A 142,966-nucleotide genomic window follows, 5' to 3' on the forward strand; every position below is an offset into this window, starting at 1 on the left:
TCCCATTAAGAAGCAGGCTCCTCCTCATAACCAGCCCGTCAGGTAGGAAAGGAAACTCACATTAAGATGTGCCAGCTGTGTGTCCGCATGAACGTCCCCCTCCCAACACGCACATCCTTCCAATGGCCCTGTGAGATATGGAGCATGTGTTGGGAGGAATAACATCCCACGCTCCAAAGATGTCCACATCCTAATCCCCAGAACCTATGAATACGTGACCTTATATGGCAGAAGGGACTCTACAGGTGTGATTAAGAATCATGAGATGGGAAGATAAGCCTGGATTGTCCAGGTAGGTCCGATGTAATCCCAAGGATCCTTATTGGGGGAAAAGGGAGGCAAGAGGGTCAGGAGGTCACAGTTGCAGAGAGAGGAAGATACTATCTTGCTGGCTCTGAAGCTGGAGGAAGGAGCCATGAGCCAAAGAATGCAGGAGCCTCTTGCAGCTGGAAGGGGTTCTCCCCTAGAACCTCCAGAAGGAACACAGCCCTGCTGACACCTTGATTTTAGCCCAGGGAGACCCACTGCAGACTTCTGACCTCCAGAACTGTAAAGAGAATAAATTTGCGTTGTTTACAGCTGCTGAGTTTGTGTTAATTTATACAACATTGGATATGTACAGATTTTTGAAAAAAGGGATTTGCCTGTGGGCTGAGAGGAATGGGATGACCGGAGGAGCATTTCTGAGCTATGAGTTGATGTGTTATTTCCCCACCACCCGCCTCACGTTCACTCTATTGCTTTCTTCTCTTCCCTCCCCCCACCCCAAGTCTCTGAGTTCATTGCCTGAGAGAACAGACAGGACATGACCTGAGTAGGGGGAGCAGAAACAAGACATCTGCCTGGTTTGGGTGTCCGTAAGCCTGTGTTCTTGCGGGACACAAACAAGTGTGTGAGAGGAACACGACCGCCTGGGGAGAGACCAGGCGGGAGGGGCTGGGAGTGGTTGAGAGTCCACAGGGCTTGCACCTCGTGTGTGATGTAATATTTAAGATGGAACAAACCAGACTTGGGGGAACATGCTGAGTACTTTGGGGGCTGTCATCAGAGCTGGGGAGCAGAGGAAGAACCCCTGTGGGTGGAGAAAGGGTTTCTGCTAAAGGGCATACATGTCTCTGCCATGATCCCAGGGCATCTCGGGCTGGGCAACCAAAGAATGTCCTCTTCCTTGCAGGCCTAGGAGGAAACTTGGCTGGGATTCCAAACCTTATGGATGCCTGGAGGCACCAGCTGCTGGGGCTGAGCTGATCCTGCCCTGTGGAGGCCAGCCAGAAGCTCCTGGGGTCTCCGAGACAGTGCCTGGGTCTGTGGGTTAAAGGAGACACTCCCCAGCCCCACACCCTCGGCCGAGGGAGTGAGGGGGTGTGGACGCCAGGAGGCCTGTGGGGAGGATCCGTGGTCATCCCTGTCTCCAGTCCAGGCTTCTCACTAATGTCGTTGGCAGCGCAGCTACCATCACAGAGGGTCCTGCCAGACCCCTCCCACACGGCACGAGACAGCAGCAGAGAAGCCCTCTGAAATAACTGAGGGGACACTTTAGAGGGGCTTTATCACCAGCAAGAGGCTCCAGAAGGGGCTGATGCCAAAACAATTCAATTGTAGGCGGGATGGGTGATCTCATTTCACAGCCTGGGGAGGCTTCCAGCTCACATTTGCAATAAAACATTTTATGGGGAAGAAGCAAAATGGAAGCAAATTTGAGTGTAAGAATAAGCAGTGTTCTGGACTTCTATATCATTAGCAGAATTAGATCAATTCAAAACATAAACCAGGAATAATAGGCCCCCTCTCTCAGGTCACCCTGTGTATTAAATGAGATCTATTGTGTATCAAGGACCCACCAGAGCCAGTTATACAGTCAGTCTAGCACATAACCAGAGGATCATTTTTAACCCCACCCCCCATGGCAGAATTATTCCCAGTAATAATCATGGAACAATCAGTAATAATTACTTTCTCAATCCATTACTTGGTTTTAAAATCACTAACAGTTATCAGTAATAAAGGAGAAATTCAACATTATATATATCATTCTGATTCAACAAAATATTTACTGTAGGAACTGAAATTGGTACTTACCAAACACAAATATTTCCAGCTCACAGTATATACCCCATTTCATTGTTCTAAATTTTAAGCACAAATAAAAACTCCAAGTGGTCATGTAGCATGATAGAATTATAGTAATATATTAGTGTTTTTCACCATTTAATTCCTGGGCTGTCGTTGTTATTATTGAGTTGACTATTTAAATGCAGGAATATGTACGCCAATGGCATTAGAGACCTGCCTTAGGCCCCAAGCGAACTTGAATGATTCTGAATCATCAGAAGCTTACTTTCCCAATGAACACATGTAGCTGAGCCCATAGCTCTAGAGGGATGACTGTATAACATGGGAATTTATTTGATTAAATGCCATGTAAAAATACAATGTTTATAAAAGGAAAAGTGATTAAAATATGTGAGTCTGAAGCTTGCATGTATATTAAAATTCAACAGTAACCAGAGCAACTTAGATCGTAGTTCAGCCGAATATTTCAGGGTGAAGGAGTGTTTGATACAGTTTAGAATTGCCAGTGTGTCATGATGATAAAAAACAGACTGGATAAACAGGGTCCTACTGTATAGCACAGAGAACTATATTCAATATCTTATAACAGACCATAATGGAAATGATTGTTTGAAAAAAGAAGGTATATATATGAATGGCACCCCACTCCAGTAACTCCAGTACTCTTGCCGGAAAATCCCATGGACGGAGGAGCCTGGTAGACTGCAGTTCGTGGGGTCGACTGAGCGACTTCACTTTCACTTTTCACTTTCATGTATTGGAGAAGGCAATGGCAACCCACTCCAGTGTTCTTACCTGGAGAATCCCAGGGACGGCGGAGCCTGGTGGGCTGCTGTCTTTGGGGTCGCACAGAGTTGGACACGACTAAAGCGACTTAGCAGCAGCAGCAGAATCGCTTTGCTGTATAGCAGTAATTAACATAACACTGTAAATCAACTATACTTCAATAACAACAAAACATTTTAACACAGACTGGCTTCGTTGGTTATTGTTTCTACATTGTCTATAGATAACACACCCCATTGTTCCCAGCAACCAGGCAAGTATCCCATCCTCACACACTACTAGTGACTGGAACCCCTTCTGTTCTTTGGGAAAAATCATTATTGCTTCAAAAAGTGAAAATAGTTCACACAGATTGTCTGCCGTTACTCTAAGAGCTTCAGATGTATTAGCTCATTTAATTCTCAGCACACATCTACACCGGTGGTTAACTGTCCTTACTTCCATTTTACAGATGAGAAACTGATGCGTTCAAAGGCTTAGATGTTGTGTGTGGAAGTGCTTTGTACACTGTAAGTGTGGGACAAATACTTCTAAGTTGGCAGTCAGAACAGTGAAGCTTTCGTATATCTGGTGATGACAATGGACCAGAAATACCAGGGAGAAAAAGAAGGGTAGGTGTTTATGAGGCTGTTAAACAACCTGTACAGAATACCACAGCCAGAGCCAACGGTGCCAGCATTCTGTTCCCAAAACGGAGCCCGTGAAGACGGCCAGACGGTGTGACCAGAGTCCCCGGTGCCAAGCAGCCAGCTGCCAGAGACGCGGTCCAGCTCACAATTGCAGCAAGCGTGTGGGTGTAGAGAAATGGCCTCGGTGCTCGTAATCCCCTGGAAACCAGCAGCCGCCAGCCCCTGCCCAGAGCCAGGTCACACAAGACTGTGGACTCCAGCGTACTCACAGGGGAGAACAGAGAGAGGCAAGGAACCACACAGCTGCCCGCAGGAATGCCCACCTTGACCTCTGGGTGAGATGAGGAGATCTGGGCAATCCATGAACCCCTCAGTAGAGGCAGATAACACAGAAGCAAGCTGCTCTTAACAAAAGCGCTTTTAGTGAACACCCAGAGCTCAGTCTGGAAGCTTCCATCTTTTCCTTTGCTGGTTTGCATTTATTTAATGCATGCCTCATAAAGCCACTCTTTTCTGCCCACTAATCAGTCATGTGTAGTTGAACAGTTAGTTAGCTGGAACGGAGTACAGAGAGAATTGGAATGCTCACAAAGGGACCAGAGCTAGAAACCCCAGATTACCCACCATTGACCCTGGGAACAGCCTGACAACCCAGAAGCGTCCCTCCCTGGAAGGCCAGCAGGCCACCCTTCCCTTCAGCTCGAGAACGATCTTGGTGCTGTGCTTGGTCACTCAGTTGTGTCCAACTCTTCTCCACCACACGGGCTGTAGCCCACCAGGCTACAGTCCAAGGGATTCTCCAGGCAAGAATACTGGAGTGGGTTGCCATTTCCTTCTCCAGGGGATCTTCCCAACCCAAGGATTGAACCCAGGTCTCCTGCACTGCAGGTAGACTCTTTACCGTCTGAGCCACCAGGGAAGTCACCTCCAAGGATAGGGCGCGCCCTGCTGCCTGAAACAACTGTGGCCATCTCAGACAGTGAGATGAAGCAGCCTATTGCCCAAGCACTCCACACTGCCCCGCCGCTACATGCAAGCCACACCTATGGCTGGGACAGTCTTTCGAAGACCTGCCACGAAACACCATGCTACCCACCATGATCCATCTTCCGCAATCAGAATTAATCCACCCTCCATGTCACCCAGCCCTTGTTCATACAGCACACACAGCTGCCTGTGTTTCAGCCTGTTCTATTAATAGAATGATCTGTCTCCCCTATTTGACTGTAAGCTCCGTGAAGGCCATAACTGAGTTTCCTTCTTGATACCTGATCCTCGAAATGCTTTAAAATCCTTTTGTTAAAAAAATGCAGTTTGGGAATTCCCTGGCAGCCCAGCGGCTAGGGTTCAACCCCTGGCAGGGACCTAAGATTCCACAAGCTTCAAGGCCATAAAAAAATAAATAGGCGTTGGGTTTTTTTTAATGCAATTCTTTAAATAAATGGGTATTGTTTTTTCACACACACAAAATGTAATTCTCTAACAACAATCACCAAGATCCCTCTGCTCTCCCCCTTCCCCCACCACTTTCTCTCTTTCTCTCTTTCTCCCTCCCTCCCTCCCCCTCCCATGTGAGGAAATCACAAAGAGGACCCTCCCTTCTGTGCTATACACAGGGCCAGATCATCAGCCACCCCTCTCCTCCAACACCCTCTAAATGTGACTCCCAGCTTCACTCCAAGCCCTAAAAAAGGAAAATTCAAAGCAATGGTTTAGGGATCTCAGATCAACTTTCCAATCCAATCTTCTGTCCCCATGGTTCTCAAGCTTGATCAGGTGTGAGCATCCTCTGGAGGGCTTGTTAAGATGCAGGGTTTCAGGCCATCCCTGGTGGCCCAGTGGTAAAGAATCCATCTGCCAATGCAGGAGACATGGGTTTGATCTCTGATCCAGGAAGATCCTATATGTCATGGAGCAACTAAGCCTGTTTACCACAACTCTTGAGCCTGTGCTCTGCAACCCAGGAACTGCAAGTACTGAGCCCACATGCTGCGACTACTGAGGTCCCCGCACCCTAAAGCCCATGCCCCACAACGAGAGAAGCCACCAGAAGGAGCAACTCTTGCAACCAGAGAGCAGCCCCTGACTGCCACAACTAGAGAAAAATCAGTGCAGCAACGAAGACCCAGCACATCTGCCGGATCATAGAAAAAGCAAGAGCGTTCCAGAAAAACATCTACTTCTTCTTCATTGACTATGCCAAAGCCTTTGTGTGGATCACAACAAACTCTGGAAAATTCTTCAAGAGAAGGGAATACCAGACCACCTGACCTGCCTCCTAAGAAATCTGTATGCAGGTCAAGAAGCAACAGTTAGAACTGGACATGGAACAACAGACTGGTTCCAAATCAGGAAAGGAGTACATCAAGGCTGTATATTGTCACCCTGCTTATTTAACTTATATGCAGAGTATATCATGTGAAATGCTGGGCTGGATGAAGCACAAGCTGGAATCAAGATTGCCGGGAGAAATATCAATAACCTCCGATATGCAGATAACACCAGCCCTATAGCAAAAAGCAAAGAACTAAAAAGCCTCTTGATGAAAGTGAAAGAGGAGAGTGAAAATGTTGGCTTAAAACTCAACATTCAGAAAACTAAGATCATGGCATCAGGTCCTATCACTTCATGGCAATTAGATGGGGGAACAATGGAAACAGTGTCAGACTTTATTTTGAGGGGCTCTAAAATCACTGCAGATGGTGACTGCTGCCATGAAATTAAAAGACGCTTGTTCCTTGGAAGAAAAGCTATGACCAACCTAGACAGCACATTAAAAAGCAGAGACATTACTTTACCAACAAAGGTCTGTCTAGTCAAAGCTATGGTTTTTCCAGTAGTCATGTATGGATGTGAGAGTTCTATAAAGAAAGCTGAGCGCCAAAGAATTGATGCTTTTGAACTGTGGTGTTGGAGAAGACTCTTGAGAGTCCCTTGGACTGATAGGAGATCCAACCAGTCCATCCTAAAGGCAATCAGTCCTGAATATTCTTTGGAAGGACTGATGCTGAAGTGAAACTCTAATACTTTGGCCACCTGATGGGAAGAACCAACTCATTGGAAAAGACCCTGATGCTGGGGAAGATTGAAGGCAGGAGGAGAAGGGGATGACAGAGGATGAGATGGTTGGATGGCATCACCGACTTAATGGACATGAGTTTGAGTAGGCTCCAGGAGTTGGTGATGGACAGGGAGGCCTGGCCTACTGCAGCCCATGGGGTTGCAAAGAGTCAGTCACAACTGAGTGACTGAACTGAACTGAATATTTAAAAACTTCAAAAAAATAGACACAGTTTCTAATTCAGGGGGTCTGAGGTGGGACTCAAGAGCTTGTACCTCTAATAAGTTCCGAGGTGATATGGATGGTCTAGGGACCGCACTTTGAGAACCATGATGGCACAGTGCTTGAAGGATGTTCCCAGCCACCAGCATGGCTTGCATATGGGGACAGGAGAGGCAAGGAAGACTTGGGCAATACCCTGCCTTTTCTCACCACCTAAGATGTCCACAAGCTGTTTCAAGCAGCACGGAGCACCTTGGAGGCACGGAGGCTGAGGGTACCAGACTGAATCACACAAAGCAGCTCCACTGGTGCCTTAACCCCTGATTCCATATTTCCAGCAACAATATGGCCGAAACTTGTCAAGTTAGACTACCCCGCCTGCAGTTATTTCTTATATTGATTGACTTGTCACCTCCTACTTATGGTTGCCAAACAAAACACAGGATATCTAGTTAAATCTCAATTTCTGATAAACAACAGATAACTTTTTAGTCAGTACGTCCCGTTCAAGCATAGTTAGTTTTATTTGACAAATCTGGCAGCTCTACACTCCTACCCATTAGGTCTCCAGGTGCTTGAGCAAATTCCTACTAATCCTGAAGCAGCCAGGTGAAGTTAATTCCATAAGATGCTATGGGGAAACCCCAAGCGAACTTTTTAGCCAACCCAATACTTCCTCATTCGAGTCAAAGCCAAGAACAAACAGAGTCGGCCTTAGGAAATACACTTGCCAGATTTGTACTTGGAGTCTGGGTCTTAAAGTTAGCCCGGGGCTTGGCTGTTGTTAGGAAGATGACCTACCACCCGGGCCCCTCAGGCGTGCGCCTCCTTTCCTTGAAGCAGATAGACCTTTATGTCCGAGCCCTACTAGACTGTCAATACCTGGTCATCCATCCACACCTATTCCACAGCTAAATGTTAGAGCCAGACCTAAAGCTGCTTCCTCTGATTTCCGTGCTATATGCAGGCTTTTTACTAATGCAAGAGTCATTTACTGAGAGGTGACTTCCAGGATCTAGAACAATTGCTAAGTGACAGAAGAACCTTCCTGTGCAAGTCTTCTCGTTTTACCGTGCATCAGAAGAGTCCTACCCACTTTCCGATGTCCCTCTTAGAGACCACCCAGCCCAACCAGAGAGGGGAAAGGACTTGCCCAAGCTTTAATTCAAGTTGACGGTAGAGCTGGATAAGAATCTAAGTTTACTGACCTCATCCCCCTCCCTCTGCCAAAACCTCTTCCAACCAAAGGGGAACTTACACTGGCAAATGAAAATCACAGAGGCATACCCATTTTCTCCCATGGAACTAACAACAGTAGAAAATCCTGACAATACCAACCACTGGAGAGGATGTGGAGAAAATCACACTCTTCTATGCTGCTCTTGGGAATGTAAATCACCTGAGTGGCTGTGGAGAAAACTGGCAATATCTAATAAAATTGAGAGAGCGGGTACTATACAACAAAATGACCCCCACTCCTCGGGGCCTGCCCCCAAGGAAACACTCTCACCATGCCCAGTGAGATCTGGGGTGAGGATGCTTACAGCAGCTTTGTTTGTAACGGTGAAAAACTGGAAACAATCTGAATATGCAACAAGAAGCAAATGAGAAGCAAAACATGCCTTATCCACATGAGAAGCAAAACATGCCTTACCCACATGACAGACTACCTTGCAGCAGTGAGAACAAATGGATCAGAGCTAAATTTGCCAACAAGAACAGAGGTCAAAAGTGGCCTTGTGTGAAAAGCAAGGTGTAAAGGGACCCAGGGCAACTTTATGTAAATAACAAAAGGCATTCCCACAAAACAATATCATGTCTCTATTATTTATAATCCATCACACATGTATATAAAAATACAAAGGTTCCAATACAATTTATTTTGAAAGGCTTGCCCAGAAGGAAACACAGCTATTCACAAAAGTCACAATCGCGGTTGATTCTGGGAAAGGGGTAAAGTTTAAAATGTTAAAATAAAATGTCTTTTGTTCACAATACACTTGAAGTAAATATAACAAGATGTTCAATGCTATCGTCCCAGTGGCAATCATTCCAATTCATTACTTCTGTATTTTTCTTTTGTTCTAACTTCTCAAAGAAAGACAAAGCTGCTATTCTGAGGCGCTGCTCTCTAGGGTCCCCCCAGGCCTACGTGACTGACCAAATACACATTTCTCAGGCTTCAATAATTCATCACCTGAGCGGGGGTGTGAGCACGGGAAAGGCTCCAGCTTTAAGGGAGGATGGAGGAACGCATCCAGTCCAGGCTAAAATCTCCCTCCCTCCTTCCTGACTAGAGATGACCTCGGCTTTGAATGAAGAGGGAGAGGGTTTAATGCACTGGCTGCTTCTCCCAATCTACATTAGAGAGGTGGAAGGGAACTCCTCCCCGGATCAATAATTTATCAGAAGCGTAGCAGGACGAGATGAAGAACCTTCCATAGGCATGGGATCTGAGTTAAGCAGCAACTGTCTATGACCACTCGCTGGTCAATTTGAGCTGATGGGTTCTTCCAAGCTCAAGGACATTAAGGGGACGTGGTCCCCATAAATGGGAGAGAGGAAACCCTAATGTGTCCACCAGTCACATAGCGATCCTGTTAGAGTGCAGATCCTGATTCCGTAGGTCTGGGGACAGTGTTGGGATTTCTATCAAGATCCCAGATGTTGGTGGGGGTTGGCCCATGGACCACACTTTGAGTATCAAGTCTCTACATCCTCCATTGTCAGCTGCCACCTTCAATTTCTGCTTCAGCATCTGTCTTACAAATAAAAGCTGAGCGCTGTTGGTGTCTAATGGTATTGGGGTCAGGAGAACCAGGAACACCAGTCCCAAGGGAGAGCGGCCACTGGGGGACCAGAGTACCGTTTCTTAGAGGCCCTGGGTCGTGGAAAGCAGAGAAAGGGGCCGAGACAGAGCACATGCTTAGCAGGGGTGACCAACTGTCCCAGTTTATGTGGGACAGAGGGGCTTCCTAGGATGTTCAGAGCTAAACCTGGAAAAGCCCCAGACACACCAGAACATGTCAGTCAGTCACCTTAATAAAATCAGAAGCTGTCAAACCTTAGCCCGCAACACAATCACCTGGAGAACTTGCTACAGTGGAAGTCTGGGCACCATTCCCAGGCTGCTGATGCTACAGGTGGGGCCTGAGAATCAGCATTTCTAACAAGTTCCCCAGGGAAGTTGACACTGCTGACCCAGGGTCTGTACTTTAAGAACCATCGCATCAGACTTTCAACACATATCCGCTACATGGATACGTGACCAGCACTAGAAGCAGCTCTAGAACTAGGCTCCTACCCCGGCTCTGCATCAGAGTGGGAGAAACTGTTTAGACAAATCTTTCTTCCGTTCTGAGACACAACTTACCCATTTGTAAAATGGATATAAGAGTCTTGATCGGGACTTCTCTGGTGGTCCAATGGTTAAGAAACTGCCTGCCAGTGCTGGAGACACAGGTTTGATCCCTGGTCTGGGAAGATCCCACATGCCTAGGAGCGACTGAGCCCGTGTGCCACAACTGCTGAGCTAGAGCTCTTGAGCCGCAACCACCGAGCCTGCGTGTCCTAGAGCTGGTACTCCACAGCAAGGAAAGCGAGCCACTGAGACCCCGCGTACCACAACTGGGGTTGCACAGCAACAAAGACCCAATGCAGTCAAAAATAAATAAATAAAAGTATAAAAATAAATAAAGTGTTGACCTCACAGGATTGTGCTGTGGATCCAATGAGATAATGCAGGTTTTCCTAAAAGCCCCATTTGGAACATTTCTCTGCCTGGAAGCTCTCCTTAATCCCTTCTCCCAAATCCTTGAGGCTTTCATTTGCTCTGGACTCCTCCAGCCATAACCAATCATGGGACACTTAAAGCAAACTGCCTTATATGGGAGGGTATATGCAGTCCCTTAAACATGTCTGTGTTCGGATTTTGTGCAACAGCCTAGGGCTATAGAGATAGGGGAGATGGTTGTTCCCAGGCTGGTGGGTAGACAGACACGGAAAGATGCAATTGGCCTGTACATGGTCAACGCAGGGACAGAGCACAGTGCAAAACCCAGCAAAAGCATGGAGCGTGGTCACCAACTCTGCAGTCCATCCCCTACTTCCCTGAGTGGCCTGCAAGCAGCTCCAATTGGCGACATGCACCAACCCTCAGAGCACAGATCTGTGCACACAGCAAGCATGCTGTCCTTGAATTAGGAGGCCCAGCTTCTGCAGTGTCTTCTGGAAACAATGACTTGTCTGACAAATGGATTTTTGTTTAGATGGAAAAGCAGACAATCTTTTCCCATGTGCAAATTACAAATTCTCCAGTTGAAACAGAACAAAAGGGAGGAGGCTCCTCTGTTCACATCAGTGCTTTGATTCTAGCTCAGCAGCCATCTGGCTACCGGCCCCACAGGCCACCTCTGGGCCACTGTTTCACAATCATTGGCTCTTGAGGCTAGGGTCCTGGACTTCCCTGGGGGCCCAGTGGTTGAGAATCCACCTGCCAATGCAGGGGACACGGGTTCAATTCCTGGTCTGGGAAGATTCCACATGATGCAGAACAACTAAGTCCCTGTGCCACAATTACTGAAGCCTGTGCACCCTAGAGCCCATGATCTGCAATAAGAGGCCAGGGTCCTAAACAGCTCTTACGTTACTCCTATCTAGAAATCCTAACCCCTCCTCCAGCAGCCAATTTCTGAGGAAGCCTGGGAGATATAAGAGAAAGAGAATCTTTCTTGGGATAGAGTTAAATGGTCTGAATTTAAATCTGAGTAGAACCACTGATGAGCCATGTGACCTGAGGCCAGTAATTCTCCCAGTGGGTCTCAGCATTGTCATCTGTGAAATGGGGATAAACATGCCCACCCTCAAGACTGTGGAGAATACTAAAGGAGATCATATGAGTAAAGAGCCTGGCTCCCAGGTGGACAGCTCATGGTCACTGGCTCACTCCCAACCCTCCAGCCCTTGGGATCTGAGTGGTACAGAGGGAACCACCTGTGAGAGATAAAACTGCTCTGCAGGACTCTTCCTTCAAATTCCACCCCCCAATTTTTGCTGCCCTTCTACAGAGCGCTGGGAGTAGAAGTGTGAAGGCCCTGAGTCCTGCCAGCTGTTCTCTCTGTGACTTGTCCTTGGGCAGTCAGTGTAGAAATATCACAGGCAGAGCCTGTTCTGGTGACATTTCAAATCCAGAGCATCTTTCACACCCCCTCCCAGGCTGTGTCTGGTCAGCATCCATGGCTCCAAAACTTCCTGGGGAATTTCTGTCTCCTTTTCAAGGGTCCTTATTGATTCCACTTCACATGGGGATAGTATTTTACAGTTTATAAAGCATGGTCACACAATTTTTCATACTGTTCATAGGGTTTTCAAGGCAAGAATACTGAACTGGTTTGCCATTCCCTTCTCCAGTGGACCTCATTTTCTCACTTTATTTGAATTGAATTGAAGAAAGTAGGGAAAACCATTAGACCATTCAGGCATGACCTAAATCAAATCCCTTATGATTATACAGCGGAAGTGACAAATAGATTCAAGATATTAGATCTGATAGACAGAGTGCATGAAGAAATATGGACGGAGGTTCGTGACATTGTATAGGAGGCAGTGATCAAGACCATCCCCAAGAAAAAGAAATGCAAAAAGGCAAAATGACTGTCTGAGGAGGGCTTACAAATAGCTGAGAAAAGAGAAGCTAAAGGCAAAGGAGAAAAGGAACGATATACCCATCTGAATGCAGAGTTCTAAAGAATAGCAAGGAGAGATAAGAAAGCCTTTCTAAGTGATCAATGCAAAGAAACAGAGGAAAACAATAGAATGGGAAAGACTAGAGATCTCTTCAAGAAAATTAGAGATACCAAGGGAACATTTCATGCAAAGATGGGCTCAATAAAAGACAGAAACAGTATGGACCTAACAGGAGCAGAAGCTATTAAAAAGAGGTGGCAAGAATACACAGAAGAATTGTACAAAAAATATCTTCATGACCCAGATAACCATGATGGTGTGATCACTTACCTAAAGCCAGACACCCTGGAATGAAAAGTTAAGTCGGCCTTAGGAAGCATCACTATGAACAAAGCTAGTGGAGGTGATAGAATCCCAGTTGAGCTATTTCAAATCCTGAAAGATGACGCTGTGAAAGTACTGCACTCAATATGCCAGCAAATTTGGAAAACTCAGCAGTGGCCACAGGACTGGAAAAGGTCAGTTTTCATTCCAATCCCAGAGAAAGGCAATGCCAAAGAATGCTCAAACTACCGCACAATTGCACTCATCTCACATGCTAGCAAAGTAATGCTCAAAATTCTCCAAGCCAGGCTTCAACAGTACATGAACCATGAATTCCAGATGTTCAAGCTGGATTTAGAAAAGGCACAGGAACCAGAGATCAAATTGCCAACATCTGTTGGGTCATTGAAAAAGCAAGAGAGTTCCAGAAAAACATCTACTTCTTCTTCATTGACTACGTCAAAGCCTTTGACTGTGTGGATCACAAGCTATGGAAAATTCTGAAAGAGATGGGAATACCAGACCACTTGACCTGCCTCCTGAGAAATCTGTATGCAGGTCAAGAAGCAACAGTTATAACTGGAAATGGAACAACAGACTTGTTCCAAATCAGTAAAGGAGTACATCAAGACTGTATTTTGTCACTCTGCTTATTTGACTTATATGTAGAGCATGATGTGAAAGTGAAAGAGGAGAGTGAAAATGTTGGCTTAAAACAACATTCAGAAAAAGAAGATAATGGCATCTGGTCCCATCACTTCATGGGAAATAGATGGGGAAACAGTGGCAGACTTTATTTTGGGGGCTCCAAAATCACTGCAGATGGTGACTGCTGCCATGAAATTAAAAGATGCTTGCTCCTTGGAAGAAAAGCTATGACCAACCTAGACATCATATTAAAAAGCAGAGACATTACTTTGCCAAAAATGGTCCTTCTAGTCAAAGCTATGGTTTTTCCAGTGGTCATGTATGGATGTGAAAGTTGGACTATAAAGAAAGCTGAGCGCCGAAGAATTGATGCTTTTGAACTGTGGTGTTGGAGAAGACTCTTGAGAGTTCCTTGTACTACAAGGAGATCCAACCAGTCAATGAAGGAAATCAGTCCTGAATATTCACTGGAAGGACTGATTCTGAAGCTGAAGCTCCAATACTTTGGCCACCTGATGCGAAGAACTGACTCAGTGGAAAAGACCCTGATGCTGGGAAAGATTGAAGGCAGGAGGAGAAGGGGATGACAGAGGATGAGATGGTTGGATGGCATCAGCAATGCGATGGACATGAGTTTGAGCAAGCTCCAAGAGTTGGTGAAGGAAAGGGAAGCCTGATGTGCTGCAGTCTATGGGGTCGCAAAGAGTCAGACATGACTGACTGAGTGACTGAACTGAACTGAATTGTCACATGCCTAGTCTTATGCAAGCCTCCCAACCATCCCGACAAGGAAGAAATAAATCCTCAGAAAGCCAAACCAACTGCCCAAGGTTACCCACTGGGCTTATGGCAGAGTCAGGATTTGAACTCACAGCTGCCTGGCTCAGAAGCCTCACCTTTTATACAAACATTAGTGATACAAACAGAAACGAAGCAAGACAACCATTCCTCTCAGCCCTCTGCACCAGATAAGAGCTGGACTAGGCACTGGACAAGGGCTTGAAATCTCGGGCACCCACTTGCCTCCCACAGACATGCAGTCCAGCCAGAGGGGTCAGGATCCCAGAGCAGCTCCTCTAGGTCCCCTCCCTGAGCAAGGCCTCCCCAGACAGGCTTTGCTACAAAACTGGGCATCAGCACCAAGGCACCCACGGTGCAGCATCTCTGACACAAGCATCCGTGTCTGCCAGGCTCAGCCCTGGATGTAAGTCCCTGCCAACCTGCAGCAGAAGTGATACTGTGAACGAGACCAAAAACTGAACTGCAGTCAGGGCAATTATGAACAGTCAGATACAAAAAGGCCACAAACCAACTGCCACTTCTGAGGAGCTGGGAGCAAAAAGCAGGGTATTGCATATAAGCCCTGCCCACAGCAACACTAAGGGGTCGAGCAGACCACCTAAGCCACCCCTCCAGCCCAACCCACAAATCTGCTCCTACCCTCATCCCATTGACCAACCAGCCCATCCACCTCAGAGAACGAGCAAGGGCCCCTGTTTCTTGTTTTCACTCCCTCGTGCTGCAGCGTGAGTCCTAATTAAACCTTGCCTGACTTTCTTGTCTGGCCTATAGGTTTCTATTGATTAAAGAGTCGGTAACACCGGCACCTTCTAGAACAGGGTTTCTCAACCTCAGCACCCCTGACTTTTTAAGCCAGGTAGTTCTCACGGTGAAGACTGCCTTTACATTGTAGCGTGTTCGGTGGCATCTCTGGCCGCCGGCCACTAAATGCCAATAGCACACTCCCCCTGAGTAGTGACAACCAAAAATGTCTCCACGCTGTCCATTGTCTTCCAGGGGACCAAGATCATCCCTGAGCGGGAACCACTAGAGCAATGTCAGCCTCTGAGCAAGGTTCAGGGGTCTGGACCGCCCCAGTGAGCATCACTTCACTCTGCTCCCTGCCTCTCCTGGGGCAGCCACTTACCTTCTCCACTTCCCAGGGCCTCCCAGGAACCAGGTAGAACCAAGAGAATTGAATCCATCCAGACTGACTCGGGCCCAAGCTTCCATCAGCCAGGTTGCTTTCCTCAGAGCACTTTCCTTAACCTGTAACTGAACTGTTATTTATTCATGTTTCTTTCCTGTGTCCACTGTCTTTTCTGCCTCGTTCACTAGGACACAAGCTCCATGAAAACAGGAACTTTATTTTCTTCACTGTTCTATCCCTTACACTAGCAGAGGGCCTGGAACAGAAAACAAAGATGGAAGGAGAGAGGAGCGGAAAGGAAGGAAAGAATAAAAAAGAAGGAAAATTTTTTTTTCAGAAGAAAGAGGAGAAAGCTGCAGAAAGGGGGAGCCATTTATCAGATAAAGCAACAAGGGTCAAACATAACATCTGTGCCTTGATATAATCTGTAGCCAATAAAAGGGATAATGTACCTCTGTTTTCACTGACATGGAAATATCCCTAATAAAGCTGACTGCTTATATACCCATCTGTGTATGTATGTGCAAAGAAATATCTAAAAGAAATGTTCACCAAAAAGTTGAAGATTTTTGTCTCAGAGTGGGGAGATTTCAGGAGAAATTTTGCTTTCTCTTTTACTTCTATTTCCTACAGTAAGAATTATCTTTCCAAGCTGAAAGTTTTAGAAGTCATGTTTTTTCAAAAAATGTTTTTAACAGGGACTTCTGTGGTGGTCCAGTGGTTGAGAATCCTTCTTGGAATGCAGGGGACTCAGGTTCAATCCCTAGTTGGGGAACTAAGATCCCACATGCCGAGGAGCAATTAAGCCAAAACTGCTGAAGCTGGTGCCGCCACTAGAGAAAGTCCATGCCAGCCAGGAGAGATTCCACATGATGCAAGGAAGATGCCCCAAGAACCAATGCAGCCAAAGCAATAAATTAATTAATTTTTAAAAAGAATGTATTTTTCGATGGGCAACATGATAAAACATTACAGTGAGTGAGCTATACAAAGAATTTGCTACTATCCATATATATGTGTGTGTATATATATATAATAGCCCAATCAAAACAACTTTTTAAATTTCATATGGAAATATTAGAAAAAAGATCAAGAGGCAATCCACCACATTTCAGGATAAGTTCCCTCTATCCTTTCTCTTTTACGCATGTCTTTATTTTAAAATTCTCTAGCACGGCACTGTCCAGTATGGTAGTGAACAGCTACTGACACTTGAAATGTGTCATGCGTGATATGACTTAGGACCTGAATTTTTTATTTGATTTTATTAATTGAAATTGAAATTTAAATAGTCGCATATGCCCAGTGGCTACTGTTATTTCTGAGCAGAGCTCTAGTGGGAACAAATATTTTTTGTACTTAGAAAAAGAGCACAAGATGTGATTTTTTAAATTCATACATGAAAACTCAGAACAGAAAACCCAAATGCTGCCCCAGCATCTGGCCCAGTTCCAGCCCAGGACTGCGTTCTTCATCTGTTTATTATAAGATCTGAATGCCCCATCCAAACTGTCTTGGCAGATGTATCATTTTTCCCACCTTTTTAAAAAATAAAAAATGATTTCTTCATCTCTTATTCAGTTTTTGAAAGTGAGGCAAGTCAATGAACTCACACATATTCCAGGAACTGACTTCCTTAGCCCCTAACAGAAGGTACTTAAGTGCACAGATGTTTGCTGGCTTTAAAAGGAGGCCTTGCTGTGTATGTAAAAAACATTCCCCCTAATTTTTTGCTCAATTTGTTTTAAGTTGGTAATGAAATCTGTGAATCTGTGCTCCCTTTCTTCAGGAAAAATGGAATTTTGATCTCTTTTAAAAATCAGAACGCAACAGGATAATGGAGAAATCAGTCTCAATAGCACATTTCATGTTCATTTCAGGGCTGTGATGCAAACATGATGATGCTACGCTTTTGGGGTCTTTGAGATTTTTGCCACAAACATAGTAGCTCAGGTGGGTTACTGCCTAAAGCTTGCTTCTTTGGTTGATTTTTGTCAACAAATGACATGTCTGCTTGTTTGAAATAAAATCATGAAGTTGTTAAGGCCTCTGCACAAAGACTGTTCCATTCTGTTGGCCCTTAAGAAGGATACTTTGCTCTAATCATCTCTTCTCTCTGAAAGCAAAGAGCTGAAGGAGAGACAGATAACCAACCCACACTGATTGCACTCTTACTACACGCCAACTAGTCACATCCATAAGAGGTCTGACTATCTCCTGGTAGTCCAGGAATGGTGGGAGAGAACAGAGGTGGGTGCTGCTTGGCCTCTGGTTTCACAAAGTAAAAGCAATAAAACATTGAACATACATTTTATTCACTACCTTACTGGATGCACGCCGTAGATTCTGCATTCAATAAAACAGCAAAAGCCAATGAAAACAGTTCCCCCAAATCTCACCACCCAAGGACAAAAATCACCCACTTTTGGAGGGCACTCCACATCTCTCTCTTTTCCAGTGATTCTGAACTGGGATGACTTTGTCCTTCTGGGGACATTTGCCAACATCTGGAGAGACATAGTTGGTTGTCACAAATGGGAGGGGTTGCTACTGGCATTTAGTGGATAAAAGCCAGAAATGCTATTAAATATCCTACAGTTGGCATAGGACAGCCCCCACCCACAACAAATGATCCAGCCCGAGTGTTAGTAACGTTGAGGCTGAGAAATCCCACCATATACACACGGATGTGACAATTACATAATCAAGTTCATTCTACACTATCTGTTGATCAGCCTGCAAGACCACATGTATTGCTTATCTGATATGGTCAAGCACTGTTTGCTCCGTAGAGGGGGCTTCATTTAATTTTTATTGATACCAGAATTATGTAAGAGGGGGAAATATTACAGATTTTTTTTTAGCTAAAGAGACTTAGGCTTAGAGCAGGGAAGGGTCTGGTCTAAGGTTGCACAGTCAGTAGTCATGGTGCTAAGTCTGAAGTCCAGGTCTGAGGGATTCCAAACCCTGCTTCTCTCACCACCTGTTGATCTTCCCCCTTCACCCCAAGACTTAAGTTTACAAAAGGCAACTCAGAACCTGGGGGGAAGACCCTTGAATCACCCTTCCAGAACCTGAGGGAGATAGGGCTTTGGTCTTCATGTACATCATTGAAGTGATTCTGCTATTTAAATTATCTCTTAAGTCTAATTTATATTTGTGTCAATATGATGTCAAGAATTAAAAGAATATTTTCAAGTTTCTCACTTAATTGCTTTTCTGTGGATTTCTCATTGCATGTGCAATTTCTTCTACATATATTTGTGAGTTACATTATATTCACAATTATTATATCAAGGTAGTGGATTAAATGACCTCAGTTTGTTAAGTGACCTTAGTCTTAATAACATCCACTTTGAATTCTCCTTCCCCTTCTGACAGCAGCTTTGTGATCCCCACCTTCTTTCTGTTTACATTTGGCTGTGTATCTGCCTTAATAATTTTATTTTAGGGGTGTTCTAATTGAAAAGTCAGTTTGTTTTAGTAGGTTTTTTTTTTTAACGTATATATACTTTCATAACAGGTATCTTTGGTCTCAATTCCATTTTCTTGTATTATATTTTGTATGCTCCTTTCTCTTATTTTCTCATTTTTCCTACCTTGCTAATTTGGTAAACAGAATATTTTTAGTTTGAATAGTATGAATGTTTTATTATATATTAGTATGTATATACTAATATACATAACTATATAACTATATATAGTTATATTAGTATAACTAATATAATTAGTATGTATATACTAATATACATAACTATATAACTATATATAATTAGTTGTATTAGTATATTAGTATGAATGTTTGTGTTTGTCCAAGATGCACAGGTTGAAATTCCTAAATAGTGTTGGTAAGTGGGGCCTTTGGGAGGTGCTTAGGTCCTGAGGGTGGAGCTTTCATGGTGGGATCAGTGCTCTTATAAAAGAGACCCCAGAGACCTCACTCACCCCTTCCATCTCATTGAGGACACAGTGAGACGTGAGCAGCCTGTGACCCAGAAAAGGGCCTCACCAGAACCCCTGCTATCACCGTTGTCTTGAACTTCCAGCCTCCAGAACTGTGAGAACTGGTTTCACAGTCATGCAGTCTGTGGTATTACATTTTGTTATAGCAGTCAAAGCAGACATTTAAAAATAAATAAGACATTTATTTTTCTAATTTTTCCTACCTTCTGCAAATTTCATTAACAAAATATTTTCAGTTCTGGTGATTATTTTCATGTCATTAAATAACATGCTTTCATTTATATCTCTGAAGTTATCAAATTCAGAAATTAAAAAGTAGCAGTTGACGCCTCTTGTGAAAATCAGTTCCCTTATACTTCCTCACTCTCTCCTCACCCCTATCCTCTGGTTTCCAATGGTATACTGTGATAAAATTATAAGATCATTCTGTTATGTATATTTTTAAGAATTAAAATAGCTCCGTTCCATTTTATAATTTTCATGGTTATTTAATTTTAATTTTATGTATAAAGTGTTACGGAGCACACCACCATACAACTTATATGCACGGGTCCTCAGTCATGTCTAACTCCAAAGAGAAGGGAGACAGTCAAACGGGGTTATCAAGTGAATTTAATGGGAATACAAAAAACTAATAGTGAGACAGATGCTCTGATGAAGCCATTATATTTCAAGATAAGGAATAACTCTGATGAACCCCATGGACTATAGCCCACCAGGGTCCTCTGTCCATGGGACTTTCCAGGCAAGAATACCAGAGTGGGTTGCCATTTCCAACTCCAACAGATCTTCCTAATCTAGGAATCAAACCTGCATCTCTGGCATCTCCTGCATTGACAGGTGGATTCTTTACCACTAGCACCACGTGGGAAACCCACCATACAACTTTCCTTTCCATAAATACTTTTCTCATGAATTCTTTGTTTTGACTTATCTCTTGGTTGACTGAAGCACATCTTCAGGTATCTCCTTACCACTCCCTTTCCCACAAGAAGAACATATGAATCCTTGCATGTGGGAGTCACATATCAACTTTGGGCATGAAATTTTGGATCTCATCCTTTTTCCTTTGATTGTCTTCATCGCTTCATCGCTTCATCGCTTCTAGAATCTAATGCCAGATTTGAAAAGCTGAAGCCATCTGATTTTTATTTCCTTTGAGGACAACCTGATTCTTCTGCCTGAAGTTTCATCAGAGTTATTCCTTATCTTGAAATATAATGGCTTCATCAGAGCATCTGTCTCACTATTAGTTTTTTGTATTCCCATTAAATTCACTTGATAACCCCGTTTGACTGTCTCCCTTCTCTTTGGGAATGTCTTCTTCTAGTTCTTCTTTGAATATTATTTCTGTTACATTTGTTCTCTTTCTTACTATCCTAGAACACAAATTATCCCTACATGACTTCCAGATTTCCTTCTGCTCCAGATCTCAGTCAGGCTCTGGTCAGGAGACAAAAAAAAAACAGTTATTTTAATAGAAATAACTTAATGTGAATAACTGTCATCTGGGCATAAATGTGCTAACTAGGTACTGAAAAGGCAAAAAGAGAACACTAGGATATTCTAGAAGTAGCAACACCAGGGAGCAGCTACCATCATGAGGACTGGAGAAACAAGGGACAAAGTTGGTACCAATAAAACTTAGAAGCTAGGAGAAAGGGCTCCAGAAAGCTGAAAAGCAGACTTCTAAGGAGCAGGCACTACTTGTCTGTGCTTGATGCTGGGCCAAGATCTAATAGTTCCTGTGCTTTAAGCCAAGTGTAACATCCCCTGCAAAAGCCTGGAACAGTGACAGGTCCTATGCATAGATACTTCTAGGCCAGTGGTTCCCAGCCTTGGCTTCACATTGTAATCACCTGGGAAATATTAAAAAGTACTGGTGAATGGATACCCTCCCTTGAGAGCCTGAGTTAAGTGGTCTGGAGTGAGGCCTGAATTGTGAGTTTTAAAAGCTCCCCAGGTAATTCTAAGTGTAGGCAAGGTTGAGGGCTACTGGCCTAGAAGCATCTCTGCATGGCACTGGTTACCACCCCAAGAAGGCACTCACTGCCTGAGGCTGCATTCACAGCTCTGGTTTTTTAGTATCATGATAGTCACCTAAGAAAGCTGTTTTTAAACTGGTGATACCCTTCCCTTCCCTCTGAGAGGCCCTGATTTAATTCATTTGAGTCAGGGGTGAACTTTGGAATTTTTAAATCCTAAGGAGTCGTAGTGTGCAGCCAGGGTTTAGGGAGAGGAAAAACCCATAATGCATATTTCTCCTATTATGGAGTTCTGATGAAGAGGTGCCAGACGTCATAGGGAAGCAAAAATGTCTTACATTATGTCAACACATTATGTCAACATTGGGCTTCCCAGGTGGCTGAGCGGCAAAGAAAGCTCTGCAATGCAGGAGATGCGGGTTCGACCCCTAGGTAAGGAAGAGCCCCCAGAGAAGGAAATGGCAACCCACTCTAGTATTCTTGCCTGGAAATCCCACAGAGGAGCCTGGCAGGCTACAGATCATGGGGTCACAAAGAGTTGGACATGACTTGGTGACTAAACCACCATCACCATGTCAGCATTAGAATACAAGGCTGGTGAGAGAAGCCTGACTTCAGTTCAGTTCAGTCACTCAGTCATGTCTGACTCTTTGTGACCCCATGAATTGCAGCACGCCAGGCCTCCCTGTCCATCACCATCTCCCGGAGTTCACTCAAACTCTTGTCCATCAAGTCGGTGATGCCTTCCAGCTATCTCATCCTCTGTCGTCCCCTTCTCTTCCTGCCTCCAAACTCTCCCAGCATCAGAGTCTTTTCCAATGAGTCAGCTCTCCACATCAGGTGGCCAAAGTACTGGAGTTTCAGCTTTAGCATCAGTCCTTCCAAAGAACACCCAGGACTGATCTCCTTTAGAATGGACTGGTTGGATCTCCTTGTAGTACAAGGGACTCTCAAGAGTCTTCTCCAAAACCACAGTTCAAAAGCATCAATTCTTCGGCACTCAGCTTTCTTCACAGTCCAACTCTCACATCCATACATGACCACTGGAAAAACCATAGCCTTGACTAGATGGACCTTTGTTGGCAAAGTAATGTCTCTGCTTTTGAATATGCTGTCTAGGTTGGTCATAACTTTCCTTCCAAGGAGTAAGCGTCTTTTAGTTTCATGGCTGCAATCACCATCTGCAGTGATTTTGAAGCCAAAAAATTAAAGTCTGCCACTGTTTCCACTGTTTCCCCATCTATTTCCCATGAAGTGATGGGACCAGATGCCATGATCTTAGTTTTCTGAATGTTGAACTTTAAGCCAACTTTTTCACTCTCCTCTTTCACTTTCATCAAGAGGCTTTTTAGTTCCTTTTCACTTTCTGCCATAAGGGTGGTGTCATCTGCATATCTGAGGTTATTGAGATTTCTCCGGGCAATCTTGATTCCAGCTTGTGTTTCTTCCAGTCCAGCGTTTCTCATGATGTACTCTGCATAGAAGTTAAATAAGCAGGGTGACAATATACAGCCTTGACGTACTCCTTTTCCTATTTGGAGCCAGTCTGTTGTTCCATGTCCAGTTCTAACTGTTGCTTCCTGACCTGCATACAAGTTTCTCAAGAGGCAGGTCAGGTGGTCTGGTATTCCCATCTCTTTCAGAATTTCCCACAGTTTCTTGTGATCCACACAGTCAAAGGCTTTGGCATAGTCAATAAAGCAGAAATAGATGCTTTTTCTGGAACTCTCTTGCTTTTTCCATGATCCAGCAGATGTTGGCAATTTGATCTCCGGTTCCTCTGCCTTTTCTAAAACCAGCTTGAACATCTGGAAGTTCACAGTCCACGTATTGCTGAAGCCTGGCTTGGAGAATTTTGAGCATTACTTTACTAGTGTGTGAGATGAGTGCAACTGTGCAGTAGTTTGAGCATTCTTTGGCATTACCTTTCTTTGGGATTGGAATGAAAACTGACCTTTTCCAGTCCTGTGGCCACCGCTGAGTTTTCCAAATTTGCTGGCATATTGAATGCAGCACTTTCACAGCATCATCTTTCAGGATTTGGAGTAGATCAATTGGAATTCCATCACCTCCACTAGCTTTGTTCATAGTGATGCTTGACAAGTTAGATGACTTTAGTAGGGGGCCTCTTCCCAATGTCGGGATAGAAATAAACTCAGAGGGCCACACACATACATATCCATTGGTTGTTCAGTGGAGAAGACAGGATTAGGAGAAAGTTATGAATGTGAGTTGACAAGGTAAGTTTCAGTTTCCTTTAAAGAATTGCAAGTTCGCTTTGGGTGTCATCACCCTAGGGCAGTGGTTCCTGGACCAGCAGCGTCAGCATTGCCTAGTATCATTAGAAGTGCACATTCTTTGGCCCCACTCTAGACCTGCTGAATCAGAAACTCTGGGCGTGGAGCCCAGCTATCTGTTCTGACAAGTCTTCCAGCAGATTCTTGTGCACACTCAGATCTGAGATGCACTTCCCTATGGCTCAGATGGTAAAGAATCCACCTGCAATGCGGGAGACCTGAGTTTGATCCCTGGGTGGGTAAGATCCCCTGGAGAAGGGCATGGCAACCCACTCCAGTAGAATTCCATGGACAGAGGAACCTGGCGGGCTCCAGTCCATGGGGTCGCACAGAGTCAGACATGAATGAGTGATTTTCACTTTCACTCCCAAAGCACTAACATGTGGAAAAAGTCACACCAGAAAAAAACAAAACACTAAAAGGTCTGTGTCCCCCTCTGTCCCAGGAACCCCTTCAGGGGATGACTGCAGAGAGTAACCTTTATCCTCCCTCTGGTAGACCAACTGCATCACCATAACAACATGGATGCTCCTGGTGGGTCCCATACATTCACCCCCAAGAACATCTTTTCCTAATAAACTAAAGAATTTGTATATAAAATTAGACTCCTGTGTCCTTTGTCCCTTCCGCCTGCCTGTGACAACTTGTATCATCTCTTTGCTGTTTCCTTCACATACTGAGAATTTATTTTTGTCTAATCCTGCTTTATCCTTTCAAATCAGTGCAAAGTCCTTCCAGATTTTGACAACTGATCATCTGATGGCCCTAGCTTTTATCTACTTCTGTAATTTTGTTCCCTTAGCAATACTTTCATTAATGCCTCTGTTGCATTCTCTTTTTATAAAGGGCCACATCAAACCATTGACACTAATTGCGCTCAGGATAAACTAAAGCCCCTGATTTATTTCCCACAAGTGATGCTGAGTCACCTCATACCCATCTTGCATCTCAGCTGTCAGTATTTTGGACCCAGGTGGCTCAGCAGTAAAGAATTCACTTGCAATGCAGGAGACTGCCTGCAATGTAGGAGATGTAGGTTTGATCCCTGGGTCAGGAAGATTCCCTGGAGAAGGAAATGGCATCCCACTCCAGTATTCTTGCCTGGGAAATCCCAAAGACAGAAGCCTGGTGGAATACAGTCCATGGGGTTGCAAGAGTCAGACACAACTTAACGAGTAAACCACAATACAATCTCATAACATCTCATGAGGTCTTAGCACATCACTGTTTCTTGAATCAACTGTGCCAAGGTAGCAGACTTTGCTCATGCTGGGGTGACCAACTGTCCTGGTTTTCCTGGGACTCAGGGCTTCCCCAGGAGGTAGAACTTTCAGGACTAAAACCAGGACAGCCCCCAGAGGCAGCTTTTAATCAGTAGAAATGGGATCTTGTGGGGAAAGCTAGCAACTTTGCGCTGTGGTGGGTGCGATTGGCAGCAGAGATGGCCCCAGATGGCCCCACTTCCTGGTATTCATGTCCTTGTGTGATGCCCTCCCCTGGAGAGTGGGTTGAATTTAGGGACTTGATCCTAATGTAGTACACGAGCTGGGATATCACTTCTGAGTTAGATAACAAAATGACTGAGACTTTCAACTTGCTGGCTTTCTCTCTCACTTTCTCCCTTGCTGGCTTTGAGAGAGGCCAGCTGCCTTGTTGAGAGGTGCCCTACAAACAGGTCTTCATGGCAAGGAATTTGAGTCTTTAGACAATTGTTATGGATTTCCCAGGGACAAGAGGCTTCCAGGGACACAGAACTTCCAGCACTAAAACCAGGAAAATCCCAAGCAAACTGGGATGAGTTGGTCATCGAAGTTTAGGTGACAGTTTTTGCAAAACAACTGCTTGGAAGTGGCTGTATAGTACAGGGAGTTCAGGTCAGTGCTCTGAGATGACGTTGAGGGGTAGGATGGCATTGGGTGGGAGGGAGGTTCAAGAGAGAGCGGATATATGTATACATATAACTGGTTCACATTGTACAGAAGAAACTAACACAATATTGTTAAGCAGTTAAACACCATAAAAAATAATAAGCCAATATACTACAATGAAAAAATTTTAAAACCTGCTTAGAAACCAAGGAAAACAGCTAAACTTTTGCCCCAAAACACTCTTGCCTGTTTTACTTCCGCGGGTTCCGCTAGCACTTTCTTCCTCAATCAGCTAGTCACCAAGAGCCACTGTTAATAATGCTATATTGTAGCCCAGAACTAATTGCAATAAATATTTTATTAATTTTCAAACAAAAGGTTGCCTTCAATTAACCAAGTGTGAAAAATTTGATTACGGTGGTTTGCACATAAGCCCACAGTAACCATCGCCAATTAGCAAGCTTGTGCCCCAACACCCTCATTAGTGCGTGTATTTATGACATATAAACAAAAATGAAAAGTTATGGTGCTGTGGCATCGTTTTTCTAAATTCTGCCAAGGGCAGGGAAGGAAACACAGTACTATTTATGTCAGGATGTAAAAGCAATCGTTACACATTACGTTGTAAAACCCAACCATATTTTCGAAGTGTTTGCCAAGTGTGGCATCTCCCACAGGAGGGATACTTTGCATGGAAATGCTACATGTCTTGCAAGTAGTTGGTCCATAACAAATGTGTGTTGACCAAAGTGGTTGAGTGTTAGAGCTATAAAGCTTCTGGGAACTAATTCTGCATGACCCTGAGGCTCAGAAAAGTGAAGCGACTTTGCCAGGGTAGGATGGCTGCAAAGGACAGCCAGGACCAGAGCCTTATACTAAAACAGGGTTTCCCAACCTTTGAACTCCTGCCATTTGGGACTGGATAATCCTTTGTTGTGGGGGACTTTTTTGTTCATTGTAAGGTGTTTAGCATCTTTGGCTCTCTACCAACTACATGTCAAGAGCAGCCTCTTACCCAATCAAGACAATCAAAAATATCTCCAGAGGGACTTCCCTGGTGGTCCAGTGGTTGGGACTTCATGCTTCCAATACAAGGGGCTCGATCCCTGGTCAGGGAACTAAGATCCCACATAGTGCACAGCACAGCCAAAAAAGAAAAGTAAGCAAAATGACACTAAGAAAAATAAAATAATTTTAAAAATATCTCCAGACATTGCCAAATGTCCCCTGGTGGGAGTGAGGATGGGAGAAAAGGAAGGCAGAACTGTCTTCAACTGAGGACCACTGTAAATACGACCTGGGATTCCCAAAGTGTGATTCCCCAGACCAGCAGCATCAGCTTCACTGGAAGTTTGCTAACAGGCCAGATCTGGGGGGCCCCCCACTCCAGACCCATTGAATCAGAAACTCTCAGGGGTGAATTCCAACAATAAAACCTCCAGGTGAGGTTTGAAACCTCCAAGTTTGAAAACAGCGGTGTCGACCATCTCAAAGCCTCGCGGGTGAATACTTTTTATCCCCATTTCATGGTTAAGGAAACTGAGGCTCAAGAGGTCACATGCTTTGCCCAAACTCTAATTTAGCAACAGCAGAGCTAGGACTTGAACCTGACTCAGTACAACAGCAGAGGCTTTCTGCTCTACCATGTCTCCTTGAAGACAGGCAGTGGGGATGAGGGAAGTCTGGGCTGTGACACAGCATGTCCCTTCCAGACTGTCAGCATTGCAAAGCCCAGGCCTCTGTGTGGTCACTGTGGCCCTTTGGGGGCTGAGGTCATGATGAGAATTGTAAGAGCCTGGAGAGGCTTAATAAATGCCGGGTACACTGAGGTCACGCTGAGCACCTTGCTCCCAAATGAGTACTCTGAACAACTCTTTACTGAAAAAATATTTTACCAACCCAGATGCCCTCTTTATAGGAATCACCATTCCGTGGGTAACTACAGAAGCAGCCATGTCATATACCATGACCTCGCTCCCCCAGCCACAGCCAGTTGGCTTGGAATGGGTGCTTGATCAAAGTTGAACCCTTCCCTGGGATTTTAGACTTGGGACAAACTGAGGATTGAATTTGTCCTTTTCTAGTAGCTGAAACTATGATACTTCAGGACTTCCTGGTGGTTCATTGGTTAGGAATCTGCCTCCCAATGCAGGGTACATGGGTTCGATCCCTGGTGGGAGAACTAAGATCCCACACTTGTTGCTGTTGTTCAGTCGCTCAGTCATGTCCAACTCTTTGCGACCCCATGGACTGCAGCACGCCAGGCCTCCCTGTTCTTCACCATCTCCTGGAGCTTGCTCAAACTCATGTCCATTGAGTCAGTGACACCATCCACCCATCTGGTCTTCTTTTGTCCCCTTCTCCTCCTGCCTTCAATCCTTCCCAGCATCAGGGTCTTTTCTAATGAGTCAGCTCTTCATATCAGGTGGCCAAAGTATTGGAGCTTTGGCTTCAGCATCAGTCCTTCCCATGAATATTCAGGATTGATTACCTTTAGGATTGACTGGTTGGATCTTCTTGCAGTCCAAGGAACTCTCTTCTCCAACACCACAGGTCAAAAACATCAGTTCTTTGGCATTCAGCCTTCTTTATGGCCCAGCTCTCACATCCATACATGACTACTGGGAAAACCATAGCTTTGACTAGACGGACATTTGTTGGCAAAGTAATGTCTCTGCTTTTTAAAACACTGTCTAGGTTTTCTGGATCCCACATGCCACAGGGCAAATAAGCCCTTGCCCCACAACAAGAGAAGCTCATGTGCCACAATAAAGACCCAGTGTAGTCAAAATAGAAAAAAAAAAATAGTTATTCAACAAATAAATAAAACTGTGATATTTCAAACTCTGATGCTATCAGGCTCCACGTTGTTCCACTAGTACAATTACCAGCACAGGAATTTCTTTTACTTACAACCAAAGACACCTAACTCAAAAAAGCAAGACTTACATGAGAAAGAAAAAGTTCCTTTCACCACCATAAGCAACCAACGGGTAAGGGCAAGGTTTGTCATAACATTCAGGAGACAGGCAGGAAATGTACCACTGTAACCCTCACCCATAATTCAGAAAAGTTCATTCTGGGAAGTTCCTTCCCATCTTTGCTATGGCCTGTGGCCTCTGAAGATGACTCTGATCTTCCCTGGAAAACCAGACCTGTGCAAGACCTCTTATCCTTGATCTCCTCATCATGCCCAGCAACAATCCCTCAGACTGAGAGCAAAATCTCACATGGGAAGGATAAAGAGAAAAGATTATGAGTCAGGACTTCCCTAGTGGTCCGGTGATTAAGAATCTGCCTGCCAATACAGGGGTGATGAGTTCAGTCCCTGGTCCAGGAAGATCCCACATGCTGTGGGGCAACTAAGCCTGTGTGCCACAGCTACTGAAGCCCATGCGCCCTAGGGGCTGTGCTCCGCAACGAGAGAAACCAGGCAGGGAGAAGCCCATGCACTGTAACTAAAGAGCAGCCCCCACCCGCCACAACTAGAGAAAGCCTGAACCCAGCAATGAAGACCCAATGCAACCAAAGATACACAAATAAATAAAATTTTTAAAAGGTTATGAGTCAAAGTGACTGCAAGTTACTAAAGGGTGGTGGTTGATTCAACAACTGAGGAAATGCAGGAATTATGGAGAGATCAGAAGAGAAATATTTACTGAAACAGTTGTGACTCCAGACCCTCCCTGCTTTAATTGTTGTTGTTGTTCAGTCACTCAGTAAGACCCCATGGACTGCAGCACACCAAGTTCCCTGTCCTTCACCATCTCCCAGAGTTTGCTCATATTCATGTTGATTGAGTCAGTGATGCTATTGAATCATCTCATCCTTTGCTGCCCCCTTCTCCTTTTGCCTTCAACCTTTTCCAATGAGTTGACTCTTCACATCAGGTGGCCAGAGTATTGGAGCTTCAGCTTCAGCATAGTCCTTCCAATGAATATTCAGGGTTGATTTCCTTTAGGATTGACTGCTTTGATCTCCTTGCTGGCCAAGGGACTCTCAAGAGTCTTCTCCAACACCACAGTTCAAAGGCATCAAGCCACACTCAGCCTTCTTTATGGTCCAACTCTCACATCTGAACATGACCACTGGAAAAACCACAGCTTTGACTATATGGACCTTTGTCAGCAAAGTGATATTTCTGCTTTTTAATCCACTGTCTAGGTTTGTCATAGCTTTTCTTCCAAGGAGCAAGCGTCTTTAATAGGGAGCCCAAAATCACTGCCCACCTCAATATTCACCTTTGTATAGCCAACAACAAATAGGTCTAAGGCAGAGACAGCATCATTGCCCCTTTTCACTAGATGGAGGCATGAATGAATGGATGGATGGATGGACAAACAAATGCTGAATGAGGCAGCTGTTCTCTGGAGGCAGAACTAGGAGCACGCAGCTGAGGTGAGTAACAGGGCTTCTGGTTGATCCTGGCATTATTGCTGGCAGATCTTTTAGGTGAGGAGGACAAGCGGCCATGACGGGCATAGAGACAAAAGCCTGACCCTCCACTGACCTGCTGTGAGACTCTGAGCTTCTCCCTTTGCCTCTCTGAGCCTCAGTTTACCTATCTACACAAGTTATAGCTGTCCCAGCTCTCCCCCTCCCCAGTCCCTTCCATCTCCCAGATCCAAGAAACCTTCATGGGCTTGGGGTGTCCCCAGGCTGCTAAAGCAGAGCTATGTTCCAGGCCCTCTGCAGAGCGGGTCTCCCCGACCATCTGCCAGTCTTGTTTGCAGAGCGACACCAGGACTGGTGGGCAGCTGGGAGGTCTCCAACTTCTCCAAGAACATCTCTGCAGATGCTTCTGAAAATGGTGAGACGTGGGCCTTGCAGCGAGTGAGAAGCTTGGAGCGCTGCCACTTGGTCCTGCCTGTCCCCACGCCCACCAGACAGACACCGTCCCCCGAATGCAAAGTGCTAATGACTCCCCAGTGGAGGGGCAGCCCTCCACTGTGATATGACAGGGATTCTACCAGATGTGTCAAAGGATAAAATTCTTGGAACCATTGGGATGATGCTGATGTCAGAAAAGAGGCAACTCTCCTATGGGGACATAGAAGGCCACATTTAGGGGTACCTCTTTGTCTCAGGGGTGCCCCTTTTACTCTACTTCCTGCTCCTCGCTGCCCAGGACACTGTCAAGTCTCTTTTACAAAGATGTTACTCAGTCCCATGTTATCAGTTGACGAAAATGAGGGGCTCTCAATTCTATAGACAAACTCCTCTTGGGACTTTCCTGGCAGTGCAGTGGTTAGCACTCCACACTTCCACTGCAGGGAGCAAGGTTCTATCCCTTGGTTGGGGAACTAAAAATCAGCCAAAAAATTAAAACAAACAAACAAAAATAAAACCCTCTTAAACCCAGCCAGGACATCTTGGTGCAAAACATTAACAAAAAATGTCCGTTTATTAGCACTTGCTATTTCCTTGGTGCTGCGCCAAGTGCGTTTTATTTAATCCTCACACCGACTCTATGCAGCAGGTCGTCTATTCTCAGTGTAATATTGAGGAGTAAACTGAGGCTCTGAGAAGCCAATTCACGTGCCCAAGGCCACTGGGTAAGCAAGTGGCTCAGCTGAGATGGGAATGTTTTGGCCTAGCCACAGGCAAAGCTTGTGCCCTAACCTCTGGGCGGCACTGCTTCCCAGCACAACCCAGATCTTAAACCCAAAGACTCTTCCACCCTCAACAAACTGGCCCCGAACCCTCTCCACTCAGGCTACAGCCTCACTACACCATTAGCAGCTCACAGCCAGTGCCACCACACATCTGTACCCTTTGCTCTCCCCAAAATGCTCCAGGCTCTGCTCAAGGGTCTCCTCCTCCAGGAAGACTTCCTGACCCTTCCCAGGCCCCAAAGTAGAATGAACACGTGTCTCCGTTCTGCCCTGAATGACTCTGTAGATGTTTCTATCACAGAAACATTTCCGCCACTGTGTATGTGTCTGTCTCAGCCTTCTGGCTTCCAATACTCCAGGGATACTGTCCCTATCTTGCTCATTTCTGTTTGCCCAGGACCTAGCACAGTGCCAGACACATGGGTGAACAGTCACATGAACTGAAACCCCATCAGAAATCCAATTTCAAGCTACCCAGAACATCAAGTTCACGGGCAGGGTGCCTGGCACATGGCACACGCTCACTCAACAAAAATTCACTTCATGAATTAAAGAATGAGCGCATGAGCAAAGCAGCTGGGCATTTACACACTTATTTCTATTGAACCTCTTCCCAGATGACCTTGAGGGTTGCTTCCAGATGTAATCTGGGGAAATGGAAACTTCAGGTATTTTCTAGTAGATTGACCATTAACTCTAGGTTGTTGTTATGGACAGAATGTTTGTGTCCCTGCTCCCAAATTCAGGTACTGAAACCTTCACCCCAGTGTGATGGTATTAGGAGGTGGGACCTTTGAGAGGTAAGAAGGTCATAAGGGTGGAGCTCTCACCAATAGGATTAGTGCCCTCGTGAGAAGAAGCCAGATTGCTAGCTTGTTCTTTGTCCACTATGTGAAGACACAGCAAGAAGATAGCCGTTTGCCACCTGGAAGAGCATCCTCACCAGAACCCAACGTGCTGGCGGCCCAATCTCAGAATCCCAGCTTCCTGGAACCATGTACAAGCCATCAGCCTAAGGCACTGTGTTACAGCAGCCCAAATGGACTAAACAGTCTCAAAGTAACTTTTTAGACTGTTCTTCTGAGACAACAGAACTTCAAAATGCAGTAAGAAAATAAACCTCCAATTTAAACTGTGACAATAAAAGAACATTAGTCACTCCACATTGCACACAGGCTTGGCTTGATTCTGGAGGGATAATGAGATTCTCAAAAATCAATGCTTAATACATAAAGGCTTTTTAGTGTCAGGTTCTGGCCAGAAACAAACCTTGAGACAGGGGTTCAAGTACAATCAGTTCATTTGGGAGGTGACTCCAGGAAGAACCAGCAGGGAAAGAGGAAAGAAAGAGAATAGGGACTTCCCTGGTGGTCTAGGGGTTAAAACTCTGGGTTCACAATGCAGGGGGCCCAGGTTCAATCCCTGGTCAGGGAACTAGATTCCACAAGCTGCAATTAAGACCTGGTACAACCAGATAAATAAAAGTAAATTTTTTTTAAAGATAGAGAAGAGATACAAACCAATTAACCAATTAGTTAACTGGTGTATTACCCGTCCAATTAGTGTGTTACCCGTCCAATTAGCACTGTGGACAACTAAATCTTGATCTTACTGGGGACTCTCAGAGACAGTGTAGACTCACCTCTGAATTGACCCACCCAGGGGGAAAGGGAGCTGGCTAGTTTTCTCCAACTCTCATTTGCCAAGCATGTTCCCAGGGCATTAACTTGGTGGTGGTAAAGAAACTGCCTGCCAACGCAGGAGATGTAAGAGATGTGGGTTTGATTCCTGAGTTGGAAAGATCCCTTGGAGAAGGGCATGGCAGTATTCTTGGCAATACTCCAGTATTCTTGCCCAGAGAATCCCATGGACAGAGGAGCCTGGCAGGCTACAGTCCCCAGAGATACAAAGAATCGGACACAACTGAAGCAACCTTCAGGCACCTGTGCACATTTGCAGCCTGCCCTCACACCCAGGGCTGAGGGATAGGCCTTGAACAGAGACTAGTGGTACCTGCAGGAGACCTTTGGCAGAGTCAGGGGTGGTGACTGCCAGATGGGAGTGAGCAAATCAACAGTGCTACAAAGCCCAAGGGAAAATGAAGTTGACACAAGCACTTGTCTCCAACTAATAGGTATCAGAACTGAATATAAATCTAAGCCAGGAAGTGAGACAAAAGCAAGTTCTGGGCAGAGGAGAAGCTAGAACCCTCCATCTGCCTCTCCTCCTCTCTTCCTTTCGAAGTCTGTGTGTCTGCCATTCTGCCTTCTCTCTCTCCCTGACCTGGAATCTATTTTCTTCTCAGTCGGAGTCTTTCTTCCTCTACCCCCTCAATATCTTCCACCCACCTCTTCTGTCCTGATTTTCCCATCTCTTAAGAGCCCATAGCACGAAAGCAAAGCATCTTGCTTAGTATTTGTTTACTTAGGAACAGTGAGTTTTATGTACACTGTTCTTAATTAAAATCTCAGCAAGTTTCTATTTGTGGATGGAGAGGCATTCTGCCTAAGAAGGGGGGGCTTTAAAATCTTGGCACCTTCTTTCCAAAGCATCCCCAGCACTTGGAAGGAACACTCAGGATTCAGTGTTGCATCGGGGGCCCGTGAAGCTATTCGTGTTCTCAGCAACACCAATTATTGGCAATTTCACTCTGTGAGGGAAGTGGATTTCCTTCCAGACATGCTATAGTGGCACTTAAGGAGAGGCGGCTCGCTGCTTCCTCCTTGTGGGTGGCCCAATGGATAAATGCTCATCCAAATCGTCAAATAGGGTATCTACAGTCTCCACCCAAACCACAGTCTGCAGTAATTGCTCTCTTCTGGCATTTTGGGGGCTCCCCTCTAAATGCATTAAGAAAGAGTCTCGCTGTCTTCCAGACTCTCCTGCTCACTTCCAACTCATTCTCTACATGACTTTCCTCAAAATCACTCAACTGTCGCCTCCTCCAAGAAATCTGCCTTGGCTCCCTCACCTGGCAGTCACTCTCTCCTCTCTGTTTCCTGAACTTGGGACCACTTGCTTGTACGGCATATGCTCCAGACTGTGCGGTCTGCTCACCAGGCTGTGGATCCTTAAGGACAGAGTCCCCAGTCTGGTCAATGTTTCTCACTGGAGGTTCAGCAGAGAGTTCAAGGTTGGTAATTGTTGGATGGATGAATGGATGGATGGATGGATGATGGCTGGCTGGCTGGCTGGCTGAATGAAATGCTGGGACTTAGTCTCAGACCAACTCTTGGAACTCTTGGGCTGACAACCAGTGAAAAAGACAAGGAATCCAAGGTGAGGAAGCCCAGTGGTTTTCACCCTGGGGTGGGTGTGGGCGCCAGAGGACTAAACATACCCCATGTGGAACCAGGGCTCTCCACTCGGCTGGTTTTACATATTGGGGTTCTGTAAATGGAATTCCATCCTAAAAAGCTATAAAACTACTGTTCTACAGTCTCAACCACAGCATTTTTTTAGAGGGGGCATGACTTACTCAAGGGAAGCTTTGCTCGGACCTAGGTTTACTGACTTCCGATCCATTGCTAGTCCGTGGCTCAGTACCACAGCCAAGCCCAGAGATGTGGTTCTGCCTCCAAACAGACACCCTGTGCCTGGAGATCCAGAAAGAGGGGACATCTGGCCAGCACTCAAAGGGGAGCTTGGGATGAGGAGATGGGGGACAGACAGCAGCAGGCGTGTGGGGCCGCCAGCGGCTACCCTGGACCAGAGTGGAGGCAGGAGTGCAGCCTCTAGGTATGCGGGAGGAGGCCAGAGGAAATGAGATAGGAGCCCCAAAATCACGGTGGAGCTCAGGAGTCTAGACTGGGACCAGGGAGTCACAGCGGAAGGCCGAGACGAGACCCCTCCCTCAGCCTTCCCGGGTGCATCACGCGTGGCCACAGCCCCGCAGGATGGCGGTCAGAAGCGTCCCTGGAACACACACCGGAAAGGGCAAATCCCTGCTGGACCCCTGTTCCCTCTCCCCGAAGCCCGAATCCCGCCTTGTGTGGAAGAGTAGTAGCCCAGGAGACGGGGGCTGCGGGACTTCGCAGCGCCTGGAAGCCCACCGCCCACCCCTCGCCACCTCGGCCCGGGCCTCAGGCCGCAGCCGGCAGAAAAGTGGCGGTGCTGCCACCTCCTGGTGCCTTCGGGGAGTACAACCCACGTCCAGCCGGCCTCAGCCTTCGCTTAGGTGGCCAGGGATCAGGAGGCTGGGGTTTCAGAAGAGCGGATCAGCTGTTTACTTTTCCTTTTTCTACATGCTATCATGGAAAGCTCCAAACATAAACAAAAACAGCGAGAAGTGTACTCATGCCTGTTATTCCGCTTCTCCAGTTAGTTTACCCCTGATCTTATTTCTTTACCCACCCCCACTGCCCCCTTCCAAATTATTTCAAAGGAAATCCCAGGCATCTTATCATTTCAACCTAAATGTTTCTGTATATATCCCTAAAATAAGTATTTTTACAAGATAACCACAACACCATTATCTCTCCAAAAAAGAATAGAATTCCTTAATGTCATCAAATATGTGTCAAATCATCAATTGTCTCATGAATTCATGTTTTCTATAATTTATTAATCAGGATCTTGATAAAGTCTACAAGTTAAAACTGGCTTAAAGTCTTTTGAGTCGTTTTTTAATCTATAGTTTTCCTTTTCATTTGTTATTGTGTTCAGGGTTTTTATTTGAGGTTTCTTTTTTTTTTTTTTTTACAATTCATTTGTTGAAAGAAATTGGTCATTCGTTCTGACATTTTCCACAGTCTGAATTTTGCTTGTTTTATCCCTATGGTATCATTTAACATGTTCCTCGAATTTCTGAGTTGTAAATTCTGTCACTTGGGGTTGAATCCAGAGGCTTGTTCAGATTCCTTTTTGATCTTTGGCCAAGTCTACTTCAGAGGGGCTGCTGTGTCCTGGCAGGAGCTAGTGATGCCAACTGGTCTCCCTTCTTGCGATGTCAGCAACCACTGACCATCATGACCTACATCCGCTGTTTCATTGGGGATCTCAAAATGCTGATATTCTATCACAGCTGTTTAGTTTTAAATCCAAGATTTATTATTGATTCAGAATTCCTTCCTGCAACAAAAATGGCCTGTGGGAGAAAAGCCTCTTCTGGACCCTGAAACGTCTCCTTCCTTTTCCAGAACTGTGTTGTCCAACAAGAATACCCACATGTGGCCACTAACACCTGAAAATTGGCCAGCTGGAATTTGAGATACGCTGTAAATATAGAGTACATTTCCAGTTTCCAAGAGTTGATATGGAAAAGAACTGTGAAATATCTTTATTAATCATTTTTTATCATTTGCATGTTGAAATAATATTTTAATATAGTGATTAAATAAAATGTATTATTAAAATTAATGCATCTGTTTCTTTTTACTTTTGAAATGTGGCTACTAGAAATTCTTAAATCATATTTGTAGCTCTTATTCTATTTCTGTTGGCTAGTGCTATGGCTCAGATGGTAAAGAATCTGCCTGCAATGCAGGAGACCCAGGTTCGATCCCTGGGTCAGGAAGATCTGCTGGAGAAGGGAATGGCAACCCGCTCCAGTATTATTGCCTGGAGAATCCCATGGACAGAGGAGCCTGGTGGGCTACAATCCATGAGGTTGCAAAGAGTGAGACATGACTGAGTGACTGGCACTACTACTAACACTGGTCTAGCATCTAGTTGCCACCGTGATTCATGAACTCTCCCAATGATTATTGAGCTCCACCTATGTGTCGAGCACTGTTCAGAGAATACAGTAGTGAACAAACTAGGCAATGCCCCTGTCCTCATGGAGCTTGCATTCTAGAAGGAAGAAATGAACAGGAGAACTAAATATATACTACTAAATAACCTATGAAGTAATAAAGTAAGCACAATAACTAAGCAACTAAGTACTACTTGTCAAAATATGGGACAATAGGGTAAAGCAATACCTGGAGGAAAATATATGGTTTTAAAAGTATTTGTCATAAAACTCAAGAGAGTTAATGCAAACAAGCTTAAGTCTTCAATAAAGAATTTGGAAGAGAGCAAGAGAGATGATGACATTGTGAACTAAAGTAGGGGAAATGGTGAAAAATTAGGGATTTTTTTTGAAGACTGAGTCAACAGGATGGATAGCTATTTCTGGAACTCAGTGGAAAGGGTATGAACTAGAAATATATACCTGGCAGTCATCAGCATGTAGGTGGTATTTAAAGTGATAGAGAGCAAGGGTAGATAGAGTGTAGGACCTAGGTGAACTCATCAGAGCCTCAGTTCTGAGCTTAAACTGGCTAAGTCTTGTTGGGAGCCCCAGGCTATATTAGGTACAGAGATGCTGCCTCAGACCAGTAACACTCACCTGGTGTGTAAACCAAAATACCCAACAAGGAACATAGTTGTCAGGTAGACCAGATGTCACCATCATCGTCATTGCCATCTTCATCTTCACTATTGCCATCACTTTTATCATCCATTCATTTATTTATTCAACATCTCATACAGATGGCATATTACTCCTGGTATATCAAAGGGGAAAGTGAGCTTTAATAACTTTGTCCACAACAGGACAGTGGTGGGAGTCTATCCTAGACCCCAAGTGTTGCATTGACGGTACAAGGATCTTCACTGCCACATCGTTCATAACAGCAAAAGCCTGGGCACAGCATCAACTGCCATCATTAAAAGAGTGTTCATACAATTATAGGTATGAGTGATATAAACAGACATCTAAGATCTATTCCAGGGACTTTCCTAGTTGTCCAGTGGTTAAGATTTGCCTTCCGATGCAGGGGACATGGACTCAGTCCCGGGTGGGGAACTAAGACCCCACATGCCAAGGGGCAACTAAGCCCTCACCACACAAATACTGAGCCCACATGCCACAATGAATACCCAGCACAGCCGAAAAAAAAAAAAAAGGATCTATTCTAAAGAAAAAAAAAAAGACCTATTTTAAAATTCAGTAGATGCAGTAGGTGTGGTAACAGGGGTACTGTACATGAGCCCAGCACTGGGACTCAAGCCGAGATCTACCACTGACAGGTGTGTGACCTGTGGCAAATCACACTATCTCCCTGAGCCTCAGCTTCCTCATCTGTTCAGTGGGGGCAAGACTCCCTTTCCTGTGACCCCACAGGTCTTTGCTGCTGCTGCTGCTGCTAAGTCGCTTCAGTGTCCAACTCTGTGTGACCCCATATACGGCAGCCCACCAGGCTCTCCCATCCCTGGGATTCTCTAGGCAAGAACACTGGAGTGGCTTGCCATTTCCTTCTCCAATGCATAAAAGTGAAAAGTGAAAGTGAAGTCGCTCAGTCGTGCCCGACTCTTAGTGACCACATGGACTGCAGCCTACCAGGCTCCTCCATCCATGGGATTTTCCAGGCAAGAGTACTGGAGTGGGGTGCCATTGCCTTCTCCACCACAGGTCTTTAGTGAGAGCCAAATAGAAACAGATGCTAAAGCTTTTCATTTCAGCAGAAGGATGTGCAAATAAGAGGGGTCATGGCTGCTGCTTCCAGAAGTTCAAATAAGCCAGGCTCCGCTCAAGTGATACCTATAACTCTGGAGGCCTAGTCCTGCTAGCAGTAGGACTGAATCAGATTTTGGGACCCCCAAGCCTCTCTAGCTTTGCACACACCCAGAGAATCACCCTTAGATTCCAGTGACCAGGGCCTCCTGCCTTGTCACTTGGTTTGAAATGCCTTGAGGACCCTACTTTGAAGGGTCCTTCTCTGACCTTCCAATAGCCAGCACTTCTGTCCACAGGGCAAGGAACCTAGGGGTCCAAAAGGCTGTGCTCACCTATAGCCCCTCCGCATTCCTAGACCACACTGCTGCTGCTGCTGCTAAGTCGATCCATTCGTGTCCGACTCTGTGCGACCCCATAGATGGCAGCCCACCAGGCTCCCTCATCCCTGGGATTCTCCAGGCAAGAACACTGGAGTGGCTTGCCATTTCCTTCTCCAGTGCCTGAAAGTGTAAAGTGAAAGTGAAGTCGCTCAGTCTTGTCCGACTCTTAGCGACCCCATGGACTGCAGCCTACCAGGCTCCTCCGTCCATGAGATTTTCCAGGCAAGACCACACTGCAGTTCCCCAAATCCCCAGAATTCTGTGCCTAAATGTCATGAGCCTGCCTCTAGCACCTGCATCAATTCTTCTCTGGGTCTTCCTTCCAAGAGTGGACTATGCCCAGTGTATGCACTCCTAGCCTCAAAGGGCCAAGAGGAGGTTAACTGAATGGGGATGAAGGAGGTGGAAAGGAATGGGGAAATGCAGAGTGGGGTGACCACATGCACATAGGGAGACCCCGTGAGGATGGTGCAGGATGAAAAAGCTAAGGCTAGAAGAGGACGTGATGGACTGCAGCCCAGAGCCCCTGTTTGTGCACCTACCCCAGACCTCTCAAGCCCTGAAGGTGCACATAAATATCATAACACTGATCATTCTCCTTTCCTTCCCTGAGGAGGCTGGTGATAAAACACAGGGAGCAAAAACAATCATTGCTAGAGGCCTAATTATGGCGAGCAGCCTGTTAGTGCTGTATATAGACTCTGCTTTGGGGGAAATGTGCTGATTTATGCAGTTCCCAACATTTAAAGGTGAAGACCAGACTGTGGCTGAATCAGATCAAATCATTCTCTGGGACAAATTACAACACTGAGCTGCTGAGCAAAATTGTGTAAAAGATTGTCTGTCTTTCCTTCCCTCTTCCTGAGACTAACTTCACCTTGGGTTCTCTGGCCATTCCTTTGAGTCAAAGTCTCAAGTTGGCCATGTGGATACTGAAGGAGAAGTCAGTAATTACCAAGTACCTGCTCTATGCCAGGCTCTGGGGAATTTAAGGCATCTCAGACTGAGGCCTCCAGGAGCTCACATCCCAGTGAGCTCAAACAGATCCTCTTGGCCTGCAAGCTGTCTAGCTGTGGAAGATTGCAAAAATGGTACCAAATCCCCTCCACACCCCATATGTGCACCTTATTGCTATGTTACTTTGAGTGCCCTTCCACTCCCATGCTGGGCTCAGTCAGGTGACTTGTTCTGGCCAATAGGATGCTAGCAAACATGATGCAAGCAAAGATTTGAAAAGTTCTGGGGAAATGGGGTTTGTCCTCTTTTGCAGTTCTTGGAATTCTCAATGTAAAGAAATTTGGGCTACCCTCCCAGAGGATGAGGACCACATGAGGTTATGCAGAGAGAGACCCTCCTGCTCAGCATCTCAAGAAGTCCTGGTAAGCCCATCATAAGCCAGCCAGTCCCAGGAAATCCACTGGCACACTGCAGACCAACTAGTGATCCCAGGCTGGTCCAGAAGAACCATCCAGCTGAGCCCAGCCCAGAATGCCAAACCATAAAATTGGAAATTAAATTATTTTCAATTATCCATAACAAAGGATAGGACTGAGCCAGACCTATAAGAATGAGTAGAATTTACCAAGTAGACAAACCAGGAAGAGTAAATCAGGCAGAGGGAACAACATCAGCAAAGGAACAGGGAACCCTGTTTCCAGAGAATTATGAGTCACTCAGTATGACTAGATCACAGCGCTTCCAGGAAAGATGAGGCTGGTAAGTTAGACAGAGGCCTTGCCTTAGGGGACCTCAGTGCTGAATTGGAAGTTTGGACTTTATCCAGTCAACAGTGGGAAGCCCCTGCAGAAACATGAGCAGGAGGGAGCCAAGGTGAGTTGTGTGTTTTTCAGGGTCACTTTGACAGCACTGAGGGTCATCAGGTGCCCACCTTCCATCTCCAGCAAGCAGTCAGTGCCACCAGCCTCTAAGAGATGTCAGGAAGCAGTCCTTCCACTCTCCTCCCCTCACCCCAACCTTAGGCAGGAGGTGCTGCTGGGATTCCAAGGTAAATGCACCTCAAATGAACGAAGGGAAGTCCATTTCCAATGTCAGTTTTCATGTAGCAATGCTGTTTCAAGGTCAGTGACAGGTGTGTTGGCTTCTCAGAGTCAGTGACAAAAGGGGACAAGTGTGGACAGTGAGAAGACAGCTTCACAAAATCAGCCTTTTTCAGAGTTGGAGAGGACCTTGAAGGCCAGCTGGCCCAGCCCCCTTTGAAGAAGGACTCTACCACACACCCTTCCTTACCTAGCTCCAGTGACAGGGTGCTCAGCATCTTCTCTGCTCAAAGTTCTTCATCACAGGCTTATTATTGGTTCGGGCTTCCTGCTTCAGTCCATAGCAGCCTGCAGAGGTGACAAGATGCCTACTGAAACCCTTGATTTGTCTCTTCTCCAGCCTGAACATAATTCTGGAGTGATCTGCACAGAATGAAAAGGGCAGCACTTGCTTCATTGCCAAATTCAAATCTCTATCAGTGTAGCCTAAATAAGCTGTCATGGCAGTTACATCAGTCCCACCCCCACATCACCTCCAGGATCCCCTTTCCCGATAAGGTGGTATTTTGTACGTCCTTCCATTGTAGCTGAATTGCAATTCTTTTCCGACATGACAAAATGATTGAAAAAACAAGCCCTAGAGCCAATGAATCTTTGTCCCCTCCCCAACCCCAGCCCAAGGTCTGGAATAGAGTAGCAGCTCATAAAGCATCTGCTGAATGAATGTCTGTTTCCTTTATGAGTACAGGCTATGGGATGGGACACACACAAAACAGCCTAGCACAGAACATATGGGCTCAGGAACATGAATGCTTAGGTTCAAGGCCCTGTTTTCACTAGCCCCACCTTCACAGACCCACAGTTCCCAAACTATGTTCCAAGATACCCCTGGGCACTTCAGCAAACACACACGGGTACAGCTGCCCCTTTTTGGCCACACCACATGACTTATGGGATCTTAGTTCCCTGACCAGGGGTTGAAAACCTGGGCCCTTGGCTGTGAGAGTGCAGAGTTCTAACCACTGGACCAGCAGAGAATTCCCTAAAAGGTTGTTTGGTGGTTTTTTTTTGCTGCAGTGCAAATTGGAAGGAGTTTCCCCAATCAGGGGTTGAACCCACACCCTCTGGACTGGAAGCAGGAAGTCTTAACCCCTGGACCCCCAGGGAAGTCCCCCAACTGTTATCTGAAATGTTCAAAAGGAACACGATCATATCTACCAGATATCCACAAACTACAGCTCATTTGCGCTGCATTCATTCTGATGACATCAGATCCTTGCAAAGCTGGGTTTTCAGTGTTTATAGTAATAAAAAGCAAATACCATGTGAAAACCAATGTAGAACAAGAAAAGAAGATGACAACATCCCACCTGATTCTAAGTTTTTAGATGTGTAGCGCCCAACAAGCACACACATCCCATTACTATGTAATTCTGCTTATTTAAGATGGAATAATTTTTTTCTTTCAACTTGTATGAATTATTTTTTCCAATAACTACTAAGCTGTTAGGACATAAATATTTAAAAGTAGTTGTTTGGACCTAACAACTTAATAAACAGAACTACTACGTATTTCTTTTGGCCTTTGGATATCATGGAAAAAATACTGAGATACTAAGGGTTATTGGAAAATATGGAAACCTGTTTTAGGCATTTTAACATCATTTCTCTGGACCTCAGTTTCCCTAAATATAAACTGAGGGGTAACAATAATAAACAATAAGGTTGTTGATAAGATTAATTGAGGCACCTCAGACGGGACTAGAATCCATGTGCCGGGACTAGAATCCAGCCTAAACCCAGGTTAGGACCTGAACCCACTGTCTTTTAACTGAAATCACACACCTGGTCTCAGGACTTAATGAAGCACAGATTCTCTAAGTCTAGTTGCAGAAAAGAACTCAGTGAGAGACAAAGTGATAGATAAGAAGTGGATTTATTTAGAGAGATAAGAGATGTACATTCTGTAGGAGGTTAAACCAGTCAATCCTAAATGAAATCAACCCTGAATATTCAATGGAAGGACCGATGCTGAAGCTGAAGCTCTAATACTTTGGCCACCTGATGCAAAGAGCTGACTCACTGGAAAAGATCCTGACGCCAGGAAAGATTGAAGGCAAAAGAAGGGTGCACCAGAGGATGAGATAGTCACATAGCATCAGGGACTCAATGGACAGGAATTTGAGCAAACTCCAAGAGATAGCAGAGGGCAGAGGAGCCTGGCGTGCTGCAGTCCATGGGGTCGCAAAGAGAAGGACACGACTGAGTGACTGAACAACAATAGCAACAGGAAGGAGGTGATTAATATTGCACAATTGAGATGCTAATTACGAACCATCTTTATCAGCTTGTTGCTGCAAATTTCCCCAGGCTCTGGAGGCCACAGTCTGAAAGAATGAGTTTCTAGGCTTAGTCTGAGTTGAAGGTAATTAAGACCGTCAGAGCTACAAAACCACATGCTTCAAACTGATTCAGACCTTTCACTAAATTAGCCCATCTCAGAATGTGTTGGAATCGTGAGGTTTTGCCAGCTGTATAATCAGTTCCTTATTCAATTCCTTAAATAGAGATTTGTTGATAAACCAACCTACTGTTTTTAAAATGAAGTTTTTTGGAAAAAAAAAATAATAAAGCTTTCCTTTAAAAAAAAGATTCCAATTTTCATCAGATCAAATTTCCTTTGCCTTTTTGCCTCTAGGGTGCCTAGGGATTCTGAATTTTTTTTTTTTTTAATGCTGAGTTATTCCTTTATTAGATAGTCATTGAAATAGACCTCATTCCCATAGAGGGGTGATTATGGGCACAGAAAATACGTCCGTTCCTTTTACAAGGCTGGTAGCTGACAGCCGTGATTCTGCTGGTAGCATCAGTGGAAATGTTGCATTTTATAAAACGAATACTGAGATTATTATAAAGCTGTTTGGGGCATGTTTTCTGAAATTAAAAAATAATGAAAATGGAAAAATGGTTTCTCTCAGATGAAGGGCTCTACACACAGTCTAAACTCCCTCAGCCCCTTCCCTCCCCAGCTAATGAAAGATGAGTATCTGTCTCTGACCTCACCCTCCAGTCCCCTGGGCCACCCAGGTCTGAATCTGAGCCTGGAGCACAAAGCAAACTTCCCAGATCCTCCGTGTGAGTACATGACATTTAGACATTGTGACATCAGAAAGTTTAGGCTTTTGAAAAATCACCTTATCCCATCTCCTTGAGACCGACCTCATGACCCCAAAGAAACCTCTGGCAGAAAGCAAGGCCTCTCACATTTAGATGAGGAAGGAGTCTTTGTCACAAAAACTGTGAGAGATGGCTAAGATTCACATCTTGCTTCTGCTACCTACTAGCTGTGTGACCTTTGAGCAAATGACCTAACCTTTCTGTGCTTTGCTTTTCTCATTTGCCCATAATCCAATCACAGCACATTTAAATGATGCTAGGGTGAACGCGTTGAGTTAAAGTAAATAAAATGAGTAATTGCATGTGTGGCTTGCTTTGGGGGCTCACACTGTATTTCTTTTGGACAGCAATGCTTTAGCAGTGTTTACTGTATTAACTGTTTTTTTAATTTAACTTCTTTATTTATTTTATATTTTTGGCTGCACTGCATCTTCGTTCGGAGAAGGCAATGGCACCCCACTCCAGTACTCTTGCCTGGAAAATTCCATGGACAGAGGAGCCTGGTAGGCTGCAGTCCATGGGGTCGCTAAAAGTCGGACACGACTGAGCGACTTCACTTTCACTTTTCACTCTCATGCATTGGAGAAGGAAATGGCAAGCCACTCCAGTGTTCTTGCCTGGAGAATCCCAGGGACGGGGGAGCCTGGTGGGCTGCCATCTATGGGGTCGCACAGAGTCGGACATGACTGAATCGACTTAGCAGCAGCAGCAGCAGCAGCAGCAGCAGCGTCTTCATCGCTGCGTGCCGGCTCCCCTGTCTGCAGCGAGCAGGGGCTGCTCTCCAGTTGGGGGTGTGTGGTGGCTTCTCTGGTTGCAGAACACAGGTTCTATGCGCCTGGGCTCTAGCAGTTCCTGCGAGTGGGCTCATAGTTGTGGTTCATGAGCTCTAGAGCACAAGCTCAGTAGTTGGTACACACAGGTCTAGTTACCCCACGGCATGTGGAATCTTCCCGGACCAGGGATCAAACTTGTGTTCCCTGCATTGGCAGGCAGACTCTTAACCACTGGACCACCAAGGAAGTTCTGCATTTACTACTGATTAGGCTACTTCACTCTGAAAGCATAGACGTTAATCCTAGAAAACCAACGATGACCAGTGAATTTTATCCTGTAGAGAAGTAAATGAAAAGATGATAACCCAAAGTTTACAGATCTCTTACATGTACTTTACCAGTCTTATTCCAACATTCTTTCTTTCAAGTATATTTCTGCCTCATACTTTTTTGAACTCTCCTTACCATCTTGCAGGTTCCCCTCATTTCAAGGAGTTAATTAAATTTTTGACACATGCTCACTTTATGGAGAGTTATGGAAATTTTGGAAATTATACTTTGAATGGGGATTCTGAAGATAAAGGAGGCTGAAAGGACTCCTTTTTCTCCCCCATCCCCAATCCAGGCTGTTGCCTTTTCTGACTACAAGCTGGTTCTTAAGGAGATCACCTCACCATGACTCTGTGAGCCTCCCTCCCTCCTGGAGTTAACCAGTGAGCAACGCAGGCCATGCGTGCTCAGTCACTTACTTGTGTCCAACTCTTTGTGACCCTTTGAACCGTAGCCCGCCAGACTCCTCTGCCCATGGGGTTTTTCAGGCAAGGATACTGGAGTTGGTGGCCATTTCCTCCTCCAGGGGATCTTCCCAAACCAGGGATTGAACCAGAGTCTTTTGCGTCTCCTGCATCGCAGGCAGATTCTTTACCACTGTGCGTCAAGGAAGCCCAGAACACTGCAGGAGCAAGAGCCAAAAGTGGCTGCTCCAGGGAAAAACTGGGCTTTCAGGATCTATAGACTCTGCGTGAGCTGCTGAGCCTTCCTGACCTTTAAAGCACCCAGAAGTTGCTCATGTGGGTTGAGTTACCCACCCTCAAGTTTGAGAGTTCAGAGAGACCAGGGAACAGAGAAGCTTCATTTGGATGTCTTGGAGGGAGCCAAAAGTCTCCCATGGACCATAGGTCCTCAGGGCCAGAGACCCTCTTCCCCTGCCTATCTCTAAAGACACATCTCAGCCAGATCTAAACTAGACAGCAGAAGAGAACAGAGGGACCTCAGAGGAGGGTGAGGCAGAAGCATCAGACCACATGGTCGCTGAACAGAACTGCAGCTGTAAGAGACCAACTAACACCTGAATTTTAAAAGTGATAGTAGGCTGTAAGAAGAGACAAGAACCTATCTCACACACACACACACACACACACACACACACAATTAGAACTTAAAAACAAAAACTTTGAGCTTAAAAAAAAAAAAAACAAGCACACAGATGAATTAAAGGAAAGGATGTCATTTTTGAGCCCTGAATCAGAAACCTGGAAGATCAAGTATAAGAAACATCTTAAAGCTTAGAGAAAAAAGAAAACTAGATAAAAGTCATGAGGGAAAAGATAAAAGATTTAGGGGAAAGATCCAGGAATCCTAACATGCAAAGACACAGGTTCCAGATGGAGACAAAATAGGAGTAGAAAAAGAGGCAAATATCAAACTCAGACCAGAAGAAGATTTCCCTGAACTGAGGAAAGATCTAGATAGCCTGTGCACTCCCTGGAAACAAAAGTGCTTCTGGCTAAGAAATTATTCACATGATAGGATGGAAGAAGATAATTGCAAATGAAGCCACGGACAAAGGATTACTCTCCGAAATATACAAACAGCTCACACAGCTCCGTACCAGAAAAACAAACAACCCAATCAAAAAATGGGCATTAGACCCAAACAGACATTTCTCCAAAGAAAACACACAGATGCCTAATAAACACATGAAAAAATGCTCAACATTGCTTATTATTTAGAGAAATGCGAATCAAAACTAACCAGTCAGAATGGCCATCATCAAAAAATCTATTAACAACATATGCTGGAGAGGATATGGAGAAAGGGGAACATGGAACCCTCTTGCACTGTTGGTAAGAGCATAAATTGATACAGCCAGTATGGAGAACACTGGAGATTTCTTTAAAAACTAGGAATCAAACTACCATATGACCCAGCAAATGACCCAGCAATCCCACTACTGGGCACATACCCTGAGAAACGCACAATTCTAAAAGACACATGTACCACAGTGTTTATCGCTGAACTATTTACAATAGACAAGACATGGAAGCAACCTAAATGTCCATCAACAGATTAATGGATAAAGAGATGGTGGTACATATAACATATACAATGGAATGTTACTTGGCCATAAAAAGGAACATATTTGAGTCAGTTCTAGTGAGGTGGATGAACCTAGAGCCTGTTATACAGAGTGAAGTAAGTCAGAAAGAGAAAAACGAATATGATATATTAACCGTATATAGCAAATCTAGAAAAATGGTACTGATGGCCCTATTTGCAGGGCAGCAATAGAGACACAGATGTAGAGAAGAGACTTATGGATGCAGCAGCACGGGGGAAGAGAGGGTGGGATGAATTGAGAGAGTGGCATTGAAACATATATATTACTACATGTGAAAGAGGTAGCCAGTGGGAATTTGCTGTATGATGCAGGGAGCTCAACCCAGTGCTCTGTGACAACCTAGAGGGGTGGGATGGGGTGGGAGGGAGGTTCAAGAAGGAGGGGACATAAGTATACCTGTGGCTGATTCATGTTGATATATGGCAGAAACCAGCACAACACTGTAAAGCAATTATCCTCCAATTAGCAATAAATTTTTAAAATTATTCACCTGATAGGGTAGAAGAAAGATGCGTAAGGATAAGCAAGAGCTCACCGTTGCTGTGGTGAGCCAGTAGACGGATGACAGTGTATATGAGCCACAAAAATAGCTGCTGTTTCACCTCTGCCCTCAAAATCTCCCATAAGAATATCTCTTGTGGCCCACAGTTCAGTTCAGTTCAGTCGCTCAGTCGTGTCCAACTCTTTGCAACCCCATGAATCACAGCACACCAGGCCTCCCCGTCCATCACCAGCTCCCGGAGTTCACTCAGACTCACATCCATCGAGTCAGTGATACCATCCAGCCATCTCATCTTCTGTCGTCCCCTTCTCCTCTTGCCCCCAATCCCTCCCAGCATCAGAGTCTTTTCCAATGAGTCAATTCTTCGCGTGAGGTGGCCAAAGTACTGGAGTTTCAGCTTTAGACTCAGTCCTTCCAAAGAAATCCCAGGGCTGATCTCCTTCAGAATGGACTGGTTGGATCTCCTTGCAGTCCAAGGGACTCTCAAGAGTCTTCTCCAACACCACAGTTCAAAAGCATCAATTCTTCGGCACTCAGCCTTCTTCACAGTCCAACTCTCACATCCATACATGACCACTGGAAAAACCATAGCCTTGACTAGACGAACCTTTGTTGGCAAAGTAATGTCTCTGCTTTTGAATATGCTATCTAGGTTGGTCATAACTTTCCTTCCAAGGAGTAAGTGTCTTTTAATTTCATGGCTGCAGTCACCATCTGCAGTGATTTTGGAGCCCAAAAATGAAGTCTGACACTGTTTCCACTGTTTCCCCATCTATTTCCCATGAAGTGATGAGACCGGATGCCATGATCTTCGTTTTCTGAATGTTGAGCTTTAAGCCAACTTTTTCACTCTCCACTTTTACTTTCATCAAGAGGCTTTTTAGTTCCTCTTCCCTTTCTGCCAGAAGGGTGGTGTCATCTGCATATCTGAGTTATTGATATTTCTCCCGGCAATCTTGATTCCAGCTTGTGTTTCTTCCAGTCCAGCGTTTCTCATGATGTACTCTGCATATAAGTTAAATAAGCAGGGTGACAATATACAGCCTTGACGTACTCCTTTTCCTATTTGGAACCAGTCTGTTGTTCCATGTCCAGTTCTAACTGTGGCTTCCTGACCTGCATACAAATTTCTCAAGAGGCAGATCAGGTGGTCTGGTATTCCCATCTCTTTCAGAATTTCCCACAGTTTCTTGTGATCCACACAGTCAAAGGCTTTGGCATAGTCAATAAAGCAGAAATAGATGCTTTTCTGGAACTCTCTTGCTTTTTCCATGATCCAGCGGATGTTGGCAATTTGATCTCTGGTTCCTCTGCCTTTTCGAAAACCAGCTTGAACATCAGAAAGTTCACAGTTCACATATTGCTAAAGCCTGGCTTGGAGAATTTTGAGCATTACTTTACTAGCGTGTGAGGTGAGTGCAATTGTGCGGTAGTTTGAGCATTCTTTGGCATTGCCTTTCTTTGGGATTGGAATGAAAACTGACCTTTTCCAGTCCTGTGGCCACTGCTGAGTTTTCCAAATTTGCTGACATATTGAGTGCAGCACTTTCATAGCATCATCATTCAGGATTTGGAATAGCTCAACTGGAATTCCATCACCTCCACTAGCTTTGTTCGTAGTGATGCTTTCTAAGGCCCACTTGACTTCACATTCCAGGATGTCTGGCTCTAAGTGAGTGATCACACCATCATGATTATCTGGGTCGTGAAGGTCTTTTTTGTACAGTTCTTCTGTGTATTCTTGCCATCTCTTCTTAATATCTTCTTCTTCTGTTAGGTCCATACCATTTCTGTCCTTTATCGAGCCCATCTTTGCATGAAATATTCCTTTGGTATCTCTGATTTTCTTGAAGAGATCCCTAGTCTTTCCCATTCTGTTGTTTTCCTCTATTTCTTTGCATTAATCGCTGAAGAAGGCTTTCTTATCTCTTCTTGCTATTCTTTGGAACTCTGCATTCAGGTGTTTATATCTTTCCTTTTCTCCTTTGCTTTTCACTTCTCTTCTTTTCACAGCTATTTGTAAGGCCTCCTCAGACAGCCATTTTGCTTTTTTGCATTTCTTTTCCATGGGGATGGTCTTGATCCCTGTCTCCTGTACAATGTCATGAACCTCATTCCATAGTTCATCAGGCACTCTATCTATCAGATCTAGGCCCTTAAATCTATTTATCATTTCCACTGTATAATCATAAGGGATTTGATTTAGGTCATACCTGAATGGTCTAGTGGTTTTCCCTACTTTCTTCAATTTAAGTCTGAATTTAGCAATAAGGAGTTCATGATCTGAGCCACAGTCAGCTCCTGGTCTTGTTTTTGCTGACTGTATAGAGCTTCTCCATCTTTGGCTGCAAAGAATAGAATCAATCTGATTTTGGTGTTGACCATCTGGTGATGTCCATGTATAGAGTCTTCTCTTGTGTTGTTGGAAGAGGGTGTTTGTTATGATCAGTGCATTTTCTTGGCAAAACTCTATTAGTCTTTGCCCTGCTTCATTCCGTATTCCAAGGCCAAATTTGCCTGTTACTCCACGTGTTTCTTGACTTCCTACTTTTGCATTCCAGTCCCCTATAAGAAAAGGACATCTTTTTTGGGTGTTAGTTCTAAAAGGTCTTGTAGGTCTTCATAGAACCGTTCAACTTCAGCTTCTTCAGCGTTACTGGTTGGGGCATAGACTTGGATTACTGTGATATTGAATGGTTTTCCTTGGAAACGAACAGAGATCATTCTGTCATTTTTGAGATTGCATCCAAGTACTGCATTTCGGACTCTTTCGTTGACCATGATGGCTACTCCATTTCTTCTGAGGGATTCCCGCCCGCAGTAGTAGATATAATGGTCATCTGAGTTAAATTCACCCATTCCAGTCCATTTTAGTTCACTGATTCCTAGAATGTCGACATTCATTCTTGCCATCTCTTGTTTGACCACTTCCAATTTGCCTTGATCCATGGACCTGACATTCTGGGTTCCTATGCAATATTGCTCTTTACAGCATCGGACCTTGCTTCTATCACCAATCACATCCACAGCTGGGTATTGTTTTTGCTTTGGCTCCATCCCTTCATTCTTTCTGGAGTTATTTCTCCACTGATCTCCAGTAGCATATTGGGCACCTACTGACCTGGGCAGTTCCTCTTTCAGTATCCTATCATTTTGCCTTTTCGTACTGTTCATGGGGTTCTCAAGGCAAGAATACTGAAGTGGTTTGCCATTCCCTTCTCCAGTGGACCACATTCTGTCAGATCTTTCCACCATGACCAGCCCATCTTGGGTTGCCCCACGGGCATGGCTTAGTTTCATTGAGTTAGACAAGGCTGTGGTCCTAGTGTGATTAGATTGACTAGTTTTCTGTGAGTATGGTTTCAGTATGTCTGCCCTCTGATGCCCTCTTGCAACACTTACCGTCTTACTTGGGTTTCTCTTACCTTGGGCATGGGGTATCTCTTCACGGCTACTCCAGCAAAGCGCAGCCGCTGTTCCTTACCTTGGACGAGGGGTATCTCCTCACCGCCTCCCTTCCTGACCTTCAACGTGGGTAGCTCCTCTAGTTGTGGCCCACAGTAACAAGAAATATATATGTAAGAGAATTTGTAAAATGTAGTTCAGCCTAGCCAAGTTCACATATTTCAAAGTCACTATAACCAGCCAAGGCTGAAAGAGCTAAACAGATACCCTTAGCTCCATTTTCACTGAGTGGCTTCTGGTCAAGCTGAGCAAGCCAGTGGTACAACGGCTTAGCCGGTTCTGCCCTATGTGGAACTCCTTTCATGGGCAACTGTTATCTCAGAGCTCCCCTGTCAGGCTGCCAGAGACAGTATTAGTTGTACATCATGATGCGATGGTTTCCCTGCCCAAGCCTGCTTCCTCCCATTTCCTTTCACAGGTGTTACAACACCATAAATCTGTCTCTGCATCTGCATCTCAGAAATTCCAACCCACATAAAACACTGTTAAAGCAGCTATTATAATTATGCTCAAGGACTCAAAAGAAAATATGCTTCTGAAAAAAATGAACAAATAGAGAATTTCAACAGATGAATAGACATTACAAAACAGTACCAAATGAACATTCTAGAACTAAAAATTACCATAGCTGGATTTTTTTTTTTTAAGTTCACGGGATGGCTTTAACAAGAAATTGAAGGTGACAGAGTCAACATACTTGAAGTTAGGTAGAAGTTATCCAATCTGAAGAGCAGAAAGAAAAAGGCTAAAAAAATTTTAAGAGCCTCAGGGATCTGTGGAGCAATACTAAAAGGTTTAAACATAAGTGGGGTCCCAGAACACAAGGAGAAAAGGGGACAAAAAGAAGTTTTTTAAAGAAATAATGGCCAGGAATTTGACTGGTGGTCCAGTAGTTAAGAATCCACCTTCCAACGCAGGGGACACAGGTTCGAGTCCTGGTAAGGAACTAGGATTTCACAGGCTGCAGAGCAACCAAGCCTGTGCACCACACCTAGAGCACTGGCGAGCTGCAACTATAGAGCTCACGCACTCCGGAGCCCACACGTCACAACTTGAAGGAAGCCCACGCATCACAATGAAAGGTCCTGGATGACGCAACTAAGACCTGATGCAGCCAAATAAATATTTTTTTAAAAAGAAAGAATGGCCAAATTTTTCCCATTTAGGTGACAGTTATAAATTTACAGTGTCAAGCTCAAGCCCCAAGCAGGAATAAATACCAAAAAAAAACAAAACAAAACCCACATGTGGATGGCTATTTCACACCAAACTTCTGAAAATTAGAGACAAAGAAAATATCATTAAAGCAGCCAGAGAAAAATTGCACACGGCTATCAGCAGTGATTTGAATGACTTCTGACTTCACATCAGATGTAACGGAGGGCAAAAGACAACTGAATTGGTGGGACTTCCCTGGCAGCCCAGTGGTTAAGAATCTGCCTTCCAATGCAGGAGATGCAAATTCAAGCCCTGGTTGAGGAACTAGGATCCCACATGCTGCAGGGGAACTAAGCCTGCCCACCGCAACAAAAGATCCACAGTGAAGATTACACATGCCACCACTAAGACCCAACAGAGTCAAAAATAAATAAATAAAATAAGTATTTTTAAAAAGAATAATCTGTAGAGTGATGAAGGGAAAACCATCAACCTAGAATCCTAAACCCAGTAAAATAGACTTCAAAAATAAATATATTGCTGCACAAGACATTACTGCAAACTAGTGGCTTTAAAACAACACACGTTTACTACCTCACCGTGGGTCAGGAATCAGAGGATGGCTCAGATGGGTCCTCTGTAAGGTGCCATCAAGGTGTCAACCAGGGCTCAGTCCTCATCTGGAAGCTTGACTAACCACAATGAATCCTCTTCCAAACTCACTTAGGTTGGTGGCAAAATTCATTTCTTAGAGTCTGTAAGATGAGGCCATCCTCAGCAGCTAGATGCCACCTACAATTTCTTGCCCTGGCAGCTTGCTTGCTCAGAGCCAGCAAGTGAATGAGAAAGTCTAAAGTCAGCTAACAGAACAGTCTTTTATAACGTAACATAATCATGGGAGTGGCAGCCTGTCACTTTTGCCACGTTCTTCTGCTTAGAAGCAAATCACACGTCCCATCCACACTCACAGGGAGGGAGTCTATAAACACAAGAACACCAGAAGGTGGGGCTTCCTGAGAGTCATCTCAGGGTCTGCCCACCACAATGAATGGAAATAAAAAACTAACACAATCATTGCCAGCAGACCTGCTGGCTAAGTCTGTCCGACTTTTTGTGACCCCATGGACTTCTCCAGGCCAGAATACTGGAGTGGGTAGCTTTTTCCTTCTCCAGGGGATCTTCCCAACCCAGGGATTGAACTCAGGTCTCCTGCATTGTATGCAGATTCTTTACCAGCTGAGCCACAAGGGAAGCCCAAGAATACTGGTGTGGGTAGCCTACCCCTTCTCCACGGGATTTTCCTGACCAAAGGATCGAACCCAGGTCTCTCGCATTGTGGGCGGATTCTTTACCAACTGAGCTAAGGAACGGAATGTGCGTGTTTGTCACTCAGTCATGTCCGACTGTTTGCAATCTCATGGATTGTAACCCACTAGGCTCCTCTGTCCATGGAATTCTCCAGGCAAGAATACTGTAGAGGGTTCCACTCCCTTCTTCAGGGGATCTTTCTGACCCAGGGGTGGAAGCCTGGTCTCCTGCATTGCAGGCAGGTTCCTTGCCGCCTGAGCCACCAGGGAAGCCCATTACAAGGAATTCTATTACTAAATGCAGTTCATCAAGTGAAACGAAATGACATCGATGGACCTTCATATCTTCAAGAAGGAATGAAAATCCTTGGAACTATTAAATATATTAAATATAATGTTAAAATATTATATTCTTCTTAATTTCTTAGAAGAAGGCATCTGAACATTTAAGGTAGTAATTATACCACTGTATTGTAGGTTTATAATGTAATATTGTGATAAATATACATAAAAGTTGATCAGATCAGATCGGTCGCTCAGTTGTGTACGACTTTTTTCGACCCCATGAATTGTAGCACGCCAGGCCTCCCTGTCCCTCACCAACTCCCAGAGTTCACTCAGACTCACGTCCATCGAGTCAGTGATGCCATCCAGCCATCTCATCCTCTGTCGTCCCCTTCTCCTCTTGCCCCCAATCCCTCCCAGCATCAGAGTCTTTTCCAGTGAGTCAACTCTTCGCATGAGGTGGCCAAAGTACTGGAGTTTCAGCTTTAGCATCATTCCTTCCAAAGAAATCCCAGGGCTGATCTCCTTCAGAATGGACTGGTTGGATCTCCTTGCAGTCCAAGGGACTCTCAAGAGTCTTCTCCAACACCACAGCTCAAAAGCATCAATTCTTCAGTGCTCAGCCTTCTTCACAGTCCAACTCTCACATCCATACATGACCACAGGAAAAACCATAGCCTTGACTAGAGGAAACTTTGTTGGCAAAGTAATGTCTCTGCTTTTGAATATGTGTGAAATGGTAAAATAAATAAATAAATTTTGTGTAAAATCTGAATGTGGCCAAAGTTCAGATTGTGTAGTCACTAAGCAACTGCTTTAAAAAATGAAAAATGTATAGCTAAAAAGTTGATTAATGAATTAAAATGGAGCTTTAAAAATTATTTACATGACCCAAAAGAAGACAGAAAAAGTGGAATACAGAAGCTAAGAAAGACAAGTAATAAAACTGTAAATATATATCAAATCATATCTATAATTACAGTATCTTAAAAAACTAAATGCTCCAATTAAAAGTTAGCAGATAAGGGGGATTTCCCTGGTGGTCCAGTGGTTAAGACTTCACCTTTCAACATAGGAGGTATGAGTTCAGGCCTTAGTCATGAAGATAAGATCCCACATGCCTCGTGGCCAAAAAACCAAAACATAAAATAGAAGCAATATTGTAACAAATTGAATGAAGAATTTTAAAATGGTCCACATCAAAAAAAAAAAAAATCTTCAGAAAAAAGCTAGCAGATAAGGTCAGAATGGATTAAAAAAGAAAAACAGAAAAACAGGCTATATTCTGACTACAAGACAGACTTTAACTATAATAATACAGGTAGATGAAAGGAAATGAATGACAAAAGATATATTATACAGCATACAATCAGGGCACAAAAAGGAGGAGACTTCAAGACAAAGGGTAATATAAGAGTTTAAAAGGGACATTTCATGAGAGTAAAATGGTCCATTTTTATCAGGATATAAAAATTATAGTTACATCTAATGATAGAGCTTCAACATACATGAAAAAAATTGACAAAATCTATCACTCCACTCAGAAATTGATGGAACAACTAGATCTTCAAATCATTAAAAAATCAAAAGATTTGAACAATGTCATAAACCACCTGGACTTGATTTATATTTATAGAACACCATAACCAAAAATAGCAGAATACATATTTTTTCAAATACTCATGGTACTATTCACCAAGATGAAATGTATCCTGGGCCATAAAACAAGTCTCAATAAAATTAAATTGAAGTAATACAGAGTGCATTTTCTGTCCATGATGGAATTAAATTTTAAATTGATAGCATTTAGACATATAGAAAAAATAAATCTTTGAATATTAAGCAATAAACTTATAATCATTGAGTCAATGAAGAAATCATAAGGAAGTTTTTTCAACATTTTTATATGATTAGTAAAAAATACAATACATCAAAATTTGTGGGATGCAGTTAAAGCAATGTTTAGTGGGAACATCATAACATAAATATTTATATTAGAAAATCAAATAGACGTGAAATAAATTAAGTTTCCACCTCAAGAAACCAGAAAAATAAGTGCAAAGCAAACCCAAAGTTAGTAGAAATGCTTTTTATTTAAGAGCAGAAATTCTCAAGATAGAATATGAAGAAAATTAACAAAGCCAAAAGCTGGTTCTTTGAAAAGATCAATAAAATTAATAGTCCCCTAGCTTGATTGACAAAGAAGAGATAAAATACAAATTACCAATATCAGGAATCTTCTGAACCTTCTGATTCAGGAGTATCCTGAATCTTCTTTCAGGAATGAAAGAAGAGACAGCCTTTCAAATACTATAGACAGTAAAATAATAATAATAGAATATTATAGATAACATTTGCTAAAAATTATGTAGACAATCTAGATCAAACACACAAATACCTTGAAAAAGACAATTTATCAAAATTGATATAAAATAAAATAGAAAAACTAAATAGCCACATACCTAATAAGAAATCAAATCAATAATTAAAAACCTTCCAATACATCCACATAGAAAAACCTTCCCACAAAGCAAACTTATCATTGTGAATTTTATTAAGAAAGAATGAACTTTCATCTTACTAAAAATCAGAAAATGGAAAAGAACACTTTCCAACTCATTTTATGAGACTAACGTAACCTCGATAACAAACCCAGCAAAGAAATTTTTAAATTTCAAACCTACGTCCTTTATGAACACAGATAAAAAATTCTCAACAGAATATTAGCAAATAGAATCCAACACTATAAAAAACAGAATGCATCATGACATACTGGGTGTATCCTTGGACTCTCAGCTTAACATATGCAATGCCAGTCAATGTGATTAACCATATTAACAGAATAAAAAGAAAAAACAAACTTACTCAAATAGATTCTGGAAAACCATTTGAAAAAAATTAATCAACAGCCATTCATTTAGAAAAAAATCTCCCAGCAAACCAGAATTAAATGGCATCTTCAAAAACCCTCTGTTAACATTTTACTTAAATATTGAACGAATATTCCTCCTAAGATTAAGGATAAGGTTGCTGCTGCTGCTGCTGCTGCTGCTAAGTCACTTCAGTCGTGTCCGACTCTGTGCGACCCCATGGACTGCAGCCTACCAGGCTCCCCCATCCCTGGGATTCTCCAGGCAAGAACACTGGAGTGGGTTGCCCTTTCCTTCTCCAATGCATGACAGTGGAAAGTGAAAGTGAAGTCGCTCAGTCATGTCCGACTCTTGGCGACCCCATGGATTGCAGCCTACCAGGCTCCTCCATCCATGGGATTTTCCAGGCAAGAGTACTGGAGTGGGGTGCCATTGCCTTCTCCCAAGGATAAGGTTAGGATATCCATTTTCTCCACTTCTATTTCACACTGTATCAGAGGGTCTAGCCAGTGAAGTAAGAGAAGAAAAAGAAGTAAAAGATGTATCAATACAAATTAAAGAAACATGTAAAACTGTCTTTGTTCACAAATAAATGACTGTTTACATAGGAAACCTTAAGAAATCTGCAAAACATCTAGAACTAATAAATAAATTAGCAAACGTGTAGATACAAGGACACTATACAAAAATCAATTGTCTTTATATTTTAGCAATGAAACATTGGAAAGTGAAATGAGAAAAGCAGTTTCATTTACTCTGTCAAAAAATATTAAATACTCAGGAATAAATTTAACAAAGGACATTACCTCTACATTAAAAACCTCTACATCAAAACTGTATTAAAATTACACTAGACAGTCTCTTCAGTAAGTGGTGCTGTGAAAACTGGACAGCTACAGGTAAAAGAATGAAATTAGAACACTCCCTAACACCTTCCCTTGTGGCTCAGCTGGTAAAGAATCCATCTGCAACGTGGGAGACCTGGGTTCAATCTCTGGGTTGGGAAGATCCCCTGGAGAAGGAAAAGGCTACCCACTCCAGTATTCTGGCTTGGAGAATTCCATGGACTCCATGGGGAGTATAGTCCATGGGGTCGCAAAGAGTCAGACACAACTGAGAGACTTTCACTTCACTTCACTAACACCGTAGACAAAAATAAACACAAAATGGATTAAAGACCTAAATGTAAGGTCAGACACTATAAAACTCTTAGAGGAAAATATAAGCAGAACACTTTTTGACTTAAATCACAGCAAGATCTTTTTTGACCTACCTCCTCGAGTGATGAAAATAAAAACAAAAATAAACAATGGAAACTAATTAAACTTAAAAGCTTTTGCAAAGCAAAGGAAATCATAAACAAGACAAAAAGCCAACCCTCAGAATGGGAGAAAATATTTGCAACTGACAAGGAATTAATCTTCAAAACATACAAACAGTTCATGTAATTTAATATTAAAAAAAAAATTAAAGTGTGCTTCCCTCACAGCTTAGTCGGTAAAGAATCTGCCTGCCAATACAGGAGATGTGGGTTCGAGTCCTGGGTTGGGAAGATCCCCTGGAGAAGGCAATGGCAACCCACTCCAGTACTTTTGCCTGGAAAATCCCATGGATGGAGGAACCTGGTAGGCTACAGTTCATGGGGTCGCAAAAAGTCGGACATGACTGAGTGACTTCACTCACTCATTCATACAAACAGCTCATGCAATTTAATATTAAAAAAAAAAACTCAATCAAAAAATGGGGGAAAGAACTAAATAGACATTTCTCCAAAGAAGACAGACAGATGACCAACAAACACATGAAAAGATCACTAATTATTAGAGAAATGCAAATCAAAACTATGGTATCTCACATAGTCAGAATAGCCATCATCAAAAAATCTATAAACAATGAATGCTGGAGAGGGTGTGGAGAAAAGGGAACTCTCTTGCACCATTGGTGGGAATATAAGTTGATATAGCCACTATGGAGAACACTATGGAGGTTCCTTAGAAAACTAAAAACAGGACTGTCATATGACCCAGCAATCCCATTCCTGGGCATATACCTAGAGAAAATCATAATTCAAAAAATACGTGCACCCCAATGTTCACTGCAGCGCTATTTACAATAGCCAGGACACGGACGCAACTTAAATGGAGGAGTGGAGAAAGATGTGGTACATATATACGATGGAATGTTAGCCATTAAAAGTAATGAAAATATGCCATTTGCAGAGGTCAAGGCTATGGTTTTTCCAGTGGTCATGTATGGATATAAGAGTTGGACTGTGAAGAAGGCTGAGCGCCAAAGAATTGATGCTTTTGAACTGTGGTGTTGGAGAAGACTCTTGAGAGTCCCCTGGACTGCAAGGAGATCCAACCAGTCCATTCTGAAGGAGATCAACCCTGGGATTTCTTTGAAAGGAATGATAATCTGAAACTCCAGTTCTTTGGCCACCTCATGCGAAGAATTGACTCATTGGAAAAGACTCTGATGCTGGGAGGGATTGGGACCAAGAGGAGAAGGGGACGACAGAGGATGAGATGGCTGGATGGCACCACTGACTCGATGGACATGAGTCTGAGTGAACTCTGGGAGTTGGTGAGGGACAGGGAGGCCTGCCATGCTGCGATTCATGGGGTCGCGAAGAGTCGGACACGACTGAGCGACTGAAATGAACTGAACTGAACTGAGGTGGACCTAGAGACTGTCATACAGAGTAAAGAAAGCCAGAAAGAGAAAAACAAATACTGGATAATAGCATTTGTATGTGGAATCTACAAAATGATACAGATGAATTTATTTGCAAAGCAGAAATAGAGACACAGATGTAGAGAACAAATGTATAGACACCAAGAGAGGAAAGGGGAGGCAGTGAATTGGGAGACTGGGATTGACAGGCGGCGCTAGTGGTAAGGAACCTGACTGACAATGCAGGAGACTTAAGAGACGCGGATCTGATCCCTGGGTTGGGAAGATCCCTTGGAGGAGAGAATGGCAACCCTCCAGCATTCTCGCCTAGAGAATTACATGGACAGAGAAACCTGGCAGGCTTCGGTCCATAGCATCGCAAAGAGTCAGACACGACTGAAGCCACTTAGCACAGCACATACACAGTTGCCTATGTATAAAACAGACAACTAATGAGAACGCCTACTATATGGCACAGGGAACTCTACTCAGTGCTCTATGGTGGCCTAAATAGGAGGAAATCGAAAAAAGAAGGGATATAGCTGATTCAATTTGCTTACAGCAGGAACTAACACATTATAAAGCAATTATATTCCAATAAAAATTAATTTAAAAAATAGAGTAAAGTTACACTAAATACTACAAATACTGAGAGAAATTAAAGAAGATCTAAACAAATGGAGATATATACCAAATATATCAATTGGAAGACTTAGTGTTTTTAAGGTGTAGTTATCTCCATATTTAATGCAATCTCAAACATAATCCAATCAGTCCATTTTGTAGAATTTGACAAACTGATTCTAATATTTATATAGGAATATATAATATTTATATAGAAATACAAAGGACCTACCAACATCCAAATCAATCTTGAAAAAGGACAAATTGATGGGAATTTGCTGATGATCTAGTGGTTAGGACTCAGCCCTTTTATTGCCATGGACCTGAATTTGATTCCTGGTGGGAAACTAAGATCACACATGCCAAGCTGCACAGCCCCAGGGGACTGGATGGGAGGAAAAAAAAAAATTGGAAGAAGACTAACACAATTTGACTTAAAGAATTACTATGAAGTGACAGTAATCAAGGCATTGGATCAATGGCATTTGTATTGTTTTTGATTTTCAGTCACTCTGTTGTGTCTGACTTTTTTCGACCCCATGAACAGCAGCACACCAGGCTTCCCTGTTTTTCACCATCTCCCAGAGTTTGCTCAAACTCATGTGCATTGAGTCGGTGATACCATCCAACCATCTCATCCTCTGTCATCCCCTTCTCCTCCTGCCTTCAGTCTTTCCCAGCATCAGGGTCTTTTCTAATGAGTCAGCTCTTCACATCAGGTGGCCAAATTATTGGAGCTTCAGCTTCAGCATCAATCCTTCCAATGAATACTCAGGGTTGATGTCTTTAGGATTGACTGGTTTGATCTCCTTGCAGTCCAAGGAACTCTCAAGAGTCTTCTCCATTACCACAATTCAAAGCCATCAATTCTTCAGCACTAGCTTTCTTTATGGTCCAACTCTCATATCTGTACGTGACTACTGGAAAACCATAGCTTTGACTACCCAGACCTTTGTCAGCAAAGTAGTCTCTTCTTTCTAATACAGTATCTAGGTTTGTCATAGCTTTTCTTCCAAGGAGCAAGCGTCTTTCAATTTCATGGCTTCAGTCACTGTCCTCAGTGATTTTGGAGCCCAAGAAAATAAATGTCGTAAGGACAGACAAATAGCTCAGTGGAACAGAGTAGAGAGCTCAGAAGTATATCCTTATTTATAAGGTCATTTGATTTTTTAATTATTTTAATTTTTGGCCACTCCACTAGGTATGTGGGATCTTAGTTCCCCGACCAGGAATAAAACTATTCTCCCTACGTCAGGAGCTCAGAGCCTTATTCACTGAATGGCCTGGGAAGTCCCTGGGTCATTTCAGTTCAGTCCAGTCCCACAGTCATGTCCAACTCTTTGCAACCCCATGGACTGCATGCAGTATGCCAGGCTTCCCTGTCCATCACCAGCTCCTGAAGCTTGCTCAAACTCATGTCCATTGAATTGGTGATGCCATCCAACCATCTCATTCTCTGTCGTCACTTTCTCCAATGAGAACCACGTGAACAGTATGGGTCATTTTATTTTTGACAAAAACCAAAAAAAAAAAAAACAATCCAACAAAGAAAGGAAGATGCTTTCAATGTATTTTCCTGAGACAGCTGGATACCCAGAATGGAAAAATAGTGACCGTCAACCCTTACTTCCTCACACCTTGTACAAAAGTTACATGAAGATGACTCACTGACCTAAACATAAAAGCTAAAACTATAAAATTTCTAGAAGAAAATGTAAACTATCTTCTCAACTAGGGATTACGCTTCTTTGGCAGGTTTCTTAGGGAAGACTTACAAAGCAATAATCATTTTTTAAAAAAATCATAAAAGAAAAAATTATTAATTAGACTTATCAAAATGTAAAGTTTCCACTCATCAAAAGACATCTTTAAGAAAATGAATACACAGCTCTCAGACTGGAAAAAATGCACAAAACATGTAGCTGACAAACAACCAGAGTAGTCAGAGTATATATTTTTTAAATCCTCCTGCAACCAACAATACTAAATTTTAAAGTCTATTTTAAAATGGTAAGAACTTTTAAATGATTTAACAAGCATTTCATAAGAAAACATATGAGTGGCTCATATGCACATGAAAACACATTCAACATCTTCAGTCATCAGGGAAAAGCAAATTAAAATCACAATGAGATCCCTTTGCATATTTACCAAAATGAATATATTTAATATATGTTAAGAATGTGGTGTGATCAGGACTCACCTCCTGTTGAGGGGAGTGGAAAATGATATGTTTTGGGGGAAAGATCCATCAGTATTTCATGAACCTAAACATGTACCTACCCTATGACCAGCCATCTCACTCCTAGCTATTTACACAAGAGCAAGAAAGCACATGTCTACAAAAAGACTTTTACACAAATGTTCATAGCAGCTTAATTCATAATACACAGAAAATGAAAACAGCTCAGAAGAATGGATGAACACACTATGATGCGGTCATAAAATAGGATACTACTGGGACTTCCCTAGTGGTGCAGTGGTTAAGAATCTGCCTGCCAATTCGGGGGATGTGAGTTCAATTCCTGGTCAGGGAAGATCCCACATGCCATGAAACAGCTAAGTCAGGGCACCACAAATAGTGAGCCCTAGCTCTACAGCCCGTGAGCTGCAACTGCTGAACTCATGTACCACAAAACTGCTGACGCCCAAATGCATAGAACTTGTGCTCTGCAACAAGAGAAGCCAACTCAATGAGAAGCCCCATCACCACAAGGAAAAGTAGTCCCCTCTCCCCTCAGCTAGAGAAAACCCAAGCAGAGCAATGAAGACCCAGTGCAACCCATAAATAAATTAATTTAATTTAAAGAAACAGGATACTACTGAGCAATGGAAAGGGACAAACAATATAAATAAATCTCAAAATATTATGAAAAGTGAAAATTTTTTTTTCTAAAAAGTGTTTATGCTATATTTCATTTAAATGAAATTCTAGAACAGAAAAAATCATGAAAAATTATTGTCATGAAAAGATCAGAACAGTGGTTTTTTTTTTTCCTGGGGGCTCGGGATGGGATTGCTTGGGAAGGGTCATGAGAGAACTTTCTGGGGTTGATGGTAATGTCCTATAACTTAGTTGGGATTTGGAATACAGAAGTACAAACATTTGTCAAAACTTGTTGAAAGGTACTTGAGATTCAAATGATTCATTTTATATAAATTATATCTGAAAAAAAGCCTGTAAATAAATATTGAACAAAAATTAGTAATGTGACACTAAAGTGTGTAGAAGTAAAGAGTACTGAAGTCTACAATCTTGAAATGCACCAAAAATAAGATGGATTGATAAAAGACAAATGAGTAGCTGGTAGATGGGCAAATACAGCAAAATTTCACTGCAAATATGATTGATGGGTGTATCAATGTTAATTGCATAATTCTTTCAATTTATCTATATATTTTACATTTTATAGAAAAAAAAATTTTTAGTGAAAAAAAGCCATAGCATCTCTGACCCAACAATTTCACTCCTGGGAATCTATCCCACAGCAGTGAAAGTACTAGTCTATAAGAACAGATGTATAAAAACATTTATTGCAATGTTCTTAGTGACCAAGAACTAGAAGCAAAGTGAATATCCATCAATCAGTTCATCTGAATCAAGTGTGGCATAACCATGCCATGGGCTACTACGTGGACGTTAAAAAGATGAATCAGAACTCCTCTAGACAGTTAAAAGGAATTTCACTGAGATATTGTCAAGGAAGAAAAGTGTGAATATGATCCTATTTTTTTAAAAACCAATCACACACTGTATGGGATTGTACGTGTAACAAGAAAGATACTGAAGAACATGTATTAAACTGTTAACACAGCTTATAGGGAGAGGCTGAGATAAGGTGTTGAGTGCCGCTGCAGGGTTAAGGGGGAAATCTTTGATCAAAACAGCATTAGGGAATTCCTTGGTAGTCCAATGGTTAGGACTTGGAACTTCCACTGCAGGGAGCATGCGTTTCATCCTTGGTCAGGGGAACTGGGGAACCAAGATCCTCCATATCTCAGTACAAGGCCAAAAAAAGAAAAAGAAAAAATGTGTATCATTGCACTTAAGTTAAAGTGTCTACATGTACACCATGAGTGGTACCTGCAGAGGTGCACAGAAGGATGGGAGCCAAGACGTGCATAATCATCAGTCATCCCAGGGTGGTAGAATTCTTAGGTAACTCTTATTTGCTTCCTTTTGTTGGAAGGAATGGAGAGCCGGGAGGAAGGAGGCTTTCACACGTTCCTCATCCTCACCTCCCAATTCACCCCTCAATCCTGCTCCAACCCCATTCTTGCCAAGTCCTTATCTTATTTGACTCTCCAATATTTCACTTGTTGATCCTGTCTCCCTGAAATACTCTTTCCCACCAACTACCACAACACCCTGGTCCCCACCCCTGCCTCTCTGGCCTTCACTTCTCCCATCAGCTTTGTGAAATCATCTTCCTCTCCCCATCCTTCCCACCATTTCTCTCTGGATTTTGTCCTGGGACCTTTCCTTTTCTCGATTTATAATAATTACCATCTGTCTGCGACCATCTCCCAAGCTTCTCTCTTGTTGCTCCAACCAGACATCTCTATTTGGATATCCCATGAGCTCATCAAATCAGCATGGCCAAAACTAACTTTATCATATCTCCCCCCAAATCTACTGCTTCTCCTCCTGCAAGTCCAGGCTCTGGATACTGCAGACATCACTGCCCACCCAGTTGCTCAAGCCATCAGCTTGAGTATCATCCCTCACTTGTTCTCACCCCCGCATCCAGTTACCCAGTGCTGTCAATTCTACCTCCTGAAAGAAAGTGAAGTCGCTTAGTCGTGCCCGACTCTTTGTGACCCCAAAGACTGCAGTCTACCAGGCTCCTCTATCCATGGGATTTTCTAGGTAAAAATACTGGAGTAGGTTGCCATTTCCTTCTCCAGATCTTTCTGACCCAGGGATTGAACCAGGGTCTCCTGCATTGTAGGCAGACGCTTTACCATCTGAGCCACCAGGGAAGTCCTCCTGGGTCTCTCTCAAATCCATCCTCCTGTCGGCGCCTCTACTACAACTGCCTTGGTTCAGGCAGTGTCTCTCTCTTCTAAATGACTGAAACAGCCTGGTAACTCATCTTTCTCTCCACTGCCTCTCACTCAATTCCCACAGAAACCAGAGAGATCTTTCTAAACCACAGATCTCATCACATCATTTTCTTGAGGCTTTCCCATTGCTCTTAAAACCAAGATCAAACTCTTTAATCATGACCCCTTGGTTTAAGGATATGCTCAGCCTCCCCCAACACACATCACCTCCAGTCCCTTTCTTCCATCTTCACCCCACACCTAAGGAGGGAGAATATGCTATGGGGCCAGGCTCAAGGTCTAGGATGCTAAGCCAGCTAGGGCACAGATTGAAGAACTGAACATGTGGCAGAGGTGACTACCTGTCAGGTGGGTGAAGGTGGAAGAGAGTGGAGGCTGCTTCTCCTAGAGGAACAGCTTGCCCTCTTTCACTTGTCCCTCTGACACTGTCAAGAGGTTGGGCAGTGAGCTGGTTGGAGGCTACTGACCACAAGGAAGAACGGCTGGAGTGGGGATGAAGCCGCTTTTCTCTGGCTTTAAGGAAAAGCTTCTGCTCTGACCTTCTGAATGTCCTCCATGTTAGTTCCTAACACTAGAATATCAGAGCTTGGACCCAAACCCAGAGGGATCCTTTGCTACTGACCCTCTTCTGCACATCCACAGCACAGTGCTGGGCACAACTGTTTAATGTAATCTTATTCGTGTGCAGCACACCTGTCCCCTCAACTCTGTGGATGAGAAATGTCACCTGCCACATCAGTAAACAAAGGATGTTGTAGCCATCAAGCCAGCAGCCACTGCAGCCACCCCTGACTGTGCGCCCTGATGGGATTCAGGATGGAGAAAAGCAGGATTCTGGCCCTAGATAGCTAAAATGCACATCAAAGGAATGATTTCAGTGAGCCCAGGGTCTTGCATCTTCTCATATACAGGAAAGCTTTAAATTCATTAACTTGAGATGTCTGGTTTGCATTAATTAACAGTCATCTTTAGATGTTCTAACTACCTGGTTTTTGTTGCAAAACACGTGTAAATCCTGGCTCCTCCCTTGCCTCTTTGGAGCAGTCCCTCAGAGCTATCTGAGAGACTGTCTTCTGGGTTTAATTCCTCCGTTTTGTCTGCCCAATAAAGCATAATTCTTGGATTTTTTTTTTTTTTTTCAGTAGACAGCCCCAAGCTCCCCAGCCAAAAGATGAACCTGAATAGGTTGGAAAAACTGAAGTGAGGAAACAGGAAGGCTGCAGGCTGGTCAGAGGGGCTTCCTGCCCTTGGAGTGAAGTGAAAGCCACTCAGCTGTGTCCGACTCTTTGCGACCCCATGGACTATACAGCCCACAGAATTCTTCAGGCCAGAATACTGGCATGGGTAAGCGTTTCCCTTCTCCAGGGGATCTTCCCAACCCAAGGATCCAACCCAGGTCTCCGGCATTGCAGACAGATTATTTACCAGCTGAGCCACAAAAGAAGCCACAAGCCTGCCCTTAGAGGTGTCCCCGTAAGTGCCACATACTACCTTCATGGTCCACCTACGCTTTTAGAGCTGGCCTTGCCAGTCACTCGCTGCATGACCTTGGCCTCATACCCTGAGCCTGACAGAGGGGAGGTGGAGGTTACAGGGCTTGTGTGTGTCTGCTTTCCAGAAAAGTCCCAACTTGAATGCTTCCTAAAGAATGCTAGCCCACTTTCTTTGGAAACTTCCACATTTACATATAAATTGCTACCTAATGGCTCTGCCCTCCTTTATCTTAGCTCCAGGTTCTAATGAGCTGGAAAAATGGTCCTGAGCTGAGGAATAATGAAGTTCCCAGGCTGGGGAAGGAAGAAGGCATGGTTCTTCCCCTCTCTGTGCCACGGGAAAGCCAAGGAGGGATGGATGGGGGGAAACATGACGGCCCTCCCCACTGGGACAGCTGCCCCACTGTCCCAAAGGAAGGGGAAAAAAATTTTTTTATAACGGTTTGAAACTCGGTGGAAAATCAAGCATGAAAATATGTGAAATCCACTACACAATTTGTGAAAAGCGAGTCATAATTCTATTTGTTCTGCCCAGTGTTCACATCTCAAATTTTTCACCCAGATAGAAACTAAAAATAAAGATGAACCAGGAGCGCCATCTGGGGTGAAATATGTCACTACCTCTGCTGCTCAAACTTGGAGGTCTGTGCAGACCCTTGGGGTGGGTGAGGCATGATGTAAAGTCCCCCTACCCAACACACATACACCCACACAACCTCTACGGGGTGCCAGGCTCCTCTTAAAGCACTTTAATACATCCTTGTATTTGATTTCCACAACCTCTGTGGGTCCGATGCCCATTTAAAGATTGAAGACAGTAAGACAAGTCCAGTTAAATAACTGTCCGGCTTAGGATGCAAGCACAGGTCTCTAATTCTGCCCCCCAGGTTCATTCTTACTTTACTGCTGAATGTGTTCACCAGAGCAAGGTTCTTAACTGAGGTCCACGGACAGAATTTGGGGGCAGGGATGTGGGGTGGAGGGGGGTCATGGCTTAAAAAAAAAAAAAACTGACATTTTATTTTCTCCTACTTCTAATTGCAATTTAATACTTCCTTATAATCTGAATGTGGGCAAAAATCAGTACCTGTAACTCTGTCACCAACAGAAGTTATGGATGTTTTCATATCCTATTGTTGTTGCTGGTATCTCAAAATGTCATTTATGGTCATCACTATTTCAAAATGTCAGCAGTTATTTGGGCCTATGACAAGATCTTGTAATTTAATGTGTTAATAAAGAAGCACTGTGGTAGCCAGGTGGCTTCTCCAAAAAAAGCTCTATGCAGTATTTGCTGTGTGGTATAAACACTCCAACCATTGCAAGGATGGCTATGTTCAATGACTGGTTTGCAAATTTCCTGAAAATTTAACAATTATAAGCAGGGACAAGATGGTTTCAGCACACCCTTGGCACAGAAGCGGATTTTCCTGGACCTGCCTGCCTCCCTCCCTGTATGCACCTCTCTTTCCTGAAACCCCTTGTGGCCTACAGTATGATGTTAATGACAACAATAGATTTTAAACATATATATTAAATCCTTTCTCTGTGCCAGGCATGTTCATAAGCACTTAACATGACATATCATTTAACCTAGCAATGATCTGTTGAAAAACTTCATACAATTTTTACAGTTGCATGTGAGTTAAGTTTTGTTTGGGGCAAAATGAGGACTGCAGGTAAAGAGACAGCTCTGAGATAGCTTTGAGAAACTGCTCCCAGGAGGTAGGCGGAGGAGCTAGGATATGCGGAAGTTTTGCAACAGAGGGCAGGTAGTAAAGAACACCAAAAGATTACTGTTAATTAAAGAAACCAGATATGTCAAGTTAAGGAATGTAGCTCTTTTCTATGTTTGGGGAAAGATGCAAGAACGTAGGTTCACTGAAATCATTCCTTTGATACATATGCTTCCTCTATCTGGGGCCAGTATCCTGAGTTTTCACATCTTTGAGTTTCTTCAGGACTCACCACGGGGAGTGGCTGCAGTCTGGTGGCTGCTTGATGGCAGGTGTTCTTTCCTACCTGAGTTCCCTCAGGGCTCACCAGTTCACTCTCCATGGTGGCTACAATTGCTGATGACTGAGACATCATTTGTTTACTGCTATGGCAGGAAATATTCCATTCCTCGGGTCTTATAAGGCAGATATTATTGGAATGGGGTGGGGGTAGGGGAGATTTTTGCACACTAGACACATTCAGTCATATCTGGAGATATTCTTCATCGTCATAACTGAGTTTGCTACTGGCATCTAGTGGGTAGATGCTGCTAAATATTCTACAATGCACAGGATACACACATTACTCAACAAAGAATCATCTAGCCACAGATATCAATAGTGCTGAGGTTGAGAAATCCTGTATTACTTTGAGTCCCGTTTTAGAGATGGGAAAACTGCAGCCCATAGATATTAATTTGCCCAAGTTCACAGAGCTATCACACAGTAAGTTCTCAGTGAAGACTAGTTCCTACTCCCTGAGTTTCCCTTACCAGATGTAGGGAAAGGAGCTTACTGAAAAGAAAGCAGCCTACTGGGGTTAATCCTGGAGATGGAGCTTGGTCATTACATTTTGGAGACTCCAACTTCAGCCACTTCTAAAGAAGGAGAAGGAGACTTGGCCCCAGAAATGATTCCCAGAGTCGATCAGCCAGATGGCCCACTGTGCTGGCTGCAAAATATATTTGAGAAAATAAAATGGAAAGGGGAAGTGCTCTTCCACAGATATTTATTAAGCATCTGCTATGTGTCACCACTATCTAGGTGCTGGGGATAGTGTAGGAAACAAAACAAAAATGGTTCCCATAAAGTATACAATCTGGTAGAGGGGACAGGAAAGCAAATTAAAAATGGGTTGAAATAATTAAAATAGATGCTGTGAGGGAAGCAAATGAGGTGCTGTGAAAAATAAATTTAGGGGGACTCTCTTTTGATAGGGTGGTCAAGGAGGACTTCCCTAAAGAGGTGACATGTGGGACTTCCATGGTGGTCTAGTAGTTAAGGCTAGTGGTGTTAACTAGTCACTAGTTAAGATTGGTGGTCTGCCTTCCAATGCAGAGGACTTGGGTTTGACCCCTGATTAGGAAACTAAGCACTCACACGAAGAGAAGCAACTAAACCAGTGTGCCGCAAACTAAAAGCCTGCATGCTGCAACAAAGACCCAGTACAGCCTAAATAAATGAATACACGAAAGGCCTATGTGGTCAATTACCATTAAAAAAAAAAAAAAAGCGGTCACATGTGAGCTAAGACCTGAAGGTTGAAACGCAAGTCACGGGAAAAGAGGGTAGAAAGAGGAAAACCAGGAGAGACTAGCAGGGCAGGTGACGGGATCCAAGGAGGGGAAGAGTTGGATATATTCCAGTCATCAAAAGGAGGTCGCTTTGTGACTGGAGGACAGAGGAGAGGAGAAATTCGGGACCTAAGAGGTCAGCGGGGGCCAATTCCATGCTGGGTGTTTTAAGACTATGTCCCATGCACCTTTGTGTGCACAACACGCAGAACAAGCGTGACACAAAGTAAACTCCAGGCTGGGGGGACTAGATAAGTGAATAGACCTGGGGGTGGGAAGGGACCGTAGGCACATCAATGGACACCTGGACCCTCTTCTGCTCCCCAACCCACCTCCCTTAACCCAACACTTCTGCTGAACCAAGATCCCCAGATGCCACACCCAGGGCCCAAAACACATGAGTGTGTGTATGTGTGTGTACAGTAACGACAATGATCAAATCAGCAAACGGTATTGCAGACATCTTCAGCTCCAAGGTCATTCATATCTGGAGAACCCACACACCTCTTTCCTTAGAAAGCTGCATTAATACTTAGTCATTTGGGGAGCTGCAGCCCACTTATGCCTAATCACTGAACTGTTGAATAGCAGTGGGATGGGCTGGATTAGCTTTGCTGAGCAGGTTAGAAATCCAGTACTAAGCTCTGTACATGGAAGTCCAGAATTCTGGAACAGGGAGGTTCAGCTCAGAGGGCAGGTGACAGCAGGAAGTTGGGGAGGCCAGGAGTTAGACAAGGAAAGGAAACAGATATCCAGGGAACACTCAGTCTGTGCAGCTGCTATGTGAAGCTTTCATCCCATCACTCCCTTCCTTCCCCATTGAATCAAGAATGTTTATTATCTTAAGAGGAGTGCAGACACCACCTGAAATAAAGAGGTCATAGTTTGAGTCTTTCTAGAAACAGTAGTCTTAGAACCTGGCTATGGAGGGGGAAAAAAAAAAAAGTTTCTTAATTCCAGAATCTTCCTTTTACATATCAAGGGAAAAGTCTAAACCTGGAGTTTATCATAAGTGATTGGGAGATGGGATTCAGGAAAAGAAGTCAGGAAAGTTACCACCCCACTGGAGGCAGGCAATCTCTTTCATATCTGGAGGTGGACCCAAGGAAGGAGGGAGACTTGGCAAGAATGTGAATAGGAGAAAGACATTGACTGGGCTCAAGGATCCGGTGCCCTTACCTCTCTCAGCCCAAAATTAGAAGGTAAGAAAATAGCAATTCCAGTAGGCAAGGGGATAAGGCCGTATCAGAGGGAGTTTTGCTTTGCTGATGCTCTAAAAGGAGACTGTGGGACTTCCGTGGCAGTCCAGTGGTTAAGACTCTGCCTTCCAATGCAGGGGGTGCAGGTTTGATCCCTGGTCAGGGAGCTAAAATCCCACATGCCTCACAGCCAAAATATCAAAACATAAACTGAAGCAATATTATAACAAATTCAATAAAGACTTTAAAAATGGTCCACATCAAAAAGCCTTTTAAAATAAAATAAAAGGAGACTGCCTCAGCATACCTCCACACCCACCTGGAGCAGCTAAGATGGTGAAGAAAGATAAAGTAGCCATCAGGATTTCATCACAGAATTGGAGCTTCTGTAAGTGCTATGGGAACAAGATGTTTCATATTGGAAGAACTTACACAGATGTGGGAGGACTTGGGAAAGAGAAGGGAAGGAAGTGAGGGGGGCAGAGAAACAGGCACTATGGTGTCTGCTGCACATACTGGCATGTGTTGTAGTGCAGAGCAGAGCTTGCAGGGAAATCCAAGAAGCCGTTCCTGTCTGCTAAAGGGAGCCCACAGAGGGAGCCTCACTGTGGCAAAGAACATGGAAAAAAGAGGACAGTCTTGAGAGATGCTTGGAGGTGGGCGTGAAAGATGAGTAAAGGGAAGGAGAGGAGCCACAGAGGACCCCAGATTTCTGGCTCGAGTTCTGAGCAGACTGAGTGCAACCTACCAAGATGGGGACGACAAAGAGGCTGCAGCAGGACCAGAATGACAGGGAGACGGGTGAGGTATCGCCTCGGGCACCAGATATAAGGGTGTGCCAAAAACTCAGTAATCAAGACAAATAATGTTCCAGTGCAATATTTTTTAATCAAAATGAATGCCCCCCAAAATCCATGATTAACAAGATCACTATTACTGATTTTTTCTTTGCCTCTGGCTTCAATGTGGCTTGGCACCGTTACTGATCTGTCTATATTTAAAATTCTGATATTTTGTTCATTGTAGATTTTTTTTTTCTTTTGCATTCACTCCATTTTTAAAAATATTGCATTAAACTATTTTTTGGTGGCCATGGTTTTTACTGCTAAGTCACTTCAGTCGTGTCCGACTCTGTGCGATCCCATAGATGGCAGCCCACCAGGCTCCCCCGTCCCTGGGATTCTCCAGGCAAGAACACTGGAGTGGGTTGCCATTTCCTTCTCCAATGCAGGAAAGTGAAAAGTGAAAGTGAAGTCGCTCAGTCGTGTCCAACTCTTAGCAACCCCATGGACTATAGCCTACCAGGCTCCTATGTCCATGGGATTTTCCAGGCAAGAGTACTGGAGTGGGGTGCCATTGCCTTCATGTTTTTTAATGCCCCCTTAAATGTTGTACCTGGTACAAAGGCTTCACTCACTTCACCCTAGTCCCAGCTCTAAGAAGTAGGACTGAGAAGAGGTGGTAAACTGAGATGCAGTCTTGGATATATACAGAGATTAAATGAAAGGGCATATGTTACATGCCTGGACCAAAGCAAGTCTCTTTGGGTGCCTGGTGCAAATTCACCAGGCCTTACCACTTCAGGGCCTGCCAGTTGCCAGCACCCGCATTTTCTGCCTGAGGACTGTCTTAGCCACCAAGTGCAATAGGCTAGAAGCACTGGGTAGTTAACTCCCCCTGCAGCAGCCCTCAACCAATGATCCACAAGAGTACAAATAGCCCCACTCTCTCAACCTCCGATGGGGTAACTTTAAAGTGTACATGTTCCAGAGTCCTCGGGTGAGATTAAACTCCAACATGAACAATGTAATTGGCTTAATAATACACCTTTAAGCTCTGTCCCTTCCCCATCTCACTTCCCTTCCCTCCTACTGGTGTTTCTGAGGATTGCCTCTCAACTAAACTCCATGGCCTCACATCCTTGTCTCAGAGCCTACTTCTAGGACAACCAAACCAAGATCCACATGTGTCCTTCTTTCCCTTACCCTCATCTCTACAGGAACATGGAATATTCTGCACATACTTGGAATTCTGAGCATGCCCTGAGGGACCCCTGACCTCTGTGCACTCTCCTGGGAGGGAAGTCAGTAGGGGGGTAATTGCCAGCCAGCACTGAGAGGCCTGGATCTGAAATGCTCTCTGCTGTGTTTCTGTAATCTCTGCACCCTGAGTGGAAAAATAATTGGCAGATACCTTTCTCAGTCATTAATTCTTCACAACCAACACTGAGCCCTTGGGGCAAAAGCTGATTGTCTGCCGTTACTGCCAGCATGGCCCTGAATTCAGAACAGGAATCGTGACTCTCCCCCTCACTCTCTTTACAACCACTCCTCTGCCCTGGTGCCATCTTCCACCCACTCCCAGAGCCCAGGAGGGACCAGAGAAAGCTGTTGGTGCAGACTGAAGGCAGGAAATGGCCCTCCATCACTCGACTAAGGGGTTGAGTCAAAAATCATGGAAGCTGGAGAGTTTATGCTTCCTTTTTAGGAAAAACTTTTTCCACATTCACACTTTTTCCCATGATCTCCGTTTACACTTGCAACAACCATATGCACTAGGTATGATTATCACGCCCACTTTACAGATGAAAAGGCTCAGAGAAGGCAAACATGTTAGCTTAGATAACAAAGAGAGTCTCTCTTTGACTAAACTTGAATCAAGTTTCTCTGAACTCTCTTCCCAGCTAGGGCCTGATTTGAAGCTTCTGTGTTCATTTCTGCTAACATATACAATTTTTGCAAGAATCCTGCCAAGTTGGTTTAGCTAGAGCTCCCCACCCTAGATATCTGATCACATTCAATATTTGATCAGGTTCCCTCATCTTCTACCATCTCGCAGGCGATGACTAATCACCCTGGCCTGCCTTCAACAAGAATCCTGTTAGGTTGGTTTAACCAGAATTTCTCCCTTACTCCTGATGTTACTGCTCCATAATTTTCCACTTGTCAACCTGACACATCAGGCTCTTTGGCTGTAAATTACTTGTTTTCCTTACTATATTCTGAGTTGAGCTGAATCTCACTCCCTACAACAAAACCCCACTGCAGTAGTCCTTATGAGCTTGGGTGCGTGCTAAGTCACTTCAGTCATGTCTGACTCTTGGCGACCTTATGGACCACCACACTCCTGTGTCCATGGGATTCTCCAGGCAGGAATACATGAGTGGGTTGCCATCTCCTCCTCCAGGGGCTCTGCCTGACCCAGGCTCTCACTGGCATCTCTTTCATCTCCTGCATTGGTAGGCGGGTTCTTTATCAGTAGTGGCACCTGGGAAGCCCAGTAGTCCCTATACTTATTTCAATGTTCCCCATGAATTGAGTCTGCTTTCCCGATTTTTTTTTCAACAAGTGTGGTGAATAATTTTTTTCCTTCAGCATAGGTCACAGGATTTGGACCCTGGTCTGCTTGATGACAAAGACCATTCTCTTCCCAGTGTCATATGCTGTTTTTCTTCCTTCAGTAAATACTTCCTGAGCACCTACTATGCACCAGGCCCTATGCTGAGCCCAAAGGAGGACAAAGATGAGTAGGGAACATTGCCTCCCTCTAAGAGAGAGAAATAAAAACCTCCCCATTCTGCCCATTTTCAATTCTAGGGGCAGAGCTTCTTTTTTCCCCTTGTTTTGGCTGTGCTGGGTCTTCATTGCTGCATGCAGGCTCTCTCAAGTTGGGAGCAAGGGCTACTCTCTGGTTGTGGTGCGTGGACTTCTCATCGAGATGGCTTCTCTTATTGCAGAACATGGGCTCAAGGGCTCACAGTCTTAGCAGTTGTGGCACACAGGCTTATTTGCCTTGTGGCATATGGAATCTTCCCAGACCGGGGATGGAACCCTGCAATGGCAGGCAGGTTCTTAACCACTGGACCACCAGGGAACTATAGAACTTGTTTTTAAGACGTTTACATATACTCTATGGGGGCTTGAGCCTTACAAGGGTAAACTGGAGTAAACACAACAGAGATTTAGCTCACAAAGCCAAAATGTGCATTGCCTCACCCTTTACAGAAAACATTTGCTGACATCTGGTCTACCGGGCCATATACTGCAGAGAGATGCACCAATTTACTTACTTCTCAACTCAACTCTATGACCTTATCCTATAAACATGTCCATTTTACAGATGAGGAATAAGGCTCAGAGTCATGAGAGGACTTGGCAACACTGGCATAAAGTTGAAGACTTGGGTAATTCCCAAGCCCTCTACCCTTTCCTCCCAGACACGCCTCCAAGTCACATCCAAAACATTGATGGCCAAAGTTTTGAAACACTGACATTCACTCTTGAAACAGCCCACAATCCCCACCAGGAGTGGGCCATGGGGTCAGCCCTGGTCTCTACCCTCCCCATCTCCAGACATCTGCCAGGCTGCTCTTACAGCTGAAGTCCATCTGGTCGCCAACCCTGTATCGTGGTTTTCTCCAGCTGGTATCAAAAGGTCTTTCATGTGATAAACATACATTTATGTGCTAATACAAAATGTGAGGTCCCAATTAATTACTTCTATTGGCTTTATTATTGAATCTTTATGGGAAGGACAGAGGGACAATCACTGGGGTTGGCATGTCAGGGTGGGGCTGGTGAAAGCAAGGGTTGGGGGGGTGGGGGACTTGAGTGTTCTATGTGACAGAAGTGCCTAGATCAGTTCACAAGAAATCGACATCAATCCATTCTTAGCAGGGGAATACGCCCTGAAAACAGAGTTGCAAGGGGAGGAAAGTTGGTCAACCTGCACATGGCAGATGCTGAGCCAGCTGCTTCATCTTCTCAACACTCACCTGCACAGCCAAGGTCAGAGTGCTGGAAACACCTGTGCCTCTCTGCCCCAGAGCTTGATTTCTGGCTGCAAGAGACACTCAGCTACTAGGGCAGCTGGACGTAGCCCTCCCTCAACACAGCTAGCCAGCTGATGTACAGATTCCCCAGCTTCCTACCCCTCAGCTGTGAAAAAAAAACATTCTCTTCGCTAGGTTGAGGTGTGTTCTGCAGTGGCTCCCAGAGTCCCCGGGGGCATTAGGGCCCAGTGGCTCACTATGTCATCAGCCCAGTAACACACCCCTTATGGCTTTCTTCCCTTCCTTGTCCCGTATCTTCTCTCTCCTACCACTGTTTCCTGGTATCACCTCCCACATAAACTATTTGCACTTGAGTGTTGTCTCAGGGCCTCCTTCCAGAGGACTCCAAACTCAAATAAACACCAAGAATGTCACAAGCCATCTCATCTGATCTCACCACAGCCCTGGGAGTTGGAATCATCCCACTTTCCAGACGTGGAAACTGAAGAACTCAGAGAGGTTAAGTGATCAGAACTCTAACCTGACAGGCATCATCAGCAAAGTCTATAGAGTGCTCAAGAAAGGTTTACAGGGAGACGGGATTGGCGCTTGTCTTCTTGAGCACAGGTCAAAACTGTCCGAGACCCAGCTGAGCTCACTCTGCTCCAGCTACTACTCCCACCTCCAAGCAGCCATTCCCTTGGAACCCTCCATCAGTGAAGACAACTGGAATGGGATGGGAGACTGCTTCTAGAATCAGCCTGTCATAAACCATGAAGAACCAAGAGTTCTTAGCTTGCAGGAAGTCCATAGGGAAAAAAGTGGGATGGATGAAATCTGCATTTACTAAATGATAATAACCAACACGTATTTAGTGCCTACTATGTGCTAGGCACTGTTCTAAACGCTTTACCATATAATAACTTTAAAAATTTTTTACTCTTTGTGACAGGTGCTATTCTTTTCTCCATTTTACAGACAAGGAAACTGAGGCACAAAGAGGTTAAGAAATGTGTCCAAATTCACACCCCAGCAGATGATAGAGCTGGAAACAGAAGCCAAGTGGTAGGCTACACTACAGGCATGTAAAGCTTGTGCTTGCCCAACTTCAAAACTGAAGAACTCGGAGTCAGCAACGGAGACATCAATGCTTTTACGGATGAAGAATCTTACATGTCTGAAGCAAGGTCCTGGAGTGACACCCCACTGCGTGCAGTCTGTACTTGGGGTGCAGTAGGGGACAGATCCACATCAGGTTGGCTCCTTGGTTACCAGGGAAACTAGCAGATTGGCACACACCTCACTGCCCCTTTCATAAGAACTCAGTTGCTAGCTGGGCCTGGGGCAAGTATGTAGCAAGGTCAGTCATGCGAGCAGGGTATAGATGAAGCACTGGTCCAGCAGGAGAATACAGAGAGCAAGAAAATAGCCACCTTGGGTGGCCTGACCATACACCAAGTAATCTGGCTCCCCAGATATGCTTTTAATACTTGTTGAAAGATAAATGGAGGCACATTAAAGAGTTTATATGAGAAAAATGGATCCAAATTAGGCAGCAACAAACCAAAAAACGCTCTCTCCCACAGGGTCATTGGAAAGGCTTATACAGAGAAGGAGCGGAGGAAAAGAAAGGCTGCAGCTTACAGCCTAGTTGGTTGTGATGGGTTATCCTTACATTTCCATTTCTTAACCTCTAGACATATATACCTGATTAGGTTTTGGTCTGCTTACATAGGGCACCAAGGAGTTAGAGCCACTTCAGCCTGACAGTGTTCCTTGATTAATTAATTTCCTACTCTCTTCACTACACTCTGCCTGTAGCAGAACCTGAATTTCTCCTAATGGCCTATTAAAGGGAGACACCCCAAGAGACAGCGCCCCCATCAGGCCTGGAGGGCCAGAGCTCAATTTTGGCAGAACGAATAGGAAGTTCAGCTATGTCGAGTGAGGTGCAAGGCAATGAGGGGAGGCTTAACCTAGGCTCTCTGGAAACAAAAATGGTCGAAAGCGCCGGATGGTCTTGGTCTTGTTCCATGTCTTTTTTTTAAATCATTTTTATTGATATATGTGTGTTTGTATGTGTGTGCGTAGGTCAGGAAGCAACAGTTAGAACTGGACATGGAACAACAGACTGGTTCCAAATAGGAAAAGGAGTACGTCAAGGCTGTATATTGTCACCCTGTTTATTTAACTTATATGCAGAGTACATCATGAGAAACGCTGGACTGGAAGAAACACAAACTGGAATCAAGATTGCCAGGAGAAATATCAATAACCTCAGATATGCAGATGACACCACCCTTATGGCAGAAAGTGAAGAGGTACTCAAAAGCCTCTTGATGAAAGTGAAAGTGGAGAGTGAAAAAGTTGGCCTAAAGCTCAACATTCAGAAAACGAAGATCATGGCATCTGATCCCACCACTTCATGGGAAATAGATGGGGAAACAGTGTCAGACTTTATTTTTCTGGGCTCCAAAATCACTGCAGATGGTGACTGCAGCCATGAAATTAAAAGATGCTTACTCCTTGGAAGGAAAGTTATGACCAACCTAGATAGCATATTCAAAAGCAGAGATAATACTTTGCCAACAAAGGTCCGCCTAGTCAAGGCTATGGTTTTTCCAGTGGTCATGTATGGATGTGAGAGTTGGACTGTGAAGAAAGCTGAGCGCCGAAGAATTGATGGTTTTGAACTGTGGTGTTGGAGAAGACTCTTGAGAGTCCCTTGGACTGCAAGGAGATCCAACCAGTCCATTCTGAAGGAGATCAACCCTGGGATTTCTTTGGAAGGAATGATGCTAAAGCTGAAACTCCAGTACTTTGGCCACCTCATGCGAAGAGTTGACTCACTGGAAAAGACTCTGATGCTGGGAGGGATTAGGGGCAGGAGGAGAAGGGGACGACAGAGGATGAGCTGGCAGGATGGCATCGCTGGCTTGATGGACGTGAGTCTCAGTAAACTCCGGGAGATGGTGATGGACAGGGAGGCCTGGCGTGCTGTGATTCATGGGGTCGCAAAGAGTCAGACACAACTGAGCAACTGATCTGATCTGATGTGTGTGCGTTATGTGTGTTAGTTTCTCAGTCATGTCTGACTATGACCCCATGGGTTATAGCCCACCAGGCTCTTCTGTCCAAGGGATTTTCCAAGCAAGAATACTGGAGTGGGTTGCCATTCTCTTCTAGGGAATCTCTCCAACCCAGGGATTGAACCCAGGTCTCTGGCATTGAAGGAAGATTCTTTACAATCAGAGCCAACAGGGAAGCCCTATTATTGACATACAATTTATATACAATCAAATACACCCATTTTAAGCATCCACTTCAATGAGTTTTGGTAAATGTATACGTTTGTGTTCATACCACCATAATCATGACACAGAACTCACTCCAAAAATTTCCTTCCTACCCCTCTGCGGTCAATCCTCAACTTCAAACACCAGCCCCCTACAACCACGAATCTGCTTCCTGTCCCTTTAGTTCTGCCTTTTCCACAATATCACATAAGTAAACTCACACAGCATATAGGTGTTTGAGTCTGGCTCCTTCCAAAAAGTATGACACATTAATCCACATTGTTTTTTTTTTATTGCTGAGTAGTATTCTATTTTGTGAATCTGTCTACCCATTCACCTGGGCTGTTTTTGCTACTGCTAAGTCACTTCAGTCATGTCTGACTCTGTGCGACCCCATAGATGGCAGCCCACCAGGCTCCCCATCCCTGGAATTCTCCAGGCAAGAGTACTGGAGTGGGATGCCATCACCTTCTCCGACTGGGATTGTATTGCTACTGCTGCTAGTCGCTTCAGTCGTGTCTGATTCTGTGCGACCCCATAGACGGCAGCCCATCAGGCTCCCCATCCCTGGGATTCTCCAGGCAAGAACACTGGAGCGGATTGCCATTTCCTTCTCCAATGCATGAAAGTGAAAAGTGAAAGTGAAGTCGCTCAGTCTTGTCCGACCCTCAGCGACCCCATGGACTGCAACCTTCCAGGCTCCTTCATCCATGGGATTTTCCAGGCAAGAGTACTGGAGTGGGGTGCCATTGCCTCCTCCGGGGCTGTTTGTAGTTTGGGGCTATTATGGATAGAGTTGCTGTTTACATATAAGTACAAGATTTTCCTGGTTTTTGCAAAGATTTTCGTTTATTTAATTACCAAGTAACACATGAACACACTCTTCCTTTTATCAAAATAATAAGTAGAGTCAAAAGGAGGACTCCCTTGCACCTTGCCCTGGCAATGCTTCTCAACCTTGAACATGCACACAAATCTGCTGAGGAATCTTATTAAAATGCCTGTTATGATTCAGTAGGTCTGGGGTGGAGTCTGAGATTCTGCATGTCTAACAAGCTCTCGGGGAATGCTAATGGGAGGGAGGTCCACAGACCACACTTTGAGTAGTAAGATCCCAGGCCAGTATTTCCCAAGCATGGTCACTTGACCATGTGCTTTACAATCATGCAGGAGGATGTTAAAAATGCAGATTACCAGGCCCTGCCCCTCCCCCACTGACCCCATCTCTGAGGATAGAGTCTGCATAGCTTTGAATTGAAATTATGCTCACCAGTGTCCAAAGATCACTGCTTTGGGACTGGTTTTTGGAGGGCCTGACTGGATCTGTCTTGACCCTGCTTATGTTGCCTGAGCCCTGCACAATGCCAGGACCATGCAAAATGCCTTTTAAAAGACTTACTTCCCCTCCCTCTACTAGGAGGTGGGTTTTATGCCCTGGGCACACTCCTGGATGCTTTCCAAAAGGTTCCACTCAGCTTTTCTGCCCTACAACGTTAGAAGGCCATCATGTGACGCAGCTTTTGCTGCCAGGATAAGAGCTGTAGTGATAAGCATGAGCACTGACAAGGCATTCAGGAATAAGCTTCAGTTTAAATTTGTCCAAATAACAGCAACAGTGGAACTAATGATGGGGAAAATGTCTGCAAACTGAGCTCAGTGCCAGGTGGAAGAACAGAAACCTTCGTGCAGCAGCCTCAGGGAACCTCTGCGAGGGGACCCACCCTCGCCTCTCGTGGGGCTCTGACAGGCTTGGAGCCCACGGCACTGGCTGAAGTCTGCTGTGGCTTCTGTAGTGATACTTCTCAGATTTCCTCCCCAGCTTCGTGCTCTTCACCCGACACATGGCCAACTCAGATCTTCCTCATCAGCACTTCTGTCTCCTGGCTGCCCCAGAGTTGGAGCACTGATTCTGTGTCCACCTGCCCAGAAGCCCTGGATTTCCATTCTGCCACCTTGCCTGCTTCCATTCACAAGCACTGATTGCCACAGTGGGCTGTTCCAGGAGCTTCTCGATGCCAGTTTGGTTCCATGCAGAAGGAGAGGCAGGGCTGAGTGAGGAATCAGACAGCAGCCACCATCTGTGCCAATAGGGGCCACAGCTCTTAACTGGCCCAGAGAAAACTGTGGCTGCAGCAGCAGTGGGAAGGTCCAGACAAACCCAGGGGGGTGAGCTTGAATCTGAGGGCAGTGCCTGAAGAGGGTCACAGATGAGTCTCAACACACAAACATTCAGCAGCCAAGGTGACAAACAGACTTGAAAGTAGCCCCAGGAAAGTTTTTGGGGAAAGTAGACATTTAGCCAAAAGAGAGGATATGAACAGGAAGAGGGTCTGCGTGCTGCCCCCAAATATCTGAAAGACCTTCGTGTGGGAAACAGATGTGGTTACTGAACATCCTCAGGGGCACGCTCAGGACCGGAAGGTAGACAATTCAAGAGAGCATTTTTTTCCCCCACTATCTGTAAAGAATTTAATCACAGTGTGAGATGCCCTAGAATGGACTTATCTGCCTGTTTAGGCAGTGAACTCTCCATCAGGAGAGGTGTTCAAGTCAGGGCCAGAAAACCTCTGGGTACGTAAGGGCTTGACAATTAGAAGGTTTGGACTCAGAGACCTTTAAAGATCTATCACTGAGCTTCATGAGGCGCGGATGAAGCAGCAGGTGGAATTTATCTAATACTGTGATAGCAAATAGCCACCAGGTGGCGACAGAGCCACATCGTCCCAGCCAAGGAGCAATTCAGTAACTTACAGAAACTTAATTGGAAGTAAACAGACTGATTTAAATTGACATTTATGGGCAAAATCTATGAATCAAATCCCAAGTAGATCTTTGGTCCCCAGCAGGACCTGGGAGCTCTAGGTTAAGGACGTTATAATCTTTTTTGAGAGAGGTAATCTTAATTTTCCACTGAAGCACCACACGCATACAGCAAGGTACACAAATCATAAGCATACACAGCAATGAATTCTCACCAATAGAGCACACCCTTATAACTAGCACCTAAATCAAGGGAAAAATATGGCCAGAGCCCCAGAAGCCTGTCTAGTCACTCCCACAGACCCCATACCTGATTTCTAACACCATAACCTAGTTTTGCTTTCCGGTCTCACATACATTAAATCATATAGTGTGGATTCCAGTGGAATCTTAGAGGGTTACATCGTTGTGAGAGCCACTGATTTCGCTGTGTATGGTTGCAATTCCTTTCTCATTGCTGTGTGGTATGAATATAGTAGTATGCTCTGTAGCGTGAATAAACCACAATTGATTTGTTCATTCTCCGGTTGATGGTATCTGAGTGATTTCTTATTTGGGGGCTACTACATGTTATGCTGCTATGAATTTCTAGCACATTCCCTAAGGAGAGCATATGTACATGGTTCTGTTGCGTATATAATTGTTAGGCCATGGGGTAAACACTAGCAGCTTTCACCTTTAGTAGACACTATCAACAAGTTTTTCCAAAGCAACAGTATTAATTTGCATTCCTACCGACAATATATGAGAATTTTGGTAGCTCCATAGCCACCCCAGCCTTCTTTCTCTGTCTAGATAAGTTTGGGTGGAGGAAGTGTAGGATACTTATAGCTATAAAAAACCAAGACAACATATTAAAAAGCACAGACATTACTTTGCTATAGTTTTTCTAGTAGTCATGTGAGAGTTGGACCATAAGGCTGAGCACCAAAGAACTGATGCTTTCAAATTGTGGTGCTGCAGAAGACTCTGGTGAGTCCCTTGGAAAGCAAGGAGATCAAATCAGTCAATCTTAAAGGAAATCAATGCTAAATAATCACTGTAAGGACTGTTGCTGAAGCTCCAATAATTTGTCCACCTGAGGCAAAGAGCTGACTTATTGCCCCTTCATTGCCAATTCAAAGCCCCTGATGCTGGGAAAGATTGAAGGCAAAAGGAGAAGTGGGTGGCAGAGGGTGAGATGGTTAGATAGCGTCGTCGACTCAATGGGCATGAATTTCAGCAAACTCTGAGGACAGAGGAGCCTGGTGTGCTATAGTCCGTGGGGTTGCAAAGAGTTCAGACACAATTTAGTGACTGAACAAGAAGGACAACAGTACACCTCTTACCCTCAGATGAGAGTGAGTGTCTGGGCAGCATGAGTGGGTGAGCACGAGCCAGGAGGAGGAAGATTCCGTCCACCAGGGTGTCCTGATGAGCCCTCTGGAGCATAGGTGTCTGTTGAATGAAGAGCCTCCCTTCACAGGCTCTGAACAATTACCAGACTAAGCACTTACTGTGGGCCTGGCACCTTCCTTTATGCTGGGGATACAGCAGTGAAGAGACAGACAACACCCCCACTCTAATGACACATATACTGTAGTGGGGGTGGGAGAGAGTAAATAAACACATGTCACATGGTGAAAGTTTAATATTGTTGTTGAGTCGCTAAGTCATGTCCAGTTCTTTTCGACTCCACAGACTGCAGCCCACCAGGCTCCTCTGTCCATGGGATTTCCCAGGCAAGAATACTAGAGGGGGTTGCCAATTTCCTTCTCCAGGGGATCTTCCCAAACCAGGGATCGAACTCAAGTCTCCTTCATTGCAGGTGGATTCTTTACCACTGAGTTTAATAAAGAAAAATAAAAGAAGGTAAGAAAATATAGTGTGCAGGAAGGGATGCTGTTTTTTATATATATACTTATTTATCCATCTATTTGGCTATGTTGGATCTTAGCTGTGGCACCGGGATCTTCATTGCATCATACAGGATCTTTTGTTTATCAGTTCATGGACTCTCTGGACTTCCCTGGTGCCTCAGACGGTAAAGCATCTGCCTACAATCCGGGAGACCAGGGTTCAATCCCTGGGTTGGGAAGATCTCCTGGAGAAGGAAATGGCAACCCACTCCAGTGTTCTTGTCTGGAAAATCCCATGGACGGAGGAACCTGGTAGGCTATAGTCCATGGGGTCGCAAAGAGTCAGACATGACTGAGAGACTTCACTTTCTTTTTCTTTCATGAACTCTCTAGTTGTGGCCCCCAGGCTTAGTTGCTTGGTGGCATGTGGAATCAGTTGCTTCCCAGCAGAGGGGATATCAATTCCCCTTACCAGGGCTCCAATCCATGTCCCCTGCATTGCAGGGGTGATTCTTAACCACTGGACAAGCAGGGAAGTCCCAGGATCCTGTTTTAAAGTGGGTGATCACAGCATCACCTCACATCTGTTAAAACTTGTTCAGTCACTAAGTTGTGTCTCACTTTGCAACCCCATGGACTGCAGCACACCACACCTGTTAAAACGGCTATGATAAAAAAGTGAAGATGAGGGGAAAAGGGAGCCCCTCCCACTGTTGGCGGGAGTGTAAATTGGTGCAGCCACTATGGAAAACAATGTAGAGGTTCTTCAAAATATTAAAAATATTGCTATTGTATAATCCAGCAATTCCACTTCAAGGTACACAGTGTACCCAAAAGAAAAGAGAAAGCTATCTCAAAGGATATCTGTACTCACGTGTTCACTGCAGCATTATTCACAGTAGCTAATACATGGAAACAGCTTAAATGTATGTCAACAAAGGAATGGATAAAAAACATGTGGGGGATATGATATATATACACACACAATGAAATGTTATTTGGCCATAAAAAAGAAAACCCTGCCTTTGCTACAACACCAGGGGACCTTGCGGGCACTATACTAAGTGAAATGTGAGATAGACAAAGACAAATGTTCTTACTTACACACAGAATCCAAAAAAGTTGAACTCATAAAAACAGAACAGAAGAGTGGTTGCCTGGGGCTAGAGAGTGGGAGAAATTGGAAGATGTAGGTCAAAAGGTACAAACTCCCAGCTGTAAGATGAATAAGCTCTGGGGAATCTCATATACAACATGGTGACTATATTAATAATACTGTATTAACAACTTGAAAGTTGTCAAGAGAGTAGATCTTAAAAATCATCACCACACACACCTTCCAAAAATGGTTATTATGTGAGGGGAATGGAGGTGAGGGGTGTTAACTAACCTTATTGCGGTAATTATTTTGCAATATATACATGTATCAAACCATCACACTGTACATTTTAAACTTACATGTTATATGTCAATACTGTCTCAATAAAACTGGAAAAAAATAAAATAAAATGAGTGGTTAGAGAAGTGACACAGTGATTTTGAGCAGACGCAGAAAGTGAGGGAACTATCAGAAAAGAGAGCTCCAAAAATCGGGAGATGGTCAATGCAAAGGCCCATGTGGTAGGTGGGTACTTGGCACACTCAAGGCACAGGAAGAAGCAAGTGGGAGGAAGAGTAAGGAACAGCAGGAAAGCATTAGGAGGGAAATGATTGGGTAGGACCCACCTCCGAGAATGATCAAAGACAACTACAAACCCAACCCTTATAGACATGTATGTTCATATATAGGATTGAGGCATCTTTACAAACACCTAATTTGGGTCAGAGATAGGCAGACTTTCTGTGAAGAACCAGCAAGTAGGCTTTCTGGGCAGGCTCTGCTATTCAATACTGCTGTTGTGACTTAAGAGCAGACAACAGGTAAATGGGTGTTGAGGTGTTTCAAAAGAACTTTATTTACAAAACTCAAAGGCAGGCCTCAAAAACGACAGAATGATCTCTGTTCGTTTCCAAGGCAAACCATTCAATATCACAGTAATCCAAGTCTATGCCCCAACCAGTAACGCTGAAGAAGCTGAACGGTTCTATGAAGACCTACAAGACCTTTTAGAACTAACATCCCCAAAAGATGTCCTTTTCACTATAGGGGACTGGAATGCAAAAGTAGGGAGTCAAGAAACACCTGGAGTAACAGGCAAATTTGGCCTTGGAATACGGAATGAAGCAGGGCAAAGACTAATCGAGTTTTGCCAAGAGAACGCACTGGTCATAGCAAACACCCTCTTCCAACAACACAAGAGAAGACTCTACACATGGACATCACCAGATGGTCAATACTGAAATCAGACTGATTATATTCTTTGCAGCCAAAGATGGAGAAGCTCTATACAGTCAACAAAAACAAGACTGGGAGCTGACTGTGGCTCAGATCATGAGCTTCTTATTGCCAAATTCAGACTTAAATTGAAGAAAGTAGGAAAAACCACTAGACCATCCAGGTATGACCTAAATCAAATCCTTTATGATTATACAGTGGAAGTGAGAAATAGATTTAAGGGACTAGATCTGATATATAGAGTGCTTGATGAACTATGGATGGAGGTTCGTGACATTGTACAGGAGACAGGGATCAAGACCATCCCCATGGAAAAGAAATGCAAAAAAGAAAAATGGCTGTCTGGGAAGGCCTTCAAATAGCTGTGAAAAGAAGAGAAGTGAAAAGCAAAGGAGAAAAGGAAAGATATAAACATCTGAATGCGGAGTTCCAAAGACTAGCAAGAAGAGATAAGAAAGTTTTCCTCAGTGATCAATGCAAAGATATAGAGGAAAACAACAGAATGGGAAAGACTAGAGATCTCTTCAAGAAAATTAGAGATACCAAGGGAACATTTCACGCAAAGATGGGCTCAATAAAGGACAGAACTGGTATGGACCTAACAGAAGCAGAAGATATTAAGAAGAGGTGGCAAGAATACACAGAAGAACTGTACAAAAAAGATCTTCACAATCAAGATAATCATGATGGTGTGATCACTCACCTAGAGCCAGACATCCTGGAATGTGAAGTCAAGTGAGCCTTTGAAAGCATCACTACGAACAAAGCTAGTGGAGGTGATGGAATTCCAGTTGAGCTATTTCAAATCCTGAAAGATGGTGCTGTGAAAGTGCTGCACTCAATATGCCAGCAAATTTGGAAAACTCAGCAGTGGCCACAGGACTGGAAAAACCATAGCCTTGACTAGACGGAAGCAAGAGAGTTCCAGAAAAACATCTATTTCTTCTTTATTGACTATGCCAAAGCCTTTGACTGTGTGGATCACAATAAACTGTGGAAAATTCTGAAAGAGATGGGAATACCAGACCACCTGACCTGCCGCTTGAGAAACCTATATGCAGGTCAGGAAGCAATAGTTAGAACTGGATACGGAACAACAGACTGGTTCCAAATAGGAAAAGGAGTACGTCAAGGCTGTATACTGTCACCCTGCTTATTTAACTTATATGCAGAGTTCATGATGAGAAACGCTGGGCTGGAAGAAGCACAAGCTGGAATCAAGACTGCCAGGAAAAATATCAATAACTAACCTCAGATATGCAGATGACACCACCCTTATGGCAGAAAGTGAAGAGGTACTCAAAAGCCTCTTGATGAAAGTGAAAGAGGAGAGTGAAAAGGTTGGCTTAAAGCTCAACATTCAGAAAACAAAGATCATGGCATCTGGTCCCATCACTTCATGGGAAACAGATGGGGAAACAGTGGAAACAGTGTCAGACTTTATTTTTGGGGGCTCCAAAATCACTGCAGATGGTGACTGCAGCCATGAAATTAAAAGACACTTACTCCTTGGAAGGAAAGTTATGAGCAACCTAGATAGCATATTGAAAAGCAGAGACATTACTTTGCCAACAAAGGTTCATCTAGTCAAGGCTATGGTTTTTCCAGTGGTCATGTATAGATGTGAGAGTTGGACTGTGAAGAAAGCTGAGTGCCGAAGAATTGATGGTTTTGAACTGTGGTGTTGGAGAAGACTCTTGAGAGTCCCTTGGACTGCAAAGAGATCCAACCAGTCCATTCTGAAGGAGATCAACCCTGGGATTTCTTTGGAAGGAATGATGCTAAAGCTGAAACTCCAGTACTTTGGCCACCTCATGTGAAGAGTTGACTCATTGGAAAAGACTCTGATACTGGGAGGGATTGGGGGCAGGAGGAGAAGAGGACGACAGAGGATGAGATGGCTGGATGGCATCACTGACTCGATGGACGTGAGTCTGAGTGAACTCTGGGAGTTGGTGATGGACAGGGAGGCCTGGTGTGCTGCGATTCATGAGGTTGCAAAGAGTCAGACACGACTGAGCGACTAAACTGAACTGATCTGAAAGGCAGGCCTGCTTGGGCCTGGGGCCATAGTTTGCCTCAGACACTCACTCCACTTCACCTTCTTGAGTCGTCAAAATCCATTCAAAAGTACAGCGTCTGGTATATAAAATTTTCAAACAAAGACAGCAAAACCTGTCAGAAACTAGCTTATATCACTTTTAATCACATGGATGCTTGGGAAATACTTTTGGTTTCCAGCTAAGTATATTAAGAATTCCCATTGGATTTAAAACCACGACAACTATGCCCTACTCCAGATTGTACTTTACAATTTCTGTTATCACTGTGGATGGTGACCACAGCCATGAAATTAGAAGACCACTGGTTGTTGGCAGGAAAGCTATGACAAACCTAGACAGTGTGTTAGAAAGCAAAGATATCACTTTGCCAACAAAGGTCCATATGGTCAATTCTATGGTCTTTCCATCCAACTTCCCTTGTAACTCAGTCGGTAAAGAGTCTGCCTGCAATGCAGGAGATCTGGGTTCAATCCCTGGGTCAGGAGAAGGCAATGGCAACCCACTCCAGTATGCTTGTTAGAAGAATTCAATGGACAGAGGAGCCTGGCAGCCTACAGTCCATGGGGTGGCAAGAGTCAGACACAACTTAGGGACTAAAGCACCATAGTCTTTCCAGTAGTCATGTACAGATGAGAGAGTTGGACCGTAAAGAAGGCAGAGTACCAAAGAATTGATGCTTTCAAACTGTGGTGCTGGAGAAGACTCTTGAGAGTCCCTTGGACAGCAAGGAGACCAAAGCAGTCAATCCTAAAGGAAATCAACCCTGAATATACTTTGGAAGGACTGATGCTGAAGTTGAAGCTCTAATACTTTGGCAACCTGATGTGAACAGCTGACTCATTGGAAAGACCCTGATCCTAGGAAAGACTGAAGGCAGAAGAAGAGGGTGACACAGGATGAGATGATTGGATGGCATTACCAATTCAATGGACATGAACTTGGGCAAATTCCTGGAGCTGGTAATGGACAGGGAAGCCTGGTGTGCTGCAGTCCATGGGGTCTCGAAGAGTGGGATACGACTTGATGACTGAACAGCAACAATCATGGATTTGAAGTTATTAACTCTCTTCTGGATCAGATTGCAGCTCCTCCCTCCCTCTCTTGCTGACAGATTGCCTCTCTTGCTGACAGGCACTCCACAACTTTTAAATGAACAGTGATCTTTATCTGCCACCATGATTATAGACACTTCAGACACTGCCAAATGCTGTACATCCGTCATTTCTCCTTTGAGTTGTTCTTTCAAAACATCAACAGAAGTCAGATTATCAGCAAGACTCCACAGAATGCTGCTGGCCCAACACTCCCTTCAATAATGATATTTGAGACCATTTCCTCTTAGGCAATTTAAGTTTTTCGTTAAGAGTAACCACTGGGGAGGAATTCCCTGGTGGTTCAGTGTTTCAGACTCTGTGCTTCCATTGCAAGAGGCAATTGATCCCTGTTATGTAGGAGATGGAGAAGGCAATGGCACCCCATTCCAATACTCTTGCCTGGAAAATCCCATGGGCGGAGGACCCTGGTGGGCTGCAATCCGTGGGGTCGCAAAGAGTCGAACATGACTGAGTGACTTCACTTTCACTTTTCACTTTCATGCATTGGAGAAGGAAATGGCAACCCACTCCAGCGTTCTTGCCTGGAGAATCCCAGGGACCGGGGAGCCTGGTGGGCTGCTGTCTATGGGGTCCCACAGAGTCGGACACGACTGAAGTGAGTTAGCAGCATGTAGGAGATAGATGGGCTCCATATTATAGACCTTTACAGCTGGCCTCCTATTTACATTTCATAGGGCAGGAAGACATGGGCTTCAGGCAGGATACTACAACAGCCTTTCCTGAGGCAAGAGCTCACTTTCCCTATTAGTGGATGAACAATTCAACGCTTGGTGAATTCGGCTTCACAATGATAGGAAGAGCTGACATTGAAGGATCAAAACACAACATTGCTGTGAACACTTGGCTGCCACAAGCCAGTTATCCCTGTGGTAACTTTTCTGACACTTCCTGCTTAAAACCCCAAAGATTAGAAGGATTGTGAGGCCCCCCTTTTACAGTCTGTGTTCATACTGAAAATCAAGATCAAGCGAGCTTTAGCCCTTCTGCCCCACAGGAGGTTTCTGTCCTCCCTAAGCTCGCCTCAGGACACCTGTGTTACTGTTTGACAGGTGTACCGCCCCAGTCAAACTCCCCACCTGGCACTGTACCTTAACGCCAGAAGTGAGAACCCCTTTGGGGTCACCGTCCCCCACATCCCAACTCACTGAGTCAGTGAAAAAACCATCAGACAAGAGCTAGGTGGGCTGCAGTTAAGGCATTTACAATTAGCCTCCTGTTTGCCCTCCAAAATGGAAGGAACAACAGAAACAGGGTAAATAGCCCGTGTCTGCCTCTTGCCAGCCCCTTACAGTAATGGTCACGGCAAGGACAAAGAGTGGCCAAACCCTGTTTGAGTAAAGAACTGACGATCGGGCTTCCCTGGTGGCTGGTGGTCAAGAACCACCTGTCATTGCGGGAGACAGGGGTTTGATCCCTGATCTCGGAAGAGCCCACATGCTGGGGAGCAACTGAGCCCATGTGTCCAGAGAAGCCACTGCAATGAGAAGCCTGTGTACTGAAAATAGAGTAGCCTCCGTTCACCACAGCTATAGAAAAGCCTGCTCAGCAACAAAGATCCACAGCACAGCCAAAAATGGAAAAATAAATAAATTTTTTAAAAAAAGGATTAACTGGTCTCCCGTCTCCCCTTCTTTGGGGACAAGGGAGACACTACACAGCACAGAAAGGCTCCTTGTGGGTCAAAAGTCAGGAGATAATGTCAGACCAACCTCCCAGAAGCCTTTACTTCCGAGATTGATGAGGGTCCCAGGGTAGGTCAGGTGTGGAAAAAGAAACAGGTAATTGGCCTGAAGGAAGACAAAGGCCCGGAAGAACTACCCTATATAAATGTCTTAACTGCCTCTTTACTGCACTCCTCCTCACTAGGGAGGACACCCACACCCTTTCTCTCCAGGTGTGCATCTCTGCCTTGCTTCTGTCTAAAGTAAACAAACCATTTTTCTAGGTCCTCTCCCACTCATTGTGCTATGTCTCTAATAATAAACTTTGTACCCGCATTTACAAAGTTGCGGGTACAAAGTTGCATTTATAAATGCATTTTTCACCGCGGCAAAGATCCAGGGGGGAAATAGCTTCTAGCCCCTAGCCCTCACTGGTCTGGTGGCTAGAATTTCTGGTTTTCATCCCAGCTGCAGCTGCTGCTAAATCGCTTCAGTTGTGTCCGACTCTGTGCAACCCCATAGACGGCAGCCCCCCCAGGTTCCCCCGTCCCTGGGATTCTCCAGGCAAGAACACTGGAGTGGGTTGCCATTTCCTTGTCCAATGCAGAAAAGCGACAAGTGAAATGAAGTCGCAGCTACCCAGGTTCAATTCCTGGGCAGGGAATTAAGATCTCATTTCATGCCATCACTCACTGCTGCCTCACCAAGATCATCACCTGGTTAGGGAACTAAGATCCTGCAGGTCCCGGAGTGGTCAAAAAAAAAAAAAAGAGTAGCCCCTGGGCTCTCAAGAAAAAGAAGTGAGGGAGAGGAGGACATGTCAGCTGCATCTTTCTCTGCACAATTGAACAGCAAGGAGACAGGAGGTGACACCCAACTTCCCATATGCATCTTAGTTCAGAGTGGGGTGTCACCTCTTGCCAAAAATGAACTTTTGGACGGCTTATGGGACATTAGTTTCCGGACCAGGGATTGAACCTGGGCCCTAAGGCAGTGAAAGTGTGGAGTCCTAACCACTCGACCTCCAGGGGATTCCCAGCCAACAGTGAATTTCAACAAACTTCAAAATACTGACAATTCAATCAGTGAAAAAAGTTATCCCATTAATTCTCCTTTCCCCAATTACTATATTCCACAAACACACAAAATTTTTACCATCCACCTATATATTTTATTTATCGAACTTTAAGCACAGTGTAGCCTCTACCACCAGATGCCAGTTCTTAACACTCCCCCTCCCCCAGTCGTGACAACCGACAGACTCTCAGACTTTGCCAAATGCCCCCGTGGGAGGAGGGGGAGGGAAAAATCATTGCCTTTAAACCAGAAACTGTAGAAGATCACGGAGAAGGCAATGGCACCCCACTCCAGTACTCTTGCCTGGAAAATCCCATGGATGGGAGAGCCTGGTAGGCTGCAGTCCATGGGGTCGCTAAGAGTCAGACATGACTGAGCAACTTTACTTTCACTTTTCACTTTCATGCATTGGAGAAGGAAATGGCAACCCACTCCAGTGTTCTTGTCTGGAGAACCCCAGGGACGGGGGAGCCTGGTGGGCTGCAGTCTATGGGGTCACACAGAGTCGGACACGACTGAAGTGACTTAGCAGCAGTAGAAGATCAAGGCTGCCCAGGTGGAATACAGGGAAATACCTTAACAGCCAGTATTAACCCCATGATGCCCTTTTCCCTCAGCTTGTGTTACACCTTGCCCTCCGACCCTTCTTCCCAATTTTCTAGTCACTTCTTACCAGCATCTTTTCCTGCACTTGTTTCAGAGAACTCCAGGGTCTTCTGATCTTCCACTTAAACTTACTCCTCTGGGGTTTAAATAGTATTTCTAGTGGTAAACTCCAAAATAAGCGTTTCTGCCACATAGATAAGATACCCTTCAAACCAACGGGCGGGGGCGGGGAGGGATCACGTTGGGACAACGGACGCTCCACTGAGGGAAGGAAACGAGCGTACCTCTGTGGGAGGGCTGTCAGGTCTTGCTCAACTTTGTTGGGCCAGAGGTCTTGGCCCTGCTCCCTTTGTCAGTACTATAGCAAGTGGGCTTCCCAGGTGGTGCTAGTGGTAGAGAACCCGCCTGCCAACGCACCCCTGGGTGGGGAAGATCCCCTGGAAGAGGGGATGGCAAACCACTCCAGTATTCCTGCCTGGAGAATCCCATGGACCGAGGAGCCTGGCAGGCTACATACAGTCCATAGGGTTGCAGAGAGTCGGACACGACTGAAGCAACTTAGGACGCACAGCGATCGTGGGATTGTCATGTATACTTCAATCTACAGGTGACTCCAGGAGTCAGTGCTCCAAGACTCCTGGAAGGACAGTTGGACATACCGGAAGGCAGTGAAGTGAGACCGCAATGGCCGCTGTGGGGCCACGAAGGACAGAAGCCAGCAGGGCTGTGAACCCCGGTCCGGGTCCACACGACCTCGGAGCAGAAACTTCGGATACTGTGGAAAGGGCACTTAACCCACTGACTAGGCGCCTTCCACACCAGCTGAGCGTGAGCCCAACGATCCGCGAAGAAAATTCGAGCCTCGTTTTGACGGGCCAATCAGAGATCGCGGAGGCCTAATATGACAACCTCCAGAACCAATGAGAACAGGGGATTCTCCGGGACGGCCTCCCGAGCGCCCGTCCTGAAGAGCTAGCCTGGAGAAAGTTTTTTGTTTTTTGTTTAAAAGCACAAATTAGAAAACAAGTCCTTGGCTGGAGACAGAATATGACGTTGACAAAGATGTGTGGGAAAAAATTCGGTGAGCGGGTAAAGCCTCACTTCCCCGAAACTTGGCGGGCTGAGGAACAGCAAGTCACCCTCGAGCGCCGCGCTCCGCGATCCAGAGCGGGAGAGTACGTGCAGCGCGCTGACGTCACACGCAGGGCACCGCCCCCCTACCGCCCGCCCTTATAGCGTAGCACAGGCGCGCGCACACCATTGTGTGGCTGGACTCGGCCGCCGCTGTGGTGTGAGGTGCGTGTCCGGGCTCTCGCCGTCACCGCACCCGCACCGCGGCTACTGCCGTGCGGTCCGCCGTTCGACCGCCAGCCCTCGGGCCCCTTGCCCGCTGCGGACATGCCGCGCGTCTACATAGGACGCTTGAGCTACAACGTCCGGGAGAAGGACATCCAGCGCTTTTTCAGTGGCTATGGCCGCCTTCTCGAAATAGATCTTAAAAATGGGTGAGTCGGACCCCGGGAGCCCGCGTCCGCTCGCAGCGCCCCGGGCCTGCGGCGGCAGGGCCCGTCTGAGGGAGAAGACGGTCAAGGCCGCGGCGCCGCGTGGCAGGGCCGCCAAGATGGCGGCGGCGCGGAGCCGCGGGCGCGCGCGGGGACGGGGGGTCGCGCGCGCGTGCGCGCCCTCGGCCTAACGACGCCCGCCGGCCTCCGGCCCTCGCACCGCCCCCCAGGTACGGCTTCGTGGAGTTCGAGGACTCCCGCGACGCCGACGACGCCGTTTACGAGCTGAACGGCAAGGAGCTGTGTGGCGAGCGCGTGATCGTGGAGCACGCCCGCGGCCCGCGCCGGGATCGCGACGGCTACAGCTACGGAAGCCGCAGTGAGTTCCACCCCCGCGCGCTCCGCGTCCTTGGGACCCCGGGGGGTGGGCGCAGGCTTAGGCGGGGCGGGGTGGAGCCTCCCAGCCGGGCAGGCGAGGTGGCCGCGGCCGTTTGACTCGGGTGCTCCCGGGGCTCGCTGCCTTCACACCTGCCCGGGGAAGACACGGGACGCCGGAGCGCGGGGACTGGGTGGTGGGTTTTGCCTAGGCAGGGTTTGGGTGTTTGGGGGCGGGGATTGCCAAGTCGGGAGGGAGTGACTTGTTGGGCCCCTGTCAGCACTGTCGTGGGCTCTAACTACGGAGGAAGTGAGGGGTGGCTGTATTTGTTGTATCCCCTCAACTTGCCTGTCAGTGCATTAGCTAGAAATGTGAATGACTTAGCGTAGAAGTTTGGGACTGGTTGGGGTGGAGGTGGGGGCGGGGCGGGGAATGAGGTGGGGTTTTAAGCGTAGGTTTTAGCTTTACGAAAATTGACGGGGGCCAAAGAAAATATATTTATAAATGTGGTTTTACACCACAAAGGAGATCTAAATGAGCTTTATGCTGTATATGCACTAGTTGGGGCATGTTATTGGGAGGAGGTGGGAGGGGGTTGGTTATGTTAAATGTTTGATGTTGAAATTGTTGCATGTTGAATTCAAACTTTTTAACAAGTCCTTGATGTTTCAATTTGAAAGTGACCAATGGGGCTGAGGCTGTGTCCACTGAGGCTAAGATGACTGCCTTTCCTGATTGGCCTTGGCTTTTCCATACATTGTGTGACCCTTGCCCTATGACCCTTTGGCTGACCTTACCGGAAGCCATGACGACAGCAGCCTTTTGCCATTAGACGCAGGGTGATGGTGAGGATTCCAAGGGTTAGACAAAACTGGTTAATCTGAACTAGGTGACTGTTACCTTGCGTGTTTTGTGGCCAAACCACCACCAAAAACCTCACACTGTGATGTAAGTACTTAGTGTAACTAGTAAACATTTTTGTAAAATGTAGAAATGCATGTAATCAGTTAAGTTTTATATTTTACAATGTTCTGTAAAATAAAACTTAGCGAGGTAAATTGAATAAAGGAGCAGTCACTCTCTAACAGAATGTAGGAGAAGTTTAGTTGGTTTTAGTCTGTTTTGACTTGCCCTTAATTTAATTTATGGCAAATCATAACTGTATCGAAGGTTTAGCAGTATAATAGCAAAGTCCTACTCCAGTAAATAAAGTTGTTATGTTTGTACTAACTTTCAAAAACATTATGCATGCCTATCATTGCAAAGCATCTAATTGTTCTCTTCACATGATAAAGGTGGTGGAGGTGGATACAGCAGTCGGAGAACCTCTGGCAGAGACAAATATGGACCACCTGTACGCACAGAATTCAGACTTATTGTAGAAAATCTTTCTAGTCGTTGCAGTTGGCAAGATTTAAAGGTAAGTGCTATATAATTTGGGATAAAAAAGATTTGACTTAACGTTTAAAAGGTAAGTTTTTGTATTCTTTTATATCTGAGAATCAAATACAGCAAATCTTTTTTGTTTAGATTTCTGGGAATGACCAGTCATATTGCTCTTCTAGGATTTCATGAGACAAGCAGGTGAAGTAACCTATGCAGATGCTCACAAAGAACGCACAAATGAAGGTGTCATTGAGTTTCGCTCCTACTCTGACATGAAGCGTGCTTTGGATAAACTGGATGGTACAGAAATCAATGGGAGAAATATTAGACTCATTGAAGATAAGCCACGAACAAGCCATAGGCGGTCTTATTCTGGAAGCAGATCTAGGTAATGTATTGAAGGGTATTGGGGGAGACAGTATTTGCTACAAACAAAAGAAAATTCAAGCAGCAGTATTTCAATTACTGCTGAATTGAAATTAGGTCAATTTTTAGTTTCTTTTGTTATTGGCATTGTTGGGTTCTTTTTAAAATATTTTGATACTAGATTTAATTTGTAGTGAGCAATTAAGGAGTTTTACTGTTGGCTTGTCTGTATAAATTGTTCATTTGTGTTGAGGTGTCTTGAGATGAAAATTCATTACCACATTTCTTATTATAGGTCACGATCTAGAAGAAGGTCACGAAGTAGAAGTCGTAGGAGCAGCCGCAGTAGATCTCGAAGTATCTCAAAAAGTCGCTCCCGGTAAGTGGGTTCTTGAGTGTTTTTCTGAATAACTTACTTTGTCTATAGAGTGCTTGTGTGTTCTGCCAAGGTACTGACAAAAAATCTGGCTTTTCTTGTCTAGATCCAGGTCTCGGAGCAAAGGTCGATCACGGTCTCGTTCCAAAGGCAGGAAATCTAGATCAAAAAGCAAATCTAAACCCAAGTCTGATCGGGGCTCCCGTTCGCGCTCTCGGAGCAGATCGAAGGATGAGTATGAGAAATCTCGAAGCAGGTCTCGTTCTCGATCTCGTTCCCCCAAAGAAAATGGAAAAGGTGATATAAAGTCCAAATCTAGATCGAGGAGCCAGTCCCGTTCCGATTCGCCCCTACCTGCTCCACCCTCAAAGGCCCGTTCCGTGTCCCCTCCACCAAAAAGAGCTTCAAGATCCCATTCTAGATCTCGTTCAAAGTCAAGGTCACGATCCAGATCGAGTTCCAGAGATTAACCCAGAACTCTCCACTCTTTGCACACTATTACGGAACACTTTCCTACTTGCTTAGTCAGTTACTCTTTCATGTTTCTACTTGACCTCTTCTGCAAGAAGAAACCTCCCAAAATGGGCACACAGAAATTGGATTTGTAGCCAAATTTGATGAAAAAGATGAGGTTCTAAAGAAATGGCATGAAGTCAAAGATCCTCTCCCTTGTTTGTAGAATTAAGATAACTTTGATTTTATAGCTTTTGAGCTAAAATAACTTTTGTAAAGATTAAGCTCATTTAGATTTTTTTTTTTTTTTTAAGTATTTCAGCAGGATCTGCTGGAGGGGTTTTGTTATTGTTATATTTGTTTGCTTAATTTTAAATTAACCTTTTCAGGCTTTGAATACTTAAGGCTTTAGAGGGAGAACCCAATTTTCAATTATGTTGGCTTTTTATAAAGCTTGAGTTATGTAAGATTTCAATAAAAGTTTGCTACCAAGATGATTGCCTTACTTGAATAGGTCACTCTTAAATTCCTTGAGATACTGATAATCTATCTGTGGAAACAATGTAAATTCTACTTAAGTGTAAAACAAGGCAAGTCTCAGATGCAATAAGTTTGGATACGTTAATTTGTGCTGTTAATCAAATTTGCCAAAGTCATTTTGGCCCCTTAAACAGGTTTAAGTTAAAAATAAAAGATTTTGTAGTGGACCTGTTAAACAGTTGCCTAAGTTAATAGCTTTTTAAAATGTTTTTTAAACTTAAATTGGTTGAACTCAAAAAAGTAGTTCTAATACTTGGGATCTCATCTAGCCTGGTAATCCCACTTTCTGAAAGTGATAGTTGTAATTAGTGTTTTGTAAGAGTAAGGTTCCTTGATCTTTACTGTTTGTTATGTAAAAATAGAAGTAACCTTTCTTTGATCAGAAATTTAGTATGTTATTCAAAATGGAAAAGCAAATAACTGTGTTTTCTACTGGAAAATCCTTAATATTAACAGGCACTTAACAGATCATTTGGTAAAGCAGTTACCATTTAAAGCAAAATTCTACCTAACAGTCATCCTTTTGTAGTTAGCGGGGTTCTGTGATAATTGGTTAGATCATCCTTATGAACTTCATGTGGTTGGCTTGGAAAAAACTTAAATGGGTTAAACCATAGTACTTCATCATAAAGTGTAATAAATTCTGTGGAAACCAAATTATAATCAGCAAATTTGTAGGAGTTACTGGGTTACAATTAGTCCTTATGTCTGTAAGCCTAGTTAGTTGAAATTGCAGTTTGAGAAATGAATTACCTTATATCTCTCTGTTAGGTTCGTTAAGGTAATTTCATTTTAAAAACCATTCATTAGTCTTAGTCTGAAAACAGGCTGTAGGTTGTTTGGCTCAGCTTTAATATCTTTTTGGGAGCTGTCAGTGTATAAGATGTCAAGGGCTGGGTAGTGTTAGGGTAGGGTGTGATGGATACCGCCATTTTGAGAAATTTCTGGGCTTCCTGTTATGAAATCCTAAAGAGTCTAATCTTAGGAACATAGTGCCCCAAAAGGTTGATGCTTCTTTGACGACCTTATTTTCTTCAATGCTTTTGAGGTTTTTTAAGATATTCATAAGAAATACGGTTTGTTTTTGTTTTCCCATATAGACCTTGGATTTTGAGAGAAAAAACTGGTATCTGTAATTATAGTTCATTGTTTTGCCTGTTTGAAAAAACAAAAGTTGTGACTGTTGCATAAAGAGGCAAGTCTGCACTGCCTTTCAAAATCTATTTAAGGACAAGTTACTTTTAAGAATTGGCTTTGACCAAAGTTCTCTTGTTTTCAGGGAAAGAACAAAAGCTTTTAAAACCACAGCCTTTTAAAGTAAAGGAGGGGGGAATACTACAATATACAATTTGACTTTCTAAAAGTATGCAGCATCCTTCAACTGGGCTTTCTTATGTTAGGACATCACATGGTAAAGGCAGGTTTGTCTACCCTTGTCAGCTGCCACCCCCGCAGGTGGGTAATTGTATAGGTGAATGCCTACACCCATAAGAATTTAATAGCAAGACCAGTTTATTAAAACTCGAGTTCCTGTTCCTGTGGACCCCCATCACTGGACATGCCAGACCACTGCTTATATATAAACACTGGCCCACTTAGAGTTGACCAATAAAATGTTTAGTTCCTTGCTAACTTAAGTAGAATCTGAGTCTGCAACTTGCCACATCTTTATCTGTGGCTAGATGGGAGTGTTAAACTGGTAGAGAGCAGAATAGAAGTGTGATAATCTGGATCCCCCTTTCTTTTACCTGATAGTGTGTTAACATGCCTTAGTGCCTTTATGGCCAGTTCGAGTCTTTCCTGCCCTGTGACTTGACGTTCCACTCCTGTGTTGTTACCATCTTTTCTCTTGGTATCTTCTTTCTCCCACTTTGTTAACCTATTTTGTGCTTTATTGCCTCAATAAAATGTTCACTGAGGGAAAGGTTTGATTTGAGTTTATTGTGTATTCCCACTTAGTATCAAATATTTGGCAAATATCTGATATTTGGTTTTTTTGAATCGGAGTTGCCATTATCAGGTTTGTTTATTTCCTCACTTGAATATGAGGAAAGGACTTCTCCGCTTCTCAGAAACAAGAGGTTAGGACCAACATAATATTAATAGATGGTTTATCGTGGGCTTCCCTTACGGTTCAGCTGGTAAAGAGAATCCGCCTGCAATGCAGGAGACCTGGGTTCGATCCCTGGGTTGGGAAGATCCCCTGGAGAAGGGAAGGGCTACCCACTCCAGTATTCAGGCCTGGAGAAGTCCATGGATTGCATAGTCCATGAGGTCACAAAGAGTTGGACACGACTGAGCGACTTTGATCATCATCATCATATCTGGGGCAAGCTGTTAACCGTCATGCTTTGGTGTCATCCACGGTGGTAGGGATAACCCCTCGTGGGTTGTGAAGATGAAAGTTTAATACATGAAAAATACTTTGATTAACACCATAATGATTGCTGTTATACAATAAAGTCTTTTGTATTCAACTAAGTCTTTAGATTTCACACAAAATTTAACTCCATTTATCTTGTAGCAGTTTGAACATTTTCTGTGATCATTACCCAGATAAACTAGGAAACTCGATCATCTTTTCCCAAATCCTCAACCTAATTTCACTTTTATTTATCTTGCTTTCAGAAAATGTTTTCTCAGTTCAGTTTTTGTGGTTATATGCAATTTTAGTCTTGCGAAAATGGAATGTTCCGTAAAGTATCTCTCTTTCAGCGTCCACTTCTAAGGTAGCCTTCCAAGTGGCGCAAGTGGTAAAGAGCCTGCCTGTCAATGCAGGAGACATGAGAGACAAGGGTTTGATCTCTGGGTCAGGAAGATCCCCTGGAGTAGGGCATGGCTATCCACTCCAGTATTTTTGCCTGGAGAATCCCTTGAACAGAGGAGCCTGGCGGGCTACAGACTGTAGGATCACAAAGTCAGACACAACAGAAGCCACTTAGCATGCATGCACTAAGGTAGCTGCTTCTAACACACTGTATTTACCCAGGCTAATCCATTGGTAATGCCTATGTGCATCAATAAGCAATTCATACCATGAGTGTGTTCTGCAGCTCACTTAAGAGTAGTACAGAGATCTGCCACTCTAAATGGTGCACTATCATGGAATGGATTTTTTTCAATACCAACTTTTTTAAGGAAGTAATTTTTTGGTTTATATAACCAACAGTCCATAAAAAATGTATTTTAGAGCTCTTAAAAAACATTTTAGCACTTAGTAATTACCAGTTTACACTACAGTTTTTCTTTTTTGGTAAAGCTGTACAGCTTGAGGATCTCAGTTCCCCAGCCAGGGATAAAACCCAAACCCTTGGCACTAAAAGTATGGAGTCCTAACCACTGAACTGCCTGGGGATTCTCTAAATTTTGAGCTTTTTGAAGCAGCAACCACATCTTGAACTTTGTGTCCCTAAAGCCATGTATGCTTCCATTAATTGAAAGGGAGAGTAGGTGCAGTTGTGTTTTGTAGTTAGTCTTCTAGATCCTAAGTAGCTTGCTTAGATTTGCCTGTTTTAAAACAACTTCACACATGGGCCCCAGTGTAGTAATTAGTAAAGTGATTAACTTAAAGTGAATAGGGTTCAGAAATCAGAAAGTGAATACAAACAGGTAATAAACAGTAAATTCCATCCTTGACCCCTTGAAGGAAGTCAGGATTACTATTTTGAGATCATTACTGTGGAAATTATTGTATTTGTAAGGGAATTTGTTAACAGGCAGGATTTAAATCCTGCTTCAGTTCCTAACAGCCCTAAAGTGTTGGGGTTTTTTTTAAGCCTATTTCAGATATTCAGTTCCTCTTAGTGAAAAAGCACAGAAGAAGCCTGAATGAGCAGGCTGCTTTTACAGTTGTTTCGACAAAGTTTCAAACTTAAGGAAAATTTGCACTATAGTACAAAAAAATTCTATTCCCTGTGCCATTTACCAATAATACTTCGTTTTACTTACACTGTTCCTGAGCCATCTGAAAGGTAAGTTAGAGACGTGTTTTATTCTTAAGACTTTGTGTATTTCCAGGGATGTTCTCATATTAACTATAGTGTCTACTTATCAAAACCAGGAAATTAGCTTCGATATGATCTTGTCTTTTCCACTATGTTTTGTCAGTTGTCCAATAACGTCCTTTATATGTATTTCCACTGGCCTAGGATCATTTGCTCCTTTTTGTTGTCATGACTTTAAACTGGAACAGGTCCTCAACCTTTCTTGACCTTGTCATTTTTGAAGAGTAAGGGTGATTATTTCGTAGAAGTTCTCAATTTGGGTTTGTCTGATGTCTCCTCATGATTGCATTTTTGGCAGAAATATCACAAGAATGAGATTGTCTTCGGTATATCTAGTGGTACCTTGTAATAATAACCCGAGTCACTTATATAAAGTCACTTTTTCCCTTTATGATCAGTAATTTGTGGGAGGTAACTAGAGCCTATTAAATATCCAGTTCCTTTCAAACTGTCACCCACTGTTAACATTTGTCGATTTTCTAAGTTCTGTTCATTGGCATTTCACTAAGGTGGTGCTTTGTGTGGGGGGTAGCCTTAAAGGTCAGGAGAAAAGAAGGGGTGTTTGGTTTTTAAGAGGAAGTTGAATCATTTTGGAGTCTGAGAACGTTGCTGAAGAGAGCTTGAACTACATCAGTTTGTACTTAATAGCTGTGAAAGTAGGACAGTGGTGGTTCTGGCCAAGGGCCAAAAGGAGCTAGAGGTAACTTTTACATACATGAGAGGAATATGCAATAGAAAGCAAGCTGTGTCCTCAGCTATAAAAGTGTCTTCTAATACTGTAGGTAGTAAATGCTGTTTTCAGAGCGTTTGGCACAATCACTTGTGAAATAGTAGCTGCTTTTATTGTAAAACAGTACAGGGACTTTCCTGGGGGTCCAGTAATTGAAAATCCATCTTCCAATGCAGGGGACGTGGGTTTTATCCTTGGTCAGGGAACTAGGATCCCACAGGCCGTGGGACCCACAAGTCAACAGTGGTTAGGATTCCGTCCTTTCACTGCTGGCTGATGAAAAATCCTACAATCAGGAATACCCAGCGAGGGATCATTTAAATTTGAAGGAGAGGGACTTCTGGTTGTCCAGTGGTAAGAACCCGCCTGCCAACGCAAGGGACACAGGTTCAGTCTCTGGTCCAGGAAGGTTCCACGTGCTGTAAGCAGCTAAGTCAGCACACTGCAGTAAGAAACCTGCGCCCCACAATGAAGAGTAGCCCCCACTCAGTACAACCAGAGAAGTCCCACAGGCAGCAGTGACGACCTAGCACAACCAAAAACTACAACTAAGAAGGAAATTTGAAGGAAAGATAAAAGAGTTTTAGGGATAAGCAAAAGATAAAAGTTCAGCATCACCATTTTGGATTTTCTGACTTCCAGAACTAAAGGATAATAAATTTGCATTTTAAGCCACTTTGTGGTGGTGGTTCTGCAGCAGTTAAAAACTAATAAGCTTAATTCAGAGGTTCTTTTCCCCCATTGGGTTTTCAGCAGCAGCATGAGACATGAATTCTACCAAATGTGTTGAGAACAAAAGATATTTAGCAGGGTTGGAGTAACAGAAATAGCTGAGGCTCTGGCCCACACAGAGACAAATTTTCCTAATGCTTGCAAATACAGGCTTCAGTTACAAAGCTAAAATGTAAATTTTGTCAGTCTCGATTCTTTGGAAAGCATACACCCATACACGTTATGTCCAGGGGGAAAAGTAGGACCTGAAGGAAAGAAGGACTCAATTATATTTGGAAACTTGGACCTCCCCTGCCTTTTCCACAATGGGACCCCCAACTATATAGTCAGGTGGTCAGGGGTGTCCAGTCTTTATACAAGGGATTCAGTTTAAACTCCCAGTACTGCATGGACCCAAGATCCCATCGCTCGCAATGTGTGTGTGATGAAACCCAAATCCCTGTCCAGTAACCACCTCCAGGACAAGAGACGTCAGGCCATCCCCTGGTTCCTCTGTTTCCATCTTTGTTTCTGGCTCCTGATTGCTCTTGCAAATTCAGCCATAAATTTACTCTTTTTCCTTCTTGGCTTGCTTGGTCCTTCTGCTTGTAATATTTTATCCAGGATTTGGGTGTTTTTTTTGCTAGAAAGTGCTCCCTATTAGCAAAATGTGCCATACCGTTGGAACCAGAAGTGTTTTCCTATTTATAAAAAGGGTGCATTTTCCTAAAATAAGTGCACTGTCCCAAGGATGAATTAAAATCTGTAGGGACAGAAAGGTGTGGGCTGCTCACTAGCAATAGTTTTCTCTCTGCTTCTGTTCACCAATATTTCAAAAAATTCGAGGTCCATCCAGTCTTGACTACAGACTTTCAACCCTAAATATTCAGTGGAAGGACTGATGCTGAAGCTCCAATACTTTGGCCATCTGATGAGAAGAGCCAACATTGAAAAGGACACTAATGCTGGGAAAGATTGAGGGCAAGAGGGAGAAGAGGGTGACGGAGGATGAGATGGATGGCATCACCAACTCAACAGACATGAGTGTGAGCAAACTCCAGAAGATAGTTAAGGACAGGGAAGCCTGGCGTGCTGCAGTCCATGGTGTCACAAAGAGTCATAGATGACTTAGCAACTGAACAACAGTCCACTCTTGAGTAGTGAGTTAACTTGAAAATAGTGAAGGCTATTAAAACTTGTAGAATATGGGGTTGTCACTTGAGGGAAGAATAGGACTTCATCACTTTCTCTTGAGGGCAGACTGGACCAGCAGAGCAAGCTATGGTTACATTAGAGGTAGAACCTTCCCCAAACACATCTACTTGGAAGAACTCTCCATCCCTGAATGTGTTCAAGGAAGCAAGCCCACCAAAAGTATCAAGACCACCAAAATACTGTTGAGCAGAAAATATATTGTCAACTCAGACCTGCATTCTTTGTTTATTCCTACATCCCACTGGCTCAGATTCCATTAGTCTAAAAGATACATTCCTGATTGAGAAGCTATGTGTTTGTGTGGTCCCATCACTTTCTTTTAGACTTCTGAATACCTAAAATAAACCTTTTGGAATCTAGAACAAGCAGTCTGGGTAAAGATGAAAGAAAAAAAATGAGTGGATGGGGGTGTTGTTGGTGTGTATAAAGAGACTTCCATTGTTATGGCAACCAGCTTCCTCAACTGATGCAATTCTGTTCCCAATAATACGAGTTTTTAATTAAAATTTGACACTGCAGTGAGGAAGAACACATGTAATGCGTTGGTGTAGCAACCGGAATAAAGTCTGCATAAATTTAAACCTGAGGATCACAACAATTTGTGGAATTTGCCTACAATTAATTAGGAACCCTTTTCTCCTCTGCACTGGAGGTTGAACCTGGTGGCCTGACCTTTAACTGTGACCTTAGGCCAGATGGACCTCAATATCCTGTTCTGTAAAGTAAGAGATTAATGAGGGAGTGGACACAACTCCAGACTGTACCAGGATCCTTGTTTTCCTCTGCATGCAGTCCATCAGTCAACAGACATTTACTGAGCACTCACTGAGTGTCCAGCTCTGTACCAGGTGTTAGGGATACACCTAGGTTATCGTGTTTCCTTCCATTTTAGAGCTTGCAGTCTCTTAACTTCTCAATTACACAAATGTTCATGAAGTCATAGCTGCCATATGTTTAAAAGGTGTTTTATGCTGCTGCTGCTAAGTCGCTTCAGTCGTGTCCGACTCTGCGACCCCATAGACGCCAGCCCACCAGGCTCACCCATCCATGGGACTTTCCAGGCAAAAACCAATAACGGAGATTTGATTAGTTCGATGAGCTAAGGAAACTGAAGCACAGAGAAGCAACGATTTGCGCAAGACAACACCATAACAGTAACCCATTCAAAAAACAACAAACAAAAACCCTTTGCGGTGAAGTAGGTGACAGTCTTTACAAATAGAAAAATGGAGGACCAGGAGGATTAAGTGACGCGCCCCAGGTCACACCACAAGCCAATAGCAATGGGGTCAGGTCATCCAAACTCTGGCGCCGCTGATGCTTTCCTTTAGGCTATGAGAGCCAAGAACGGAACCGCACCTCGCAGGGGGCTCCGTTCTTCTGGTGGCACGGCCCTCCCTTCACCCTCCCTGAGATGGTTTTCCGATGTTCTCTGGCTCGCCTATTTCAGGTGAGGAGCAGGCGCCGAGGGAAGGCGTTGGACAACGAAGCGACCCAGCCGGGGTGCGCGCGGGGAGTGCAACCTCGCTTTTTGTCACTGACCACTCAGTTCAGGAACCCACCAGCCTCTGCCGGCTCCGTTGTCCCCATTGCGTGCTGCTAGCTGTGAGGTAAGGAGTTGGGGACCGGGAGAATCTCGACCCGCCTCGCCCGCGCAGCAGTCTAGCCCCGGGGCTAAAGGACACTAGGCCCACGCAGCCGTGGCCTGGCAGGAAGGCCCCCGGCCCGCGCTCCCCAAACCTGCTCTGTGCGCGTTTTGCGCCCCGCGTCCTGCGGGAAGGCGGGCCCGCCCCCCTGTGCGCGCAGGCGCGCGCCGCGCGGGGCTCGGACCGCAGCTCGGCGCTGGGCGGCCGCACGCGGGCCTTGCAGGTAGGGACCCCGGGGTACGAGGCTCCGCGGCGCCCGGCCCCGCCCCGCAAGGCAGTGCTGGGGCCTGGGACCCCCGGGCGTTGCTCCTCCCGAGCGCGAGGCGGGGTGCACAAGCCCGGGAGGAAGCTCGGGGAGCCGGCGTGCAAGGGGATCTGGGCGGTCGCGGGGCTCGAAGGCGAGGCGAGCGCGTCCGCCGTGCTGCTGTTGGAGGCAATCCAGAGGGTAGGGAGGAAGGCGGCTTGGTTTTTAGAGAAATGCAATCAATTAAGAGTTGTTCATTAATAAAAGAGAGGGCGTGGAGGGCGAGGGTTTGGTTTTCTTAGGAAATGGGTAATTTGGCAAACTTTCTCTTTCCTACCGTTGATTTCCAATTTTTATAACGGAAAATTGAATTATTATTTTGCCATAAAGGGAAAAAATAAAAAAGAATTCCGCCATTTTGGCGTTTTAAAAAGTAACCGTTCTGCGGGGCTGGCGGATCGGTGACCGCCCCGCCCGCCGCCGTCTACACCAGTCCCGGGAGGACTCGGAAGGCGGGCGGCGGTCCCAACCCTGGAGACCGCATCCATCCCTCCCGCGTTCCAGCCGCAGCTGCAGCGGGGGGGCGGGGCCGAGGCCCCAAGTTTGAGGCGCTCAGTTTTGCTGGGGTTCTGAGTGTGTGTCGGGGATTATCTGTCTGGGGCGATAGCGCCCCACCTTCCACACCTAGAGTAAGAGCATTTATTGAGCGTCTGTTGTATACGAGACCTTGATGGGCAAGGGATACGGGAAGTCTTGGCAGACAGACCAAGAGACAAACATTCACTCAGTAAATATTTATTAAGCATCTGCTATATGCCAGACACCAATTTGGGTTGGGGATCCAACAGTTGTTTTAGGCTGGGTTCCCTGGAAACAAGACTCTGAGAAGCTTTGAGTGGAGATGTATTAGGGTGCCCTTGGTGTTGTCACCTGTAGGAGAGGAAAGATAGCAGGGCGGTTGGGTGGAGAACGTTGAACTGCTGATGCAGTCTTAACAGAGGCCTCCACCTGTCCCAAAAGAAGTTCTGGAGGGGAGATGGCTCTGCTGAGATGCCCTAGACAGAGGCAAGGGGGCAGGCCTTTATACCTCGGGTCCAGGAGAGGGCACTTGGGCGAGGCAGCTCCCCTGGTTGAGGGCAATTCAGAGAGGAGATGACAGCTGAGGGCTGCCAGTGACAACCTTCACTGTATCCCCTCCTCTTCCAGCCTCTGAGAGACACAGAAGGAGGAAACAGTACTCTAGCCCCTAGGGCAAGAATGTCTAAGCCATTTATGGGTTTCAGAAACCTGTGTTTCTTATGTTATTGATCACTCTTTACTCCCACCTCTTTTTCTTTCTTTTTAGAAATATTTATTTTTTTGGTTGCACGAGATTTTAGTTATGGTATGCCGGGTCTTTAGCTGGGGCATGTGAAATCTTTAGTTGCAGCTGTGTGGGATCTAGTTCCCTGACCAGGGCTTGAACCTGGGCCTCCTGCATTGGGAGCACGGAGTCTTAGCCACTGGGCCACCAGGGAAGTCCCCACATCTCTCATTCATTCATTCACTGACTAGTTTTGAGTGCAGTCTCTGGATCAGGCTCTTTAATGCTTTGTTCTGTCTCGTGGAAGAGAGACAAGTTAATGCATAGATAGACTGTGGTGGATAGGCAATGGCACCCCACTCCAGTACTCTTTCCTGGAGAATCCCATGGATGGAGGAGCCTGGTAGGCTGCAGTACATTGGGTCACTAAGAGTCGGACACGACTGAGCGACTTCACTTTCCCTTTTCACTTTCATGCATTGGAGAAGGAAATGGCAACCCACTCCAGTGTTCTTGCCTGGAGAGTCCCAGGGACGGGGGAGCCTGGTGGGCTGCCGTCTGTGGGGTCGCACAGAGTCGGACACAACTGAATCGACTTAGCAGCAGCAGCAGAGCACAGCAGAGAGAGCTGTGTGTTAACTTTGTTTGGGGTGCGGGGAGGATGTGGATTCTGGGCCTTTCAGAAAAAAGGTATCACTCAAGCTGAGTCTTGAAGGATGATCAATAATTTTCCAGACATAAGGGATGTAGAAATGGACCAAGCAGAAGAATCAGCACCTGCAGAGGCCACAAAAGTGGTGCTCTGAAGGTGTGACCAGACTGCAGCGGGGGAGTGGATGGATTCCTGGTATCTGGCTCAGGCCTGGGAGCCATGTCAGATTGGTGGTGCTGCTTTGTGGACCTAGTGGGACAAAGCTTATGAAAATGCTGTGTGAGCTGCAGATTTGGGGGTTGGTAGTGGTAGAGGAGCGGAGAAGGCAATGGCACCCCACTCCAGTACTCTTGCCTGGAAAATCCCATGGACAGAGGAGCCTGGTGGGCTGCAGTCCATGGAGTCACTAAGAGTAGGACACGACTGAGCGACTTCACTTTCCCTTTTCACTTTCATGCATTGGAGAAGGAAAGGGCAACCCACTCTGGTGTTCTTGCCTGGAGAGTCCCAGGGACGGCGGAGCCTGATGGGCTGCTGTCTATGGGGTCGCAGAGTCGGACACAACTGAAGCAACTTAGCAGCAGCAGCAGCAGCAGTGGTAGAAGAGAAGTGCATTCAAATCACAGAGAAAGTAGTTCCCAGGTCTCAGAAAAAATAACCATCTAGCTGGGGAAAAACACAGTTGGTATTGCTAGCTAGGAACCCACAGCCACATGCAGTGGGTCTCAAACATCACAGGTGCCCTGGAGCCTCTCCCCTCCTGTGCTGGCAAGGACTTGTCTTCTAGAATTATTCTCTTTCCCCTGCTCTGTCAGTTTCTCCCTCTATAGGCTTATTTCCATCAGTTACAAACAAGCTGTATAGCATCTTCTATTTAAAAAAGCAAAATGGGGGACTTCCCTGGTAGTCCAGTGGGTAAGACTCTGAGCTCCCAATGCAGGGGACCTGGGTTCGATTCCTGGTCAGGGAACTAGATCCCACATGCTGCAACTAAGACTGAAGAGCCCGCATGCCACAACTTAGACCTGGCACAGTCAAATTAATTAATTAATTAAATTTTTAAAAAATAGTTTTAAAAAAGCAAAATGGAGACTTCCCTGGTGGTCCCAATGCAGGGGACCTGGGTTCCATCTCTGGTCAGGGAACTAGATCCCACATGCTGCAACTAAATAAATAAATATTAAAAAGCAAAACAGGGCTTCCCTGGTGGCTCAGTGGTAAAGAATCTGCCTGCCAATGCAGAAGACAAAGGTTTGATCCCTGGTCTGGAAAGATCCCACATGCTGCAGGGCAGCTAAACCTGTGCACCACAACTACTGAGCCAGTGCCCTGGAGCCCCAATGCCACAACTACTGAAGCTCCCAGAACTAGAGTCTGTGCTCTGCAGTAAGAGAAGGGAAGTGGCAGTACAGACCCCCAACACGGCAGTGAGAAGCCCAGACTCTGCACCTAGAGTAACTCCCACTCAGGATAACTAGAGAAAAGTCTGCAGTAACAAATACAAAGCCCAGGAATAAATAAGTACATAAAATTTTAAAATAAATAAATAAAAAACAAAACCAACATCCTTTCCTTGAGAACTCATCACTCTCCAAATACTGTCCCCCACATCAGTGTTCTTTGTATCACAACTCCTTGAAAGAGCTGTTAGTCTCCACTTCCTTTTCTCCCATCCCCTGACAAGGACCAGTTCTTACTGTCAGTTTCCCCACTAGCATGCAGACTCTATAACAGAGGCTTCTGTGTCTTCTGTTCACTACAAATTGCATAGAAAAGTGCCTGACACATACTAGATGCTCAATAAATACTGAACTAATTGATGATTTCTCTCTGGAACCCACTCTGATCAAGTTTTTATGTCCACAGCTCCTCTGAAATGATGCTTGTCGAGATTTCTCATAATCTCCTTATTGCTAAAATGGTCAGCTCTCAGCCCTCATCTGACTTGATCTGCTAGTGGTATTAACACCATTGAGCAGTCCCACTTTCTAGAAACTTTCCTCCAGAAGCTCAGATGCTTCTGGATATTCTTTCATCTCATTGCAGGCTCTTTCTCAGTCTCTGGCTAGATCTTCTTCCTCTTCCCAACCTATTTTGATGAGCTCCAAGGCTCCCACTTTTTTCTTTATACTCGGTTCTATGATTTTTCCCTGCCATCTGTACAGGATGGTTTTTAAATTTACATCTCCAGCCTCCACTGTATCCCTTACTTCTAGAATGTAGGCTTCATAAGAGCACTTTCTCTTGTTTGAGACTATTCCCAAGGCACAAAATGATGATGCTGACTCCCAGTTGGTCCACCAGTGTCTGCTGGGAAAAGGACAGAAACTTGAACAGAAGGGAAGTTCTCTCAACCACCCTCCCTTAGTAGATCTTGAGACAGAATGGAATTCTTTCACGAGTAACCATATTCATTCCTAATGACTGCCAATGTTTTGAATAAAAAGATTAGTTAAAAGGAATTAAAATGGTACAACTATATCAGCTGTGCAAAGCAAAATAATTTGAATTTAGAGAATGCTATTTTATAATTTTTTTAAAGGGGAAGTACTAGGGAGAACAAACCATGTGTGTGTGTGTACGTGTGTGTGACGCACTCAATGGTGTCCAACTCTTTAGGACCCCACAGACTGCAGCCCACCAGGCTCCTCTGTCCATGGGATTTCCCAGGCAAAAATACTGGAGTGGGTTGCCATTTCCTCCTCCAGGGGATCTTCCTGACCCAGGAATTGAACCCACGTCTTCTGCCTGTTTCTCTTCCATTGGCAAGCAGATACTTTACCACTTGAGCCACTTGAGAAGGGGGAACAAACCTTGGGTTTTTGTTTTTGCCACGCTGAGCAGCTAGTGGATCTTAGTTCCCCGACCAGAGATTGAACCTGGGCCCACGGCAGTGAAAGCACCGAGTTCTAACCACTGGACCGCCAGGGAAGTCCCCGAACTTTGGTCTGAATGTTGCCTTAATTAATCAGGTTATATCTCTAAGCCTTTGCCTACTTGAATATTCACTCTCTATACAACATTCACTGGATCATGGAAAAAGCAAGAGAGTTCCAGAAAAACATCTATTTCTGCTTTATTGACTATGCCAAAGCCTTTGACTGTGTGGAGCACAATAAACCTGTGGAAAATTCTGAAAGAGATGGGAATACCAGACCACCTGATCTGCCTCTTGAGAAATCTGTATGCAGGTCAGGAAGCAACAGTTAGAACTGGACATGGAACAACAGACCGGTTCCAAATAGGAAAAGGAGTATGTCAAGGCTGTATATTGTCACCCTGTTTATTTAACTTATATGCAGAGTACGTCATGAGAAACGCTGGACGGGAAGAAACACAAGCTGGAATCAAGATTGCCAGGATAAATATCAATAACCTCAGATATGCAGATGATACCACCCTTATGGCAGAAAGTGAAGAGGAACTCAAAAGCCTCTTGATGAAAGTGAAAGTGGAGAGTTAAAAAGTTGGCTTAAAGCTCAACATTCAGAAAACGAGGATCATGGCATCTGGTCCCATCACTTCATGGGAAATAGATGGGGAAACAGTGGAAACAGTGTCAGACTTTATTTTTGGGGGCTCCAAAATCACTGCAGATGGTGACTGCAGCCATGAAATTAAAAGACACTTACTCCTTGGAAGGAAAGTTATGAGCAACCTAGATAGCATATTGAAAAGCAGAGACATTACTTTGCCAACAAAGGTTCATCTAGTCAAGACTATGGTTTTTCCAGTGGTCATGTATAGATGTGAGAGTTGGACTGTGAAAAAGGCTGAGTGCTGAAGAATTGATGCTTTTGAACTGTGTTGTTGGAGGAGACTCTTGAGAGTCCCTTGGACCACAAGGAGATCCAACCAGTCCATTCTAAAGGAGATCAGCCCTGGGATTTCTTTGGAAAGAATGATGCTAAAGTTGAAACTCCAGTACTTTAGCCACCTCATGTGAAGGGTTGACTCATTGGAAAAGACTCTGATGCTGGGAGGGATTGGGGGCAAGAGGAGAAGGGGACAACAGAGGATGAGATGGCTGGATGGCATCACTGACTCAATGGACGTGAGTTTGAGTGAACTCTGGGAGTTGGTGATGGCCAGGGAGGCCTGGCATGCTGCGATTCATGGGGTCTCAAAGAGTCGGACACGACTGAGCGACTGATCTGATCTGATCTGATCTGATATACTATATGGGGTGTCCTGTGTATTTTAGGGAGGAAAAGCTGGAAGATATATCAGTGCACAAGAACAGGAGGAGAGAGGAGTGGAGCTTGGGAAAGACAGCAACCACTACAAGCTGATTTTCCCATTTTTAGTGGAGCTGCCAAGCTCCTCAAAATCTCTGTTCAGAGGGAGTGAGTTGTTTTTTGTTGAAGGCCTGCTAGTATCAAGACTTTACATATTTTTTCCATTTAATCTTCATCAGAGCGCTTTGAGATAAATACCATTATCCCCTTCATTTTACACATGAGGAGACTGAGGCTCAAGGAAAGAAAGTTACTTAGAATCACAGACATTTAAGGCCGGGGGTGGGATCTGAAATTCAAACTGACTTAAGTCTAATTTAAGCCTACATCTCTGTTCTTTCCTTTATGCCAGAAGCCATTGTCAAGCCCTGCTGACACCTTAAAGCAACCAAATATCACTTACTCATACACTGCTTTTTTTTTCTGGCTATGCCTCACGGCTTGTAGAATCTTAGTTCCTCAACCAGGGATCGAACACGAGTCACCAGCAGTGGAAGCACAGGGAATTCCCTATACTGCTTTTTATTAACAAGTTCAAATTAGTGAAATCCAACACAGCACCTGCTGCGTGCCGGCACATTTAAGGAGTTAAGTAAATGATAGGTATTAAGCATATTTGTTATGTCACTAGGTCTTTTTCCCATATATTTACATGTTTGACCCTTTATTAAATGTCTCTACTCCCTTTGCTTTATTAAAGCAAAATCTTGCACTGCCTGCATTTTCATACATTACTTATTTGCTCTTCAGATTATAGGGTGTTTATGTTTTTTATTTTGTTTTTGTATGTGTATGTTTCTTTGCTTGTTTTTGTTTTTTTTTTTTTGCATGTGGGATCTTAGTTCCCCCAACCAAGGATCAAACCTGTGCCCCCTGCAGTGGAAACTTGGAATCCTAACCACTGGGCCACCAGAGAAGTCCCCTCAACAGATGTTTGAGTGCCCACTCTTTGCTTGGGATTGGAGGAAGTAGTGGGCAGGAGGCATAAAAGAGCACCATCAGGAAAGATCATCTCCCAGGAAAATGACCTTATGAGTGAAGGAGAATCTGGTACTTGAGGGTTCTGAATCCCCAGAGGGAGAAGGGAGTGATTCTACTGGGGGTGGAGGTGGAGGTTGAAAAAGAGGGGAATTTGGACTTGGCCTGGGCTGTGCCATGAGATAGCTGACCAGACAGAACCTTGGCCCGAGACACACTCTCTGAGACTCCCTAGAGTTTGCACAGCAGTTTACAAAGCATCTTCACACATGCCCATCTTACAGGGACGGGGGGAGGTGCAAGGTCTGGCCAGAGCTCTCACCTGGGTGACCTGGATAGAGCCAGGAGCCAAACTTTATGCTGGGCTCCTAAAATACCTTACTCCCCTCATGGCTGAGGCTTTTCTCTGAGGGTGGACAACTCCTCCTCATGGAGGCCCCCTACCCGCCTGATCCCCTTGGGGGCTGTGTTCCATTTGTAGGCCTACCAGGATGGAGGGGCATGCTGAAATGGAGATGCTGAGGACACTGAAGGGACCCTCCACAGGGGAGGTCAGCGTGCACCTGGTGGCCAGAGATAGTCCAGGCTCCGGTTCTCACCTGCCCACTGCTGCCTTTATCATTCCAGGTGGGCCAAGCCAGGGGTCTAGGGGAACAGGAGAATCCACATCCATGCCCAAGCAGATGTGGGTCCTGGGGAGGAGACGATATTTTTCACCTGCTTCCGCACTTGCATGGCAGTGTTGGAGCAGGGTCGTCAGGCTCACCTGTGTCGTATCTGTCCCTGTATCTGTTCGCAGCCAGCTCGGCCGCCCTGGGTCTGCCCAGCAGTGCCCTGGATGTGTCCTGCTTTCCGCGGGAGCCGATCCACGTGGGCACCCCGGAGCGAGCGGCCGGCAGCGTACCTGTCACAGCCACAGTTCTGCCGCAGCTGAGCACCGGGCCGGCGGCCAGCCCCAGCGCCAGCACGGTGCGGCTCTTGGAGTGGACCGAGGCCGCAGCCCCGCCTTCGGGGAGTGGCCTGCGGGTCAGTAACTGTGGGGATTGGCGGGATCCAGCGAGCCGCCGCTGTGGGGCGGGGCCTGAGGGCCCGGAGGCGGGGCCAGAGGCGGAAGGTGGGGAAGCTGGCCGAGGGGGAGGGTTCTGGGGGCGGGGCTTGAGGTGAGGGACTCTGGGGGCGGGGCTTGAAGTGCTGGGCTCCCAAGACGAGACAGTTGCGGGGGGGTTCTAGGGCCTGTCTTACGGTGAATGAGCCTTGGAGGCGTGGCTTGCAGTGAGGCGGCGGGAGGGGGGACCATGCTGACTGGGGGTGGGTCAAGGGCCAGGAGTCGTGCCCCTCTGACCCTTCCACGGTACAGTTCCGGATAAGCGAGTACGCGCCGCCGAACATGGTGGGAGCAGAGCAACCCCCAAGCCCAGAGCTACGGCGGGAAGGCGTGGCCGAGTACGAAGATGGCGAGGCCCCGGCGGGGGGTGGCGGCGCGGACCCCCAACAGCCGGGTAGGAGCCCCAGGCCCGGAGCTGGGCCCCTGCGGAGGCTGGGAGAGCCCCGAACTCGCAGGGCAGCCGAAGCCAGAGGCGTGGCCCTAGGGGGCGTGGCCCGGGTCCCGGCGGGTGTGCCCCCACCGGCGGGTTGGTCTGGGGGCGGAGAAGGCTCTGGCGAGGGAGACAGGGCTGTCCAGTGGGGGAAGTGGGGAATGGGACCGAGGTGGAGGCCCAGTGTGGGCTCCGAGGTGGGCGGAGCCTGAGTGTGGACGTGTTGGGTGGGCGGCCTGAGGTGCCTTGGTCTCCCCCAGCGGACCTCCCCCAGGACCCTCCGGAAGGTCCGCCTCAAGACCCACCAGAGGATGATGGCACCTGCCCGTGCCAGGCTTGTGGGCCTCAGCAAGGCGCTGGTCCAGATCCTAGTTCCTCCAATGATGGCTGCCCTCAGCGCTTCCAGGAGCGGTAAGCCGGAGGGAATTAAGCCCCACTTCTTTGCCTTTCCGGCCCTGAAGCCCCTTTGGGGCTTCTCCGGCCCCAAGGCCCCGCTCCTGTTCCGATCTTTGAGGGGAGGTGGATGGTGCAGGGTGGGTGGTTCCTTCCCTCAGGCTGTCTGTCCCTCAGGTCAGTCATAGTGGAGAACTCCTCAGGCCAGAACAACTGCACCAGCGCTTCTGAGCTCCTCAAACCCGTGAAGAAGAGGAAGCACAGGGAATATCAGAGCCCATCCGAGAACGAATCTGAGCCAGAGGCCATGGTAGGAAGCGGACAACTGGGAGGGCAGGGGGAGGTTGTACCTCAGTTCTCACCACTCCCTCCATTAATCCAGATGGTGGGGCTGGGCCACAGAAGACACATAATAACTCACTCATTGTATTTTTGGGTCCTGTCTGGAGTCAGATCCTGTACTTGGTTTCAGGGAAATAAACAAACAACTTTCCTGTTTTTCTAGAGCCCCCACCTCAGTCTAATAGCAGGGCTGTCACTTTGACATGAACCAGCACCCAAGTAGGTCTGCAGGCAGATGGAAAGATTCCTCACTGGGGCCCCATCTCTGGGCTGGAGGCCATGGAGCACAGGGCAGGTATTCGTGTCCTCAGTTTCCCCACCTGGGAGTGAGAACTGTAATCAGGCTGTGTAAACTAGAGGGTATGAGACTGTGCCCATGTGGTAAAGGGTTGTCTGCCAGAGCTGTGTTCCTGCTGGTAGCCTAGAAGAATATCCACCCACTGGGAGCAGAACACCGTGTGGCCAGAGAGCTAGGCCTGGGTCAGGAATAGAGATAGGGGCTTCACGCCAACTCATAAAGACAGGAAGCTGGGATCTGTTGTCCTCTACAGGAGAAGCAAGAAGAAGGAAAGGATCCAGAGGGACAACCTACCACTAACACCCTAGAAAGTGACGAATGGAACAGCAGCCAGCCTGGTACGATGGCCTGTGTATATATATTCATGAACCATGTGTATATGCCTTTGGAGGTGTGAAGCTGGGAGTGCAGGTTACCATTGTGAGGGTGTATTGTACGTAAATAGATGACCCTAAGTTAGCATGTATGTGTGCGTGTGTGACAGAGTGTGGTTTTGGTTTGTGCCATGGTATATGTATCTTCTTGAGGCTAATATCATGTGTTTGTTTATCCTCTACTATCCAGCGACTTAGCAGCAGCAGCAGCAGCCAGTTGTGAGTAGGCCTCATAATATCCAAAGACTTGAGCAGACTTTAATGGCACCACATGGTATGCTTCCCTGTGGTGGTGTGGGCAAGTCCATACTGGTCACTGGTCTGACCTTGCTATTTGGGCCTCCATTCTAATCCTTTGGTTTTAAGAAAAATGGAACAAAGATCATTATTAGCGAGCTGTGGCCCTCAGACCTTCTGCATTACCATCTCCACTTTCCATGACAGCAGCCAATTGGAGCCAAGTAGAGTTTATCACACAATCACCCAGAGACTGTGTAGCAATGTCTCTCTGCCTTCCTCAAAACTGAATCTCTTCTACTAGTCATTATATCCCTGGTCCTTAGCCCAGAGGCTGGTGTGGAGTACACTCTCAATAAATGTTTGTTCAGTGGATGAATAAATGAGTTGTATGTTGAGTGAACTCCGGGAGATGGTAATGGACAGGGAGGCCTGGCGTGCTGTGATTCGTGGGGTCGCAAAGAGTCGGACACGACTGAGCGACTGAACTGAACTGAACTGGTGTTTCCTTTTGGACTATGGCTTGTTGCATGAGTCACTGTCTTTCCTGTTTCTTAGAGAGCCAGAGAGTGAGGTCAGTTTTAGGACATCTTTCTCCCTTGATGAACCCATTGCCAGTCAGAGGAACCTGATCTGTGTCCAAGGCATCAAACACTATAGTAGTCTATATTCTGCCTATCTTAGCCAAACCATATTCTCATGGCTCTCTTTCTCACCCAAGGCTGTCACATCAGAAGCCAAAGTCTTAGCTCTCATTAGTTTTTGTCCTCTTTTAATTAATTAATTGGCTGTACCAGGTCTTCGCTGTGGCACGAAGGATCTTTGATATTCATTGTGGCATGTGGGCTCTTTAGTCGAGGCATGTGAATTCTTAGTTAAGGCATGTGGGATCTAGTTCCCTCCTCAGGGATCAAACCTGGGCCCCCTGCTTTGGGAGCATGGAGTCTTAGTCACTGGACCACCAGGAAAATTCTGGTTTATGTCCTCTTAAGTCTTAAATAGAGGCAGGAGTTAATATATCTAACTATATTATATATATCTAATTATAGATTCAGAGAAGGCAATGGCACCCCACTCCAGTACTCTTGCCTGGAAAATCCCATGGACGGAGGAGCCTGGTAGGCTGCAGTCCATGGGGTCGCTGAGGGTCGGACACAACTGAGTGACTTCACTTTCACTTTTCACTTTCATGCATTGGAGAAGGAAAGGGCAACCCACTCCAGTGTTCTTGCCTGGAGAACCCCAGGGACAGGGGAGCCTGGTGGGCTGCCGTCTATGGGGTCGCACAGAGTCGGACACGACTGAAGCGACTTAGCAGCAGCAGCAGCAACTATAGATATATAGATATATTGGCTCCACTGCTCTGTCTTTCTTAAGAATGTACTTTCTTAAACTAGCATTTTTTTCTGCTGGGTCCTGTTGACCAGGTTGAAGTTATCTTTTGATTTGTACGTTTCACCATCTCAACTGTGAACATTACTGTGTGGCATTAGTTCCTGGACATTTTCTCCTTTCTGCCTTTTTTCAAGGGAAGAAACCTTGTCAGTACACAGAAGTTAGCTTTTATGGCTAAAATCTTTCTCCACTCATTTTGGGGACCTTTTAGCAGAAGAATCTGGGAGTAGGAGTGGGCATGTCAGGGCTGCTCATGTGTCCTACGTGTGCAGAGAATCTGTGTCTAACGTATCCATTTTTTTCTACAGTTAATGCTTTATACATATTTTTGTAAGAAATAGCTTTCTAATGGCTTTATTGAGTTATAATTCACAAAACATGCAATCTACTCATTTGAGGTATACAATTCAGTGGTTTGTGGTCTATTCATGGAAATGTATAAACATAACCACAATCAATTTTAGAACATTTTCATCACTCCAAAAAGAAACCCTGTATCTATTAACTGACATTCTGCCCAAAGCGCGAATTCCCCTCCAGCCTTAGTCAACCACCAATCTACTTTCTGTATACATGGATCCGCCTGTTTTAGACATTTCATATAAATGAGATCATATAGCATGTGGTCCTTGGTGGCTGGCTTCTTGCAGTTAGCACAGTGTTTTCATAGTTCATCCGTGTTGTACCATGTATCAGTATGTCATCCATTTTTATTGCTGAGTAATATTCCATTGTAGGAAATATCACACTTTATCAACTGATGGGTATGTGTGTTCTTTTCCACTTTGGGGCTGTTATGAATAATGCTGATATGAGCATCTGTGCACAAATTTTGTCTGGCCATAAGTGTTCATTTCTCTTGGGTATGTACATAGGAGTGGAATTGCTGGGTGCTATGGTAACCGTATGTTTAGCCTCTTAAGGAACTGCTAGAATGTTTTCCAAAGTGGCCAAACCACCGTATATTCCCACCAGTAGCGTATGAAAGTTCCAGTTTATCCACATTCTCACCAAGGCTTGTTATAAATAAAATTTGTCTTTTTTATTTTTAAAAAGGATTTATTTAGTTGTCCTGACTTTTAATTGCAGCATATGGGATCTAATTCCCTGTCCAGGGATCGAACCCAGGTGCCCTGCATTGGGACCACGGAGTCTTAGCCACTGGACCACCAGAGAAGTCCCTCTGTCTTTTTTATTATAACCATCCTAGTGGGTATGAAGTTATAGCTCATTGAGGTGGTTTTTTGGCTGTGCTGGGTCTGTTGGCTTTCTTTGGTTGCTGCGAGCAGGGGCTACCCTTCTTTGCAGTGCCTGGGCTTCTCACTGCGGTGGTTTCTTGTTTCAGAGCACAGGCTCTGGGCACTAAGACTTCAGTAATTGCAGCTTTCTGACTCTAGAGAGTATAGGCTTCAGTAGTTGTGGCCCACAGGCTCAGTTGCTCTGGGATGTGTGGAATCTCCCCAGATCAGGAATCTAACCTGTGTCCCCTGCATTGGCAGGTGGATTCTTAACCGCTCCGCCACCAGGGAAACCCTCTGTGTGGTCTCTTCTGTTCTTCCTCCTTGCATGTTTTCCTCTCTTCGTTTCTGTTTTTCCTCTTCTTTCCCAGTGAGCTTAGGTGGTGCTGTGATTCAGTCCTCTGGTTCAGGACTTGTCACACAGCTCTGGCCCTCTGTGGCTGAGACTTTGTAACCTCTGTTAGTGGGCCTATAATCCAGAGTGCCTTTGCTGACAATGGCCTAGGGGTGAGGGCCAGGCAGGGCAGGCAGAATTTGGTGCAGCCTCACCTGAGACTGAGTCTCGCCTGGGCCCTGTGTGTCTGGCACCCTCATGGCTGAGTGGAATCAGAGGGAAGCATGTGATCATAGGCAGAGGTTTGTTTTGGAGGTCAAGGTAGAGTTGGGTTGGGGGAACTGAGGAAGGTCGTATTTAAGAAGTAGCTTAGGACTTTCCTGGTGGCTCTATTGGTAAAGAATCTGCCTGCAATGCAGGAGACGTGGGTTTGATCCCCGGGTCGGGAAGATCCCCTGGAGGAGGAAATGGCAACCCACTCCAGTTTTCTTGCCTGGAGAATTCCAGGGACAAAGGAGCCTGGTGGGCTGCAGTCCATGAGGTTGCAAGAGTCAGGATAGGACTTAGCGAGTAAACCACCAACCACCACCTGAAGGGTTAGCCTGTCTGTCTCCTCCCCACAGCCTCAGAGGAGAAGAAACCAGGCTGGTCGTGGGAATCCTACCTTGAGGAGCAGAAGGCCATCGCTGCCCCCATCAGCCTCTTCCAGGATGTGAGTTGGATACTTCTGTGTTATAAAGAGCTTGTCTCCCAGTCCAGGGACTCACCTCCAAACTCAGGCCTTCTGCTGCTTTCTGTGTCTGACATCCCTCAAAGGACTGGCAGGGTGGAAGGGGGACAGACTGATTAGAGACCTTTTCTACTATAAGGGTCACTATAAGGGACTTCCTGGGCTCACTATAAGGGACTTCCTGGGTGGGAAGAAACAGGAGGTGAGACCCAGGCTTACCCATCACTGGGCCTGCAGACTTTTGAATTCTGTTGCCTTTTACTTAATTCTACACACTGACTTGGGTAAGACGGAGCCCTGAAGTCCACTTTTCAAGGGAGCTGGAGGCTAGTCTATCCTGCTTTGGATCCCTGCACTAAAGTTCCCCAAATAAGTTACCTCTTTGGTAGTGCTAAGCAGGTGGGCCCCTATGGTAGTTTCTTCGCCCCCAGCCCACTAGGCTAGGATAATGGCCAGAGGGGAGCTGGATCCTCTCCCATCTGTGCATTAACAGTACCAGACAGTCACTCATAACAAGAATGGCTTCAGACTGGGCATGAAGTTGGAAGGCATCGACCCTCAGCACCCGAGCATGTACTTCATCCTCACTGTGGCCGAGGTGAGCTGAGGCTGGCACCCCCATCCTGGTGACTCCCCTCGGGATGGACTGAAGGAGTCAGCCAACGGCACGGAGGGCCTGGATTCAGACAGCCCCCAACCTAATAGGGGGTTGAGGCAGAATATGAGGAAAACTAAAATACAAACAAAAAGCAGGAGAAGGGTTGAGATGGTGAGTTTACTGAGGAGCAGCACTCCCAAGGGCAGGGATGGTGGCATGAGTCCAACAAGGTCCTTATCCTCTTAGGAGCTCACAGTTGTGTGGGCATCAGCCAGATAAACAGTGATACCCCTCGGGGTGATGACAGTTGTATGCAGGGGGGCACTGAAGGGGCAGGAACGGCTTCAGAGGGGAAGAGCCTCCATTGCTGAGTCTCGAGAGGTGAGTAGGATGTCCCAGGCACAAGAAGCAAAGTGAGAAAAAGGCACTGGGCCGTGGAACAGCACGTTCAAGGGCACTGTGTTCATGGAACTGCCATTAGCAGGCTGAGGTCTGAGCAGCGAGAGAAGGTAGCAGAAGGAAGGGTCCTTGGGGGCCTTGAGCTTTGGTCAGTGCCTTTGGGATCTGTCCAGGGCTCAAAGCGGCCAGAGGTTGTCTTAGAATCTCCTGTCTTGTGCCCAGAGCTCAGGGCTCATTAGCACATGAGCTGTGCTCCTTGTAGGATGGGAGGGTGTATGGCAAAGTTCAGGATGCAGGGAAACCTAGGAGTCAGGAGGGGTGAAGGGGGTAACCTTCTAGTAGCAGACCCCTGAGACTACCAGGCTGGATGAGGAGTGGTGAGGGAAGGGAAACAGGGTGTCTGCTGGCATCGGAGTCCCTGTGCTTCCCCCTTATGGGGTCAGGTGTGTGGCTACCGCCTACGTCTGCACTTTGATGGGTATTCCGAGTGCCATGACTTCTGGATCAATGCCAATTCCCCTGACATTCATCCGGCTGGCTGGTTCGAGAAGACGGGGCACAAGCTGCAGCCCCCAAAGGTAAGGCCTGGCTGGGTTGGTCCCAGTGAGGCAGTGAGCCCCCAGACCCTCCCTGACTCCTTCCCTGTGGTTCCCCGCTTCCCTGTTCCCATTGTACAACCAGCCTTTCTGCGTCCCATCCTGCTATGACTCGGCCTTAGAGCTTCTGCTCTGCCCTTGCCCTTTGAGAGAAGTCCACCCAGGCTGCGTCCTGCTTTGGCAGGGGGGTCCCTGGGCAGGTTCCTGAGGGTTGTGGGGTCCTCAGGCCTGCCTGATTCTGCTGCTTCCGTGTGGGGTGCCCTCGCCACAGCCCAGCCTCTGTCTGCACGGCGCTCTGTTCGTCCCCCCCGAGGGGCCTAGGTTACAAGGAGGAGGAGTTCAGCTGGAGCCAGTACCTGCGCAGCACAAGAGCCCAGGCTGCCCCCAAGCACCTGTTTGTGAGCCAGAGCCACGTGAGTGCCCCCAGGACAGTCACTGCAGCCGGCCAGGGTATCTGAGTCAGCGGACGAGCGCTTACCTACGGGTGCTCTCAGCTCGGTTCTGGTCCTCATCGAACGGGAGGGGCTCCCTGAGCAATTCCAGGGCCAGAGAGGAAAGAAGTTTTGGGTTTCCTCCAGTTTCCCCCCTCTTCCCTACTGCTGAAATCCTCTCCTCCACACATCACCTCTGAGCCTGGGCACTGAGGTGTCCTCCTTTCTTGCTTGGGTTTCCCTGTAATTCTTGTCGTCAGGTCCAAACCTTTATTCTGGGAGCAGCTTTTTCCATCCTTTTGACCAACATTGAAGCTCTCCCATGTGGTCCCAGCTTTCACCTCTTGTCCTTCTTTCTGTTTGAGGCCACTGGCAACTTTATTCCACAATTAAAGCATCTCCTAATCCCAAACCAGAGGCCTGAGAGATCTAGGGAACTCCCAGTAAACAAGTTATTGTTGTCGCTAAGTCATGTCTGACTCTTTGCGACTGCATAGACTGTAGCCCACCAGGTTCCTATGTCCGTGGGATTTCCCAGGCAAGAATACTGGGGTGGGTTGCCATTTCTTTCTCCAGAGGACCGTCCTGACCCAGGAATAGAACCTGAGTCTTCTGTGTCTCCTGCATTGGCAGGTGGATTCTTTTACCACTGAGCCACCAGGGAAGCCCGGTAAACATGTTACCATCTGGAAAGTCCCGGGTCCCCGTGGGCCAGGGACTGCCCCATATTGTTCAGGCATGGACAGGTACCACCTACCCTGCTCCTGCCCCAGAGAGCATACTTACAGGTGACTGGTGGGCTTCTACCAGCTCTTGTGACAAGGGATGCAGATTTTAAGTCAAACTGTTCAAGTCCCGGCCCCACCATTGACCAGCTTTGTGGTCCTGGGCAAGTCACTTAACTTACAAAAATGGAGACGATGATACCCATCTTCCTAGGGTTGTTGTAAAGACTGAGGGAGGTGATGGCTTTTGGAGCTTATGTCCGACACATGGCAGGTGCCTCCCTGCCCCCTCTCCCCACCGCCTGCCTCACATGTCAGCTCGTCTTTCCCCGCCACCCCGTGGTGGACCCAGCTCCCTCAGCTCAAGCTGGGCCGGGCTTGTCTGGGGAGGGGAGGCTTGTGCTCAGCCTGGCAGGCTCTTAGGGTGAGTGAGTGGCCTCCTGTCAGTGACACTTCCACAGTGAGGCTTCCTCTGAGCATCCCTCGGAGGCCAGAAGTGCCTGAGGGCTCAGGGCTGGCGGGTATGATTCTTCCCTGGAGAGACCCTCTTCCTCAGCCTCTTTCTCCCACCCTCCCTGCCCGTGCCCACCCAGCAGAAACACAACCCCCAGGGAACCTATTCCTCTTCCTTTGCCAGTGGGTCCTGGGCCAGCACAAGCCAGCCTGGGCCTGGCCATGGCAGCCCCTCTTCTTGCCCCCAGAGTCCCCCACCCCTGGGCTTCCAGGTGGGCATGAAGCTGGAAGCTGTGGACCGCATGAACCCGTCGCTTGTCTGCGTGGCCAGCGTGACCGACGTGGTGGACAGCCGCTTCCTGGTGCACTTTGACAACTGGGATGACACTTACGACTACTGGTAGTGGGAGGGCCCAGACTTGGCCCCAGGGGGCAGGGACAGGGGCAGGGGAGGGACGGTGGGCATGGGATGCGCCAGGCAGCCCAGCTCAGCCCTGATATTCGTATTGCTCAGGGGACAATCGACTGCCCTGTAGATCTCATCTACAGGGGCCCAGCCTCTTTGGCACCAGGGACCAGTTTCGTGGAAAACAGTGTTTTCAAGGACCGGGGGTGAGGGCGTGGTTCGGGGATGATTCAAGCACAGTCCATTTATTGTGCGGTTTATTTCTGTTCTTATTACATCAGCCCCACCTCGGATCACCAGGCATTAGATCCCGGAGGTTGGGGACCCGGATCTGCATCATTTAGTAATTATGACAATTAAATGTTTCATCTAAAAATACCGAGGTTAAAACAAGCAGACTCCGTGACCCATGACTTTCTCTGAGATATTAAGGCGGTATTAGAGTTTTTAGTTACTGTTGGAATTTTCTGACTCCCTCACCAGTCACCAGTCTGACTCTCCCTCAGAAGTAACATGAGGGTGGGCCCTGTCGCCGTGATGTCACAGGACAGCGGGCTCCAGGCCTCGAAGTCTCACCTGAGACAGTGAAGAATTCTTGGGTTTCAGGTGTGATTCCAGCAGCCCCTACATCCACCCGGTGGGCTGGTGCCAGAAGCAAGGAAAGCCCCTCACCCCTCCACAAGGTGACCCTGCAGCCTGAGCCACCCCTCTCTCCCCAGTCCTTACCAGTACCTCATTAGCTGGGTCTCTAAGGGCAGGCCAAGGGCACACGTGTAGCCTGGAGCCTTAGCTTCTTTGCCTGAGAGCTGAGAACCCTTTGATCTTAGGAGAGTACTGTTAAACCCTGACTCTGTTGAGGCTGAAAGGAAATTCCTGGTCCAGGGGTTAGGACTCTGCCCTTTCACTGCCGAGGACATGGGTTCGATCCCTGGTCAGGGAACTAAGATCTCACAGCCAAAAAAAAACCAAAACGAAAGTTAGCTGAGCCCTGTCAGTAAGGGAACAGGAATCCAGAGTGAAGAAAGTGTATCCTTCCCTGTCAGTGGTGTTACACTGGCACTAGTGATAAAGAACCCGCCTGCCAGTACAGGAGACGTCAGAGATGCAGGTTTGCTTCCTGGGTCAGGACGATCACCTGGAGGAAGGCATAGCAACCCACTCCAGTATTCTTGCCTGGAGAATTCCATGGGCAGAGAAGCCTGATGGGCTTCAGTCCATAGGATCGCAAAGAGCTGGACATGACTGAAGCGACTTAGCACTCAGAACATACATTAGGGGTTCAGATGGGACTGGGGCTGGAGCGAGGCAACAGAGCCAAGGAGAGGACTGGGAACCGGGGTTCCCAGATAACCAACTAAATTGCTTGCTTCTGCCTGGCACCCCTCCCCTTCAGGAGCCCCCTGCAAGGAGCAGGCTGTGACACGGGGATTTCTGTCCACGGGCTTCTGTCCTTTCCACACCCCTGGCCCTGCTTGGAGGGGAGGAGCTCCCCGCTACACCCGGCCTAGACATTGCCCTCATCCTCTCCTCCAGACTACCCAGACCCTGACAGCTTCTGTTGGGAGAAATATCTGGAAGAAACTGGTGCCTCTGCTGTGCCTGCCTGGGCCTTCAAGGTGGTGAGTTGGCTTTCTCTGCCCTCAGAGCTGAGTTCAGGGAAGTGTGGAGCCCTCGGTCAGGCAGGACAGGGCCCCGGCCTCCCACTTTGGCCACGGTTTCCCCAAGCACAACACCTGGGCATCCCTCTTGGGGCCTCAGCTCTGCTGAGCAGGGCCTTAGCCTGAAGACCACTCTCCCCCTGTAGCGACCCCCACACAGCTTCCTGGTCAACATGAAGCTGGAAGCCGTGGACCGCAGGAACCCAGCCCTAATTCGTGTGGCCAGCGTGGAGGATGTGGAGGATCATCGGATAAAGGTGGCTCTGGGCCCCTCGGGCTGGGGGAGTGGACAGGCCGATGGGGCAGGACTTCCGTAGACGGGGCTGAGGTCAAGGGCATGGCATGAGCCAGACTGCAGGGAAGCTGCATGTTGCAGGGAAGGGAGCTCTAAACTTGAGGCGGAAGATCTTGGGTCTCAGTCAGGTCTCATCTGCGACTTAACCTTTGTGAGTCGGGACAGATCCCGTCCCTTCTCTGAGCCTATCAGATGGGCCCATGAATCCTTGTCCTACCCAAGGACTGATGGGAGATGCCAGTAACTTCAGGGCTTCCCTGGTAGCTCAGCAGTAAAGAATTCACTTGCAGTGCAGGAGCCACAGGAGACACGGGTTCTATCCCTGGATCGGGAAGATCCTCTGGAGGAGGGCATGGCAACCCACTCCAGTATTCTTGCCTGAAGAATCCCCATAGACAGAGAAGCCCGGTTGGTAGGCTGCAGTTCATGGGGTCCCAAAGAGTTGGACATGACTGAAGCAACTTGGCATGCATGCATGCCAGTAACTTCATAGGTGGAACCCTTGGGAAGTGTGGTGGTCGAGATGGATTATTGTGAGGTTGGCTCCTTTGTTCTTCCAATTCAGGATCTTGCTTCTGACAGGCCCCAGGGATGGGGAGAGCCTCCTGGGGCCTGGAGGACCTCCCGGCCTAGCTGGGCTCCATGAGGAACACCTGACCTCCCGGGCCTTTCTTTCCTCCCCAGCTCCACTTTGATGGCTGGAGTCACACCTATGACTTCTGGATTGATGCTGACCACCCTGACATCCACCCGGCAGGCTGGTGCTCCAAGACGGGACATCCCCTGCAACCTCCTCTCCGTGTGTACCCCTGGGGCACTCTGACCCTTTCCTCCTGATGTCTGACCCTGCCCCCGAGCTCTGGCACCACCTCCCTTCTATAGTATGCCCACAGTAAACTCTGGGATCCCTCATCCTCCCCACCCTGGGGAGGGTCTCTGTCACACTGAGCAGTGCTTCTGGCCTCCTCAGTTGCTGGGTGGGGGACCTGGAGGTGTGAAGGGCCAAGCTCACTTGGGAGCAGATGCTTCGGAGGTAGTTGTGCCCTGAGGAGTCTTCTCAGCGTCCAGCAGAGCCACGCAGAGCATGCGCAGTGCTTGCTAAGGCATCGTGGCTCCCTGCATCAGATCCTGCTCCCCGCTGCCGGCAGGGCTTGGAGGTCACCCGCATCTGTTTCATACGGGGCATGGATCCTTCTCAACTGTTCTCCAAGCATAGACAGAGACTAAAAAAATAGTCCCCAAAGTCTTGGGGTTGAAACTGAGAAACGAGAATAACATGAATCTGGCTGATGTAGCTTCTGGGTGCAGCTGTGTCCACACCAGCCCCAAGGTGATCGAGGGTGCTCTTCTTTCCAGAAACAGAGGGTATGGCCTACAGGTTTCCACAGTGTATATGAGAGGCAAGCCCCCATTCCCCCGTGAGGGACTGATGTCCATTCGCAGGAAGTGGCGTCCCAGCCTGGCTCATGGCCCCTGTACCTGGGAACTGGTTCCTAGTGCTGACCTTCCCTACCTTCCATGTCCCTTCCCCCAGGCCCACCTCCACCCCCCAGACCCCATGCTGACCCTTTTCTGCCTGCTCCTCCAGAATCCAGAGAGCCCAGTGCTGCCTCCCCCACGGGCTGTCCCCCTCTCAGCTATCGGAGTCTGCCACACACCAGGACCTCCAAGTACAGCTTTCACCACCGGTGAGTGAAGGGCTCCCGCTCAGGGACCCTCAGGCACTGCTCAGAGGGGGTCTGTCTTGTACCCACCATGGGTGGCCAACCAGGGCCCACCCGTCTGCTCTCCCAGTGGAGCCAGGCTTGGGAAGAGCCAAGTGGGACCAAGCAGCTTCATCTCAAACCTTCTTCTTTTTCAGGAAGTGCCCCACTCCTGGTTGTGATGGCTCTGGCCACGTCACCGGCAAGTTCACAGCTCACCACTGCCTCTCGGGTTGCCCCCTGGCCGAGAGGAACCAGAGTCGGCTGAAGGCAGAGCTGTCGGACACAGAGGCCTCAGCCCGTAAGAGGAACCTCTCGGGCTTCTCCCTAAGGAAGAAGCCTCGCCATCACGGCCGGTGCGGAGGGCAAGGGTGCGGAGCCTCAAGTCCTCCGAGGCCAGAGCAGGCGCTGAGTCCCTGCCATGGGCCCGGCTCCTCTCTCTCCAGGATCGGGCGCCCTCCAAAGTACCGGAAGATCCCACAGGAAGGTTTTCCGAGTGAGTCCTGGGTTATTTGTTCCCTGTGTCCTCCACCGTGTTCACTGTGACAGCTTAGCTATTGGTGGGAGGAGTCACCAGGGGGACACAGAGTGGGAGAGGCTGGGGGGCAGGTGTCGCAATACTTGGAGACAGAGAGCAGTGCCGAGACACAGCATGGGGCCTTGAACGGCCTCAGATGCTAGCCCCTTTCTACCTCAGGCCTTGCTGTGAGTCTGCTGGCAAGATGCAGAGCCTCTCTGGGCTCCTGGTCACCCTCTGTGAGGCGGGATGATGCCCCAGCTCTGCTTTTCTCAGTCTTGGCTTCCCGGGAGGGAAGTCATGGCCATTACTTTCTAGCTGTGTGACCTTGAGCAAGTCACAGCTCTGAGCTTCAGTTTTCTCACTTGAAAACATGAATAGTACCTGCCTTTCAGGTGTCAGTTACCTGAAAAAATAGTGGCTACTGCACTGCCAAGCACCTGCTGTAGGCCAAGCACCGCTTCAGCCGCTTTATCTTTACCGTCTCGCTGACGCTCACAAGCGGTCTGCAACATAGATGTTGTACACCTGGTCAGCTTCCATTGTAAGGCCGTGTTCTGACTGCCAGAGGGCGCTTGCCTGCTGTGTTCATTCCAGAATTATCCTGAGAACTTGGGAAGTCTTTCCATGGACAAGGCTGTGTTCCGGATTAGACTGGGAAGGACTCACCCGAGTCCTGAGACACTTCAGGGACAGGGCAAGGGACAGTGCCCAGGCCTTTGACCTCTGGGCAGGGCTTCCCTGTTCCATCAGCTGGCTGGCTCTCGAAGAGGGGACACTGGTCCCTCTGGATTTTGTTCCTTCTCACGCATCCGAGGGTAGGCCTCCTCAGTGTGGATCTGCTGGAAAACAGCTCCCTGGGGAAAGCTGCCTGCCTGGAGAGCTCAGGACTTGGCTGTGCTCATGGTGCTCATGGGGCCCTCCAGGACCTGTGAGTGTCAGTTCTTGGAAAGAACGAGGAACCACTGTGATTTCCTTACACACCGCTTCATCTTCTTTTTATTTCTTTTTAAAATTTATTTGGCTGCACCGGGTCTTAGTGGCAGCATGTGAACTCTTAGTTGTGGCATGTGGGATCTAGTTCCCTGACCAGGAATCGAACTCGGGCCTCCTGCATTGAGAGCTCAGAGTCTTAACCACTGGACCACCAGAGAAATCCCCTCAATCAGTTCGTTTTCAAGTTGGGAAACTGAGGCCCATGTTAAGTGAGGTGCCCAGCATTAAAAAAACAAGTTAGTAAGGAACTGATTCCAAGTCCAATTTGTGGTTTCTATTATACTGCGTTCCCCCTCTTCCCTGCCCTCACGTTTCCACAGTGCCTATTCAGCACAGAGTTGCTAACTTCTAATAATAATGCTCTCAACTAAATGTTTGTAACCCCCCAAACGCATATGTTGAAACTTCATCCTCATCCTATTTGGAGTGGGGCCTTTGGGAGGTGATTAGGTCATGAGGATGGACTCCTCATGAATGGGATTAGTGCCCTCCTAAGAGACCCCTTGCCCCTTCTGCCATGTGAGGACACATTGAGGAGATGGCAGCCTGGGGGTCAGGAAGTAGGCCTTCACTACATACCCAGTATGCTGGTGCCTTGATGACTTTCAGTTTCTAGTATGAGAAACACATTTCTGTTGTTAAGCAAAAGAAAAAAAAAAAGAGGAGCTATAATAGATGTTTAGCAGTTAGATAAGATACCACCCTGGTGGTTCAAATGGTAAAGAATATGCCTGCAATGCAGGAGACCCAAGTTCAATCCCTGGAAAAAGGAACGCAACCCACTCCAGTATTCTTGCCTGGAAAATCCCATGGACTAGAGGTCTGGCGGGCTATAGTCCATAAGGTCTCAGAAAGTCAGATAAGACTGAGCAACTAACACACACACACACACACACACACACACACACACACACTAGATATTTTGCAGTTAGATAAGATACTGCGGGCTGCCTACAAATGCTTCTGTCCTATGCTCTGGGGAAGAAAGATAAGGAGCTCAGCCCCCAGACTCCTCGCCAGGATACGTGGAGCACCAGATAGTGGACCTTGAAGAGGGACACTGCGGGGACAGGAGGCCAAGTGCCGGCAGCAGCAGCTGTCACGGGAGATCCAGGCTGTACCCTAAACGGGTCCTCTGCAAGGGCTGACTGGGCTGTGCAGCGGTTGCAAGCTCTGGGGTTGTCCTGAAGGCTGGGGCTCTTCAGGGTGTGGGTGGGAGCCTGGGTTTGGGCCAATGAGCAGACAGACAGCAGGCGGGCAGTTAGAGAAGAACCATCAGTGAGGCTGGAACCAGGATCCCAGAGGCTCTGAGGAGGATTGTGAGGTCCAAGGAGTCAGGGCAAAAGTCTGAAGTGAAGGGGAGGGACGGAAGGACACGGTGATGAGCAGGGTGGGCCTTGGAGAAGAGGGCAGCGGGGGGCCGCGTGCTCGAGAGTCTGGAATTAGCACCAAGTGAATAGGATAGAGCCGGCTCTCTTGGACTCTGGGCAGAAGCAGGCAAGCCCCCTGGGACAGTGGCCACGTGGCCAAAGGCCAGCCAAGGCAGGTTAGGTAGGCAGAAGCCAGGTTTGCCAGAGGCCCCAGAAGTAGACGAAGTGCAAGTACACAGCTGCCAAGCCCGGCCGAGGAGGAAGCCAGGTAGAGTAGGGTTGCTCACCAAAAGGTCGAGCCGCTTGGAGGCTGGAGGTTGGGAGCCAGGGGTTCCAGGAGCAGATGAAGCAGAGGGGCAGGCAGTGGGAATGGGCGAGTGGATCAGGGATCATCCTGGAGGTGCCAGAGTAGGCGGGGGGCAGGCATGCAGGGAATGAACCAGACTCGGCTGGGGACGTAGGAGGAGGAGAGAAACTTAAAGCAGTGGCATCGGCTGGGGGGTTCACTTCAGACAGGGCAGGCTGGTTCTCCCCACCACCGCCACCACCCCGCCACGGCATGCGGGGATCTTAGTGCCCTGACCAGGGATCAAACCTATGCCTCCTCTCATGGAAATGTGGCGTCTTAGCCACTGGACCGCCAGGGAAGTCCCCTGGGAAGTCTGACTGCACCTCAAACAGAATCCCCCTGAGGCTGCAACAGTCAGGGCCCAAAAGGACTTAGCAAACGAAGAGCAAACAGGATGGGCATTTGATGTCCAGGCTGAGGGTACGGCAACCCACTCCAGTATACTTCCCTGGAGAATCCCATGGACAGAGGAGCCTTGCGGGTTCCAGGCCGTAGGATCACAGAGTCGGACACAACTGAAGCGACTGAGCACACAGCACACTGAGGTGGCCTGGATATCAGGGGCCATGTGGATGCAGGGTCTCCAGAGAGTGCTGTTTCCAGGATGCTGCTGCAGCTCCAGGAGAAAAGAGCATCCTTGCGGGGCCCAGCTGCCACAGCCTCGGGGGAGGGTGGGGTTTTCCTACACGGTCTGTAACATCAGGGCCAAGTGCTCGGTGAGGAGTTGGGGGATCTGCCTCACCCCCTTGGCTCTGCAGGGCTGTCTGAAAGGGGCCACGGTCCGGCGTCCTCTGCCAGCCAGTCTCCCAGGTGGCCTGGGGACGAGCGGGCTTTGGAGGGAGGCAGGTTGGTCCTTGGCCCTGGCCACCAGCCTCTGCCTCTGCCTTGCAGCACTGACCGCTGATGTCACACACCAGTCCCTCTTCATGTCGGCCCTGTCAGCCCACCCTGACCGGTCGCTGTCCGTGTGCTGGGAGCAGCACTGCAAGCTCCTTCCCGGTGTGGCGGGCATCTCGGCCTCAGCAGTCGCCAAGTGGACCATCGATGAGGTGAGGGGCAGGGACCCGTCCCTCTTCCTCTGCCCCTCCTTTGCCCTCACTGCACCCTGGCAGGAGGGCTCAGGAAAGGGCCCCATCAGGTGGAGCCCCATACCACTCCTGACTCATCATCCCTCCACAGCCTCTCCCAGCTGCCCAGTGGGGCTGCCTGAGCACCCTTTGATAGGCCTGTCCTGGGGATGGGGAGAGGGGCGTGCCTCTAATCCGGCAGGAGAGACCGGCTCAGCCCAAGGCCTTGGGAGCAAGGGGCCTCACCTTGGGCCCCCAGCAGCACAGAGAGTCAGGATCCTCTGGGGCTGCTAAGAAAAATTACATTGTCAGAGCCCAGGAGGCACCAACGCCAGGCAGGGCCACCTCCTCCCTCCTCTCCAGAGCCCCATGCCCTTGGCAACACGTCTCCTTTGGTTTCCAAGGTCTTCGGCTTCGTTCAGACCCTGACAGGTTGTGAGGACCAAGCGCGGCTCTTCAAGGATGAGGTGGGTGCTCGGTGCAGGGTGGGGACCGAGCAGCATCATGGTCCTTGAGATGGCAGGGCGTGAGCACTGCCTCCAGCTGGGGAGGGCCTCTGTTGTCCCACCTGAGGTCAGGGGGTTCCAGTCACAGTGACCCACGTCTTTGGGGAAAATCTGGTACGGATGACCACAGCCTAGCTTGGGAACCCAACCCTCTGTGTTCAGACTGTCAGCGGGAAGAGAAACTGTCCCAGAAACACGATTCCATTCACTCCTTTGCTCTCTGTGCAAACTTAGCTTCTCTAATGGCAGCCAATTAAAATGTATTTTGACTGACACGACTATCGCTATTTACTGCAAGGATGCTAACACACACTTAAAATTAAGACCCAAAAGCTTACCAAAGATGAGAAGCAGTGAGTTGTAGGTGAAAGACCACTAGCTTCGTGGGCAGGTGGGTGTGAACCCTGGTTCTGCCGGTTAGAGGTCTTTTGAGTCTGCGTCTCCTCATCTGTAAAATAGAGAGAAGATGGGTATAATGATGACTACCTTGCAGGGCCACGCGAGCACTGGAATTGGTGAGTGGGTCCTGGTACCAGAACGGCAAGTGTGACTACGTCACTAGTGTCTGTATACGGCCACAGGCCCGAGATAGGGAGGGCTCGGTCAGTGGTGGTTCTGGCTTTCACTGTGTAGTTGTCCTTCAACAAAGAGCTTTATCATGACTCTCCTAATTTGTAGTTTGAAATCGGAAGAGACCTTTTGAGTTTATTTAGGAATTCCTTCCAAAGACTACACGTACCTCCTCCACCTAAGAGAGTATAGTCTCAGCTCCCCAAAGATGCCGCTTCCAGGTGAGGTGCCGGAGAGAAAGAAGTCTCCTCTTTCCCAGGAAGCATCTCTTTATCCAGGGCCAGCACGGCCAGTTTCTTCATCGACCCTTGGGCGGTGGCCCTCCCGAACTCCTCTCCATCTGAGTGCTTGCCTTCTTGGTTCGTGATTTTCTTCTTGGACTGTGTGTGTTCAGAGCTGTGCCCTGTGTTTCAGATACCCTCTGATCAACATAGAACGCACTGGGCTGCTGATCCTCTGGGTGGTCTTTCCTTTTGTTTTTAAAAAGACTTTATATGTTTTCAGAGCAGTTTTAGGTCCACAGCAAAATTGAGAGGAAGGTGCAGAGTTCCCGTGTACCCCCGCCCCATTATCAGCATCCCCCATGAGAGTGGTCCCCAAGAGAGTGGTTACACCTGATGAGCCGACACCTAGGTTTTTTTAATGGAGGTGAAATATGCGTGGAGTGAAATGTACACACACATATGTAATTATACTTCTCAAAGCTATGATTCTACAGGTTTTGTGAAATGTATACACCCTGAACCCAATATGTCAATCACGATATGAAACATCCATCATACCAGAAAGTTCTTTCTTGACCCCTGTTGTCAGCTCTCATAGACAACCGCTGTTCTGATTTCTAGCTCCATAGATTAGTTTTACCTGTTCTTGAACTTCATGTTAATGGAATCATACAACATATACTCTTTTGCATTTGTCTCTTCAGTGGAATGTTTTGGAGGTTCATCCACATTATGTGTAGCTAGTAGTCAGCTCCTTTTTATCCCGAGCAGTGCTCTGTTTTATGAATATCCCACAGTTCTCCTGTTAATGGACATTTGGGTAGTTTTCTTCTTGTCCAGATTTGAACCCTATATTTTTGTTGGCAATAGTTCGCACGAGCTTTATTATAGCCACGTCATACCAGCTTGGAATTCATGAAAGCCCCCAGGTTGCCCCTTCTGTCAATTGTCGACTATAGTCTAACCAAATCTTCCAGTGTGTTACTTGTACTGCTGGAGGGTTTTCTTTTTTGTATTAGCCTTAATGTAAAACTTTATGTATCCCTATTAAATGATCTCTTGCTGGTTTCATAGTCTCATTATTTTAAAGCTTGAATTTTGTCATGTCTAATATTAATAAGGCTTCCCATCCTTAGACAACTTGTACTAAGCCTTCTATCTTCCACCAAGTCTTCTCTGCACGTGTTTAGTGAGACAGAGCAGAAGATGTATCACCCACTAGAGATCTTCCTTTGGGTGATGACAGGTTGTAAATCAATGCTCTTTGAGTTAAGAGGCTTAGCCAGCCACTTAACTCCAATCACTCCGGAGTTTGGTCCTCGGGCTTTCTCTGCTTTTTAGGAGGAGTTGTCTCTCCCTTGAGCATCTGCTGTGTATTTCGGTTCAGCATGATCTGTGATGCAAAAAAGCAATGCCAAAGGGGGAACAGTGTGCTGGTAGCCCACTGGCATCCAGTAGAGTCTACCCAGGGTAGACGGGGACTTCTGCAAGGTCTGAGGGTTGCCTTCTCCGGGGTCTGGTCTACATCATCTGTCATCCCCAAGGAGGATGCTGCTCCAAGGAATGGGCTTTCTCTGGCTGAACTGATGCTTTGTGGGACATAAGTCAGGATTCGTTCTAGTCGGGACAGACCAGTCATTAGAGGAATGCTTCTTGAGTGAGAAATTGGATCTGCTCCAATTTCAGATCAGTGGTCTGATGGGTAGCCTATCCAGTCTGGTGATCAGCACCGGTGGTCCTAGGGAAAGTCTGCGCAGTCCTCTCTTTGTCCCCTTTATGGTAGCTGTTGGGTATTTGTTCACCAAATAATTATTGATATCTGTATGTGCCTGGCCCAGCATAACGTGATAGAGGGCCGATTCCTTAGTCTTTCTGCCTTAGTTTCCTCATCTGTAATATGGGGGTAATACTGGTACTGCTTCCGAGAAGTGTGGTGAGGATTATTGAATCAGTTAATGCACCACAAGTGTTTAAGAAGAGTGCTGGGCTCATAAGGAACACCATAGTCGTGTTGTGTTTGCCGTGATGTTTAGGGAAGAACCGTAGGAGGGATGGTGCCTCTTTGATAAAGGGGTCCTAGCCTCAGAAGAGGGAGTTCTTCAAGCCAGTGGTCGGACCAGGAGCCCTGTGGCCCTCCTGCCCAGAGGCTCCCGAGCCCAGCCCAGCCCACCTGCCAAGAGACAAAGCCCTTGTACTCACCATCCCCCCTCCTTGCCCCACCTTCCTCCCTCTCTGGCTCTCTTCAAATCCTACCCTCCTCCTTAACAGATTTTCCCCTTCCCTGTCTCTACTTATAACCTCGTCCCAGAGAATTAACAATTATCAACCGCTTTCATATTTGCTTCACCTATTTTTAGGTGAAGTAGCTTTAAGTAAAGAGTGGACATCATGACCTTTCAGCCCTGAGCCCTTCAGCACGCATCTCTTAAAGACTAAAGTCTTTGTCTGCATAACCACCACCTTGTCATCCCACTGAACAAATGGGCAATAGCTGCTTTATATCACTTGTATTCTGCTGTATTCAGATTTCCCTGCTCGTGCCTGGAATATCTTTTGCAGTTGGTATTTTTGAGCCAGGACCCAAGCAAGGTTCACACAGTTGATCTAGATCATCACGTCTCTTAAATATCTTCTGTTCTAGAATAGTTGCCCTCTGTTTGTTTCTTTTTTCACAACACTGACAACAGTCTTGGTGAATGTGAACTTCTAGACTTGTCTCATTGCTTCCTCGAGGTGTCATTTAACTAATTCCACTCTCCCCTGTGTTTCTTATAAACTGGACATCGGGTGCAGAGGCTTGGTTAGATTCAAGTTAGATCTCTCTCTCTTTTCCCCTCTTCCTTCCCCACCCTGCCCTTCCTTCTCAAAAAGAGCTCACAGGTAACAAGGTAGAGCTTAGCCTACATCACATGGGATTGCCCGCTGTGTCTGCTGGTTTACTATTCACAGCACTCTCATAGACTCGTGGGTTTATATGAGGACAGCAACAATGGGTTCTTAGAAGCCCCTGTCAGTGAGGACGCAGAGTGGTTTGCAAATACACTCTGAAATCCAGACCAGCCAACCAGAAGAGAGAGAGAGACTGTGTGTGTGTGGACACGGGGAGGCCAGTGGATGTCTTTCTTTCCTTCTCTGTCCCCATCGCTGTCTTCCTTTTTTCCTCCCTCCCTTCCTTGTCCTTTCTCCTTTTTCCTTCCTCTCCTCGCCTTCCGCCGCCCCTCCCCACACCTGTCCTTCACGCCCATCTTCTTTCTCCCTCCCACCCCCCACGCATCACCCCAACCCTCCTCCTTCCCCTCTCCGCTTTCCACCTCCCTCCCTCGACCCCTCAGATGATTGACGGCGAGGCCTTCCTTTTGCTGACACAGGCGGACATTGTGAAGATCATGAGCGTCAAGCTGGGCCCAGCCTTGAAGATCTATAACGCCATTCTCATGTTCAAAAACGCCGACGACACCTTAAAGTGACTGCCTCAGGGCTGGGCCCTCCCTCTGCAGCTGATGCTTCCTTCCCAACTTGAGTTCCTACCATCCCACCTGTGGACCCCCCCACCCACCCTCTGGCCCTTAACCGGGGTGGTCCTTCTCTCCGGGGCCACTTCCTGCAAGGTACAGGGGAGCAGAGGAGCCCTGGGGAGGATGGAGTCCTAGCCCCCTGAGTCCTGGAGCTCATCTACTACCAGGCACACCAGTGAGGGTGTGAGCGGGCCACTGGAGCGTTACTGATGGCGAAGGTTGAAGGTGTCCCACCAATGACGGCCCCACCTCTCCAGCGACCTGTTTCATCACCAAAGGGTCTTTCTCTCAGCAGTTAAAAAAGAGTCTGGTAGAACGGGAGTCCTTCAGCCTGAGGCCCTTCTCTCTTCGGCATCTCTCTGTGCTTCCCCCCCACACCCCCGCCCCGACCCCACCATCTCCTTTCCTCCTTCCAGGAAGCCACCCTGCCACAAACACATTTATTCAAAACAGCACCTCGCCTGTTTCTGTCTGCTGGTTTTGTTGCCCTCATTCTGCTGTCTGGTTTTCCCAGACATTCCCAGAGGTATGTCTTCATAGCATCCACTGAGGGCTGTGGGTGCCTTTCTGTCTCTTGCCCAGAAGTGGGGATTCTGAGCCAGGATGCCTTCAGCATCCAGTTCTGGGATGTTCTTCAGGTCCCAGTTCTGGACCACTTGGTATTTGAGTGTCCCCCATGCCCTGTCTTGTTTCCAGCAGAGGGTGGTTAGAACCTGTTTGGCTTCTGCAGCAGAGGCTAAGGTTCCCCAGATGTTCCCACACACACCCTGCGTCAACTGTGGAGAGGAGGCAGGCTGGCCAGCTAGGTAGCCGAGGCCAGCCCCCGGGTACATCAGATAATCCCGGGCCATGGGCCTGCAGGGTAGCCGGCAGACGTGGAGGCTCTCAAAGCAGAGCAGAGCATCCTTCCCTGCCGCCGTGGGTCTCAGCCAGTGTATTGCCCAGGAGGTAAGGGCCCCATGCCTGCCAGGCCTTTTGCCATGGGAATGTCTGCCTGGCATGCACTCTGCCTGGCATGCACCTCCCCCCCGTGGCGTCACATTCAACCTGTCTCTTAGATGTCTTGGTTTTGGGAAGTCTTACGAAGACTCTTAAAAAGTGGGATTTGGGAAGAAGATGAATTCCTCTAGCTTTGAATTCTCCATGTCCCTTAAGCTTCTCTTACCACCCTCCATCTGTCTTGCATTGCCAGCCGGATACCTGCCATGGCTCTGGGATTTTGACCTTTCTGTCGAAGTGTGGCTCCACTGAGCCCCTGCCAAACCTGCCTCCCAGCCTACAGGGGCAGGGGGCAGAGGCCGCACACATGGAGGTGAGGTGCCACCGCCAGGCTCTTGTGGAGCCCGGGGCCTCCCCTGGACCCCTCATCTCCGCCACATGATGCATACGTGCAGATGTGCGTTGGACACTCTCAGATGTGCTTGTCAGGGTGCAGACATGAAGCTTGATGTGGGAAAGTGTCAAGGGCTATTATTGTGAAAATATGAAGCTTTATCTTTGGGAAACCCAAAGCTCTGTTGATTACTTGCCTCGGCCCAAGAGAGGACCCTTTCTCACGGAGGCCCGGGTAGCTGGACCAGGGCAGCCGTTCAGCCCCCTGCTGCACTGCCACGGGGCTGTGGACGGACCTCAGAGACACCACCTTCCCGGGAAGGCTTGGCCCGGCCCTGCCCTGGGCAGGGGGCTGGGTTTACCGAGGTTGCACAAGCGTCTCCTTGCTCAGGAGTAAGGAGGAGCCCGTCTGAGCCTCTCTGTCCTGGTTGCTCGGGTGTCACTGAAGCCCACCAGCTCCATGGCCTCGTCTGCTCCCCCATGAGACTGCAGAGAGAGCTCGCTGACTCTGGCGTGAGAAGACAGCAAGCACACACAGCCATGCTGTGGAGCCTCTCCACTTCTAAGGAGCACAGCTGGGACGGCTGAGCCACGTGGGTCTGCCCTCCACTGTCCTAACCCTTGTCTACGGGAAAGACAAGATGGACCAGGGGCCTTGGAGAAAAGGGCCCCCAGGCCCCCGAACTTTGAGCCTCAGCACTGTCTTAACGGGAAAGAAACCAAATCATAAAAAAAAAAAAGGGGAGGGGATAAGAAATCTGCCTTCTGTCCACCCCACTGGTTCTTCACCCCCTCCCTTTGCCAAATGAAATCATTACACCATGACCTGGGCACACAGTGAGGGGTGAAGGGAGGGAGTTGTCACCCCTGTCCTGTGCCCTCCAACCTGCTCTCCAGCAGAAAAAACCACCATACTTTGGCCCTGGCAGCCTCTCCCAGCCCTTGCCCTGGCTTAGGACAGCCAGACGCTTTCTGTTTAATTTCTGAAGCAGAGAGAATGATCCTAGAGTTGGAAAATGAAGCCTGTTTGCACTTTCATTCACACGCACTTTGGTGGAGTTATGTTTTTTTGTACTTGCCTTGTCAGAGTGTGCCTGTGTGTGTGTGTGTGTGTGTGTGTGTGTGTGTGTGTGTTCATGCATGCACGCAAGCGTGCGTGTTCTTTAAGAGAATCTTCTGGTTAAAGATAAAGTCACTCTTGAGAGGAAAATTTACAAATAAAATGTGGTGTATTTTGTCAGTGTGTTGAAACAACATAAATAAACTTGAAGACCAGGATGGTTTGCTGTCAGAGTCTTTCTATTTTCATGGTCAGAGATCCAGAAAGCACAAAATGAATTACCGTTCCATCAATGGAGAGAATAAAGCATTCTTTATTGTAACATAATAAGCTGTTAGAGATCCTAAAGCATCTGATTTTTATTCTATTTTAAAAGATAAGAAACAGGATAAAGATAGATGGCTGTATTAGTCAACATAATGTAAACAATGGGAACCCCTGAGCATAGTGTGAAAATGACCTGATCCTTGATAGTTTATAAACGGTCAAGAGTGGAAAATTCAATAAAGCCTCCAGGTGTTCTGGGTTTTTTTTGTTATTTGCTTTCTGTTCTGTTTTGCTGTGCTGGGTCTTCGTTGCTGTGCATGGTTTTCTCTAGGTGCAGCGAGCAGGGGCTACCCCTAGTTGTGGTGCGTGGGGCTCTCGTTGCAGTGGCTCGTCCTGTTGCAGACCACGGGCCCTGGAGCGCACGGGCTTCTGTAGTTGTGGCTCGCGGATTTAGTCGCTCTGCGGCTTGTGGAATCCTCCCAGACGAGTGATTGGTGTATGTACCCTGCACTGACAGCCAGATTCTCATCCAGTATACACCAGGGAAGTCCCTCCAGTTTTTTTAAATGACCTCTAATTGAGGGATGGGGAAATGTCAAGGTGAGCAGTTAGAATTTGTTAAAGTTCCCAGAGATGGTGTGAGCAGATGCGGAAGTGGCAGCAGTAGTCCATCACATCACGCCAGCAACACCCTTAATTCCTTGGCTCTGCTACTCTTTCAGACTGCTTGGCTAGAAGAATACCAACCATGGAGCTGCCTAAGAGCCCATCTTTCCCACACTTTAACCAGGAATTTATCTTATTGAGCAAGTTGGAACCATGGTGGACTGATGTTCTTTGGCTTCAACACTTAGGGCTGCCCAGGAAGCAACTGGAATTTGGGGCGGGGGTGAATTAACTTTGACTTCCCTTTACCTTGCTCCTCAAACCTCCTACCCCATTACCTTTCACTTTGTCTCAGTAAATGTCTTCACCATCTATGTCACAGAGAAAACGGAGGTCATCAGAAGGAATACCCCACCTTCCTGCCACCGTATATGCCAGTCCCCTCCTACCTGCATCCATCCTTTCCTGCCTATAACAGTGGAAGAACTGGTCCTTCCCTTTGTCTGAAGTTAACCATCTACCAGCCATGGCTGCTATAAAAGGAAAAGAAATGGTATTGAGAGACAAATAAGGACTTTTGGAAATTTCAAATGTGATTGCAGAGATAATTCAGCACAAGGGTTGAAAGATTAAGTTGATATTGTCCCAAAAGTAGAATAGAAAAAGAGATGAAAATGGGGAAGAGTAAGAAAATTAGGAGGAGAAGGGGATGACAGAGGATGAGATGGTTGAATGGCATTACCAACTCGATGGACATGAGTTTGAGCAAGCTCTGGGAGTTGCTGATAGACAGGGAAGCCTGGCATGCTGCAGTCCATGGGGTCGCAAAGAGTCGGACACAACTGAGAGACTGAACTGAACTGAACTGAAGAAAATTAGAGGACTAACTAGAAATCCAATATACGACTAATAGAAATGCCATTAATAGAGAACAGATAAATTATTATAATAAAAAGGAACTTAAAAAAGGAAATTTCACAGAAATGGGAAGATCCCACTACATGCCCAGGCCAGTGGATGTAAAAGGAATGACACCAAGCTATATTATTGTGAGATGTCAGAATAATGAGAACAAAGGGGAGCTAAAAGCTCCCAGAGGAATAAAACAGGTCATATCCAAAGGAACATTAAGTACAGTAGCATTGACCTTCTCAATAGCTATGCTGGAAGCAAGAGAAAAGAGAGCAATGTCTTCACAACTTCAAAGAAAAATTCTGTGCCCAGTCAAGCTGTCAATCAAATATGAAAGCAGAACATTTTCAAACATTCAAGGTTTCAAGCTTTTACTTCCCATGCACCTTTCCTCAGAAAGCCACTGGACAATGTGTTCCATCAAAATGAAAAGAGTAAATCAAAAAAGAGAAAAATCCCAGGAATTCAAAGATATGTCTTTTCAACATAAGAAAATCAATCTATATAATATTCCACATTACTGGAATGAATGGGAAAGTATATGATCATCTCGATTGATATATTAACAGAAAAGCCATTTGACAAAAATCCAACACCGTTTCACAATAAAAACTGCCAGAAAACTAGAATAGAAGGAAACTTCCTCAACATGACAAATGGCAAGACAATATTCATGGGTAGGAAGACTTAACATTGTTAAAACATCAATACTTGCCTGCAGTGATCTATAGAGTCAGTGTAAACTCTGTCAATATTCCAGTGTATGTTTTTGCAGGAATATATAAGCTGATTCTCATATTTGTATGAAATTGCAAGTGGCAAAATCTTGAAAAAGAACAAAGTTGGAGGACTCAGACTTTCTGGTTTCAAAACTTACTACAAAGGTAATGTAATCAAAATGGATGATACTGGCATAAGGGCAGGCATAAAGAACAACTGAATAGAACTGAGAGTCCAGAAATAAACCCGTATGTTCATGGCCAATTGACTTGTTTTTAATCTTTAGCAGTACTGCTCGGCATGTGGGATCCTGTTTCCTCTATACCAGCAATTGGTGGAACTGGTGTCTGCTGTATTGGAAGTATGGTATCTTAACCACTGAACCTCCAGGGACATCCCAGCAACCAAATGATTTTCTTAAATTTTTGTTTAAAGCCAATTGGTTTTTGATGAGTGTCAAGTCCATTCCATGGGGAAGGAACAGGACACTGAGATTTCCACTTGTGAAAAAGTGAGGTTGGATGCCTATCTTACACTCTATAGAAAACTCCAAATGGATCAATGACCCAAAGAGCAGAGCCAAAGCCATAAAACCCTTGTAAGAAAACGTAGAGGTAAATTTTTATGACCTTGGAATTGACAGTGGATTCTAGATATGACACCAAAGTGCAAGCAACAAAGGAAAAATCAGACAAGTTGTACTTCATCGAAATTAAAACCTTTTGTACATTGAATGAAAAAGGTGAAACAACAGTCTACAGAATGGGAAAGAATATGTGCAAATTACATATCTGATGAGAGTTTAATATCTAAATATATAAATAATTCCTAAAAACTAAACAACAAAAAGACCATCCAAATAAAAAAATCGCAGAGCACTTGACTGAACATTTCTCCAAAGATACACAAATAGCTAATACACACAGAGATGTTCAACAGCATTAGCATTAGAAAAATGCAAATCAAAACCACAATGAACTACCATGTCACACCTACCAGGACCACTATAATAAAATAAAGGAAAATAATAATTGTTGGAAAGGATGTGAAGAATCTGCTGGTTGGGTGCAGCCACTGTGAAAAGTTTGGCACAGTTTGGCTCCTCAGAAAGCTAAATATAGAATTACCATTCTACCCAGTGGGCTTTCCAGGTGGCGCTAGTGGTAAAGAACCCGCCTGCCAATGCATGAGACATAAGAGAGACAGGGGGTTTGATCCATGGGCCAGGAAGATCCCCTGGAGGAGGGCATGGCAACCCACTCCAGGATTCTTGCCTGGAGAATCCCATGGACAGCTACATGTTCTCTGGCCAGCTATAGTTCATGGGGTCGCAAAGAGCTGGACATGACTGAAACGACTTAATACACACACAGCACATAT

The 142,966-nt window shown here is 46.1% G+C and overlaps 2 protein-coding genes, 2 long non-coding RNA genes and 1 pseudogene across 5 annotated transcripts; 2 read left to right on the forward strand and 3 right to left on the reverse strand.

The window, feature by feature from the left end:
* Nucleotides 1-37,248: 37,248 nt before the first annotated feature.
* LOC132346971 (uncharacterized) lies at nt 37,249-93,897 on the reverse strand. The gene is made up of 3 exons (XR_009497010.1): nt 93,375-93,897; nt 41,158-41,255; nt 37,249-37,577 (listed from the first exon to the last, which is right to left on the reverse strand). It is a non-coding gene; the product is annotated as an uncharacterized lncRNA (long non-coding RNA).
* Nucleotides 46,382-68,763, reverse strand: LOC132346863 (craniofacial development protein 2-like; annotated as a pseudogene).
* On the reverse strand, nt 75,629-76,680 carry LOC112449382 (uncharacterized). Of its 2 annotated transcripts, none has more exons than XR_009496825.1 (3): nt 76,506-76,680; nt 75,968-76,130; nt 75,629-75,880 (listed from the first exon to the last, which is right to left on the reverse strand). It is a non-coding gene; the product is annotated as an uncharacterized lncRNA (long non-coding RNA). The 2 variants fall into 2 exon arrangements; XR_003037957.2 differs by having other exon boundaries at nt 75,632-75,880; nt 75,968-76,032.
* A 77-nt stretch (nt 93,898-93,974) lies between the features above and the next one.
* SRSF6 (serine and arginine rich splicing factor 6) lies at nt 93,975-99,638 on the forward strand. Its single transcript, NM_001035272.2, has 6 exons — nt 93,975-94,220; nt 94,448-94,596; nt 95,889-96,013; nt 96,159-96,367; nt 96,641-96,724; nt 96,828-99,638. The coding sequence occupies exons 1-6, from the start codon at nt 94,114-94,116 to the stop codon at nt 97,189-97,191; spliced, it is 1,038 nt and encodes a 345-aa protein (NP_001030349.2). The 5' UTR covers nt 93,975-94,113; the 3' UTR covers nt 97,192-99,638.
* Nucleotides 99,639-112,183: 12,545 nt separating this feature from the next.
* L3MBTL1 (L3MBTL histone methyl-lysine binding protein 1) lies at nt 112,184-139,299 on the forward strand. Its single transcript, XM_059893060.1, has 22 exons — nt 112,184-113,507; nt 113,917-114,062; nt 114,235-114,461; nt 114,793-114,934; nt 115,231-115,381; nt 115,541-115,673; nt 116,257-116,341; nt 120,205-120,293; nt 120,805-120,909; nt 121,752-121,886; nt 122,114; nt 122,226-122,317; nt 123,762-123,913; nt 124,526-124,602; nt 125,453-125,538; nt 125,724-125,834; nt 126,557-126,671; nt 127,461-127,560; nt 127,734-128,071; nt 131,699-131,856; nt 132,279-132,341; nt 136,507-139,299. Exons 2-22 carry the CDS (start codon nt 113,927-113,929, stop codon nt 136,639-136,641), a joined length of 2,631 nt encoding a protein of 876 aa, XP_059749043.1. The 5' UTR covers nt 112,184-113,507; nt 113,917-113,926; the 3' UTR covers nt 136,642-139,299.
* Nucleotides 139,300-142,966: the final 3,667 nt, after the last annotated feature.

Source organism: Bos taurus, chromosome 13, assembly GCF_002263795.3.
Source record: "Bos taurus isolate L1 Dominette 01449 registration number 42190680 breed Hereford chromosome 13, ARS-UCD2.0, whole genome shotgun sequence".
Classification (NCBI taxonomy): Eukaryota; Metazoa; Chordata; class Mammalia; order Artiodactyla; family Bovidae; genus Bos; species Bos taurus.

Bases quoted from the DNA above. Each gene is read 5' to 3' on its own strand.
- SRSF6 (NM_001035272.2), top strand. From the start codon at position 94,114: ATGCCGCGCGTCTACATAGGACGCTTGAGCTACAACGTCCGGGAGAAG. The intron at 96,368-96,640 runs GTAATGTATTGA...TTCTTATTATAG, and splicing joins TATTCTGGAAGCAGATCTAG to GTCACGATCTAGAAGAAGGT. The intron at 96,725-96,827 runs GTAAGTGGGTTC...TTTCTTGTCTAG, and splicing joins ATCTCAAAAAGTCGCTCCCG to ATCCAGGTCTCGGAGCAAAG.
- L3MBTL1 (XM_059893060.1), top strand. From the start codon at position 113,927: ATGGAGGGGCATGCTGAAATGGAGATGCTGAGGACACTGAAGGGACCC. The intron at 115,382-115,540 runs GTAAGCCGGAGG...TCTGTCCCTCAG, and splicing joins CCTCAGCGCTTCCAGGAGCG to GTCAGTCATAGTGGAGAACT. The intron at 116,342-120,204 runs GTACGATGGCCT...TCCTCCCCACAG, and splicing joins ATGGAACAGCAGCCAGCCTG to CCTCAGAGGAGAAGAAACCA.